Source organism: Rhododendron vialii, chromosome 9a, assembly GCF_030253575.1.
Source record: "Rhododendron vialii isolate Sample 1 chromosome 9a, ASM3025357v1".
Taxonomy (NCBI): domain Eukaryota; kingdom Viridiplantae; phylum Streptophyta; class Magnoliopsida; order Ericales; family Ericaceae; genus Rhododendron; species Rhododendron vialii.
In genome coordinates this window covers 3560232-3703668 of record NC_080565.1, presented here as the reverse complement: position 1 = coordinate 3703668, position 143437 = coordinate 3560232, and the positions used below count along the sequence as shown (strand labels likewise).

General features: G+C 37.9%; 7 protein-coding genes, 6 long non-coding RNA genes, 1 other non-coding gene and 1 pseudogene across 48 annotated transcripts; 9 read left to right on the top strand and 6 right to left on the bottom strand.

Moving 5' to 3' along the window:
• The window catches only part of LOC131302009 (1-(5-phosphoribosyl)-5-[(5-phosphoribosylamino)methylideneamino] imidazole-4-carboxamide isomerase, chloroplastic-like), an 11838-nt pseudogene extending 545 nt beyond the window's left edge, over window positions 1-11293 (top strand).
• A 2254-nt stretch (window positions 11294-13547) lies between these two features.
• LOC131302008 (uncharacterized) lies at window positions 13548-14985 on the bottom strand. The gene is made up of 4 exons (XM_058328558.1): window positions 14753-14985; window positions 14158-14244; window positions 14048-14076; window positions 13548-13965 (listed from the first exon to the last, which is right to left on the bottom strand). The coding sequence occupies exons 1-4, from the start codon at window positions 14957-14959 to the stop codon at window positions 13797-13799; spliced, it is 492 nt and encodes a 163-aa protein (XP_058184541.1). The 5' UTR covers window positions 14960-14985; the 3' UTR covers window positions 13548-13796.
• A 7363-nt stretch (window positions 14986-22348) lies between these two features.
• On the bottom strand, window positions 22349-33424 carry LOC131302007 (uncharacterized). 30 transcript variants are annotated; one of them, XR_009191516.1, is made up of 9 exons: window positions 32914-33424; window positions 30345-30414; window positions 30045-30250; window positions 29568-29817; window positions 27289-29368; window positions 23816-23888; window positions 23659-23739; window positions 23423-23545; window positions 22349-22771 (listed from the first exon to the last, which is right to left on the bottom strand). XR_009191516.1 is itself a non-coding variant. In XM_058328555.1 (9 exons), exons 4-8 carry the CDS (start codon window positions 29601-29603, stop codon window positions 23429-23431), a joined length of 354 nt encoding a protein of 117 aa, XP_058184538.1. In that variant the 5' UTR covers window positions 29604-29855; window positions 30045-30250; window positions 30345-30414; window positions 32914-33360; the 3' UTR covers window positions 22349-22771; window positions 23423-23428. The 30 variants fall into 30 exon arrangements, 3 of the variants coding, with proteins under 3 accessions (XP_058184538.1, XP_058184537.1, XP_058184536.1); XR_009191532.1 differs by having other exon boundaries at window positions 23659-23888; window positions 27289-27363; window positions 29332-29368; window positions 32914-33391; XR_009191529.1 differs by having other exon boundaries at window positions 23659-23888; window positions 29169-29241; window positions 29332-29368; window positions 32914-33390.
• A 2643-nt stretch (window positions 33425-36067) lies between these two features.
• On the top strand, window positions 36068-40890 carry LOC131301999 (uncharacterized). Its single transcript, XM_058328551.1, has 3 exons — window positions 36068-36475; window positions 36640-36720; window positions 40577-40890. Exons 1-3 carry the CDS (start codon window positions 36362-36364, stop codon window positions 40595-40597), a joined length of 216 nt encoding a protein of 71 aa, XP_058184534.1. The 5' UTR covers window positions 36068-36361; the 3' UTR covers window positions 40598-40890.
• On the top strand, window positions 36727-40561 carry LOC131302004 (uncharacterized). Its single transcript, XR_009191511.1, has 2 exons — window positions 36727-37465; window positions 37594-40561. It is a non-coding gene; the product is annotated as an uncharacterized LOC131302004 (long non-coding RNA).
• A 3632-nt stretch (window positions 40891-44522) lies between the features above and the next one.
• Window positions 44523-47081, top strand: LOC131301995 (protein FAR1-RELATED SEQUENCE 5-like). The gene is made up of 2 exons (XM_058328545.1): window positions 44523-46864; window positions 46945-47081. The coding sequence occupies exons 1-2, from the start codon at window positions 44531-44533 to the stop codon at window positions 47038-47040; spliced, it is 2430 nt and encodes an 809-aa protein (XP_058184528.1). The 5' UTR covers window positions 44523-44530; the 3' UTR covers window positions 47041-47081.
• Window positions 47082-48514: 1433 nt separating this feature from the next.
• LOC131301994 (uncharacterized) lies at window positions 48515-52117 on the bottom strand. Of its 5 annotated transcripts, none has more exons than XM_058328541.1 (12): window positions 52013-52116; window positions 51885-51930; window positions 51685-51795; window positions 50958-51563; window positions 50734-50874; window positions 49999-50613; window positions 49825-49905; window positions 49663-49730; window positions 49495-49579; window positions 49322-49417; window positions 48821-49237; window positions 48520-48730 (listed from the first exon to the last, which is right to left on the bottom strand). In XM_058328541.1, exons 1-12 carry the CDS (start codon window positions 52072-52074, stop codon window positions 48599-48601), a joined length of 2460 nt encoding a protein of 819 aa, XP_058184524.1. In that variant the 5' UTR covers window positions 52075-52116; the 3' UTR covers window positions 48520-48598. The 5 variants fall into 5 exon arrangements, with proteins under 5 accessions (XP_058184526.1, XP_058184524.1, XP_058184525.1 ...); XM_058328539.1 differs by having other exon boundaries at window positions 48523-48730; window positions 51661-51795; XM_058328543.1 differs by lacking the exon at window positions 48821-49237 and having other exon boundaries at window positions 48515-48730; window positions 51661-51795; window positions 52013-52117.
• A 7983-nt stretch (window positions 52118-60100) lies between these two features.
• Window positions 60101-84197, top strand: LOC131299513 (putative disease resistance protein RGA3). Its single transcript, XM_058325102.1, has 4 exons — window positions 60101-60937; window positions 80325-82344; window positions 83516-84115; window positions 84169-84197. The coding sequence occupies exons 1-4, from the start codon at window positions 60203-60205 to the stop codon at window positions 84195-84197; spliced, it is 3384 nt and encodes a 1127-aa protein (XP_058181085.1). The 5' UTR covers window positions 60101-60202.
• On the bottom strand, window positions 66133-66897 carry LOC131302005 (uncharacterized). Its single transcript, XR_009191512.1, has 2 exons — window positions 66488-66897; window positions 66133-66456 (listed from the first exon to the last, which is right to left on the bottom strand). It is a non-coding gene; the product is annotated as an uncharacterized LOC131302005 (long non-coding RNA).
• A 5819-nt stretch (window positions 84198-90016) lies between the features above and the next one.
• On the top strand, window positions 90017-90801 carry LOC131302002 (uncharacterized). The gene is made up of 3 exons (XR_009191508.1): window positions 90017-90198; window positions 90236-90389; window positions 90529-90801. It is a non-coding gene; the product is annotated as an uncharacterized LOC131302002 (long non-coding RNA).
• A 4255-nt stretch (window positions 90802-95056) lies between these two features.
• LOC131302001 (uncharacterized) lies at window positions 95057-95606 on the top strand. The gene is made up of 2 exons (XR_009191507.1): window positions 95057-95221; window positions 95359-95606. It is a non-coding gene; the product is annotated as an uncharacterized LOC131302001 (long non-coding RNA).
• A 3618-nt stretch (window positions 95607-99224) lies between these two features.
• On the top strand, window positions 99225-139530 carry LOC131301997 (putative disease resistance RPP13-like protein 1). Of its 2 annotated transcripts, none has more exons than XM_058328548.1 (5): window positions 99225-99516; window positions 135268-135448; window positions 137294-137870; window positions 138813-139245; window positions 139368-139530. In XM_058328548.1, exons 1-5 carry the CDS (start codon window positions 99395-99397, stop codon window positions 139483-139485), a joined length of 1431 nt encoding a protein of 476 aa, XP_058184531.1. In that variant the 5' UTR covers window positions 99225-99394; the 3' UTR covers window positions 139486-139530. The 2 variants fall into 2 exon arrangements, with proteins under 2 accessions (XP_058184531.1, XP_058184530.1); XM_058328547.1 differs by having other exon boundaries at window positions 138810-139245.
• LOC131302006 (uncharacterized) lies at window positions 103211-103904 on the bottom strand. Its single transcript, XR_009191513.1, has 2 exons — window positions 103827-103904; window positions 103211-103448 (listed from the first exon to the last, which is right to left on the bottom strand). It is a non-coding gene; the product is annotated as an uncharacterized LOC131302006 (long non-coding RNA).
• On the top strand, window positions 106344-112417 carry LOC131302000 (uncharacterized). Its single transcript, XR_009191506.1, has 7 exons — window positions 106344-106619; window positions 106801-106982; window positions 107121-107570; window positions 108031-108154; window positions 108785-109336; window positions 111397-111526; window positions 111865-112417. It is a non-coding gene; the product is annotated as an uncharacterized LOC131302000 (long non-coding RNA).
• On the bottom strand, window positions 113852-113959 carry LOC131302154 (small nucleolar RNA snoR100). Its single transcript, XR_009191628.1, has one exon. It is a non-coding gene; the product is annotated as a small nucleolar RNA snoR100 (small nucleolar RNA).
• Window positions 139531-143437: the final 3907 nt, after the last annotated feature.

The following is a 143437-nucleotide window of genomic DNA, read 5'->3' as shown; positions in this document are numbered from 1 at the left end:
CACATCCTTTTCTCACCATCCAATCTAACCAAAATGGTGAGAAAGGGCTATCCTTTCTTATCTCACATTATTTTCTCACCATCCAAACGGGCTGTAAGTTCTATGTTTGTTGGAACATTTTTTAAAGATTTGTTATCTATTGATTTGATAATTAGTTTAGTAAACGTGAGCTAGGTATATTATTTTCCCGAGACATAGGATGTTAAAGTAAGAAAGGTTGAAATTTCTCTTGATCATGACCTTTTGATTGCACCAGCTGAATGTTGGCCATGCACAATCACTCGCTGAACTTTGGGTTTTTTATAAGGTTGCAGGCGATCAAGGCTTTAGGTAATGGCTGCAACTAATTTTAGAAGCATGAAACTTGTGACAAATCCCATGGTTTTAAAATGGAGATTTATTAATGGTTACCGCTCGACTCCCATGTGGAGGTGGTGTGCCATTCGATGGACCACAATGTGTTTAAACCAAGCTTGACACTCTAAATAAACCATTTCTATGACGAGACATGCTCATCAACTCTTAGAGTCTAGATACTTCAGTTCAGTTTTGCTTAGATTATGAACCTTATGTACTGTTGATTCGCTTCATGAAGTGAACCTAAATTGTGATGTAAGTGGCTGCGACTATTTTTAAAAGTATGAAACGTGCACAAAATAGATTTTGAGGGTTACCATTTAACTCCCACTTAGAGGTGGCATGATATTTGACGATGCACACTGTATTTAATCTAAACTTGACACTCTGAAAACCAGTTATATGACTCTACATTCTGCTCAACTCTACATACATCAGTTCAACATAGAAAATTTAGTTTATGTATCACTACATGGAGTGAACCTTTGTGCTTGTTGATAAGCAAGGGGTTTCCAATCATAATGATTCCTCTATCTCTGCTTCCTAATATGGTTTTTTCTTGTATCACTTCTGAAACTTTTTAGCTGGTAGTGATTTAAACTTTAAAGAACAACTTTCTGCATGATTCAATAAACCTTTGCTGCTTGGGTGGGTTTCCCATGTTTTCTTTAATGTTTTGTTGGATGCATTGCATGAAGTGCAATGCTAAGGAGGAACAAAAAACTTTTCTATCTTTGTCACCTTTCAAACTGTGATTTGGACTGTCCAATGTTAGTTGATCAATGGTCGGCTTTATGTTACAAGCTATGCCAGGGACTTACAGTTTTGATTCATTTTTTCGTTACTTTTGAATCTCAAGGCACTTAGAAGAGGGCTGGTTTAATTTTTGCTGATTAACAGATAGTTTATTTTCAGGGGAAAGCTAAGCAAATTGTGGGGTCTACGATTCAGGATTTCAAGGAGGGTAGTTCCACTCGAGTAACCAATTTTGAATCAGATAAGTCTGCCGCAGAGTATGTAAACATATACAGACATATACAAAGCAGATGGGCTTATAGGTGGTCATGTCATCATGATTGGAGCGAGCAAATCTGCATCCATGGAAGCTCTGCATGCTTATCCTGGTAGACAACTATTAATTTCTCCGTATTTATTGGTCTTCGCATTGCGTGGCCTTGTTATATATTCTCTCTAGAACTAGTTTGTTATCTAAACGATGGAGAGTTACAACCCTATGCATCTGGGTTATTTTCATAGTTTCCATTGAAAGAACATCTATCACAAAAGTTGGTTATGAGTACAGAGTGGAACATTGGAATGTTCGTAGGACTCTGCTGGTCCTATAAGCAATACGTGTTAGCACATAAGTACATAGTAACTGAGATTCTTAATTTAATGGGGATTCTTATGTACTTGTATTTCGGTTTTGTATATATCTTCGCCCTTGAAGAGAATTCTTTTAGTTTTCTTTACTGTGATCTTCACCTCCCTGCTGCTCTTCTTAATCATCAGACTGCATATGTAGTTTGATAATGCACCTTATTTGCAATTTATGTCGTGACTTGAGATATATACCAATAACATCTGATATTAGTTAATCCATCAGTAAGCTACGTTTAACCTTCTTGTAGTCTAAGAGGCAGGTGTGATATCAGTCCCAGGTTGTCTTTCCAATCACCCAAAGTTCTATGTTTAAACTCATAGACTTCCTGTGCTGAACTTGCTGCGAGGATCGATTACATCCAGGCAGTTTTCAATTTGGAGGTGGGATAAACCAGAAAATGCTTTGAGCTACATTGAAGAAGGAGCCAGCCACGTCATTATCCTATCAGTATGTTTTCAGTTTTTGCTTTTGTCAACATTTGTTAAAAGTAGCTTGGCAATACTTGCATAGGCATGTGCTTCGGTCTGTGACTCTTTTATGTTTTGTATTATCAGAATAATTACAAAGTTAACAGTCAGCCTTGCTCTGCTAGCTACCCTCAATCCACACTCACCCCCATATTCTTGGGTTTTTGGGAAATTTCGTATAAATCCAGCAATCTGATCCGTTACAACTTAGACTACTTCTAGATTCTCGATTAAGATGCTGCTTGTTCCTGCACGGTGTGCTAACCCAAAAAGTCTTCTGAATGCCATATAATTTTTTCACTAGGGAGTTGGTGAGGACCTCCAGGAAGTCCTGCAATTATCAAACCAACTATTATTTATGTTATTTTGTGATAACCAGTTATACTGACATGTGATCATATGGTAATAGACCATCTAGCTTAAACATATGTGTTGTGAGCTTTTTCTTTCTGTTTTTTTTCCCCCCTGCGTCGCGGGTTTGAGATAATAAAACATCGTCGATCCTTAAAAAGAGTACTTAACAATCTAGCAGCTTACTAGCATATTAACATTCTGTTATTTCGAGAGGGAAAAAAAAATTCATTGAGGTGGGTTGAAGTTGGCCCAAATCATGAGGATTATACTCTCCACCAGATTTTTTTTTTTCCTGTCAATCGGCGACAATTTTATTGATCATTGCAAAGTAGAAACATCCAAAGAGAGGGCGTATTTTGCTAAAACATTAGCCCATCCTATACAGTCAAGCGGAACAAAATTAAACAAACATGAATTGAAAGAACTTGCTAAATGAAAAGAACCCTTGATGATGACCTCCAGATTAGCTTTGATACTTGTTTTCCTTTGTAGCATCCAAAGTCATAGATTGTGCGTCTCCCTCGACAATGAGATTTCTCGCCGTAGTCCTTGAGACTGACAACAAAGTATATCGAAGTCGAAACCCAAGTGCTTCCACCATCTCTGTCGAAACACTTAACGCAACCGGTATGGCCTCCGCTTCTGGAATATTCCCCATTTCATCCCTAATGACAAATTGACAATGTCCACTCCTCCCTTTCCAGATCTTGCATCAAAAGCACCATCCACATTTACCTTGAACACTCTATGGCTGGGTGGCTCCCAACTCCTCCTTTGCTCATCATGCCGCACACTTTTCCGTCCTCTCTGTTTATTCAATTCTGCAACAAAGCTATATTAAAATCTGCAACAGATAGTTGCGAACAGCCGTAAAGCATACCATTTCTCCTCCCCTTTAAGATGAGCGCCAACTTCCTTCCATACTTCCCCTAATTGAGATGTTCTCATAAATTCAGGTTGAAAACTAAACGGGGATAATAACCATACTCTACTTGCTGTCTTGCTCGATCACAACTGAACAACACGTGGGAAAGAGTTTCCTGGTCCGTACCACATATTGAGCATACCATTTCCACCTGGATTTGTCGATGGGCTAGTGTTACATTCACTGAAACAATATTATGGAGACTCTGCCAGATAAATTTTTTTTTGTTTTCATTGGTGCCTCTATAGGCCAGATTCTCTTCCACTTGTTTGAGCATTACCCACCAATTGACCTTGATTCCCTTTAACCACATCTTTTGCAATAACATATGCAGATTTCACAGAAAATTTACCACTTATTGTACCTCTCCAGATCCTTCTATCGAGCACTGGTATACTCAGAATTTGCTCCACATCCCGGCCAGAGAAATTATCCCTCACTGCTGCATCATCCCATTCCATTCGGTCGTTCCTGATGAGATCACACACATTTTCAAACCTGCCATCATTAGGATTTGGGGTTAAGATCTATTCTTGGGTATAGAGGGTCATTTAGCCACGGTTCACCCCAAATCTTAGCCCGTTGCCCATCTGCAATCCACATTGCCAACCTCTTAATTCCCACCACTTCTTTACTTGCCAAACAAATCTTTGCCATGCCCACAAAGAAGCCGGCTTAGCTTGGGCTTCCAGAAAGGATGTATTGCGGAAGTACTTTGCCTTCTACAATCTGTACTCTTTAGAATAAAGAATTACCACCATTTAGAAACTGCCACCCTTGTTTGGCAAGCAAAGCAAGGTTGAAGGCTTCTAAATCTCTAAACCCCAAGCCTCATTTTCCTTTAACTTCTATCATTGTGCCCCAGCTTAGCCAATGAATTTTCCTTCGATCCTCGACACCACACCAGAAATTTTTTGCAATCGTCGAGTTTAGTTTTTTGCACATACCTCGCGGGATTTTAACACACGCCATAGCATAAGTTGGCCCTCGCAAACGGTACAGACTTGATGAGCACCTCCCTTCCTGCCGGATTAATGAAGCTTCCTTCCCATTGCTTTATCTTGTTTGTCACACAGTACTCTTCAATAAACTTAAGGCTGCTTTCTTTGACCTCCCAATAATATACGGCATCACCAGATACTTTCCTCCTTCCAGCACATCTTTTATTTCTTCACATTCCTCCCTTGTAGCCTTGCAAACAACCAACAAATCATCTGCAAAAAGAAGGTGTGATGCAGGAGCTGCAGGACTATTACGGCAAATTTTATTTCCCTTGAGTTTCTCTTGTCTCGCTTTCTTATTCAATAGGCTCGTGAAACCTTCAGCGCATAGATGGAACAAGTACGGGGAAAGAGGGTCTCCCTGCCTTACTGTTGGCCATTGATTGTGACCGAATATGAAACCGTCAGACACACAATTCGTAATCCACTGTATCCATATCAAGTCAAAGCCCATTTGCATCATCACTTTTTCCAAATTATTCCGTTCGACTCGATCATAAGCTTTAGCAATGTCCAACTTCAATGCCACATAACCCTCTGTCCCACTCCTTTTATTCTTTAAGAAATGCACTATCTCATGAGCTATCGAAATGTTATTCGAAATCTGCCTATCCTATGCAAAGGCGCTCTGATTAAGACTCATGATATATATTTGGGAGGATCTTCCTTAAATCAATTTGCCATTGCCTTGGCTATGATTTTATAAAGCACAGAGCATAGAGATATGGGTCTAAATTTGGATACCTGCAATGGTGTAGCAATAAGGCAGGGAGAACTTTATGGATTTGGCCGGTTTCCTATACTATGATTCTTTGATCAGAAAAACTTATTTACGGACCTTTCTGTGTATTCGCGTTTACGGAGCCAAATCGCGTGCGTCCAAAGTGTATTGGACGGTCCGGATTGTAAAAAAAAATTATTTGCACGAAGAGAACTCTTTGCGTGAATAGTTATTTTAAAATCCGGACCGTCCAATACCTGAAACGGACGGCTGTGATTGTGTAGCTCCGTGAACAACCCTTTTTACGGAGCCTCTGTGAAAAAGTTCATCTCTATTTTGATATGAACTTTGTAGCTTTTACTTGCTTTTAGCTTTACCTTCTAATGATGTGGATCAAAAAAAAAAAGAACTCCGCTGTTCAAGCTGTGCGCGAGGTCTCAATGAACTCCGCTGGATGCGGATAAAAAAAAAAAAGAACTCCGCTGGACGTCGTTTGCTGAACCCAATTCCCCTACTCTCTCTCTCTCTCTCTCTCTCTCTAAAAAGCTTCATGCCACTGCTCCGGCGACGATAGGTGGCCGCCGATGAGAAAAAAGGTACGCCTCTTTCTCTCTCTCTGGTCGTCTATTAGTTGTTTTCCATAGGTAATTTAGATGCCTATTGTTTTCGGGGTCAAGTAATTTTAAGGTTGAATTGAAACGAATAGCAGCGAAGCCGTGTAGATATGTGGTTCGATTCCGCATACCTCATTCCTCTGGGGGATAAAAAGAAGTGGTGGAGGAGGTTTGGTAATGAAAATGAAGCTCTTTGCGTTAATATAATTTGCACAAGAAGTGTTAATTACCTCAGAATGGTTGAGCTTCAGTTGCGTAGGAAATGTATGCTCCATATAAGCAAACAAAATTCAGAATTGGCAAATGCCATGCCAAAGCCAAAATTCGGCATCAAGAATTAAAAACCCTCTTCACCTTTGTTGTGCAAATTTGGCAATTTCAAACTTGCTCCATCACCTTCAAAGTGTTAGAACAGAGGGGAAGAAAGGTGGTTACACCAAAATGGCATTACAGTGGTGGAGCAACCTTGACAATTTTTTTTGACACCATGACACTGTAGCTAGCCAGAAAAATGGTTTCCGCAATGCTATTTTTGCACCAACGGGTAGACTTTCTCTAAGTCAGGTATCCAAACTAAATTTAGGGAAGATAAATGGCTGGGTGAAAAGCCAATCAAGTTAGATTTCCCGGAACTTTAATGTTTATGTGGGAGAGTGGGTGAATTTTATGTCACAATAAGCAAATCAAGAACTGAAATTCAGAAGAGCTCTATTTGCATGGGAAGAAGAACAATTGGAAGTGCGAAGGGAGAAACTATGGGTCTCTCTACATTATGTCTCTATAAGTATTTTCCTCCTCCAATAAATGTGCTTCTCGAACACTAGGGTACATTTCGTCACCTTTTCTTATAATATGTCATGACTTGGGCCATGTGAAAGTTGTTGCAGCTTTAGTATTGTAGTAACTAGATTTTCTTACTTAGAACAAATTTGACAAATGACAATCAAGACAGTTATATTAAATTGCTGATTGCCGGTAATTTGACTTAAGGTGGGGAAGGTTAGGGGGCTCCAATGAGAGAGCGAGGAGTTCGATGATGGGAAAGTGAGAAGAACATGAATATTGGAGTACATGTGTAGGTTGTCCAAATTTACACTGATGAGTACTTGGTTTAATGATCTGGGTGTCCAACCTGTGAAATGTCTTTTCAGCTGTCAAGCTACTCTTTCTATGTTATCCATTTACATGGTAGTCTCCTATTAGACGTCATAAGCTGAAATAGACGACTCACTCTGAGGATAAAATCTAGGTCACAGAATCCTCCAGTATGACCTTCCGTGCCCACTCTCAATCCTTGCTCTATGCACTATGCTCCGCTCTTAGTCCTCGCTCTCACAAATCTTAGTAGATTGGGATGTTTTCAAATGGCTCTTTCATGCTCTAGCTCCCGCTTTCATCATTTTCACGCACGCTTAGAGCTCCCACTTTCATCATTTTCTCGCACGCATTTGGTAATTTAGGACAGAAGATGAAATCATTAGTGTAAGAGCCAGATAAAGAAATTTGAAGTGATTCGAAAATAGACCCGAAAACTGAAAAATATTGGCCCTGGTGTACATTCCGGGTCAAGAGTGGGTTGCCCAAGTCCGAGCCTTCATATAAAGCCCTAACTAATGCTTTGTACTTTGTAGTCTTGGTCTACCAAATTGCGATCACAACAAGCAGTTTGGGAATTGTTGACCTAGAATGAGAGTTCACAGCCTCAGAGCCACCACAACCTCATCAGGCCTCAGTTCGTTTTCTGCAATCTACAATGGCAATAACAACAACAATCATCAAAAGTATCTGGGGACTGTACCTTCATCTATCTCCAGTATGCCTGCTTCCATTTCGTTTGCTTCATTACTGCATTTAGATATGTATGTATATATTTTACCTAAACTAGACACTCTAAAAATCAGTTATAGGACGCTACATTTTGCTCAACTCTGGATACATCAGTTCAGCTTAGAAAATTAATTTATGTATCACTACATTGAGTGAACCTTTGTGTTTGTTAATAACCCAGGGGTTTCCAATCTCTCTCCCTCCTGATGCGGTTATTTGTTGTATCACTTCTGAAACTTTTTTTAGCTGGTATTGGTTTAAACTTTATTGAACAACTTTCTGCATGATTCAATAAACCTTTGTTGCTTGGGTGGAGTTCCCATGTTTTCTTCAATGTTTTGTTGGACGCATTGCATGGAGTGTAATGCTAAGGAGGAACAAAAACTTTTTCTATCTTTGTCACCTTTCAAACTGTGTTACAATCTATGCTAGGGACCTACAGTTTTGATTCATGGGTTTGATTTTTTCATTTTATTTTCGAATTGCAAGGCAACTTAGAAGATGGTTTGTTTGTATTTTTCGTGATTAGCAGAGAATTCTTTTTCAGGGGAAAGTTAAGCAAATTGTGGGGTCTACCATTCAGGACTTGAAGAAGGAGGGTAATTCCATTCCAGTAACCAATTTTGAATCAGATAAGTCAGCAGCAGAGTACGCAAACATATACAAAGAAGATGGGCTTACAGGTGGTCATGTCATCATGATTGGAGCTGATCTTTTGAGCAAATCTGCTGCCATGCATGGAAGCACTGCATGCTTATCCTGGTAGACCACTATTACTTTCTTTGTATGTATTGTTCTTCGCATTGCATGGTCTTGTTATATATTTTCTCTAAGTTATGCATGGCATTTGGAACAAAATAAAGCTACACACAAGAAGTTGTCTTACTCATTGAGTAAAACGAACTATTTTGTTGTGAGTTCATATTGAAATGGTGGAGAATTACAACCCTATGCATCTTGCTTATTTTCATAGTTTCCATTGAAAGAACATCTATCAAAAAGTTGTTATAAGAAGTACAGAGTGGAACATTGGAATGTTCCTAGAACACCTCTGCTTGTCCTGTAAGAAATACTTGTTTGCACATAGGTACATAGTAACCAAGATTCTTAACTTATTGGGGATTCCCAATTATGCACTTGTATTTGGTTTGGTATGTATCTTCACCCTTGAAGTGAATTTTTTTAGTTTTGTTTACCATGAGCTCTTCTTAATCGTCAGGCTGCATGTGTAGTTTCATAATGCACCTTATTTGCAATTATCCTCCTCCCCCTTCGTATGGAGGAGGATAATTTCACCGTTAGAGATGTGTGGGGAGTTGATGATTGGGACTTGTCTAAACTCTCAATTATCCTTCCCATTTCAATATCCTCCATTATCAGTTCTTTCAAGCTCCAATTGATGGATAGTCAACCTGATGCGATTGTGTGGAACTCTAACTACTCCAGCATCTTCTCTTCTAGTAGTGCTTGGGGTTTGGTTGAAAATTTTAACCCCACCCCACCCTTTGAGGATTGGACATGGGTTTGGAAAGCCAAGACAAATCCCAGAGTTCGCCTTTTTCTTTGGCTTGCTAGCCAGAATTGCATTAAAACCAAAGATTTTCTTTTTATGTGACATATTATCCAAAATGATCTTTGTGAGGTGTGCAACCTGACTAGTGAAACCATGGGACATGTTCTTAGGGATTGCTATGTGGCTCATCGTATTTGGGAGAGTGTCGGCATTCCTTCCTCAGTTGTGAACTCCTTCTCTAGTTCACCCCATATTTGGTTGAAATTCAATTGTGTGTCTAAGACCTCTCACCGCTCGGGTATTCCTTGGAACATCATTTTTCCTTTTGTTTGTTGGAACATTTGGAACCTTAGGAACAAAACTCTCTTCCAACCTACTGGAACCCCTATCCGTGATGCCATCCTTGCTACTGTCCAATCCAGTCTATCCCAAGCTACCGAATGGAATTTTATTGCTATCCCTGATTTGGTTCCACGTTCAAAGGATACGGTTTTAATCAAATGGTGTCCTCCTCCTACCAGTTGTTTTAAGTTAAATACTGATGGCTCATGCAAGAAAGATGGAAACGTAGCATCTGGTGGTGGGTTGATCAGGGACATGCATGGAAACTGGATCATAGGTTTTCGCAGAACAATGAGACCAATGCAGAGTTTGGAGGCTGAGTTATGGGCCCTCCGTGACGGATTACAACTAGCATTGGACAAGAAAATTACTCCAATTTATGTTGAAATGGATGCTCTTGCTGCTGTTCAATTGATCATGGGAGTTGATCAACCCCGACATTTTCTAAGTAATATTGTTCATGATTGCAGATTTTTGATGAGGAAGCTAGGAGTGGAGAAGATTGATCACATATATCGAGAAGGAAACAAATGTGCTGATACTTTAGCCAACATGGCTTGTAATCCTATTTTAGATTTTCGTATTTTAGATATTGCTCCAACTTGTATTAATTCGCAACTACGCGATGATGCTTGTGGGGTTTCATACCCAAGACTCTTGTATGTTTCTTAATTTTATCTAATGCACCTAGTTTACCAAAAAAAAAAAGAAGGCCTGTATAGATGTGTGCTTGTACATTTATGTTGAGACATATACCAATAACATCTAGTATTAGTTAATCCATTTGGTAAGCTACGGTTAACCTTCTTGTAGTCTACGAGGCAGGTGTTTTATCAGTCCCACGTGTTCTTTCCAGTCACCCAAAGTTCTATGTTAAAACTTATAGACTTCCTCTGCTGAACTTGCTGCGAGGACTGATAACATCCAGGCGGTTTACATGTTGGAGGTGGGATCAATCCAGACAATGCTTTGAGTTACATTGAAGAAGGAGCCAGCCATGACGCCATGTCATTATCACATCAGTATGTTTTCAGTTTTTGCCTTTTGTCAAGTTCGTCAAAAGTAGCTAAGCCATATTTACATAGGCATGTGCTTGGGTCTGTGACTCTGTTCTGTGACGGATAATCAGAATAATCACGAGTTGGTTGTCATCCTTGTTCCCCTATCTATCCTCGATCCAAGCTCACACTCTCCCCTCTATTTTTGGATATTTGTGAAATTTCGTATAAGTCCAACAATCTGATTCGTTATAACTCAGACTACTTCTATATTCTCAATTAAGATGCTGCTTGTTCCTGCACGCTAATCCAAAAAGTCTTTTGACATTGGATGCCATGTAATTTTTTCACTAGGGAGTTGGTGAGGACCTTTAGTAAGGCCTGCAATTATCAAACCAACTACTATTTCTGTTATTTTGTGATAACCAGTTATACTGACACTGAGTGTCTTCTAGATATGTGTGATCCTATAGTAATAAACCATCTAGCTCAACTATCTGTGTTGAGAGCATTTTTCTTTCTGATTGCAGTATGTATTCAATAATGGCCAAATGGAACTTCAGAGGCTTAAAGAACTTACCCGTGTGGTTGGAAAATGGAGGCTTGTGTTGGATCTAAGCTGCAGAAAGAAGGTAGGGAAGTTTTTGATGTTAGATACTATGTAATGTCAAGATTTAGGAAGAGGCGCCGACTCTATTTCATTCCTTTACAGTGGTTTCTATTATGTATGGGCATCTCCAAACCTTAGTGAAATTCAACGTTAACGAAAAATTGGTTAAAAGAGCTCCAATCCTTTCATCGAACTTGTATCAAATCAAGCGAGAACCAAACCCCTCAGCGAATCAAGGATGAACAGGATCCTTCTGTAAATGCTCTAATTTGAAATATATCTGATGAAAGTCCGTAGCATATCCTCCAAAACTTGAATAACCCTCTCGGATTGACCATCGGTTTGTGGATGAAATGTTGTGCTGAATTTCAATTCCGTGCCCATTGTCTTTTGCAAACTCCTCCAGAAATTGTAAGTAAATCTCGAATTTCGATCCGACACGATAGATACTGGCGTGCCATGGAGCCAAGAAATGCGTAGTTTTCGTCAAACGGTCCACGATGACCCATATCGCATCGTTACCTTTTTGTGTACGTGGCAACCCTACAACAAAGTCCATCGTGATATGCTCCATTTCCATTCCGGTATAGGCAACGATTGAAGTAACCCCGCTGGATTCTTATGCTTAGCTTTAACTCGTTGATACGTCAGACATTGCGAAACAAATTTAGCTACTTCCCTTTACATACTAGACCACCAATACACCTCCCGAAGATCTCGATACATTTTGCTGCTTCCAGGATGCATTGCAAATCTAGATTTGTGAACCTCCTCCAAGATCTGTTTCCGGATTTCTGGCACATTAGGACCACAAATCCTGTTTCTAAATCTCAATACTCCATCTCTAAAAGAGAAAACCTCCTTAGGTTTATTTTCTGCCTAGGGGCCAGTTCACAAATACTCCAAGGCTTTTGGTGGTGAAGTTTCTTAGTGAGTTCCATGTTATCAAACAATAGAGTACCTTTTAGGGCTATAGGCAGGGTAGCAATTTTACATACTGAGGATGTATGTTAAGGAGTAGACTCATGCAGGAAATTATTTGGAGCTGCTAGTTCCCATTGGAGTTTGTTTTGAAAATGTTTACTGATGATGAACAAACGATTGGTTGCTTAACTGGGTACATTGTAATCTTGGGTCTTTACTAGAGGTGGCAAACGGATGAATTTGGACGGGTTGAAACGGGTTATGGGTTGAATATGAGCAGGTCAAATACGGATCAATAGTAGGCATGTTGAAATGGGTCGGGTCAAACACGGGTCGAGCCATGCCCAAACCCGACCCGACCTTCTCATTTTTCACCCCACCACCATCATTTCCGCCACCATTAATTCACCACAGTATTGACGGCAAGGATTCAGAGAGATTTGTTTGTAATCTACAACTTGTATGTAAAAAGCCGTTGAGGTTTTTTCCCTTCAATTTCTTTGTTTTAAAAGCAGGCTATAGAGCAATTTTGCATCAGGATAAAAAAATTGACTAAAGACAAAAAAATTGCAAAAAATGCAGGTTTTTAAATTTTAAACGTCAGGTTTGTGAGCCGGAGTTTTATTTAGGGACAGAAGGACTACTACATGTAGGTTTGGGTAAGACGTTGAATTCAGGTCAGGCTAAGACGTTCCACAACGGGATTTTTGGGTTTTTTTGTTGTTGTCCTTATTGAAAAAAAATTGGACTGTATTTGTTTATTTTGCGACAAACTTTTTACCCCTATTGATTCGTCTCGACTCTCGACGAGAGAATCGAAAAAGAATTTTTTTTTTTTTTTTGCTTTTCCCCTAATATTTTGTCATATTGAAGATAAATTCCAAAAAATCGGCTTTTGGAGCTTTATCTTGGATATTTTGAAAAATATTTGGGTAAAAGTCATACGTAATTTTTTACTTTTCCAATTTGAGACGTACATAAACTCAAACTCTGCAATGCGGCTATAAGGTTATGTGATTAACAATACCATTCAAAGTTACACATACTTGAACAAAAACTCAAACACTGCAACGTGGCTATAAGGTTATGTGATTAACAATACCATTCAAAGTTATACATGCTTCATACACAGAAAAAAACCGCTTTTTACACCCTAAACCCCAAAACCCAAACCCTAATCCCCTAAATCCTAAGCTGTTCAGCTGGAAAAAGAACACAACTTGTTGGCGGTTTCTAGTCCAAACTGCACGCTTTCACCACTTCGTCCCCATGTGTTTTGAGTCAATTTTATCTACCAAAAATCTAACTTCTAATGCATCAATAATATAATGCACAACTCCTGCTTCCTTTCTAAACATAAACTTTTAATGCATCAAACATACTTGAACATAAACTCAAATTCTGCAAACTTAGGAACGTAATGTCCCTTCTCCTGTGCGTGCTCATATCTAACAGCTGTGGAGACAGTAAAATCAACACATTATACGAACTTGAATCAACATCATGCATACGCCACGAAGAATTGCCTGCATACTATTTCACGCTCTTCCCACGTTAGAAATAGCGCCAAAGCTCAAAACTCGATCAATCTTAGGATAGAGACAAGCATTGTAATCAAACAGCAGTGCCAACACAAGTGTGCGAGCCAAATAAAACCGAGGAGCATGCACGACATATTAGTACGTCAAGATCCAAAACATAATAATTACAATCTTAAGCCACCTCTTTTCTTCTGCGAAACCAAAGCAAAGCTAGCCTACTAGCGTTTATCCTTCAACTCATCCTCATCACGCCCCTTTGTTGCATAAGAGAATACGGCCATAGGCACCACTGATGGTGAGAAATCAAAAGGTGGATCGATGCATGACCGTAAATCTGTGCCTCCCATTCTGCTCATAAAAACTGCTGCGGGATCATGTTCTTTCTTCCTGCATTTATTTCCGTAATCTATAAATGCTACTCATCAAGCACGAGAAGTAGCTCATACAAGAAACTAAGCAACATACTTACATCCTCTGGCAACGGGCGAACTCTGACTCCTACAAGAGATAAATAAGAAATTGTTCACAACATAGATGTGGGAGCTATTTTACATGACTGAACATGCATAGAATACATACCATGAATAGGCGCGGCGGACGGAAATTGTCAACAACAGGTGATGGGGTGACAACGGGAGCAAGAAACATTATACTCTTGGAAAAAATCTAAGAATAATTATAGACAAGTTAAACAGATGACAATCACCATATTTAGCATGCACAAAAGAACAAGGGACAAAAAAAAAAAAAAAAAAAAAGCAGCAGCAAATAGGAAGAATAAAGAAGAAAACCACTGAAATCAGAGATAAACTCCAGTAGGGCAAATGTTAATTGAAGTTTGAATCAGATTAATAGCAGATCAGAGAAGCTGGTAAATTTCCCTTGATAGTTTCTTATTCACTATCAGTTTTGTGTTGTCTTGTTTATGAAGTTTTATATCCTATCAACAACCGAACCAACCAAACTTTGTAGCTATCAAAGAACAATATGCGCACCAACAACAATCAGAGATATGATGCTCAATAGACAATACATAAATGAAAAAAATTATAAAAAAGACTAAAAAAAAAAAGATCTCACACCAGCAATAATTCAGAGAAAAACAAGAGACTCAAAAAAAAAAAAAAAATACTAATATTCAAGATAAGAACTTAGAAAGGAAGAGAAGAGATGCCTCAGGAGCCTTCAGCATGACATCTTCTTTCTTTTCTTCAGCTTCATCGCGAGTCTCATCAGGGAATCCAGCGAGGCATTCCTTTTCGCTTTTTCCAGATTCGTCCAGCTTTACAAATTGATCGAGAGAGAGAGAGGCCATGCGTTTGGTTGTGTTTGCAACCCTAATATCTCCGGTGGTGGTGCGGCAATCGCTAACAGTATGCATTCTGGCCTGAGAGAGAGACAGAGAGAGAAGAGGCTTGAGATCTTATAGTGTCAATGTCGGTAAAAGATACGCGAGAGAGGCTTTAAACGTTGGTCTGGCGGGTCAAGTTGGCAGGACCAAGAAACTCTCAAGTCAACTTTGGGCTTTTGGGCTTTTTCAAAAATTTATTTTGGTAAATATTTAACTTTTTTAATTTTATTTTTTTCGTTGATACGAGCCAATAATCTAATTAATTTTATCACAAAATTAATAAATGTAATTTTTTTGAATAAAGACAAAGCAAAAGGGCAAGTTGGTTTTTTTTAAAGAGGAATTGAGCTCAGGTCTCCTTTGTATCTCTACGCCCACATTCTTCTCTTCCCCATTTTTCCTTATGTTTCCCCCATTTCATTGTAGGTAAAACACCCCCCCACCCAATCCCCAAAAGGGATTTAAGAAAACACTCAAAAGCTCCATTTTATTCAAGTGCAGCCAACATCTTAGAAGATGATTAGGATTGGCTCAGTGGTCAAAGCCTGCAATTTAGGAGTTTGCTTTCTCCTAATATCCTATGTTTGAAACCTCTCAGTGTTATCTATTTCTTTAGAGCCCGTCCATATAAAATTTTGCTCGGGTTTTAATTGAACTTTCCGCAAGTGGACGATGAAATTTGGTTATTAGGATTATTTGAGGTGCACGTAAACCAACCAGAACACCTGAGTTATTAAAAAAAAAAAATTCAATCTACGAGTAATGATTTATTCCCGTCATTTCAAAATCAATCACATTAATAAACACATGACTTAATTAAAAGAAAACTAATATTCACACTCCCATTTTTGTTATCCTTACTATCTTTTTTGTCTTTTATAAAATAAAAAAAAATGCATACAATTTTAACACTAAAAAACAAAAAAAGAGTGTAGATAACAAAAGAAGAGTGTGAATATCAATTCCCTAGTTAAAATTAGGATTTTCCACATAATTTAAATGACTAAAGAAAAGGGAAATAACTTTCGGGTCTCTAGAGAGACATCCTCGGTATCTCCTCTACACCCACATTCTTCGACCTTTCTTCCCCATTTTCCCTTCAATTTTCATTTCATTGTAGGTGGAGTGACATCTGGAAGTTCAATCTCTCTCTCTCTCTCTCTCTCTCTCTCTCTCTCTCTCTCTCTCTCTACAAGCTTCACACTCAAGCTCACAATCTTCATCAAAAGGTATAATTTTTCCTACTCAATCTCAAAACTCAAGCGCTAATGGACTCTATCTCAATTGGCATATCTTAGTCATTCTTATGTGGGAGGCTAGGATTCAAGCCTCATCGTAAACGTTTGGAATTTAGAGTTATTGATAATCTCTGAAATCTACTAACGTGCTAGTTCTCTGCCAATATTGTATATATTATTGGCAAAAACAAAATCTCAAAACTCAAGCTCCGATATATTCCAGTGCAAGCTCAATCTCTCGCCATCATGGAAAAAGATCAACTTACGAGTAGTAATTTATTCCCATCAGACCAAAATCAATCTCTTCATCATAATGAGTTTTCCGATCGATGATCAACTTTGTTGGTGCCATTGTGTACGGGTCTCACCACTCACTTATGTAAGTGTGGGTGCGTGTTTGGGTGTGGTACTAGAATTATTGTTCCGGTGATTTTTTTAAAAAATTGGATTTTTGTGCTTCTATCATTCGTAAGAACCATTCTCGAACAACTAAAAAAACAGGCAATCATTTTACAATCACAAATATTTACACAAACCCACTCACAGTGTAGATGTGAGTGTGTGTGTAAGTTTTTGTGATTGAATAATAATTGAAGAACAAATCATCGTGTGGAGTAAGGCCAAGCCAGACCAAGGGTTGCCCCAGTGGTTCTGACGGATTTTCAGGCTTTGGGAATACTCCTCAAGGTCTGGGGTTCGATTCCCCATAGGGTAAGTACCCGGAAGTAAGTGGGGGACCGGAACTAGTGTGGCTATGCTAGCTCTCCCAGAGGTTTGGATTGCACAGTCAGATCGATTTAGTGGCCTGGCTATATGGCTGTTTCTCCGTTTAAAAAAGAAGAAGAAGAAGATGTCAAAAGTGGAGATGCATCTCCCAGTACCTTCTGGGCAACCGATTAATACTCCCCGGAAATATTTTCCATCAAAATATGGAATCCGCCACACTGAAAATATCAACTTCCGAATCCGATATTACCAACTGTTCAACATACACATAATTGGTAAATACAAAAGCCCAATCTCCCCTCTTATCTAAACTCTTCCCATTAATTTGTACTGTTTCAGCAAAAGAAAGTTCCCAGAACGTAGGAAAAAACTCCTTAAACACCATAACGTAACGGCGAATGCATTTCCTCGTTACCATTTGCCCATTTTACCTATATACTTGATACTTGAACCCTGTGTACGATTTATGTACACAAATTGAAAACGTACACCAAGCTCCTTAAACTGTTCGACAGTGAGTCCGATATATTGACATGTCACATGTCTCGGTGTCATCTTCTTGATTGAGTGAATTAATTAAAACTTGTTAATATGCCTCAACATCTTCTTAAGTAATTGGTGGGTATAAAGTATAAACTATATATAGAGATCCACCACCGCGGCCAAGTGCAGCGGCAGTAGATTCCACGTGCGCAAGAAGGTACTCATAAATCTTCTTCCTTGTCCTATCAACCGTCTCCGGCTCAAAACTTGGACATTCTCCATCCGTCTGCTGCTAAGTCTGGGAATGGCGCCAGGCCAAGGCGCCGCTATGCCCCGCAGCTCTGCTGGCTTCTGATTAACCGTCGACCCTCCACTGGTCTTTGTGGAGTTCCCGGAGTCAGTGCCTTCAAGCTCACTTACGGGCGGGGTTTGATGGCTGGGGCTTTTCACTTTATGTGGAGTTGTCAATGACTAATATGGGTTCACTTAAGAAAGCGTTTTTCAGAATTTTAGCAAAGAGGGAATCTGGTGGGCAATTGGGTTGGATGGAGATTTGGGGTTGTTTGATTTGAAGGGGTGGTAAGGGATCAAATGTTAGACCGGAGGAGAGCATTCCTGGAGGATTTGGTTAATTTCTACTATAACTTTTTTCCCATGAGAGAGAGAAATTTCAACTTCCCTTGCATGCCTTTATGACATTGTGATGCAATCTACTTTGTCCCCATGTGCTTCGAGTCCATTTTTTTTTTGAAAGGCAATGCATCAATAATATCTGGGGCAAACACGATGTGTGTGCAAGTCAAATTTTGACAAAATTTATCCAATAGCTTCCCGTTTATTGTTAGACCGAATTTTGCCAATATATAGCTTCCTAGTTATTGTTGACTGAATTTTGACAAATTTTGCCAAAATCTGATTTGTACACGCATTGCATGTACCCCAGCCTTTATTGTCATAGATAAACAACAATTAGACTCTCGAAAATTCAATTGAATACCTAAGTGATCGTCTATCAGTTGGTGATGTAGAAAAATGAATTAACTTCTCCAATAACAAAATATGGGTGCGGAAGCCAAACAAAAATATGTACAATTAGTGAAGTAAAATAGAATCTTAACTTTGATCAATTGGTGAGGTAGAAAAAGAAGCAACCCACCTTCGCTTTTTTATGTTTAGGTTCTTGGTAAACAGAGTGTCTTGACTTTTATTTCTGCAAAAAAATGAATAAATACCTATTTTCCTGAAAAGTGTTGCTGGACAAAAATAGGTTAGGAAACCATTTGACCGTGTTGCTGGACAAAAAAAAGTTTCGGAAACCATTTCACCAAACATGCAAAATTTGTTTTCCACGTAAACGTTGATCTGGCGCCTGGCGGGTCAAGCTCTTCTAGGCCAGGGTTTGTACAAGTTGGCAGGACCAAGAAACTCTCAACTCAATTTTGGGCTTTTTCTTGTATAGTATTATAAAAAATATTTGGGTAAAAGTTAGTAGTATTTTTAACTTTTCTGATTTTTCTTGTCAAAATGAATCAATAATCTACGAAATTTTTTTTTATCAGAATAATCTACGAAAGTTTGACGTAGAAATTTTTTTGTAAATAAAAACAAAACATAAGGGCAAGTTGGCTTTTTAAGGGAGGCGGCTTCTCTGCAAACCTGCTGCAAAGAGTCTTTGCAGTTGCACCATAGCTGTTCGTCTTTGCCGGGGGGAGAAGAACTATTTTTTTTAATCGTGACTGTTAAAAAGATTATCCAACGGTTGCGACCCCTTCAACCACACCTATGCCAGACAAGCCAAATTCTTTTTAAGAGGAATGGGGCTTAGGTATACCTGGTATGTCTACAACCACATTCTTCAACCTTTCTTCCCTATTTTCCCTTCCATTTTTTCATTTCATTGTAGGTAGAGAGACTTCTGAAAGTTCAACTCCTCCTCCTCCTCCTCCTCCTCCTCTCTCTCTCTCTCTCTCTCTCTCCAAAAGGTAATATTTTTCCTACTCAAGCTCAATCTGATCAATTTCAAAACTCAAGCTCCATTCTGTTCAAGTGCAAGCTCAATCTCTCACCATCTTAGAAGATGATCATGAGGTTGGCCTAGTGATCAAGCTCAATCTCAACCTGCGTGGTGTACCTAAATAGGACGATTATTCAATTATCTATATAATCTTCAAAGTTTGCGTTGCTCTCATCCGTCCGTCTCCTACTTGGCGGGGCATCAAAAAAGGTTTCCCTTCATTCGAACAAGGAACCCCATTCATTTCTCTTTAGGAGATGGCTTCACCACTTCCTTTTGGTTGGGTAATTAGACTGGGGAAGGATCTCTCCAGAGCAGAATTTTAGGTCCTCTCCAATGCAATGAGGATGACTTTCCTCCTGATTTACTTAGTTACTAAGTCTTATTATATCAAGCGTACCAATGTCCAATGGTTTAATTATAGACCGGACCGGCACGGCACATCTGGAACCTCACGATCGAGCCGTTGCTTGCAAACACCTCTCCAAAGCCCAACCATACCCCTCCCTTCACGGCCTGGGGTGGGTTTGGCATCTCCCTTGTTCTCCGCGGATACAACATTTTTTTCTGGTTGGTTTCACAGTTAAGGGCATCTTCTCACAAAAGACAATCTTCATCACCCGCATATTGTTGGAGTTTTTCAAAATAAAATTGGATTTTAGTTTGGAATTTTCGGAAAAATACTAAGTGATGATTTTGTGAAAGGTTGCTACACTTGTTCACATGAGTTATGACTTTATGTAAGTGGTTATAACACCCATTAAATTGGGGTGTATTTGTTTGGAAAGATGTGATTGTTAAGAAGGGATGTGAATCATGGGGTGCCTCCAAAGAGACATGACCCTTCCTAATTAATTGTTTAAAGGGTGCCTACTAACAGGCATATTCTTTTCTATTAATTGTCTTTGAAAGACATGATCCTTCCAAACTGGTGTCTTCAAAGGACATAACCATTCCTTATGGTTGTTTACTAAGAGAAAAACCTTTCATATAAGGGTGCTTATAAGTCTATAAATAAGCTATTTGTAAAGTCATTCAATGGATCGAAAAATTCCATACTGAATTGCTATCTTTCTCTCTACACATTCTCTTCCTAGAAATGGCAAACTGATATTCTGAAGAACCTAGAGTTCGTCTTGAAGGCGGATTTGCCGTAACCCGGTGCACACCTTTTGGTGGGGCAAATACTGTCTTTAGAAAAGCGTTATCCTAACGTGACTCGAATCCTTCTACCGTTCCAAGTTTGAAGAGATGACGCCATCACTTTCATCATAATAAAGACCGGATTTCCAACGCATATAATCCCCACCGATCACTGTGATTGCCCCCGCAATGGATATTTGGAGGGCTGTGGGTATCCGTCACCCACACAATGCCTCTGAGATTCACTTGTGGATCGACACCCTCCGTCACCTTCCTGATAAACACCCCTCCGGTTTTCCTGGGTCCATCGTTAGCCTTTTTACTTGCTTGCACATTTGGAATAACAGAAATAAAGCCTTGTTTGTGCCTAATACCAACTCAAGCGCTAACCAACCTTGTCAAGTGACGAAAGTGATTTTGGGCAAATCTATCGAGTTGTTCTTCGTTGTCCATAATCAGCACCTTAAAAGGAAAGATAAGATGTTAGTGGGCTGGTCTCCCCACCTTGGAGCATTCATAAGCTCAACACGGATGGCTCCCTTAATGGCTTAACGGAGAGCATAGAGTATCTATGGGTGGTCTTATCCGAGATCACGAAGGGCAGCGGGTCACGGGATTCCACAGGGATATGAAAGCAACTTCAAGCGCAATGGTAGAACTCTGGGCCTTAAGGGATGGCTTGAATCTGACACTCACGAAAAATATCAAACAATTGGCTGTCGAATCGGATGCTTTGGTTGTGTCTGGCCCAAAAAACGAGGATCCTCACCTACTTAGTAACATCATCTTTGAGTGCAAGTCCCTATTGGAACAATTTGAAGTCTCAACTATATCAAGCATGTTCACTAGGAGGCGAACAAATGCGCTGATGCTCTCGCCAAGGGTGGCCCGATCTTGGTTGGAGATTTCTATGTTTATCCTTATGTTCCTAGTTGTATTATCAATTTACTGTATGAAGACTCTATATCTAGTGGTTACATCCCCAAGACTTACATCGGTTTAATTCCTCTTAATTACCTAAAGGAAAAAAAGAAAAAGAGGATACAATTGCCGTAATTAAAAAGTCATGTGTATTATACCTTCATGGCCTATAATATAGACATCTATTATCTTGTCGCGTCGCTAACTTCACCAATTCTACCTAGAACTCTACCAAAACTGAATCCCCAAAGGATCTATCTAGCTACGAGATAACTGGATTGAAGTCTGTGCAAAGATCCCCATCTTTTTAGCCTTGTGGACGAAACTGAAAAATGGAACGGCATGTATGTTACATCTAGATTAGAGACGAAACTGAGTAGGCCGGGAAGTTTTAGTAGTTTCAGGCCTTACTTGCAATGCGAGCTGCCAAGAAACAATTGGAGCTGCATCGTACAAGTCAATTACAAGATTAGTTGAGATAATTTGTATGAGTTCTGCTTGAAATAGGTAGACGCATGTCATAGGGTGTGCTGTTTAAAAGTTAAAACCTATCTCCCATTTGAACTCTGTTTCGATGATTAATAGAAAGACACGAACGGAGGCGTAGAGGCTGGGAGTTGGCATAGCATTGTTTGCGGACAGGTTTCCTAGGAGATCATAGTTCTAGGAATTATAGGAATTTATCGTAAACATGACATCAACTAAGGTTTAAAATTGTAAGCGAGAAAGACATAAGTTTAAGGTGTACTCTGCGAATTTAGAAGCTATCCCACTGGGGTTCACAACTGTAAAATACAGGTAGATAAAACATACAAGAAAAAGTTTTCCCTCTAAAATTATTGCACAAAAATATAAAGTAGAATGAATAATGTTAGCAGTGAGAATTTTCAAATGAAAGATCCAAAGCACCATCGACTATCATTCGAGTAAATCACAAACACCCAATGCGTCAGCTACAGACATAAGCCACCATACAGGCCTGCCCAGTTAGTCATGTTCTACATTGTCAGACAGAGAATCTGTGACGAATCCAATTAGCAATATGTTCACTTAAACCTTGTTTCATATGATCAATAATCACAGTGAACACCATCTTTCCTGTTACCAGCACAATAAGCGACATCGTTGGCATGCCGAGTTCATCCAAGAATTTACTTTAGTACAAACATGTTCACGTATTGTCTAACACAGATGCCCAAAAGACACAGGCAAATGAAAGAAGACCCCAAGATATAATGCCGTCTCTATAAGTCCTGAGACCAAGTATCAACAACCACCAACAATTCTCTCAGTTGCTATTTTCATCATGAAGAGAACCTGCGTATGAAAATGCATTTATCAGTTTATTCGATACAGCAAATGAAAGTCAAAAGTTCCCATTTGATGCTAATTCATAAGATAAGCCCCGATGTTGAGCAAGTTGGATCCACATGCATCAGGATCCACATTTTATCGTTAGGTGGCAACTATAACCAATGCTGCAACATTTCACTGAGTAGTGGTGGGCACTACTTTTTCACCATCCAACAGTTATTTAACACCTCAATGACTTTCCATGTGCAAAGCACTTTCCTCACCAAAATCAACAACAAAGTAAACAAAGCTCAACATTCAAGAGTGTTAGTTTCTCTATAGGTTTGATACATGTTTCCTTCCCTATGCATAGGGTGATGTATTGTTGTTAGTATGCAGTGTTGTGTTCAGAATGGGCTAGCAAAGAACACTGTGTTAGTCTCGGGGCGGTCAGTTGATATCAAAATGGCACTTGTCATACTCTTTGAACTGGTAATCTATTATGCATAGTCGTTTCATTTTGTTACGGGGTATAAGGAGCACTAGTTTCATCTATTATTGTACCTTTTCACGTGGAAGCTTGAGCTAAATCATATCTACTTCTCAGATCTCGCTCTTATATTTTATCTAGTATATTTCCCGTTTCAACAGGTGATTGGAATGGATACAACTAACCTTGCTTCAGGCTTCAATATAACTACAGTGTATCTTTTTGTACAGGGGGAAAGGAAGCATATTCCGCAATGCAGATTTTGCAACTTTGACGCTCATAGACCCTGCACAATTTTTCTCAATCACCTGCACAACAATTAAAGGGTGATCTAGCTAAAAAAAAACAAGTATACCCCTCAACTTTTATCCTCCTAGCTGAGTGTAAACGAAGCCTATTAAAAACATAGCACAGCCCTAACCTCATAGGCACCATCAAGATCTCCACAATAGTGCCTTGACATGTAAGAACGTAAAATTTCTTTGCAACAGCCTTCACTAGTCTACAAAAATAGATATATCAGCACGATAAAATAAAATATGGATTACTATAGTACCATACATGAACCTATGAAATACCTTATCCATTGCACTCGAAGCATTGACTACATATGAGACATCCCGCTTGGTGGGTCCATCATTCTGAAGCTGTCTAATCACGTCTAAGTAACATTGGGGTAAAGATTTTGCCAGTTTGTGCTATTTTGGGGTAAACATTAATGTGTTAGTATTAATTGAATTCATGTTGTGGTTGAAACGGTCTCGAATGTCATTGGTTTTCTTTTTGTTTGGTTGTGTGATCAGGCTTCGTTTGCAGTGTGCCTTTAGGCACACATCATCCGCTAGTTCTAAACATAAGAGATGTATTTTTTCAGGGAAATTTTGCGACAAGTTGACAGTCTAAAGGGTTGGGCCCAGAAAGTGTCTTATCAAATGGACTACGAGTGTGTTGCAAAACGGCGGATTGAGTGGTGATTGGGTATGTATTTCCAACTCTTCAATTGACATGTAAAAATAAGTGAACTCACTTATGATCATTTCACTACCAAAAAGTATACTTCTTTTACGGAAAATAGACTACCGTGGCATAAGGCCACTAAGAACTAATGTACATTACAAATTGTACAATTTAAAATTCTGAAAGCAGACAAACATATAAGCTTGATTTTTGGGCGGCAAGTTATAGAATGTTTGTTGGTTATCTAGAAATATTTCCTAGACAAATATGCAATTAGGTAACATAGCATTGGGAGTGATTAGAATATTCTTTACATGAGATATTGCTTGTACTCTTGATTTATAAAAGTCTACAAAATTGTAATGTAGAGTCTGTTAGATAAAAATACAGACCGGGGAATCATTTAAGTTAAAGAACCACCTAAAATGGTAGTTTCTTACCTCTTTATGATATTTCTAATATATTGTAATTAATGATTTTTTTTTGTGTGTGGGTACTTCCGTAATGATAGAATGGATCTTATTATGATTGTTATACCTCTATCAACATGTTAGCTTGAAACGTTTTTCTTATGGTGGCTTATCTGAAGTAGATGACAAAGACTATTTATCTTGCTCAATGGGAAGTAAATTGTCGATATGAGCGGCATTTGTGGCTTTCAAATTAATATACTTTACAAGGAATGCGTAAAGTTTTGGACAAACATTGGAGATTACATGAGATCTTTCGGAGCTGAATTTCCTGCTGCGTGTATTGGAGTTGCATTTCAGGTATTTGGACTATTTTCCTGTCCCCTGTTTCTTTTTATCAATTAACTAGCAATTATAGCACGACGGATTGTTAACTCTCTTTTTTTTTTTTAATTTATGTAAATATACCAATAAGATATCGGGAACACCCATGTGACATCATTTTGAAATAAAAAAATCCTAACCACAGCCAAATTTTACCTCCCGAGTACATCACTTTAAATTTCAGCCATTTGAACCTCATGATGCTCCTTAGGAAATCGAAGGCATCGCTTTAAGATATCCATGGGTAAGATGAAAAATTAGTTCACAGCGCTTAGGTATCCCACCCTGAATTGCATGAAAAAGAAAGACTATATCAATCCCCTACTTCATATCCAAGGAACCACAACAAAGCCTCTTATTTAAGACTAAACAAACTAGCCAAATGACGCATTAACTCTTTTACAGTATCATAATCAATGCAGCCAACTAAAATCAGAACAAAACTTGAAGGATCCTTAAAAGAATTTTTGTAATATTGACAAGCTTTTCTTGAATTTATATTTTAAAGGTCTTCAGCACTAAGATCCTATAGCATCTTAAAAGACATCCGGAATATAAATCAAAGAAAAGCTTGTCAATATTACAACAATTCTTTCAGGGATCCTTCAAGTTTTGTTCTGGTCTTAGTTGGCAACATTGATTATAATACTGCAAAAGAGTTCATGCATCATTTGGTTAGTTTGTCTTTTACTCTTAAATAAAAGGCTTTGTTGTAGTTCATTGGATATGAAATAAGGGATTGACATAATCTTTTTCTTTTTCACGCATTTCAGGGTGGGATACCTAAGCCCTCTAAACCAATTTTTCATTTTACCCATGAAAAATCTTAAAGCAATGCCTTTTGATTTTCCAAACAGACTCATACGGTTCTGAAATTTAAAATGATTTACTCAGGAAGGGAGATTTTGCTGTGGTTAGGATTTTCTAATTTCAAAATGATGTTACATTATATGGGTGTCCCAATATCTTATTGTTATGTTTACATAAATAAAAAAGGGTCAACAATTCGCCGTGCTATAACTGCTAGTTAATTGATTAAATAAACAGGGGATAGGAAAGAGGCCCAAACCTGAAATGCAAACCTCAATGCACAGAGCACAAAATTCAGCTCCGAAAGACCTCATATACTCTCCAATGTTTGTCCAAAACTTGACATGTTTATTGTAAAGTACATTAATTTGAGAAGCCACAAATGCCGCTCATATAGGCAATTTCACTTCTCACTGCGCAAGATAAGTAGTCGTTCCCATCTACGTTAGATAAGTCACCATAAGAAAAACCTCTCAACTAAACCAGTCAAGAGAAGTATAACAATCATAATAAGATCCATTCCATCATTACAGAATACTCACACAAAAATAATGATCAATTACAAGATATTAAAAACATCATAAAGAGGAAAGAAACCACCATTGTTGGTGGTTCTTTATCCTAAATGATTCTCTGGTCTACAATTTTATCTAACAGACCCTACGTTACAGTTTTGGAGACTTTTTATAGATCACAAGTAGAAGCAGTATCCCAAGTAAAAAACGTTCTAACCACTTCCAATGCTATGTTACCTAATTACAGGTTTGTCTACCAATATATTTCTATAATAAGTTAAAAACATTTTATAAACTTGCCACCCAAAATTGAGAAATCAAGCTTTACATGTCTGTTTACTTTTAGAATTTTAAATTGTACAATTTGTAAATGTACAATCGTTCTTGGTGGCCTTATGCCATAGTAGTCTGTTGTCCGTAAAAAAAGAAATATTTTTTACTAATGAAATGATCATGGGAGAATTATCTTATTTTTACATGCTAGTTGAAGAGTTACAAATACATACCCAATCACCACTTAATCCACTATTTTGCAACACACTCGTAGTCCATTTGATAAATGAAACTCTCTGGCCCAACCTTTAGACTGTCAACCTACCACAAAATTTCTCTGAAAAAACACATCTCATGTTTAGAATAGCGGATGAACTGTCAAACAAAGCGACCAACCCCATCATCTCCACCCCGTAGGAACTATGAGATCACCCTAAGGACGCCTTCGGCATCTAGGGGTCACGGACCGACCATAGAACCCTGCTCAATAAGGGTCTTATGAGATCCACAATGCCATGATTGTATGCCTGAAGGAATAGAGTACGATTCGACCTTCGTTCTAATTAATACTAACACATTAATGTTTACCAAGGCCCTATATCCCTTTTAAAGCTACTGTATTCATAAAATCTAGGGCTTGTATTCCATGAAGGCTTTTAAAGTTCTTATTGAAAATAGCACATAGACCAGCAAAATCTTTACCACAATGTACCACAAATGCATAAAAACAAAATCCCCATAATACAGTTATGCCAAACAAAAACATCTAAGTCACACCTACAAAAATGAAACCAAGACATCAGTCTTCTTTCCAAATGGGATGGGGTTGCATAAACATATGATGTTTTGAAATGAGTTTGTCAAATATGCCTCATCGAAGCCAATTCCGCTAGGATCTAAAATGGAGAAAGCATCCCAGACTCCCACATGCCTGAACTAACAAATGACAAACAAAAACTAATGCTTTAGCCACTTCCTTGGTACCAAAACCAGGCTACAGCAAGTCAGAAGACTTGGTGTCCACACTAATTCATTCCCCTAGATATTTGGGAGATGAAAATAAGCATCAAACCTTAAACTTATCTTGCATAATTAAATCTTGAAAATATCGAATGCATCAATTATGGCTAATGGCACAATAGTTAATTAATTTTGATCATGGCCTTTGAAAATTTATCAAAGAAATGATGAGAAATACAATGAAAAAACTTGTACATTAAATCAATGCTACTAACGTATCAAGCAATAGAAGTCTACGATTAGATTTTGAACATGGTTTTTTTGAAAGAATCAAAACCAAATTTTAAGATAAGAGTCATAAGACTGCTGATACGAGTTTTAATTTTCTGCAAAGCCTACCTATTTTAAAGCAAAAAGAACTTGCTAGTGCTAAATCACCTATTCAAAAGAATTTCAACTTGTCCAAATGCTTCCCCTGCATTCAAATGAATACAAACAACAATAACTAAACATTATTTCTTTACAGCCTCAAATTATCCTTGGTCACAATGCTTTGTTTAAACCGCATACACCACCCATATACCTATCAAGCCAAGATATTGCACAAAAGAGTAAAATACCCACTATAACAACTACTCTCTCCTGCAATTGCATCATGGTTGGGTTGAGACGCCTTGCGAAGAAGAGGTTTGAGAGGGAGAGAGATGTTTTAAATTTGAATCAAACACTATGTACACAACCTGTTCCTTATTCGAACTACCTTTTATCTATTAAAAATAAGCTTCATTGAAGGCAACCGTAATAAGGTTCAAATAAAGACAACAATTAGGAACCATAATAGGTCATACGCAGCAATTAAGCGTATGGAGATCCCATACATAAAGGCACGGCCCACGCAAGAAGGCCCTAAAACAAAAAATGTGGCTAAAGCAAAAGTACTGTAGAAGCTGGAATAATTCCAGGCCTTGCAAAAACGTGGACTCCAAGCTATGAAGAAAAGTCAAGTCAAGTTGGAATTAAAAAAGAAAAGGATGAGAATAAACACATTATTCCTTTATTGGTAAGTCACTAGCTAGTTGCTACCCAAATTGCAACACAAATTGATAAAGCTACTTATCTCTATTATGGAATTATGGAATTGGGGCTCTCCTAGATGATGTTAATCACGAAAGTCACAAAACTAACCCAAGATGCACTTTTATAAATAAAAAAATCCACACTAAAACTCATACCGGTAATAGCATGCTAGGCTATGCCTTGATGAAACTAGTTACACCAATTACATGAATGAATTGATGCATCTATTTAAAGTCTAATGTTTACCAAACTCAAAAAACAAAAACCACCACCAGCATATGGATTACTGCTACAAATTCTGCATTGATAACATGACTGATGTATCGTAGTAGATTTTTTTTTTTTTTTGTGTAAAACCGACTGATGAAGGATTGTTATCTGTAACAACGACCATTTAAATTTATCATAGTGACATAAAAACACCCTAAAGTGCTTAGTGTTGTACACTTTAAACAGACCTTATGTTGTGGAAACTTGATAGATATGTGAAGGAATCTTTATAGATGGAATCAAATAAATGATGAATGCTTTGGAGAGAAACTTACAATCAAATGAAGTGAACGACATAAATCAGATACCTGTAGATGCTGCAGAGCGTACCAGAAAGCCTAAATAGTACTACCATGTATATAGCCCCAAAGTGAATCAGATTTATGAGAACTCTCGAATTCAAGAAGCTGAATAAAAGGGGAAAATTAGAGATCTTACGTCCGCGAAACTTGATTGTGGAGTAGATTTCCCACATCTGAGGTAGAAAGAGGTAGAGATATAGTAAGAGAAAGAGTTTAAGGGAAAATTTGTTGATAACAAAGCAAGAGGTTGTGGAAATTTCCCAAGTTTCGGTAGACCCACTTTTTGATTTTTACTTTCAATAAATTGGTTTCTTAAACCCACTTTAGAGACAATTCGAAACCCATTTTGAACAGGAGGTCAAGAGAGATTACCAGTGAATCAGCAATCAAGGCATTGGCAATCTTCATTCGTCAAAGTTCAAACTAAGGAGGGGATGAGAGAGGGAGAGAGAGAAGTCTGATAATTTGAGAGGAAGAGGAAAGATAGAAAATGAGATGATGGGAGGGTCCGAGTTTCAAAGCCATTGTTTAAATTTTGATCTGAGAAAAAGTTTGACACATACCCATTTTTTGGGGAGTACGTTCAATGGTTGAGAAAGCTTGCTTGTCGTTGGATCTGCTCCTATTAGACCAGGATCGGATATTTACTGAATTGCCATCCTAAAGTTAGTTTGTGAGAGGGACATTTTTGAACCATTAGATTGTGTAGAATGAAGAGTTGGGATTGGAAGAAAAAGAATATTCTTTTAGATACCTCCTTTGTATTGTTATATATATATATATGGTTATGAATGAAATGCAAAGAAAAAGCCTAGAAAATTTGGATTCCCAAGTTTAAGGGAAGTATACCCTGGAGTTATTTGTGAGGGATGATATATTCTCTCCTCTTTCTTGAACTCACGACGTCCTGCTTTCTCACGAGCATTGATCTTTTGAACTATCTCTTCAAGATCTTTAACGGATGCATAAAGAATTGTGCTCAACCGTCATCATACAACAGTTCGAAGTTGTTTGGAGGTTTAAAGAAAAGCTCGAAACCTCTGCAGCTGATATTTCTTCGAAGATAAAGAATAAAAAGAATTAATGAAAAGTATACAAATTCATTAGAGTGCTTTAAAGTTGGACTAAAAGGTAGATGCCAAAGCTTACAGGGAATTAATGTATTTTGCAGTTGTGTTGCATAATCCAAATTAATGATCAGAGAGCCAACCAAAAAATGCTGCAACACAAACAAAAAGGCAGTTCAAAATCCATAATAATGACAACAATTGCTGAAAAGTGACAAAAATCATTAACTTTTTTTTATCGGCTAAGAAGAGATTGTATTAGATATTTAGATTAAGAGCCAATGGGACACAACCCGAGTACAACAATTGGGAAAAGGAAAAGGAAACTCAATACAAAAACGAACCAGCATCATGAACCTAAGACAAACCTCTTCGCATAAACTACAGCAGGAAGAAACTATTTTTTTTTTGCTCAACGAGGAAAGAATTCATTAAGATTAGAAAGAAGATACAAAGAATAACAAGAGAAATAAGACCCCCTAGTTGGCAAGGAACCAACCCGAAGATAAAGATAACAGAAAATCAAAGATTACGCCATAAGTCACGACAAAACCCAAACGGATAACCACTCAGCCCCAAGCAGCAACTTTAGCAGAAGAAGAGTACATCAAGATACAGCAGGCACCATCACCAAGCAAATGCAATAGCATGACCCCAAACCTATCCACAGCAAATGCAAAAACAGAAGAAATCATCTGCAACTGCAGATTGGATAATGACCAAGCCTCAGGGCCAGCCCAAGACCAACATCAACCTTAGCAGAACCAAAACCCCATACTTCAAACGATACCAGCAGAACCACTTACAAGTACTTGGACATCAAAAACTACAGTACACAGCCAACAGAGAAAACTTGAGCACCAAAGCAAACCAACTTCATGACATAACACTTCAAAGAAGCGGAACCAACCCTCATGAGAAGCCCAAAAACTACCCCAGAAAACTCTGCTAAAAACCAAAAAAAAAAAAACAACAGAACAAGAACAAGATACTCCCAAACAAGCACAGAAGCATCAACAACAGTCAAAGCCATCAAGGAAAGCATAACCTCTGCAGAATCACTGAATCCCAGAGCCAAAAATGACAAACCCAAACCAGCTATGATGAATGCAGTCAGCATTGAGCCTAAAAACCACACAAACACAATTACGCCACACAAAAACAGACAATGCACATATGCATCACACCCCCAAACAACACGCATATGCAACACACACACTCACACCCCATCTTAGACTTAGAACCAAGTACATCCTCGGACAACAAACTTCGACCAAACACTAGAAAGTACCCCAGATCAAACCAGAGCAAAAACTAGATAAGGTTTAATGACAACTTTTTGATCACCAACGTATTCCCACCTACCCTCTGGTGCCAAGGGAAAGTTTTCGCTCCACACATTACCAACAGCGACAAAACGTCCGGTTGTCGGCCAAAGTTAACCATACCGCGACAAGACTAGTTTAGTCACCAAATTACACCTTTAAGGTGAGTACATTTACTTTGATTGGGGAATTTGGTCACCGAATGTGTATTTTCTTGTAGTGGTGTGTGTGTGTGTGTTTGGGGGAATATACTGGAAGAATAAGCGTGAAGATGAAGGGAAAAAATCAATACAGGACGAGAAAAGCCAAGCATCTTTGACTATATAATAAGTACATAAAGTTACAAAGGAATGAATGCTAAGAAAATTTTGGGAATGACAATCAATACCAATGTTTAAGATTGAGGTAAAAAATCAGGAATTGTTGACAAGGAATAAATTCTGGTTATGGATGCTTGATGTAAAAGACAGCTATTTAGCAAATAATTGAAGAAGCTCATCAGAAAAAGGTGAACTAAGCATGTATACGATCAAGATGTTCACGTCAGGCAACATTTTTGTTTTAGCAATTTCTAAACAATATATTTATATGCTAGATGAGTGTAAATTAAAAATCTATTCTAAATCCACATTTCAGTATATTACTCTGATGTCTTTAAAGAGACCACAAGGTGAACGTGCATCTTCAATGAACTAATGGAGTTGCACTGCTTCACCGGATCTCCAAACAAAATTCACCCCTCTCATTCTCCCTGTCACCCACACCCCTTCCTTCGTCGACTCCCAGATCCAGTGGCAGAGCCAATAAATGAAATTGGAGGGGGCCGAACTATGAAAGAATTTTTTGTTCGGGCTCTATGGACTAGCATTTATTAATTCTTATAGCTATTGTATTACTACAAAAGAATGAAGTTTGGACTTAACTAAAGTTTATGCTTCCTGAAAGCAAAAGTAAAGTTGGTATTCAAAACTGTAGTTAGCTGACCAATAAAATGTTTGGTGTTCAAAGCTTACTCAATAATTAATTGATATGCACGAAATATAAAACTTACGTTAATAAGAAATATTAGCCCAGAAGTACAAGAAGGTAATTTAGGTAAATATGAATTTGGGGCCAGGCCGCAAGAGGGAAAGTTCTTGTGAATCCCCTAGTCCCAATGTGGATAACCTGCCCTCGAGCTTATTGGGAGAGGAGAATAATCGAGATGCACGTAAACGGGACCGGACTACCCTTACTATAACAAAAAAAAAGAAAGATATATACACGCTCCACGAAGCATCGAAGAAAATTATTTCCCAAAAAAGAGGGGGGCAGGGGGGGCCTTACTAGCTCCGCGGTTGCCCGGATCTTCAAAACCGACTCCGTTTCCCTCTCCGCCTCCACCCCTAATCGTCGGCCTCGATGTTTGAGTGACGACCTACACACCCCTCACCACAAAAGCCCCGCCGCCGCCGCCATACTTCGACTCATCTTCCAATTTCACCTATTCATAGAATTTACTTTGAGAACAACAAAATAATAAATGGAAACCCCGCATTCACTCACTTTCCCTTCCCCTCCCCTCCCCTCCCCCTGTTCTGTTACATACACTCTCTAAACCCCTCTCATTCTCCTCGTCACCCACACCTCTTCATTCATCTACTCCCCTACATTCCACAATCCCTCGTTATTTACCTCTCAAACCCCCGCCTACACCTCCATCGGCTTTGGGTATCGACACTCACACCCTTTCTCTTCTTTCTAGAGCTCTTTACCTTTCCTGTTTCTCTCCCTTTGCCCTAGAAACAAAAGAAAAGAAAATACTAGAAGTTGTGGAAAGTTCAAGAGCTTTTTAGCTTTTTACCCTCTTATTTTCGCGCTTTTTTCTTTCTCTTGCTTTCTTCCATTTTTTTCAAATTCCAAACAAAGTTTGTTTCTAGAAAGAGCATACCCACTTCAACATTTGTTTCAGTCCGTAATTACTTTCCGCTAAGGGATTTTGCCTTTTTAGGATTTTCTTGTTTTATTCTTTTTTTTTTTTCTGTGTTTGTTAGTTTCGAGGTTTTTAGACTTTATCTTGAATGTTGTTAAAAATATTTGAGCAAAATTTATAATTTATTTATTTTTTTGATTCGTCTTTGTTAAAATGAATCAATAATTCACTAAAATTAGGCACAAAATTAACAAACGTGATTTTTTTTAATAAAGACAAAATAAGAAGAAGCCGAAAAATTTTAGCAGAACTTAGCCTTAATTAAGTAAGCTATAATAATGCTCAAAAGAAAAAATTATTAATTAGCCCTACGGATCGATTCTTTTTTACATCAAAAGCAAAAGGAAGAGAAAACAAAAAGAGAACCATTTTTAGGGGTATTTGAGAGCTTATTTTTACTTTTACTTCTATGATTTATGGATGACGAATTTATCTTTTGGAATTACAATTTAAATTAATTTATGAGAGTTGCAGAATAATATGTACAGAATATCAATATAAAAAATAGATTAGTGCTTAGAATTATAGAATAGCAATATAAAAAATGATTGAGAGTGGCAACAGATTACTGCTTAGAATTATAGATAGAGTAGCAACATAAAAATAGAATTTCACTTTCCATTTTCGCCTAGAGTTAATTGTCTCTGCTTAATAGTTTTTGTGGAAATCTTGTCTGATCCTGTGGTCCACATGTTTTATTTCTTGAGTGGGAGGAAGCTGAACACCCTAATTTTTAATTTTTTTTGGAATAATTTTTTTTGAAATTTAGTAGTGGAAATTTTAGATTACGTTTTACCGATACACCTCCACTTCGATGTTCCATATAAATAATCCGAGTCGTTCATTAATTTTAAAATTATGAAAGGGAGTGATTTGTCTCAAAATATATTTTAAAAATCCTATAAGCCATTCAATTTTCTAGGCAACTATGCTCATGGGCGATTCGATCAAACTAATTTTTTTTATTTGAATTATTAATCGATATGTTTCAGAAAGTTAAACGTTCCGATCGAATCATTAATTTCCTTCAATTGTTTGGTTTCTAGGATAAAAGGAGAGTTTAAAATTTCTTCTTTATTTCCTCTTCATTGTTTCCCTTCTTTTCCATTTCCTTCCCCATGTTCTAAAATTGTCTCCTCCTTCCCACTTATTTGCTCAAGTTCCAAATAGAGCGTGTGTGAAAACTCCAAGTGTTAAAAAGCATGCTTAAAAATTATCACACGCACAAAAGCGTGATTACAAAAAAACACAACTTATTATGTCACCAAGTTTGTGAAATTTGTGTGCTAGTGTGCGTCACTAGCATCTTTATTGGGGACTTGGGGGGCTGCTGACAGCAGCGTGCTGTCCCGGCCAAGGGGGTCCCGCCCCATCTCGCTCTGACTATCGGAAACGTTCACTTCGTAGAGCTCATCGAATTGAACAAGTATGCAAAAAAATCAGCTCGATCGGATATCATTAAGTGCCTAATCGAAACACATATAACTTGTCAATAATGGGTTCTAGTAGATTTGATCCCGTATTTCGGATTCATTCTTTTCAAAACAAAAAAGTTTCAATTAGACACTTAATGATATCTGATTGAGCTGATTTTTTGCATACTTGTTCAACTCGACAAACTCTACGAAATGAACATTTTTTATCATTGAAACGAGACCAGAGCGGGACCCTCTTGGCCGGGACAGCACTCGAAGAGACAGCAGCCACCCCCCTCCCCCAACTTTATTGGTGGATCGATTATGGATACAGAAGGTCAACCTCGTGTCCAGTATTATTTACTGTCCAATTCCGGCCAGTCGACCAATGTCTGGCGAACATCAATTTCGTTCAGTGATTGGATGCGTTCGTATTTTAGATCTCGTCGAGATGCGTAACCATGCCAAAAATCACGTCTATCGGATATCGTTTAATGCACGATCGGAACACATTTATTTTGGACAAATGGATGAGACGGGTTCCAATCCAGTGGGTATGTATTTTTTTCAAAATAGTTGGATTCTGATCTTGAATTAAAAGATATCCAATGGACATGATTTTTGATAAGAATATGAGTCTCAATGACATCTACAATATAAACGGATCCAATCATTGAACGAAATCAATGTTCGCCGGAAAATGACTGACTGGTTGGAACTGGATGGTACTCTTGGTAAAGAATACTGAACAGGAAATTGACCCACAGAGGGTACCCACTACCCACAGAACTGACCCATGCGGTGGCCCCCGATCCGAGACGCTAATTTTATAAAAAACAAAATTTTAATCTGCTTGTTCGAAATCATTTTAGAGAATCGTTTAACTTTTGTACCTTTACAAATAACGAAATTATTACCTACAAAATGAAACATTTTCGATCCTTAAACCAAGTAGATGAGTTTGAATCTAATACTCATATGTATCGTGTTTTTCTCACCTAAATAATAAAATTTATACACATCGATAACGATAATATCCTAGATGCGAATTTATTACGAATAACCATCGTATCAATAGTTTTTTTTTTCAATGATGTCCTTTTCTGCACCTCACCCTCTTCCAAGTCCAAACTTTTAGGAGAGAAACGTATTTATGATTCACGGTTCCACGTAATCTTAATTGTTGGTTTCAACAATTAGTAATACAGATTTAAAAACGCTCTTACAAGAAATAATTTTTTTTAAATTCGAACGGCGCGATTCGACGCCGTAAAGTACATACACTGCTCTGAAAGAAAGTTTTTCTCAGCTTCCAATACAAGTCCCACAGGACAAGAGTTTTTCTTTCGGATTCAATCTCAAACTTTAGAGCAAAACAAGAGCAAAAATGATGAGAGCAAGATTCCTGTGGTTCACAATCGGATTCACGTCAGCCGCCGCGGCGATGACTCACTTCGTCTTCCAAGATCTCTGGGCCGATCGCCAATCTCTCTCTTCCCAAGTATACTTTCCCTCAATTCCCAATTCCCATCTCTCCCTCTCTCTCATCTTCAACGCTTATATAAATGTATATACCTTAGTATATGTACAGATATAGTCAGAGATTGGATATTATGTGTTTTTTGTAAGGATTTTGTGGATGATATCTTCTTGCTTTGTTTACAGTTGCAGGAAAACTTCGACGCTGTAGACGCGAGAGTGTCCAACCTCGAACAGGTCATGCCCTCCAATTCCACCCCACCTCAGGTGATTTTTCTGCAATGTTATGACCTGGGTCGTAATTTTCCAGTATTCAATTTTACATTGGTGTGGTTGCATTGCATTTTTTCTAGGGTTTGTTCAAAATTTTTTCCCAGTATTCAATTCCACCCCTTCATGTTTTGTTTTGTTTTGGCCCTTTTGAGTGAATTCAGGCTGGGCTTGCCAGTGGAATTGTCGATTTCAATTTTGCAAGCACTTATTAATCCACCAGTTTTTGTGAAGTAGTAGTTTACAATTCAATAAATTGTAGAAGGAACTGAGTATTGGATGTGGGTTTGTGTACTTGCAGTGTTTTTGCCTATCGATATGCTATATGGTACCCGAAATGGAGAGTTTGGGAATATGCTTGATGATTAGAGGAGCTGATTCCTAATATCCCATCATTGCCCAATTTCTAAATGAGAAATTTTTTTCGCACTTGGTTACTTAAGGACAGAGATCTTTTTTTTATTTTTTTATTTTGAACCGCAGAAAACTAATTCGGTAATTCCTATATCCCCGTATCGTAAATGGATGACGGTCATAAGAACTAGGAGATAAGTAAACGGTAAAACTGAAAGGGAACATATGCAGTCATGCACTGATAATAAAGGAAGGTATCTGAAACTAAGAAAGCTTGCTATTGAATTCTTTACGGAGTAAATTAAACAAACATTGAACCTAAATGTAAATTATAGTATATGGGATTATTTAAGAAAGCACTGTAAGGGAAAGTACAACACAGTTTGAGGTTGGTCTCGACATAATGATTTCTCTCATCAAGAAGAAAAAGACTTCCACCATTGAACCTAAATGTAAATTATAGTATATGGGATTATTTAAGAAAGCACTGTAAGGGAAAGTACAACACAGTTTAAGGTTGGTCTCGACATAATGATTTCTCTCATCAAGAAGAAAAAGACTTCCACCATTTAGTCTAAAGAAAATCCCCTTAGCAGCTATATAAAAGATGATGTTGACAGTTTCATTAATCAAAGCTACATTAGATGAATTTCGTTGAGCCAAATTCTACAGCTCTCCATGTGGTGTTCATGTCCGAATTCTACAGCTCTCCATGTGGTGTTCATGATTAATTATTCACCATTTTGATCAATGGTGATCCAAGTTTCCTTAGAACTTTTACCATATCCTTTAGACACAAGCCTTTGCCGCCTTTTAGCAAGCCAAGCTCCATAACTCCTTAATAGATTGCTTGAAATCTCAAAGAGAGTTGGGAAGAGACAAGTACACGTGAAATTCTGAAAGACTCGGATATAAGTTAGGTGACAATGTCGTTTTGTGCTAACTAGTGCATCATGCAGCTGATGAAACTATAAAAATATCTTACACGCAATTCAGTTATGCACTCTATCACTCTTTTGTCAATGTTTTCCTACGGGAAAGTCCTTGTTCGTGCTTGAATTTTGCATGTGCATATTCAACTTCCCTTCGATACAAGTGGCAAATCCTAAATAGGGACTACCCAGGAAGTTACCAAGTTCACCAAATAGATTATATATTGACCAAATGCATATGATACTTTCGTAAAGCTGAAATGGAGTTAACATTTCTGCTTGACTGATATCCTTCCTAAACTGACTTCTAAAGTAGTTTTGTTGCATTTATGATGAAGTATACGACTGGAGTGGAACAACTTGTTGCACATGATTAAGTTGTTACTTTGTTGTATATGCAATAGCATAAGCTTGGAAAAGTAGAACAATTGTAAAAGTTTCATGAAAGAAATGTTGTAGCTAGAAGTGATTGTACAATGACTCATCTTTGTCTCCTGTAATGTGTTTGCGTACTGTTGATATTTTGGCAGACTATGGGACATACTTGTTCTCTATCCCTTTTGTTTCTTTTATTTCTTTTTTGCGTTGTGGGGTGGGGGTTGGGGGCGGAGCATTATTATTATTTATTTCCTAGATAACTAACTAAAGCAACAAAGCAAGATTGGCTTGTCTTTAAACCCAATAGGTAGGCTTGGTCTCCTCTTGATTTGAGGAGTCATTCGTTTATTCGACGTGTTCCGTGCAGATTGTTCTGATTGAGGCACCTACCTGTGTATTTGCTTACCATTTAAGAACCTGCAATATGATGCAATTAGTTGTCCCGAGTTTCAATTATTGGATAGGTTAGGAAATTAAGTTATTGTTGGTGAATCTGACATACTCTCACTATATTCCTTGCATTTAATGCAAATAAGCAAACTAGTGGGATTGAAGGGAATCAAAGCCTCTCTAAACCATAGATCGCATTTTATTTGGTAATTACCCTGGAAATGGCTTCGTCAATTCAAGTTCCTTTTGCAAAGTGCCAAGTGCCAGTACAACCCTTTTGTTGCCACATGGCTTACCACTCCGCACAAGTCATCTCCATTATTGGGGCATTGCAATCACCATTCCTAGGATGGACCACTCACCCCTCTCAGTTCATGGATAACTGTGGGTGCCCAGGCGTGCCACTATCTAGTATGACAGGCCTTAGTTGGGAGCAGAACTTCGAGCCTCCACTCGGGAGTCAGGACAATAAGGAGGACAAGTGGTTTGGAAGTTCGCCAAGGTTGCTTGGGCAATCCCACTTAGAGGTTGGCTCCACCTTGAACAGCCTGAGGACACAAATGACCTTGACCAGAGCCCCTGACATCTCTTGGAGCTCGTATTACGCCGAGTTCTGAAACCTGGGGTAGTAGAGCTACCTTGGGAAAGTTGAACGAAGGAGGGAACTGCACTCTCCAATGAAACTTGTTCTCCCTCCAGGTTCAACCTTGTACTCACGAACTTGCAGACCCAGTATCTGTCCTCTATAGTCTTCTCTGTCTCTCCATACACTCTCTCTCTCTCTCTCTCTCTCTCTCTCTCTCTCTCTCTCTCTCTCTCTCTCTCTCTATGAGTGGACAACTGTCAAGTCTCAACTCCCCCAGGCCCCACCTTTGCTGGTCTCGGGCCATTCTATTGCCCGCGATCTTAGCCCAATTGTCTACTCTGATCGTCTCATCATAAGTGAAGAGCCATATTTGACTTGGTTGGGAAGACGGGTGCTCACTTCTTGCGGCCAATAAGAAAACCCCAGCAACCACTGCTTATAGGTAAACCGTAAATGTATTTCCATGTATTGTGGGCTCATCGTACTATAATGGTAATGCAAAGTGAGGTCCAATGAATTTCGAGGGCTGCAATCTTGATGCATCTTTCAAATGTTTTTCTCAGATGTAGGAGCTGTAGTTTTGATTGTACATTTATGCATGTTTCAGTAGAGTAAACTCCACCGTTTATGTTTATGTTAGATGCTCTTCCACTACCTAAGTACCTATCTCCTCGGTGATTCCTTTTGGTAAAACCTCTTACCCTTTTATTTTCTTGTTAGATATCAGTCCCTCCCATGCCCCATGTTGTAGATTGTACAATTGATTTTATCAACGACCTTAAAACAGTATCATAATATATGTACCAGTTAGAATTTGATTTCTTACATGGTCTAGTTGTCTCAGTGATGGCAAAATTTTAGTACAAAAGGGTGCCAACGCTTGCTTTGTTCAGCTGCCTGCCCTTTTAGGGTGCATGTTTAGGAGCAGATTTACGGATAACCGGAAAATTCCTATTTCCACGATGCATGTGCTTTTAAGATAGTTAAAGGTTCAGCTATGAGTGGATTGAGTTGTGTACTTGTGTCTGATATTTTGATGACACAAGTCTTTAACATCACAACTGAGTTTTCATATGTATTCCGGCTCTCAGATCATATTTATGATAGCTTCCACGGAGTTCCACACTTGCCTTTTCCCATTATGTTTTACTATTTGATACCTGATGATCTTGTTCTTATGCTGGCATTGTACTTCAAATTTTTTTTTTTCCAGGATGAAGAAAATTTGAATTGAAGACGTAGTTTTTTGCTTTGCCTTGAGGGTCTAGCCGTTCTTTTGCTTCTATCCTGGATTTCTGCAATCTATTATTCGGAGAATCACAGCCTGGCTGACAATTTAGACCTTTTCTTTTATTTTTGTCCCCGTAGGATGGTGGAGTGTTTCAGTAACTAGGAATGGGATAATGTAGCAGTTTCTTTCTGATGCACTCGCGAAAGTAACTAAAGCAGGGCTTCTATTGTCTTCTCGGTTATTGACTGTCGTGTTTTTTGTTGTTGTTATTATTGTCGATAACATTGTCGTCTTAACCTCTTTGTTGTCTGATTGACTGTCGTGTTTTTTGTTGTTGTTATTATTGTCGATAACATTGTCGTCTTAACCTCTTTGTTGTCTGATTGGACTCCATAACTTGATCTCCTTCGATAGGCGAACAAATGCCCACATGACCATACGCTCTCTCTTTCAGTTTCTTGAAATCTTCCTGGGATTTCATCACAAAATTGTACAAAAGGTTTCATTTGTTTATTCACCAGAGTTGAATGCTGGAATCCTCTGATGCAAAACTAGGTAAATCATATCCTGATTCCGCTTTTCATTTGTATATTCTCTCTGATGCAAAACTAGGTTTCATTTGGGCATTGGGTTGTTGCAAAAAAAAAAAATTTGTTGACCAATTTTGACTAAAACTTCTTGCGGTTTGGCCATGTATGGATCAATTCCCTTAGTTTTGAATATTGGCAGTTAGTTCCATCGGATTTTGACGAAATTGTGACCTATTGAGAAAACAAATACGAGAGGGGAAAAAAAGGAAAATTAGGCCAAAATCAGTCGATGTTTCTCATCCAGATTCTAGCCATGATTAGTAGTTTTGTGGACAACTATATCGAATTGTAATTTGGTTTTATAAATTGTAGTAGGCTAACCAAACTCATAAAAGTGAATTTTGAACCTTAAAAACTACTAAAAGAATAAGGGGTTTGAAAATATTTAGAGATATGAGAAAATGGCAGACAGCATGGTACACTAGGGCACAGAAATATCACATTTTTCTGGTGTTGATTACAAATATCATGGTGTCGATATCAACGAGTCCTTACCATAGAAAAGATGAGATACACCTTAAAGGGTACGTACTAAGGTTTACAATGCTGGAATCCTCAATGCGGTACTCTTTCCGTTGGTTTCAACTCTAACCGGTTAATCAAATTTCCATTGGTCTTGCTAACTTTCGCCAGCTAGGCAGAGGATAATGTATCAATAATTTCAAATAAGTTCGGATATCAATGCATATCTTACGTATATTAAAATACTTTCACAAATATCAATACACATTTCTCAGATATCAATTTACATTTTACCTATTATTCTATATCCTTTGGGTGGAGGTTAAAATAATCCAATTTCCATACCACCAACTGGTTAATTGGTTCAATAGAGAATTGTTTGGAGTTTCTCGCTTAACAGTTGAGTTCAATTGTTCAACGTTTGCGGGCTTAAGTATGCGCAGACCGAAATCCTATGTATAAGTGCAAGACAAACTCTGCGTGTACGAAACTCAGCCATGAGATATTCCAAAACTTCTGTGGTGCTCCCAAGTGGTTTGGGAGCACCATACTCCCAATGAATTATAGCCTTTGGATTGAAAATAGATAAATCACAGCCGTTGGATGAAAATCAAAAACTAAAAGTTGAGTGGTTTTGGTAAAAACGAGGTGGTTTTGACCAAAAAAACGGAAGATTACTTACCACAAAAACAGGAAATACTTACTATTGATAAGAGAACACTTACCATTGTGTAAGGCAAAACTTACCATATAAACAGGCATACTTACTACAACCTGTTGGTCAGGTAACAAGTAACCAACGAAGTTAAAAAAAAAAAAAGGAGTAACTTTTTTTTTTTGGCGGGAAAATTTGGAGATTTTAGAGATTTATATATTAGAAGAATTATCTAAACACAGGTGTTCATTTATAAATCTAGTGAGTAACTTTTTTTTTGGCGGGAAAATTTGGAGATTTTAGAGATTTATATATTAGAAGAATTATCTAAACACAGGTGTTCATTTATAAATCTAGTTTAAAATTTTAATTGGTTATAAAAATACAATTAGAAGAATTATATAAAAAAAATTTGAAAAATATTTTTCATAATTTCCGAAGGACATTATATCAATTAAAAAAATACAATTAGAAGAATTATATAAAAAAAATTTGAAAAATATTTTTCATAATTTCCGAAGGACATTATAAATGTATTTAATTAATTAATTTTCAAATAGTCATTTATTGTAGATATATTTAAGTAACTTAGTTTTAAATATTATGAAAAAAATAATATATTTATTTAATAATTTGATAGCTTACAAATTTAATGAATATATATTATAAAATAATGCTACAAGTTGATTGTTACAACGAAATTGAACAATAAATATATTTTGTTTAATAGCTATGGAATAATTTTGTAGGATTCTTAATTAAATTTATGGTAGTATTTAATGAAATTAGGCTATTCAATTTCATTAATATAGTTTATAGTGATCAATATGATATATTTTGCAAATCTAACAACTAATAATGTTGATACTAATATACTTGGCAACAATCAATCAACGAATATTGATTCATTTGTAATTGATTGATCTAGTTATATGTCCAGCCAATTGATCAAACGATTTGAATCGATTAAGATTATAATTGGCAGATATGGTAGTTAACAATGATGTTGATTGATAGTGATTAGTGAAAATTAATATAATTGGCTAAAGTAAGCTGACTAATTTGTTTAATTACTCAACGACAGACTTATCTATTTCAATCCTTCAAGTTACACTATTAGCAAATTTCAAAAATGGTTATTTGATAGTTAACATTGACCACTTAGTAAATGAATGAGTAACAGTCTTTGAGGTTAACATTGATCACTTAACTAATGTAGGAGTAACCACTAGTGAACCAGTAAATTGAAATATCTCATTTAATTGATATTTTTTTAAAAGTAATGTTATTAATATAAATGCTTTTATTTAATTTATCATAAAAGTAATAAAATAGATCCAAATAAAATTTAATGTGGTAGGTAATATGACATTAATGATGATGTACATAAATGTATACCTACACGTCATTAATGCCACGCTTACTATAGAATAAAAACTTACTTACCAAAGTAAAAGGCTAAAGATACCACAAAAACTGGATTTTTACGTGAACTAATATTCATTGATAATACTTACTACATGGTTGACAATACTTACCATGAAATAAGGGCAAAATGACTATATGCTTAAACCATTTTTACCACACAAACTGATCACGTTTTACCAATTGCCGTGTTTACCTACCACCAATTATGACATTAATGGTACTAGGTTTCTCCATACCTACCTTAAACCCTGTAAACTTATTCACTCTAACTCCTCTATCTCCCTGCAAACTTATCCACTTTAACTCACCTAGCTCCCATTCATCTCTCTTCTTGTCCAAAAAAAATGAAGATTTAAGAAGAACCTCCATAAGAAGTTTTGAAGCTCACCAAGTAAGTTTTTTTGAAGAACAAACTGAATGTAGTTGTGATGATTATCTCATACCAACTTACCAAAAGATCATAAGTTGAAGAATCTCGAATAAGTGTTTCACAATAATCTAAAACTTCCCAGGTTTTTACGTTTTTTATGGTTATACTTACCATCGCCTATGCCTTTTATACCTCTTTTTATGGTATTTTTATTACGGATGAAACAATATTTAAGAAGTATTAGGAAAATAAGTTCTCTGTATTCGTGGTAAGCATGTCCAAAATTTAGTAAAAAATTCCTTTTTTGTGGTAAGTATGATTATGGAAATGGTAGGTAATCTTCATAAGTTAAAAAGTATTTATGGTTAACATATCTGTGTTAGTTTTTACCATTAATTGTGGACCTATTTTTCTGAATCAGATTCTAAGAGATGGATGACAATGTTCAGGGGACTGGAAAGAATGTAGTGATTGACATTTGTGACGACTCTAGCAATGATGGCGAAAATGACGAAAAACGGTTGGATGAATTAACGGAAGAAGAAGTTTATCAAATGACATTTGACATGCATGAGGATGGAGAAACATTCTATAATGCATATGCCAAAGTGAACGGCTTTAGTATTCGGAACTATAATATGCATAAGGACAATGTTGGTATCGTGAAGTCAAGAAAGTGGGTATGCTCGAAAGAAGGATATAGAGACACTAAACACTTGGAGAGAGAAGATCGAATAAGAGGGCCGCAGGCACTTACTAGAGTTGGATGTCCTGCTGTATTTAGTGTCACATTGGAGAGAAGTTCTGGCAAGTACTTGGTTAATAACTTTGTGAGCTTCCACAACCATCCCTTGATAGGGCCTCGTGGTATCCCTTTTCTTCGCTCTCACCGGAAGGTTAGTAGTTCTGATAAAGCCTCGGCCAATACTATGCATAAAGTTGGTATTAAAACAAGTCACATAATGGATTTTGCGGCACAACAATCCGGTGGATATGAGTCTGTCGGATACACGCAAAAAGATCTTTACAATCATTTTACAGCTCAGCGCAATATAGAGGTTGCAGATGGTGATGCAGAAGGTGCCTTAGCCTACTTGTGTGCGAAAGCCGAAAATGACCCCTTATTCTATTATAAATATGACGTGGATGAGCAAAATCGGCTAAATAATCTGTTTTGGAGAGATGTAACATGTAGGATAGATTATATGTGTTTTGGAGATGTGCTAATATTTGATGCGACTTATCGGTCGAATGCGTATCGGAAGCCATTGGTGATACTAGCTGGAGTTAATAGTCACTTTCAAACAACAATTTTTGGTTGTGCATTGTTGACTACTGAGACTGTTGAGGCTTATACATGGGTGTTGGAAAGATTTCTTGATTCCATGGACCACAAGAAGCCTGTGTCCGTGATGACCGATGGGGATAAGGCTATGCGGAGAGCAATAAAAACTGTGTTACCTAATGTTAATCATCGTTTATGCAAATGGCATCTTAAAAAAAATGCTGTCAGTAATGTCCATGTTCCCGGATTCTTAGCTGACTTTGAGAAATGCATGTCATTGTCAACTGAAGAAGAGTTTGAAGTTGCATGGAAGAATCTTTTGGATGACTATAGCCTTCACCAAAGCCAGTGGGCGGTAGATGTTTATAAAAAGAAGACCTTATGGGCAGAGGCATACCTGCGAGGTATTTTTTTTGCGGGTGCAAAAAGCACACAACGTGTTGAGGGAATGAATGCATACATGAATCGATTCTTAAAACTACGTCTCAAGCTTTTTGAATTCGTACAAGCGTTTGATAGGGCTCTTGCAAAACTTCGTCATAACGAGGCTAAGGGACAAGTTGAAAGTGTGAATAGTACTCCGGTTCTTTCTACATGCATGAAACGAATTGAAAAACATGCGGCTGATACATATACTCGGGGCATATTTAACAAGTTTCTCAAAGAAATTAAGAAAGAGCAATCATTGTTTAAGGTGGATAAAGTTGAGTTTGAAGATTTTCGGATTTACTACTTATCTCGATACCAACAGCCGGACGCCACGTGGAGTGTCAACTATCAGCCGAATGATGGCATCATGAAATGCTCTTGCTTGAAATTTGAGTCAATTGGGTTTCCATGTCAGCATATGATCTCAGTAATGAAAATGGAGCATATGAGAGAAATTCCCTCTTGTTTGATCTTACAAAGGTGGACAAAAACGGCGAAATCCTTCCCTCTACATGGCAGCACACCAATGCCAGAATGGGTCACGCAAACGACAAGGTTTGGGGCATTGTCAAGCGCATGTGTCGAAATGTGTTATTATGCTTCTCACATAACGAAGGGATATAATGAGATCAAAGAAGAAATCACCAAGTTAACATCCAGAATGAGGGAGCTCTATGTGTTACATGTTGAGGAGGAGAAAAGAAATATGAGACAAAACGACAATGTTGAGGGGACATCTATGCATTTTGGTGTTGGCGACCCAGTCATTATCAAAGGTAAAGGGACCCATAATTTGGCCAAGGACTTCATCCCGAAAATAAGAAAATGTGGCAATTGTAGAGAACCTGGTCACATAAGAACCAAATGCCCCAAATTAGTGCATGGAGATAATGTGGGAAACATGAATGAGGATGAAGACACATATGAATCAGATGTGAGCGTTATTCACCAACAATCATTTACCGGGCGAGACTCATCGATATATCACCCATCGTTTATTCACACTGATTACACAACCAATGGTTGTGAATCCAGTGTCAACCCTAATTTGGTAAGCCTCTTATTATCTAGTTAGTTGATAGACTATTATTTATTTGTCCATTTACTAATTTTCAAACTTGAATTTTGTAGACTGCTAACTGGTCAAGAAATTCCGAGAGTGTTCAAGCTCAGTTCTATGGCAGCAACGTTGGAGGATGGGAAGATGATTTCGGACAAGATTTGTGAAGGATAAATGTAACCTTTATTTGTAGTAAGGCATTGAGTAGGGACAAGAAGTTTATTGTAATATTTTAATTTAGTAAAATTAAGGCAATGATCTGGACAAGAACTTATCTGTAGTTATGTAAGGCAGTGAGTATAATTATTTAAATAGTTACAATGCCCAGATTTTAGCAAGCATACCTTGCCTATATGGTAAGTATTGCTTTGACAATGAGTAAAATGGCCAGATTTCTGTAAGTTATTGAGTTGGTAAGAATCTCCAGATTTTAGTAAGCAAACCCTATTTAAAATGTAAGTAATGCTATGAAAATAAGAAGCACGTCCAGATTTTTGTAAGTAGGGTTATTGAAATTGAAATGGTAAGAATTTTCAGGTTTTAGTAAGCACACCCTGTATAAATGATAAGTAATGCTGTGAAAATGAGAAGCACGCCAAGATTTTTGTAAGTACGGTTATTGAAATTGAAATGGTAAAAATTTCTAAATTTTAGTAAGCACACCCTATATAAATGGTAAGTAATGCTGTGAAAATGAGAAGCACGCCAAGATTTTTGTAAGTACACGGTTATTGAAATTGAAATGTTAAGAATTTTCAGATTTTAGAAAGCACACCCTATTTATAATGTAAGTAATGCTATGAAAATAAGAAACATGTCCAGATTTTTGTAAGTTGGGTTTTTGAAATTGAAATGGTAAGAATTTTCAGATTTTAGTAAGCACACCCTGTATAAATGGTAAGTAATGCTGTAAAAATGAGAAGCACTCCCAGATTTTTGTAAGTACGGTTATTGAAATTGAAATGGTAAGATTTTCCAGATTTTAGTAAGCACATCCTGTATAAATGGTAAGTAATGCTGTGAAAATGAGAAGCACTCCCAGATTTTTGTAAGTACGGTTATTGAAATTGAAATGGTAAGATTTTCCAGATTTTAGTAAGCACACCCTGTATAAATGGTAAGTAATGCACTGAAAATGAGAACTACACCGACTTTTTTAAGTACGATTTTTGAGAACATAAGAATCTGTTCATGACACACCAAACAATCTGGTACAAAAGTGACATGGGTACCAGACATAATCGAATACATAGCTTAAACCAAAGCTTATACAAAGCAGCCAGCAGCAGTTCAATAGCAAACAGCAGTCATAACGGAACAGAAGGCAGCCTTAGGAGCATAGCAGCCAACAACACAACACCTGGACAGCAGCAGTAGTTCAATAGCAAAATAGTTATCCAACATATTACCCAAAGTATCAGCAGAAGAAATAGCAGCAGAAACAGAAAACTGTTCAGAACAGTCCCATAACAGAACAGATCACCATTACAGCTGGCCATTTGATCAGACAACAGCAGCAGTAAAATAAAAGAAGCCAAAGAAGGCAGTACTTGCCATATCAAGTTTACAACAAAAGCCACAAAGGCGCATCACATTCATCAAGTTTACAACATGATTGAATTTTGCCATATCATCGTGTTCACAAAAAGGCAGCATTTGCCATATCATTGTTAGTCTCCATAACTGAATTTTAGCTACATTATCGTAAAAAAACTACAATTGGTATCATATTATCCTTCTAGTGTTGCGGTATTTTTCTTGAGCCTTTCGGATGACTTCATTCCTGATTACGTTCTCGCCACAAAGGATCAAGTCCAAAATCAAGTTGTTCCTACCCTCTTCAGAATTGAATCTCAACTACATTTAACAAAATAACCAAAGATTAGAAATAATGAGTGATCCAAATGAATTGTAACTATATGATAAATAAAAAGACTAATTTTATACCTTAACGGCTTCTTCCTCATTAAATTGCTCCAAATCAAAGTACTTGGCAGTGTGCACACCACAATCATCGCTACCTGGTTCTTGAACTGGAAGCCATTTCAGTCTTTTAATTGGTAGCTTATGGGCTTTCATGACACATCCGTTATTCCCCAAGTGTTGAATTACATCATCCAAATATTCAAGCACACGCAGGACCTTCTCGTTTTGTACTTTGGGTTTGCTCAGAGAAGGTAATGAATCAAGTACATACACATTTGCATGTTTGAAGTTTACAACACACATAAACCAATGAATGTTGTTTTCATTGATTGGGATGTACACCCGTTCCATCGATTCGAGTATTCCTGTGTATCGACTAGATCCACCATAATACTTTACCCAAGTGCGGGAATTAATACCACCATTGAGAGCATAACTCTACAAACAAACATAAAGGAGCACTTACACATTGCTATAGCCACATACTATCGTTCAAACTTCTAATGCATTACGAATACATACCGCTAAATAAGTGGGCAAGTACCATGATGGCCATAATGCATCCGGGTCTCTCTTACTTTGTATTAAAGTTTTCCGCAAAGCAACTGCATTTATGATCTAAAAAATATAGCCCTTAGTTAGTTATCGCATTCATGTAGTCTATTATAATAGGCCCAAAAAACTATAATACTCACCTCACCCACAACCCATCCATTCTTCCGTAATGACATAAAATCTGAGCGAGTTGCATAGCTTATTCCAAAGTTACAAAGTTGGTCTCTACATTATGCCAAAGTTGCAAAGTTAAGTCGATCTACGAATAGAACATCATAATTTATGTATAGCTTGTAATGAATTTTTACCTTACAGATAACGTTGTGTCAAAGACAAATCTTAGGATCAACTCTTGTACCATCCCTATAGGAGGTTTCTACAAATAAACAAACACGTATGTTAATGAAGACACATATAAATTCGAAAGTTCTATAAGAATTAAGCTTATATACTTAAATAGTTTGTGTTACCTCATTGGCATTTTTCTTCTCGGGTTGAGATTCCTTCAACCCAGTCCTTGCCATTTCTTGTTGGCATTCCATAGCAGGCTTCTACAAATAAAAAAACACGTATGCTAATGAAGATACATAAATTATAAAGTTCTATAAGAATTAAGCTTATGGTACTTAAATACTTTGTGTTACCTTGTTGGCATTTTTCTTCACGGGTTGAGATCCCTTCAACGTAGTCCTAGGTATTTCTTGTTGGCATTTCTTTTGCCTCTTGTTCATGCCAATAGTTGGAGGAGCCGTTGAAGACATGATATCACCAATATTAGTGGCCATCTTTCTTAATCTCTTTGATGAAGGCTTAATTTTAGGTTCCTTCATGTCTTGTTCCTTGTTTGTCTTCAAAGGAGAAGTCAAATGACTCAATGATGGCTTTTTAGTATTTTCTTCTTGGTTTGCCTTCAAAGGAGATGTCAAATGACCCGAAGATTGTTCTTTCTTGTCTTTTTCCTTATTTGTCAAAGGAGATATCGAACTATCAAATGAAAGCTCTTTCTTGCCTTTTTTCTCATTGACAACGGGTGAAGGAGTGCCTTTCATGTCCATGCTTACTTTAGCCGCCAATGAATTCTCATTAGTTTTCTTCCCCCCTACATCCATTGTTTCCATTATACTCGCCAGTTTCTTTAAAATACTGTTTAGTTCTTCTATCCCTTGAAATCTCTCCATCGGTATATTTTGGCCAATCTCCTTTCCTTGATCTACGGCACTCCCTCTCTTGCCAACTCCATCCTCGACAATGATTTTGAGCTATTATGGAAAAACAAACGCTATGATTTTGAGCTATTACATATGTTTAGCATTTACTACGTAAATAGACGCTTCAAAATATGAAACAAAACTAATTGATCAAAAAATTAATAAGATTACCTTTCCAGAACTGCTTTGATCAAGCCAGCGTATCCTGTCCCTAATCTCTTTATCTCCCCATTGTACGAGACGAGGTGAAGGCCGACATGCACAAGGAGAAATGAAATCTATGGCCGGCGTGCAATGTTCAAAATAGAACAACTGTAGAGGGAAAAAACGATACATAATCAATTCCACAATGAAGCAACTACATTGATGTAAAAAATAAAGTTAAAGAGATGTACCATTAGAAATAGTATACAGCCACGGATCACTTTTCGTCCATCCTGGTATTTTTGTATGCCTTTGGCTAAAAAGTCAAGCACAAATTGGCTCCAATTTAATTCACTAATAGAAGACACGTCCTTTACTGCATGTAGAAAACGTCGATTGACTCCCAATTCCGACGTTGGACAGAGAACAGCCCCCATAATGAACAATACAAATGCAACCTTGAAATTATCATCGTTGTCTTTCGTGTTCCTTACATAGTTTTCCAAATGACGCAACGAAATTGAACTTTGAGCACCCACACAATGTGTCTCACACAAGGGAAGTATTTCAGAAAGGTTTCCTTTAAGGATCACCCTTTTACCTTCACATGGCAATCCCAGTATGTGGTGCACATCTAATGGTGTAATTATGGGACTCTTACCATGCACATATAAACAAAGTGATACGGGATCAAATTTACTAACCAACTGCTCACAAAGTTTTCTATCCAGCCTAGTACATTTCAAACGCAAAAGACCTCCAAATCCCATTGCCTTTACACTCTCCACTTGTTGCGATTCAAGATTGCGTATAATATCACATGCCGTCTTAAGTTGAGTTCTTGTAGTAAAGGTTTCCTAAACACAACATCAACAACTCTAATCAAATTCACAGTCAAGTAAAACTGGAAAGAATATGCATAAACATAAGTGCTAAAAAACAGAACATTTGCACCTTTGAATCTTCTTGAGGATCAACCTTAACCTTTTGCTCTTTGTACACTTCGGAACTTAGCTTAGCCTTTTCAATGTACTTTTGTTTAGCTTTGTCTCCTAAAGCTTTCCACTTTGCACGAATTTCACTCATTGACTAAAATTATTGAAAGAGTGCAAATCCTAATTAGATACATTAACAATCCACATGTGAGTAAACACAACTATAGAAAAAATTGTAATTACCATTCGTTTTGATGAGCTCTTCTTAGTCATCTTCGACTGTTCTTGGCTACAAAAAAAAATATTGTACATCAATTGAATATCGTAACTTGTGGCCATTAAAAGATACTCAAAATATCAAAAAGACATACAAGAAATATATCCATCCATTAGAAGGATGCTTTGGAACAGCATTACGGCCTTCTTTAACCATTTTCAACTCTTAAAACAAATGGACCTGTTAAAAAAAAATTTGATAGTTAGTTCGTGAGAAACAAGATTGAGTACATATGTACAATGCTTTCAATATTACCCCATGGTCCCCATCACAGTGGAGGGGCAATTAACGAAACTATAATGGCAAATTTACAGTCTTCTTTAACTTAGGGAAGCATTTTTTTTTGGCATGATAGATGATGTTTTATTTAGTGTATAGACACATGAATAATGAAACCTTTTTATGAAAAGTTTAGCCCAACGTGTCTTGTCCTTCACTTTTCGTGAAATTTACGAATCGAATTGTTGGTGTCATGTCACGTGTCCATCTTGGTGCTCATGTTGAATTGTAGTGAAAGCTTCATATATGTGTCTTTAGCTTTTGGTATTTCTACTACTAGGGCTAAGACTACAAAATTGGAGACTTGGACTTTTTTTTATTACTGTGAACATTTTAGAGCTAATTGAAAACAAAAGACAAATATGATGGCCTACAACAGGAAATCCGGATATTTTTTTTTTCCTAATAAGGAAATCCAGAAATTACTAGGTGCTAATAACTCCTAAGCTAAGCAAGCATGTGACAAATCTCAGGCTATGTGAAGCTTCTCTTCAATATATGTGTTTAGACCATTAACAATAAAGGTAACCAAAAGGGAACTTCCAATGGTCTTCAAAACGTCTAAGCCAAGAGATTTTGTAACTTACAAATGAGTGACGAACGAGAAAAATGATCTATTGATTAACAGAACAAATATATGCAAGTTGGATGGGAAGTATAATAAGCATCTCATCTGTTTTCCCCCTACCATTCAGATTTCACTTTTAGTTGGTGCCTGAGACATCATATTGCATTAACAAGGATGTGCTCGGCACTATCATCTTTTCAGTCACCCAACGATATTTGCATGATCAAAACACTCCTTTGCTATTAATTTACTTTCAAACAAGCAGAATCTTTTTGGAGTTAAATACTTTCAGCTGGTACCAGTTGGCTTTGCCAAAGAGATAGACCATTTGAACATTACTATTAAACCAACAGAAGGCTTGGCATCTGTTGTCATTAATGGTTACCACTTACTATATAGAGCAACAGCAAATCTAAGCCCCGTTTGTTGGCAGCCTTGTAGCTTTTCAAATCTCAAACACTCAATCAACTGGAATCCAACAAAAATCCTCCAGAACATTTTCAAAATTTTAATGACATGCTACAGGTTAACTTTGATCTACATTATCAAGATCCCGAACCTTCTGCACAACACCCAACATATGGGGCCATCGATTCTCAAACTTGTGCATTGACTAATTAACTATGATAAGATGCACAATCAAGATGACCCACAATCATATATTCTTATGATGATGATAGTGATTGGTGCACATTAGAATTTGGACATTGCAGAAAGAAAAACACTCCTGTCGGCCAAATTAAAATACCAAAACATGTGATCAAACTTGGGGGACCCGCATGTCTGCCATTATCCCCACATTGTTCTCTTTACATTATTCAATCACTATCTACAGAGCAAACCAATCACTATCTACATAGCAAACCAAAAAACACTCCTGAGGTACAATAATTAAAGAAAGCAAAATCCACAACCCCAGGTCAAACAAACTAAACAATTGGAATTTTCAATTACAGATTATAATGAAACGTGTCGAAACTTGAGCCAATCATGTACAGATCTAGTTTTTCAACTAAAATAATACAAATCAATTCATAGGAGACCCACAAACCCACGATAAAACAAAACAAGCCAACAAACCCACGTCAAAGCTTAGCAACAAAAAAAAAAAAATTTGTCAAAAGAAGGAGGAGGCAAAGGTGTGGGGTGTGGTTTTCTGTTCCATACTCCCAAATTCTTAGCTGTCTTTTGGTTTTCTGTTCCAGAGAACCCACAAAACCCTATGTGCAGGGGTGTTTGTGTATTGTAGTGGTGGCTGTGTGTTTAAGAGAGTGAGAGAGAGAAATACCTCGCACAATGGAGAGGCTTTTCGATGTGACCGACTGTTGAGGACGAGGGAGGGTTCGTCGTTGTTTGTTCAGGGGCTATGGAGGTATAGAGGTGGAAGAGCGGTGAGGGTTTTCGTTGACTGTGCAGAGGGGAGAGAGATAGAGGCGTCCGGCTATGGAGGCGTCGGAGAGGTAGACGATGATTGACGAGAGGAGAGAGCAGCGACAGTAAATTTTAGGGCTCAAAATTTTTACCTGTGATGCAATTTTTTTTTTCTTTTACACGGATGTGATGCAACCGGAACAGGAGGTAGTGAGAGAAAGAGAGGAGAGAGATGAATTGCATTCAGGAGATTTGATGAATGGCCAGGATTAAAAGAATCACATCCTACGGTTCAGATTTCATGGGAGTATCATGCTCCCAAAACCAGCTGTTTTTTTTGGGAGCACCATAGCCGGACTCGAGATATTCGGATGCATTGCCATGAAAGTTTCTTCAACGAGAATAAATTCTACACGGAGGGTCCGTGAAGAAACAGGTTTTAATTTGGGTAGGGGGAAACTTGCTTCAACACGGATCCTCCGTGTGGAATTTATTCTTTTCAACAACTGCAATACATGAAAATTAAAAGTGCATGGTTTTCAAACATGTAAAATATGAGAGAAGAAATGTTTCATTGAATTCGATATATGAAACCTTACAATGAGCCCTGTATTTATATGGGAGAGGGAGCCTTATTATAGAATGAAATCATACTAATTAACTATGGAAGAAAATCATGCTAATTACAATTAAATCACAATTTCAAGATCAAGATTTTATTTATTATATCTATTTATATCTAACATTCCCCCCTAAAATTCAAGTAGATCTACCAACTTGAGTTTGAAAAAGTAGAAATTAAGAGTACAGAAGCCAAAAAGAAACCAGGAACATCCTGCAAGCCAAGCCAAGAGAACCAGGAGAGCCAAAAGGACAGCTATAAGTGAGAACTAGGAGTAACCACACCAAGCCAAGCCAAACTCAAGTAGGTCTATCAACTTGAGTTTGAAAGAAAAGAAATGAAGAATCCATGAATCAGAAAGCCACGAGCGCGCGCTCATGATGAAGAGGTGCGCTTGTGGTGACGTAAACTATGAGTGCCCAGCAGACAACAACAAGGCTTAGACTGCCTGCCAGGAGCGAAAATTCCACAGGGCCCCCTAAATCTTATAGCTCTGATATCATGTTAGATTTTTTGGTGAGTTCCAACCTAAAACTAATTGGCAAGAGATGGAGTAGCCTCTAGATTTTATTAACCAAGCTTGGATGGCTTAGATGAGCAATGTAAGACAAGTCTAACACTCCTCCTCACGTGCAGCCCAGATGCACGTGAAGGTGACAGACCAGGAGTTGAGCGATTGACTCGGGCGACAGAGATGACAGAGACTTTTCCACGAGAGTTAAGGCCCCCCAAGACGTAATTCTGATACCATGCATGTTAAATTTCTTGGAGGGTTCCAACCTAAAACAATTGGCCATAAGTGGAGTAGTCTCTAGATTTTATTAACCAAGCTTGGGTGGCTTCGATAAGTGATGTGGGACAAATCTAACACTCTCCCTCACGTGCAGCCCGGATGCACATGGAGGTGATAGACCAAGAGCTGAGTGATTGACTTGGGCGACAGAGATGACAGAGACTTTTCCACGAGAGGTGAAGCCACCCAAGACCTAGCTCTGATACCATGTAAAATATAAGAGAAGAAATGTTTTATTGAATTCGATATATGAAACCTTACAATGAGCCCTATATTTATATAGGAGTGGGAGCCTAATTATAGAATGAAATCATACTAATTAACTATGGAAGAAAATCATGTTAAGTACAATTAAATCACAATGTCAAGATCACGATTTTATTTATTATATCAATTTATTCTAAAAAAACAAATTATTTCGGACATCATAGTGAAATCTTATTAGCTTAATATCAGAATCAACAACATCTATGGGGCTTGCCGCGCTCCAGAAGTTTTTGTCAAGATATTGATCGAAGGATGTGAAATTGATGTTCTATTCAAACAGTAACGCATTAGGAAAAGGACTCTCTCATCTTAGGATATAATCAGAGATTAAACATATGGATTTATGTGTTTTTAGGATTTTGTCGTATACGGCCTCCTCTTGCTTTGTTTACGGTTGTAGGAGAAATTCGACGCCATAGATGCCAGAGTCTCTAACCTCCAACCACGTCCCTTTACGTGTAAATATTTTATATTAAGTAGGCGGTAAGGTTCGAACACAAGATCTATTGCCTGCTCTGATACTGTATTAGATTGTTAACCATCAACTCATCTTAAAGCTTAAGCCGTTAGAGAGAGAGGCAACTTTATTACTTATGCCTTCGACAATTTGCAGGGGTCTTGGATTGGGAACCTTCCTCCACAAAACACCACATGATTTCACTTCATCCACTTATCATCTTGTCAACAGCTTCAAGGTCATGACCAAATTGTTGAATCATTCCTCGCCTTCCAGATAATATATTGAAGGCATATATACGTTGCACATGGCAAATTTGTCATGTCACTGTACAGGCGTACAGCGGATGCATGATTTGTTGGAAAATCGGTCTTTAATATGATGAAAGTGATGGCGTCGTCTCTTCAAACTTGGAACGGTAGAAGCATTCGAGTCACTTTAGGAGGACGCTCTCCTAAAGACAGTATTTGCCCCCACCAAAAGATGTGCACCGGGTTACAGCAAATCCGCCTTCAAGATAAATCAAATCCGAACTCTAGGTTCTTTCTGTTTGCGTTTGCACAAACGAAGACAGACAGAATATCCGCTAAGCAAATTCAAAAGAACCAAGAACTGATACTCTATTTTGAAATATAACAGAATATCAATTTGCCATTTCTAGGAAGAGAATGTATGGAGAGAAAGAGAACAATTCAGCATGAAATTTTTTCGATCCATCGAATGACTTCACAAATAGCCTATTTATAGACTTATAAGCACCCTTGTATGAAAGGTTGTGTTTCTAGTAAACAACCATAAGAAATGGTCATGTCTATTGAAGACAATTAATGGAAAGAACATGCCTATTAGTAGGCACCTTTTAAACAAATAATTAGGAAGGGTCATGCCTCTTGGAGGTACCCCATGATTCACATCCCTTTCTAACAATCACATCTTTCCCAAACAAACACACCCCAATTTAATGGGTATTACAACCATTTACATAAAGCCACAACTCATGTGAATAGGTGTAGCAATCTTTCACAAAAATTCCACTCAGTATCTTTCCAAAAATTCCAAACTAAAATTCAATTTTATTTTGAAAAACTCCAACATGATTTGTGTTTAGCAAGAATTTGGATCATGTGTATTTTCATATCAACGATAAACGATATATGATATATGTACCGTTTTACTTTACATGCGAGGTCCGAAGAAGAGACAATGGGTATGCCATTTGGTGTACACCAAATGTACACCAGATTGTGTGGGATTCATTCTGGGGTGTCACATTAATAATCGAAACCGTTTAATTTGTTTAAAATATTGTTTCAAGGTCCTATGAAAAAGCAGCTCATTTTAACATCGAGAAGGGCTAGCCTGATCATTTTTTATCCCTGAATGTGCATGAACAAAATTGAACGAATCAATCAAGTCACCGATATCCGAAAGAACTGATTTATTAGAAGGACTCAAAGGAAACCCCAAGTATCGTCAATCGAGAGTTGTGTCATGTAGGGCTGTTACGAACCCGACCGGACCGAAAAGACCGAAAAAACCGACCGATCGGTTCGGTCTTCGGTCGGTCCAAGGGAGTTTTTTTTCGGTTCGGGGTGGACCGAACCGAACCGAACCTAGGTCGGTTCGGTCTCGGTTTTCTGGAAATCTATACCGACCGAACCGAGCGCGAATATTATATATTTATATAATATATAAATATATTATATATATTTATATAAATTGTTTTAATCTTCTGGCTCTTATTGTTTTGAATGGTTAACTTTTGGCTCTTACTTTTTTTTTTTTGGAATTTCATTGCTTGATTTATTTACGTTTTTGCAAAATTTTCCAATCGATTACTCTCTCTGTTCTAAATTACTTTAACTCCTCCAAGTTATATACACTAGTGTAGAAAATATTTCCATTCGATTGAAAAAAGAAGAAGATGGTGGAAGAGTACTTGTAAAAGTTGTAATTGTTTGAGCATACTTGTTGTATGTTTTTTTTTTTTTTCAATTGGTGTTTGAAAAAAAAAAAGAAGGTACAAATTACGATGGCCCAAATGTGAAAAAATGACCCAAACATGGGTGATTGACTTAAGGTTGAAAATTGCCCAAATATGGGTGAGAGAAACATGTGAAAATGGCCCAAATATGGGTGAAAAAATGGTCCAAACATAGCCCGTAGTCTATTGTTAATTTTTAAGAACGGCCCAAATGGCCCAACTAAGGCCCATTTCGGGCAGACCAAACGCCCCGAAATCCCCGACCGAACCGAACTCACCCCGAACCGAACCGAACCGAAATTAATACCGGTCGGGATCGGTTTCCGAAATATATACCCCGAACCCGGTCGGGGTGCGGCAAATCCACCCCGAACCGAACCGAATAACACCCCTGGTGTCATGAAAGCGACCATCGTGAACATTGAGCCTTCGTTCAAATGAAAGGCGACCTTTCCCCACATGATCATGAGGATGGTTTAGGAAGCATTGAAAGCTTAATTTTAGGAAATGAGAATTGGCCTGCCATATTTGAAAATTGTGTAGTCATCATGTCAATAGAGATGTCTTTTTTTTTCTAAATTCCATCGTTGGAAACTAAGAAGGTCAATATCTTTAAATAAGAAAAAGAAGTACAATTTGAATCTTCATGAGAATCAAAGCTTTAATAGACACGGGGCGATTAAAAGAATTTAAGATATATTTGGTTCGATTGAATCAACGTTGAAATAAAATGATCATTCCATAGAATACTTATTTCCATGTTTGGTTCACCATTAAATAATTGAGTGATCATTCCAAATGGAATCACTATTCACCTTAGTAAAAAAAATTGTCATTCCACTAAAAAAACCCTATGGAATTGCCATTCTATTTCTTTGCTACACCAAAATTATTAATGTCACTTCAAGATTCACTATTGTCACACCAAAAATTACTATTGTCACTTCAAAAATTACTATTGCCACACCAAAAAATATTATTGTCACACCATTTTATTGCGGATGAGATTGGCTATTTCTAAGCACATTCAAACTTGGGAATGGAAAGGATATTCCAATCTCTATTACTTCAATTCCATTCCAACTTCAATTCCATTACATTGTCAATTCCATTTTATCAAACCAAACATACCCTTAGTGAATGGGAAGGGTTTGGGAAAAACAATGGAGGCACCAAATGGGGCCAAAAATACGTATCTTTTTGGGGCTTTTCGTTGGTTGGGTGTGCGTAAGTATTACTCCATCCGTCTCTAAATAAATGTTCGGCACACAAATCTAAGTCTTTAAAGCGATGATTTTTTTTGTAAAAAAATCAATTTTGTTTTCCACAAATCAATAGTTATCAATTAGTTCTTTTAAGTTGTGAAAAAAATTAGTTTGGATGAGTTTTAGAGAAATTTTTGACAAATTTTGTAGGGTTAAGAGTGGAAAGAGAAATGATTGAAAGCAGAGGTAATGATTGAAGAGAGATAGAGAGAAAAGTGTGAATAATGATTGGTGATAGGATGAGTAATGATTGGAATTAGGATAATGAGTATTTTTTGAGTTGAGAATTTTTTTTTCCAAAAAGAAATCCAAACAAAGCATAAATTTTTTAACAGAAAAAATGCATATTTGTAATAGCTTAAGTTTGTGCACCGAATATTTATTTAGGAATGCAGGAAGTATTTTATTTAGGAATGCAGGATTATTGTTGTGCTTTCTCAAAAAAAAAGAAAAGAAAAGTAAATAGCTGGGCTATGACCAAGACTTCTGTTTTTGTTTTTTATCTAAATGACCAGAGAAGACCTCGAACATGAAAAGTCCTCTACCATCTAGTAATTCTTATCCTCGATCAGTGGAAATCACAAAACCTCCTCTTTAACCTTGTATTATCATATTGCTCAATAAGCTTTTTTTTTTTCTTTTCTTCAAAGCCCAATTTTCTGTTTTCATAAGAAAAACATGGCTGAGGCTTTGCTCATCCCTGCAGCCAATGCAATCTTGAATGGGTTGCTTCCCCTAGCAACCAATCAGATTAACCTGGCATGGGGTTTCAAGGAAGGCCTCGAAAAACTCCGCGATAGGTTGGAAATCATTCAGGGTTTGTTACATGATGCTGAGAACCGTGAAATAACATCACATGCTATGATGCCATGGCTAAAGAGACTCAAGGATGCAATCTGCGATGCTGAGAATGTGCTGGATGAATTGGCCTATGAAGCTTTTCGAAGAAAGATTGAGGTACAAAACCGGATGAAGAACAAGGTGTGCAATATTTTCTCCCCCTCCATTAATCCATTGTCAATTCGTTTCAAGATGGCTAATAAGGTCAATAACATCAATAAAGTGCTAGACAGAATTCGTAAAGCAGCAAATGATGTTGGTCTTAAATCGGCTGAGCAACTCATAAGTCCTAGTACTGTTGAACTTATGGAATTCAGGAACACTGGACCTTCCATAGGTGATACAACAATTGTGGGGAGGGATGGTGATGTTTCAGTAGTGGTGGATATGTTACTAATTGGATCGAAAGTAGAAGGTGTTTTATGCGTCATTGCCATTGTTGGAATGCCTGGGCTAGGCAAGACAACTCTTGCGCGGGTAGTTTACAAGCAGCCTAAAGTTATGGAGAACTTTTGTGATATGAGTGATAAGAGTGACAAGAGAATGTGGATTTGTGTATCTAATAAGTTCCAGGTAGATAAGCTATTGAATGAGATGGTGGAATCTCTTAAAGGAAAGAAATCTAATATACAAAATAGGCAAGGAGTATTGAGAGAGCTTCGAAAAGAACTTAATGGAAAAAAATACTTGCTTGTATTAGATGACGTCTGGAATACGGATCCAGATTTATGGTCAGAACTGAGAAATTCTTTGATAGATATCGGTGGCTCTAAGGAAAGCAAAATTTTAGTTACATCCCGTAGTAGGGAAGTCATACAAGCACTGCAAGATTTACCGTCTTGCACCCATGAGTTGTTGGAATTATCGAAAGAGGATTGTTGGACAATGTTTAGGAATAAAGTATTTGCTAATGGAGGTCCAAGAGAAACTCAAACTTTATTAGATATTGGTAGAAGATTGGTAGCAAAGTGTAAGGGCGTGCCATTAGCGATAAATGTATTAGGTGGTTTACTTTACTCGAAGCTGAATGAACAAGACTGGGAGTCCATCGAGAAGAGTGAACTATGGAGTTCCCCAAAAAGTAAAAATAGAATTCTTACAATTTTGAGGCTTAGTTTCGACCATTTACTGTCACCATCTTTGAAACAATCGTTTGCATATTGTTCTATTTTCCCAAAAGACCACGTCATTTTAAAGGATGAGTTGATTCAACTTTGGATGGGTCTAGGATATCTTCAACCTTCATCAAAAAGCAAGTTGGAAATGGAAGAGTTAGGCAATGAGTATTTTAATATTTTATGGCTCAATTCATTATTTCAAGAAGTGGAATTTGACGAGTACAACAATATCACAAGTTGCAAGATGCATGATCTTGTACACGATCTTGCACTCCATGTATCACAAGGTACATGTTTGACTTTGGAAGCTAGTGAGGTAAAGAACAATCCTAATGTTCAACATCTGTGTTTGTTTTTAAGGGAAGAAAAACAGTTAGATATTCCAAAAGAAAATATTGAAAAACTGAGGACACTATTTTTAATGGAACATCTTCCCCAACGCACCAAAGATGTTAAGAGTATTCGTGCTCTGCGTTTGGCAAAATCTGGGGTGGAAGAAGAATGTTGTTCAATTTCTAACTCTATACATTTAAGATTCCTTGACCTCAGTAAGTCTTCTATTGTGAAAGTCCCAAATATTATCACCAAGCTCTACAATTTGCAGACACTGAAGCTGCCACGGTCTTTAAAAAAGCTTCCAAAAGATTTTCACAACTTGGTTAGCTTGAGACATTTCTATCTTGAAGGTAATGATCATGATAATAGGGAACTGATGCCAATGAAGATAGGACATTTGACATCATTTTAAACATTACCATACTTTGTTGTGGGTAAGGAGATTGGCCATAGAATTGAGGAGTTGGGTAGCTTAAGCAAACTAAGTGGTAGATTGCATGTGCATGATCTACAACACGTGAGAGACAAGGAAGAAGCAGAGAAGGCTAAAATATTAGAGAAATCAAACATTCAAGAGTTTCAATTGCACTGGTACAGAGACCTTGGAGACTCTGAAGTCCTTGAAGAGTCCAACAACAACCATGAGGATGTGTTGGAAGGACTCAAGCCTCACCGGAATGTTAAGGGACTAATTCTTACAAATTTTGGAGGAAGAAGATGGGCATCGTGGATGAGTACAAATGCTCGCTTGCTTCAAAATTTGGTGAAAATTGAGTTGAAAGACTGCAGATTATGTGAGCAAGTCCCCGCGCTCGGACACCTTCCGCATCTTGCATCTATCGTACTGGTGGGTTTGCATAACTTGAAGCGTATTGGTCCCATGTTTTATGGACCAGATGAAGGGATTGTTGGTAGTTCCGATGGTAGTGGGGTAGCAATTGCAAGAGTATTTCCAGCGTTAAGGAAATTCGAACTTTCTAATATGCCCCAGCTAGAAGAATGGTCAGACGTTTCATCATTGCCTGCTGTTGCCACGAGTATGATAGAGTGCTTCCCTCATCTCCATGAGTTAGATATCTCGAGTTGCCCCAAGTTGATAACTATTCCAGGTAATGTGTTATCCATTCAGCATTTACTTATTAAAGTGTGTTGTATCCAGCATAATTACTAAGAAATGAGGTATGGCCTGCCCCAGCTTATGATACAGGAAGAAGTGGATTTCAAAGATTGCTGCTTTAGGCTCGGTTTGCATTGATGCAAAATATTTTTGACCAAAAATTAGTTTTACGTAAAAGTTTTTACATGTGAATGAGTTTGTGAATTAATTTTATTTTCTGCGTTGTTTGGGTGCAATCCATAAACGTAAGTTCTAAATAGAAATTAGAACACCCACTCATTTTTACCACCATACTTCCCCTATTTTCTAATTACTAATACCCTTATCAATATTATGACCAAACTCAAAAGAATCATTTTCTTTTCTTTTTTTGAGAACAGGCAGGACGAAACTTTAGTTTCCTCCAATTGTATTTTTTTTTTTTCAATTCCTTCCACCAAATAAATTATTCTTACTATCATGTTGACTCACCAAGGAGAAATCCAAAAATGTGACAGTTTTTCATCCCCTAACTTATTTTAGTACTATTTTGTTTCGTTTTGAGTTTTGGCTATTCGACCACACATACCTATGCACATTGCACCAGTTTGTGTGCATCTCTTTCACATGCACATACCCTACAAAACCAACACATTTTTCCTCCACGCAGATAAAATAAACTCTTCCTTTACTTTCCACCCCTTTTAATTAATTTTACTTCAACATATACACCGAAAGTCATTCAATTTTCTCGAAATCACTACCATAATTGACCCCAACTAAACAATTAATTCTTTTACAGTTTATGGTGGAATGTTACTGATACTGTGTAAAGTTTATAGTATAAGATTGGTATTGTCTAAACCATAACTTGTTGCCAAGGTCTTGAGGTTCACTAAGGTTATGAGATGGGATCAGCAAGTTAGTTCGTCTTTAAGATGGAAGGACATAATTTAACTTTCTGATTTTTGGTTCGTAAGCCATTTCCCTCCCGTTGAGATAAAACATTTTAATCCCAAGTTTATGTGGACAAAGTCCCTAAATTGTGACAATAGTTTTGTGTAAGATATTTTGGTCTTATTACGGAATATTTTAAGCAATTTTCTTTGGTACGACACGTTGTGGTAAGAAAATGTCAATTTATAGTATTGTCCTAACAATTGTGGTTTCTTATATAATTTGTAGTATTTAAATATGTTTTCTTTTGATATGACACGTTGTGGTAAGAAAATGACAATTTTAGGTGTTGTCATAGCAATTGTGGTTATTTTATATAATTTGTGATATTTTACAAATATTTTTGGCTTGCGTATAATAATTGTTAATTCTGGTACAACATATTTTGATTTTGTTACGGAATATCATATGAGTCAAAGAATTTTTTGTATGACTCATTGTGGTAAGATAATGCCAATTTATGGTGTTGTTATAACATTTGTAGGTAGCATTATTTAATTTTTGATATTGTACGCATATATTTGGTTGGGGTACTAGTATTATGGATTCTGGTACGAATAATTATGGTTACATTAACATTTTTTTAACTATAGATAACCTGCTAATGACATATTTAACGGGTAAATTTTAAAGTACAAGTCGTAACTAGCATCATAAATATGCATTAGAAAATATAAAATTGGTATAATAAAAATCACAAATTATTATAATTTAGACATGCGGTATAACTTGTTTACCGTAACTAAAAAAAATTCCAGCAAATCCCTAATGCTTTGTTTGATACTTGTGAAAGAAAGAGAGAAGAGATCAGAAAATAACTAAGGAAAAAAATATGAGAAAAACAATACGAACCAGAAAACCTAGGGTTTCTAGAGGTGTTACAAATATACTCGTATCATTGCCATAACCTGTTGGGTCCAATTGACAAACAGAAGCAGCATTCAGCGGCTCGACATCCCTACAGCACCTTTGGATTCGCGATTGCCCGGAGTTGACGTTTTTGCCGGACGCGATTCTACAACCAACCCTTGTAGATATATTGCTACTTCGCTGTCCAAAGTTACAGACACCCATTAATCCAGAAGATGCATTACGCAGCCTCACATCCCTCAAGAAGATGGCTATTGTATCCAGTCCAAATTGGGGGAGTTGTTGGGAGGAGGGGCTGTTTTGCACCACCAGCCTTCAAGGATTGGTTATAGGTGGATTCGGAGCGGAGTACAGATATTTCCCCTGGCCCTCCACAAGTGCTGCATCACCACTATGGTGCCATCTAAGTTTATGGGGATGGCCAGAGGTCAAGTCTCTCCCCGATCAACTTGAGCTCCTCTCTGGCTTGATATATTTGGAAATTTGGAATTTCAGTGGGTTGGAATCTCTGCCGGAGTGCCTGGGCAACCTTTCATCTCTTAAATATTTGGAGATAAAGAACTGTCCCCTTCTTGAGAAAAGATGCGAAAAGGAAATCGGCGAAGATTGGCACAAGATTGCTCATATTCCATGCATTGAAATAGGTAACTTTATTCTTCGAATTGCATGTTTTATTGATTTCCTCTCTCTCTCTCTCTCTCTCTCTCTCTCTCTCTCTCTCTCTCTCTCTCTCTCTCTCTCTCTACACGGGTGTGTCTTGTCCATGTGCGTATGTGAAATAATCCTTGGAAATTTTTATCTGACCTAATTATTTAGTGTGATACTTGGGCTTTCAGACGCTAGGAAAATACAGTGGAGCTGAAGTGTACCCTCTCCATGCAGATAAAGCATGAAAGTCCCTTGCCAATCAGGTAATTTACCAATTTCTGCATCTTCTTTTTGTTTGCGTTTTTTAAGACTGATTAGTCTTTCAATGTCAATAAGTGGTTGTGTTCTCTCAATCTTACAACCGTTATGATTTGTGAGGCCTCTGCAACAATAAATCAGCGAACTCTGTTGAAGAAAGTAGTTCTTAATTATTTAGCTCCTTGTGTATTTAAATCCTGTAAGTGAAATGGTTTTAGTAACATGTTTTTCGATTAACTGACCACTCAGTGTACATACAAACTGAAAATTCCCAAGAACCAGTTAATGACGCATCTTAAGAATTGAATTGAAGTATGTGCTAGTGCATTTTTAATGGTTTTAGAACCCTGTTGAAGAAAGTAGTGGAGATACGATTTGTGAGGCCTCTGCAACAATAAACAGCGAACTCTGTTGAAGAAAGTAGTTCTTAACTATTTAGCTCCTGATGTATTTAAATCCCGTGATTTTTAATGGTTTTAGTACCCTGTTGTGTTCACTGAGCACTCAGTTAGAAACTAAAAACTCTCAAGGTGAACTTGATGACGCATCCTACGAATTGAATTAAAGTGCACTGGTATCTCTTTGCACAATGTTGTAAGACTAGGGAACAAATTAGCTATGAGGCTTCTTTTTCTTTTTTGCCCCTTTTGCACCATTTCTAAGTGTTTTTGATTCCTGAGTCTTTGAGACAATGTGTATGCAAAGTCTGTCTGACAAACTCATGGTATGACTTGGGTTCTCAAAGGTCTTACTTGCTCATATATATTTTTAACACTGTTCTGCACATTTAGTTGTTTTAGCCTTGAGTTCTTGGAGAATGATTGCCACCTGGTTGACTACAAATTGAAAAAAGAGAGCTTGCAATCTAAGCGCTTCTTGAAGAAATCAATGTTTGTTAAGGTAGGTTAAATTGAGGCTTTTGATCTAGGAGTTCAGTGTTTGATCGCACAAAAATGGTGCTAGAAATAATGTTAAATAGGTGAGCTAGTCTTAGAATCTTGAGATAGAAATTATAGTGTTAATGCGTTATCGATTATCCTTTTTCGTCAATCAAGTATTGTCGAGGAGCATTGCCGGGTCTATTTTTCATAGCTCCTTCTAAAGCAATATATCAAACATATAAATTGCTATCTTGTTATGCTCCTTGTTTTCCTTTTTATTTTCTTTCTTCTGCCTTGGATGAGTTTATTTTTTTGGTTGTCCGCACTTTAAAATTCACCACATTTAAAGGCCTAAATATTTTATCACCACTGCAGTATTGTATCCAGCAATCCTACAGACTGTGATACCTTAACCACTAACCAGTCGGCTGCACTTTGCATTTTCCTTGAAAGCATGTATATGCACTGTCTTATTCCTGTCCTTTTCCCTTCTTCTCCCTTGTGTATGGTTTATTGTGTTTGTGGTAGACCTGCCCATTGTAGCTTCCTATTCTTTTACTATGCTACTTCTTAAACAGATTGGTCAATACTTGCTAATGGATATGAGAATATTACACACATAGAGACTGAATTGGCTCCCATGTTTGTCGAGCTGGCACAAGTTCACCAGGTAAGAGGACATTAGTATACACTATGGGCCCGTTTATTTGACTGGAATGAGTATCCAAATATTCAGTGTTTGGTTAACATTTTTGCGATCCCGGATTAAGCATAGCTCAGATATATTACTTCACTAATCCGCGTGGGATACACAATACCAACCGAAATCTAACAGATGCATTGTCACTGCAGTTGCAACATAAAATCTCGTATCATTAAGTGGTCCCGAGCAAACTTGATCAGTTGGTGGCGAGCGGCTGCATGCCACAGAATTTCCAGCTTGCTATGGTCCTAAAGCTTTCACCTAAACAATGAGAAGCAATGCACAACCACCTTGCGTTCCTTTACTGCTTCACTCTAATAGGATTGATCAGGTCTTGAATTCCTCTCTCACATCGATCTTTCACATTTCTGGCAAAGCAATTTTTTCCCTCACATGTTCTTGTTTTCTTCGAATTCTTTTATGGAAACACTTCGTGTTCAAAGAATTTTATCAAATGATTTGATTTGCAGGCTGCATCCAAATGGTGGCTGCTTAAGGCGAGAGGTCTAACAGGGCAATCCAAGTGACTCGTGCCAAAGTAGCATTGCAGAATGGAGTTGCAGAGCAATCCAAGCCGTCTTTACACGAAGGTGTTTTCCTACTCTTTCCTTTCTGAATGTGCCCTTGCCAATCCCGATGAATCCCATGCCTCACACAGTGATCCCCCTCCAACCAACACATCCCTCAGAAACTAAAGCACTGTCCCCTTCCAACACACAAACGAAGACAACTTTTCCATCAAATCCCTCAGAAATTGCATTAGCGGCAGATGTACGATGGAGCCAGCTGTCTGGTTGCTTGCGATAGCATCAGAATTCTACCCTCCACCCAACTCTGCTTGTCGTACAAGATCAACTGAACGGATGAATTATGACATTTTACAAGACTTGTAGCCAGCCCCCACAATCCTGTTCTCAGAGCAGGTGACCCCTTGCCCTTACTCTACTTTGCTATGTACTCCTGTCCTGTGTACAACACTCTTCCCTGCCCACCTTCAAAGTCAGCCGCACTATCGTCCTCCATTCATTATGTTAACGGGAAATCTTTTGCCCGCAATCCGCTCGACAAAAATTGGTTTCCCAATGATGTCCATTGGCCGACAGGCCTAATTTCAGTAAATCTTCCCAACATTCCTAAAAACATGACATATAATGACCTTAATATCGTTCTTTTTAGTCGTTGGACTGGGGCTTCATGTCCAAATAGCCAGCCTCAAATCACATTATCTTTCTATTTATGGAGAGTTAACTTTGAGTTGTTTTTTCTTTCTAAGATGGTAACTCCCATAGTCTCTAGCTGTTGAATTTGTAAAAGGAAAGCCATATTGATATGAAAACTATCCAATTTCCAATATATCGGTCCAATTGTCATTTATGCTCTATAGTGAAATGTTTAATGCTATTTTGCAGGATTTAGGCTCTTAAGACTAATTCCTCATGTCTTGGCTTCTCATATGAGTTTGAGAAGCTGCTAGATTCTGATGATGTCAAATCATTCAAGCACCAAAGTTCATTGATCAGTGTAAGTTACCTTGCTACGGACCTCCCAAGTCCCAGGAATACATGTGGTTCCTTTCTTCTAATGAAATTCCCACTCTAGTAATTTCAAAAGAAGAGGTGGGAGTAAGCTGTACTTTTTTAGCATTTGGCTTTCAATCAGAAAGTTTTATTTCATGGCAGAGATCATACACAGCTGCTATGTATTCTTGTAGCTTTGTAATTGAGCTTCCTATTGAGCCAACAGAAAGTTGCATGATAGTATCGTAGGAAATGCCTTGTAGCACAGGTTTTTCCACATGTATTTTTGGTAGGATAGTAACAGATGCTCGGGGGTTTATGTTTTCTACAACTATTTGAAGTCACCTAATAATCAATGGTGTTAGAACTGTGCCTAATTATTGCTCTTTTGCAAATAGTTGTCGAAGGCTTTTTTTTTTTCTCTGTTAATTTGACATGTCTTATTAGAAAACCTTGGTCATTCTTTGATTTGTTTCCCTATTTTGACAAAGTTATTTGTCTGATTTGTTACTTCCAGCATGTAGCGATTTATTAACTGAATATTGTTGTTGGTCCCTATTTTTCTTTGTTTTATGATGGAATTCGGTTCAAGTACAAATTAGATGTTCTTCACTCTGTCATGTCAAAAATTTTGTATGTTGAAGTGCAGAGCATGGTTTATAAATGTAAATGAATAAGTTGGTCGAGCGTTTTGGTTCACAAAGATTATGTGTTGCCTATGGAGCACGGGTACCGGTACGTGGTACTGGTATGGGTACGGAAAACGGCAAAATCCCAAAAAAGTAGGGTACGGGTACGGCGGGGGTACGGCGAATGTATATATAATTATTTTCTATTTTTTATTGCATACAATGAAATAGAAACTTATTTTACCAACAAAAAGCAAAATCAGTACAAATATACATATCTACTGCATATCTATTAGTATTCAAAATTTCAGACACATATATACATATACATTACACATGCATATATTCGTACATATATACAAAGAGAGATTATTTCAATCGATAAAAAATATATATATAGAGAGAGAGAGGGACGAAGAGAAGAGAGACGAAGAGAGAGACAGACAAAGAGAGAAAGAGAGAGGAGAGACAGAGAGAGAGAGAGAACTTACATTTTTTAGTTACCAAAAAAAAAACTTACATTTTTTTTTTTCCGATTTAGCGCCCTAGATCGATCTCCAAGATCTCGGCCATTTAATATTGTGTTTATAAATGACAAATAAATTACAAAATAAGCCCACATTTTATAATTATTTACAAAAAATCCCAGAAATTTTGAAAAAAATTTCATTTTGGGCTAAAACGTACCCTTGCCGTACCCATGCCGTACCCTTGCCGTACCCGTGCCGTATCCAAAATTACCAAAAGTACTTGATACAATTTTGCCGTACCCGATACGTTTTTGCCGTACAGCCCGTACCCACGCCGTACCCGTACCCGGTACGCGTACGGTGACATTTCCGGAGTACCCGTGCTTCATAGTGTGTTGCTCAGGACTGGCAAAATGCAAGTGCTTAAGCTACTTTCACATTGGTATACTCGAAGGTATTAAGTTCTTTTCATGTTTCTCGTGGTATTAGACTGTTTCAGAATCTACTCTTTGAATAACTGAAATGTTCCTTGTTTTTTCCATTTCAACCGCAAGCCAATGTATGATAGTTGTGTACTTAATGCCTTGAGTTTTGAAATCTGCTGAGCTTTCTATTGGGTTCTGAGTTTAAAGTACTTGGCCCAGACTAATCACAAGAAGCATCAAAGTCTCTAGGCATGGAGTGCTTGGTCAAACAATTAGTGTCTTTAGACTTCAGGTAGCCATAGCTCTTTTGACATCATTTGGAAAGCTCTTTTGAAATCATTTGGAAGTGTTCACTGGTCAAATGTGGTTCTTCACACACCTAGTACTACTAAGTGCTTTTGCCCTTAATTAGGGTCATTTTGTGTTACTATAACTTTGAGTATTTAGGTTGTTACTATCAAATTTTCAATCATTGTTGGTTAGGAGAGAGTTACTCCGAATTTGCCATTTGTCGGTATTTAAACATCAGTGCTAGGCAACTTAATGGTTAGGAAATTGAAATGTTTGTTAACTAGGTGCAGAAATAATATTTACGATTTCGATTCTCTATTTACCAAACATTTGTAATCAGTTTCACTTACTATGTGGAAACTCATTCTTCTTAATCTTGAAATCTGGAGCAAAAGGGTAAGTAGAAACTGCTCTGCACAAGCACATAAGTAAAATTATTTTTTGACGCTCTGATAAATTCTTATTCCAGGCTCTAGTGTCCTACCAATTTCCATGCCTTGATTCAAGCTTCTGTTACCCCATCCTATCTCCACTAAAGAGTGTCGCAAGTGGTAAAACTATTAAAGATCTTCAAAGAATCAGGTTTCTCTCATTAATAGGTTCTATATATTCAAATACTTAAAAAGTCTGTGTTTCATCTAGAGGCCATTTGATTGTGAAGTTGATAGTACTCATTTAATTTAAGCCCTCCAATACTTTCTTTTGGTTCTTTTATTCAATTACTTGGTGAATGTAATGGGTTTCACGGGTTTTCAGGTTATGTGGACTGATGGATGCGAAATAGAGTTTACGGAAGGCTCTTGGAGTGTTGCGGAGGAGCTTGCAGATCCCCGCCATGTGCGGCTATACACCCCTTTGGACAAGTGTAATATTTTTGGGGAATTTGAGAAACTTGCCCCAGGTATATTAAACTCCAATGTTCTTGCCCAAAGGTTTGGCAAAATTGAACCAATGCCCATCAATAGTACTGTTTTGCTCCTTTGACTTTTTAGTTACTCTTTTAACTTGTGCATTGACTTGGCATACACTAATCTTATGGTTTATTTTTAACTTATGGAAAAGAAATGAAAGTTTAAACCTTATTTGATTTCAGAGAGAAAAGAATAGAAACTGAAAAAATATAGTTAAGTGCACAATGAAATTATAAGCACAATCATATGTACGTTATGTATAGATGGGTACTTAAATATTTTTCGTTGGCATTTTCAGTGTAGTTCGGTCAAATGTAAATTAAGGTATATGTTATATGTACAACTCCTTTTTGTTTAACATTTCAGTGTACTTTTTTTTATTACAAAGTAGAAAAAAGATTTTGTATGTTGTAACTAATTGACCCACTGACAAGAAATCCCCGCCCCGCCCCGCCCATTCCTACTTCTTACTCTTAAAAAAAAAAGCTAGTGTACTAGACAGGCCTAGCAGAAAACAAGGCTAAACTGGGCCAAACACAATCTGGGGGATTCCCCATTTCAAACCTAGCCTGATATTTGCAGGGGTCTTGGGAACCTTCCTCCACGAAACAGCACGTGATTTCACTTCATCCACTATCATCTTGTCAACAGCTTCAAGGTCATGACAAATTTGTCATTCATCCACTATCATCTAATCTATTGAAGGCATATGCGTTGCACATGGCAAATTTGTCATGCCGCTATACAGTGGCGGATGCAAGATTTGTGTTTAGCAAGGTCTGGATCACTTGTATTTTTATATCATCAATAATAAAAATTGTATCATATATGTACATATTGCTACTCGCGAGGTCCGAAGAAGAGACATCATTATGTGTATATGCGAAGCCACTGTTTAACTTTATACATGCAACCTGAAAAATGATTGATAACTTGAAATTTTGGGAAATCGATGATCAAGGTGCATGAGCACTGAGATGCTATGGTGGAATTCGAATATGAATAGAAGAAGATCCTCAACACGAGCCAACACATTCTTACTTAACGAAATAAGAAGAAAAACAAGATTCTTTCCTTTGATTTTTTCACGTTTTGTTTATTTTTCATCGATCGCTTGATGTTTTGCTAAACGAATCTGGTGAGAAACTATGGGTTCACCATTTGGTGTACACTATATTGTATGGGGCCCATTTCGGAGTGCCAAATTAATAATCAGAGCCTTTTAATTTGTTTAAATTATCGTTTCAAGGTCCTATGAAAAAGCAGCTCATTCTAATACCAGGAAGGGCTTGATTGTTTTTTGTCCCGGAATGCGCAGGGACAAAATTGAACCAATCGATCAAGTTACCGATATTCGAATAAACTGGTTTGTTAGAAGGACTCTAAAAATCATGTTTAAGTTAGAAGTCAAGTTTCATAACCACGAAAAGAAACCCCATGAATTGCCCAATCGAGAGTTGTGTCATGAAAGCTTGCTACCATGGTGAACATTGAGCCTTCGTTCATATGAATTAAAGGCCAACTTTCAATCAAACTCTTATGAAAGGCCAACTTCCCCACATGATCGGGATGGTTTTTTAGAAGCTTCGTACCCTCCTGCACAAAAGCATTGAAAGCTTAATTTTAGGAAAGGAAATGAGAATTGGCCGGCCTGCCATTTTTGAAAATTGTATAGCTAAGCCTCCATTCATATCAATAGAGTTTTCTTTGTTCAAAGTCAACCGTTGGAAATATGGTGATTGGTGGAGGAGGACTTGGAAGTGTAGCTTACTTTTCAATTTTCATGTTCTACGTCGGTCATTGCCAGCCTTTAAGCTTTACTTTTCAATTTTCAATAGAGATTTCTTTCAAATTCTACAGTTTGAAACTAAGAATGTGCAAGTTAATTGACTCTTCGATCATAAGAATCAATCAAGGCTTTAGACTAGACACAAGGGCTGGGTATCTTCTGTTGACTTGGGAGGCCATGGTGGCTCCCATCTTCTTAACTCCTCTCTCATCCTCAGCCATTTGGGTTGCCATCAGCAGAAAATTGTGTTGGAAATTTTACAGAATTTCGGATGAATGAAACCGGGATTTCTGGAGGGTCTTCCGAGTCAACCGGTCCCGGGTTCGTTGTATCCGAATGCATCACAATCAATAGACGTATTGATGTGTGCGGCTGTAACTCCCATAACCTCTCCACCTTGATGGCAGTATTATTCTTCCCCTTGATGGCTGGTTTCAATTTGGGGGTTTCGCATTCCATTTAATTCCAGCATTTGTGGGGATATCTCCTTCGGCTATATATTGGTGCATTCCGTTTCAAAACGAGACCAAGAAAAATGCACAGCAATCCTAACAAACTCTGAAATTCATTCTTTGAGAGAGAGAGACAGATGTTTGTTCAGTTCGCCAAGGCGGTCAACGGCGGTGTTCCGACGGCTTGCGGTTTAGCCAGCCAACCCTGGGAGGAAGACGCTGGTGCAACCTACAACACCCACGGTAGGCAGCGAATCTTTAATAAGGTGACTCGGTTCCAATTCAGAAAAGTTCTATTTGTATCTCGTGTGGTTAAATCTGCTCGGTATTTGTAATTTGTTTCGATCATGTAATTGTTATCAATGAAATTGTTCTCTGGATTTTTTGCCTTTTGCCGAATTTTTCCCAACAAACTTAAGAAAGATTCTTGATCTCTGATCGGCAAAAGAATTCCAGAAACTAGTTTCTGTTATGGACTAACTTTTGGGTTGCAAGAACATATTCATGACAGATTAGTTTCCATGGTGGAGTACCACTGGTGTATGGCGATTAATCAATCTGCTCGGTAGATTGATTGTTGATTGATACATAACAGTCCTCTTTGAATAAACTATTGTCTTGTTTTATCATTACAGAGAATATAGTATTCTAGTTTGATGATTCACCGAGCATTTACTAGCTAAGCTGCTGTCTTTTTGAGACTTGATTGCATACATGGACATGTGAATAGAAACGCATAAGTGGAGTTTATTCACATTAGAAAGGTTACCGACGAAGAGCATTCGGTTGGTAAAGGGACAATCAGTAGCGTGAGTGGTTATTTTCTAAATTCTTTTCGACTCTTGATTTTCGGACTAACATTTCACTCTGGATACAGTGTGGGATCTATATTCGAGTTTTGAGACCAAGTCTCATACATGACTACAAGATTATTTCCCCATAGTAGTTAATTGTGTTCTGATTAGTGAGAATGTTGGCTAATAGTTCGTTGGATTTTATATTAAGCCAGATTCTGATCGCTAGTCTTCGGCCGGAGGGGTTTATTGCACAAAAACGCCAGGCACTAATTGCACTAATAGAACTCTGGTTCCAGGGGTTCGGATCGGACCGGCCTACTTTGAGTGGATTAGAGCCTAAAACGGTGTTTTCTTTTGTGGGTTGATATTGGTTCAGGAGAAATCAGATCTGACCTTTGGTTGGTGGAAGCTTTGGATGTTTGTTTTCCACAGGTGATATATGGAATGAATCCAGAATTCACGATGCTCGGCGTCAACTTTACAATAAATGTTTGGGTTTGGCCACGGTCAGTCGTGCGCGACTCGACCTCGAATCGGCTTTGTGGTGAAACTGTATTGCTTCGGCTTAGATCAGTCGTGCGTGACTCGATCACGGATGTTGGTGATTGATAGGCTACGGCCTCGGTCAGTCGTGTGCGACTTGGCCTCGGATCAATAATTTATACGGCTTTGGAGTGGCGCACTCAGCCTCGATCCTGCTTATGTTCTGCTCGGCTTGGACCGTGCGCGGCCAATTGTGTTGGAAAACATGTTCTTGGTTTCGGACAAGAGCAGATGGGGAACATAAAATTGATTTCTGATTTGAGAAATTTTTAAAATCATATTGTATATGATTTGTTTCGTGTTGAAACAGGGAAAAGGGAAAAAAAAAAAAAACTGTTCTTGTTTTTACTTGCATAACAGTTAATGTTTTGGCATAATTGTGAAATTATTGCATTATGTATGTAAATCCCTGTGGAGGTTTTTCATATCATAAACTACCGTTTTGGATAATAAAGGCAGTAGGTCACTGATTGCTATTGTCTTGTTTGGTTTTGGGAAATCAAAACTGAGGTATTATTTTTCAAACATTAATTACTTTGTTAAAAACAGTGGATCCTGAACATCAGGTTTGTGGAAAAACCGTGTTATTTGGTTTTAATGGAAAAAATTGGAAATCGGAAATGGTGGGAATACTTGTGATGGTATTGTCCCAAGTGATTTATCCACAACTGTCTGGTGCGCCAGTGGTGGTTCCTATGGGAACATATTCCTCTCGTTTAAGAAATGAGGAGGATGGGCAAGTGGTTGCCGTTGTAAAGGTTTAAGTGATAAAGACTTCTTTTCAATTAGTTGAAAGAAGCACTAAACCATTTAACTTAATTCGCACTGAGGTGTGGGGTTTCAAAGTTATGTCCAAATACGATGTGGCAATAAATACTTTGTTACTTTTTGTTGATATTAACATGAAATATTGCTACGTGTACTTGCTCGAGAGCAAGAACATAATATTGGATAAAGCTCGTTCTTGTTAAGAATGAAGTTGGACATCAACTTAGCTAAGATTAAGGTGGTCAGAAGCGATCATGGTGGTGAATTTCAGTCACCATTTGGAGAATTCTGTGCCCAGCACGGAATTATCTATGAAACCACGGCACCTTATTCGCCTCAGACTAACGGTATTGCTGAGCGCAAGAATCGTACATTGAAGGATATGATGAACGCAATGTTGATCAGTTCTGGGTTGCCTCAGAACATGTGGGGAGATGCTGTTCTCACTGCTAATTATATCCTCAATAAAATACCTCGCAAAGATGTTGGTAAAACCCCGTATGAATTGTTTAAAGGTAGGAAGCCTACCTATACATTCTTACGAACATGGGGTTGTCTCGCGAAGGTAGCTGTACCTCCTCCTAAGAAGGAGAAGATAGGCCCTAAAACCGTTGATTGTGTGTTCATCGGTTATGCAGACGATAGTAGTGCCTATCGATTTCTTGTGTATAAGTCAGATATACAAGATATTCACAAGAATACTCTCATGGAGTCTAGGAATCCATTGGAGAGTCAAGTTCTGCTAAACGGACCTTGCATCCGGCTAATGAAAGCAGACGAGGCCAAGAAGAGGAAGTTGATGTTGAACCACGACGTAGCAAGTGAGCTAGAACATCAACATCTTTGGTCCAGATTTTCTGACTTATCTGGTAGAGAATGAGCCTCGGACGTACCAGGAAGCTGTAAGCTGCCCTGAGGGTCCTTTGTGGAAAGAGGCCATTAAGAGTGAGATTGACTCCATACTGCAAAACCATACGTGGGAACTGATGGATTTGCCACTAGGCAGTAAGCCTCTCGGCTACAAGTGGATCTTCAAAAGGAAGATGAAAGTAGATGGGTCAATTGATAAGTACAAAGCTAGGCTTGTTATCAAAGGATACAGACAAAAAGAAGGCCTAGATTACTTTGATACTTACTCACCAGTCTTGAGGATTACTTCCATCCGGATGATCATCGCGATCGCAGCATTGCGTAACCTTGAGATACATCAAATGGATGTAAAAACAGCTTTCTTGAACGGCGATTTAGATGAAGAGATCTACATAGAACAACCCGAGGGTTATTTCGCGCCAGGCCAACAAGGGAAAGTATGTAGGCTTGTTAGATCATTGTATGGTCTAAAGCAAGCACCAAAACAATGGCATGAGAAATTTGACAATGCTGTGTTGTCAAGTGGTTTCAAGATCAACGAATGTGACAAGTGCGTTTATGTCAAAGACACAGACGAAGGGTACGTCATTTTGTGTCTCTACGTTGATGACATGCTCATTGTTGGTAGCAATGAAAGGGTCATTCAATCTACCAAAGACATGTTAAACTCAAAGTTTGACATGAAGAATATGGGCCTTGCAGATGTCATTCTAGGTGTCAAGATCACCAGAACATCTGTCGGACTTGCGTTGTCTCAGACACATTACATTGACAAGATTCTTGAAAAAGTTCAACTCGTCTGATTCAAGTGTCACAAGAACCCCTGTGGATTTAAGTCTACATTTATCCAAGAATGGGGGGGAAGGCGTATCTCAATTAGAGTATTCTCGGATAATTGGGAGCCGGATGTACCTGATGAGTTGTACAAGGCCCGATATAGCTTATTCGGTTAGCAGACTAAGCAGATACACGAGTAATCCAGGTCGTGATCACTGGAAGGCAATAGTCAGGGTTCTGCACTATTTAAGGTATACTCGTGATTTGGGGTTGCTCTACACCAGATATCCAGCAGTACTGGAAGAGTATTGTGATGCAAACTGGATATCCGATATGAAGGACTCAAAATCCACAAATGGATATGTCTTTATACTTGGTGATGCAGCTGTTTCTTCGAAATCTTCCAAACAGACGTGTATAGCAAGTTCAATGATGGAATCAGAGTTTATTGCTCTAGATAAAGCATCTGAGGAGGCCGAGTGGCTCCGTCAGTTTTTGAAGGATATTTCAAGATGGCCGAAACCTGTGCCAGCAATCAGTATCCATTGCGACAGTCAATCTGCAATTGGTAGGGCACAGAGTAATATGTATAATGGTAAGTCTAGACATATTTGACGTAGACATAATACCATTAGACAACTACTCTCAAGTGGGGTTGTCGGTATTGACTATGTGAGGTCAAAGGACAATATTGCGGATCCGCTAACCAAAGGGTTAAATCGAGAGTTAGTTGAGCAAGCATCGAAAGGGATGGGGCTAAAGCCACTACGCTCATAGTTACCGCGGGGGTAGCCAACCTAGCTGACTGGAGATCCCAAGATCTAGGTTCAATGAGACTATCTTTTGCGAATAGCTGAGAACGATCACTGAGGAGACTCGGTCTCCTGCCCATTCCTATGGTGTAGAACAGTGATACCTGTAATTGGAAAGAGGTTAAGCATTGCTTTTAATGACTCCTATGCGTTGGATTGCCAGACGGGGTATAGCAGGATACCCTTTATAGGAAGGTCACCTATGTTAGTATGAAGTGGGGCCGCTTCTTTGAGAATTGTGGCGAAATTCTCGAGAAAATACTCGCAGAACCAGGAAGGGGGTGTCATGGCCAAAATGAACCCAACAGTGAGAACTGAACTACGTCAGGAGAAGTCCTGTGTGACGTCTATTGTCTTGGTTTACATCGGCGGCGGAACAGTTCAAAGCGGGACCGCACACTGGTCTGCCAGTAAACCCGATAGGCTATCACAAGGGAAGGTTCCAGGCCAAAAGCCACCTATCCTATGCAGGAATTATCCGTTGTCGCTCTCTCGGATCAACTTTGTACTCTGCGCCAGTATGCCTGCCAATTCCATTCATGGGGGGGATTGTTGTAAATTTTACAGAATTTCGGATGAATGAAACCAGGATTTCTGGAGGGTCTTCCGAGGCAACCGGTCTCGGGTTCGTTGTATCCGAATGCATCACAATCAATAGACGTATTGATGTGTGCGGCTGTAACTCCCATAACCTCTCCACCTTGATGGCAGTATTATTCTTCCCCTTGATGGCTGGTTTCAATTTGGGGGTTTCGCATTCCATTTAATTCCAGCATTTGTGAGGATATCTCCTTCGGCTATATATTGGTGCATTCCGTTTCAAAATGAGACCAAGAAAAATGCACAGCAATCCTAACAAACTCTGAAATTCATTCTTTGAGAGAGAGAGACAGATGTATGTTCAGTTTGCCAAGGCGGTCGACGGCGGTGTTCCGATGGCTTGCGGTTTAGCAAGCCAACCCTGGGAGGAAGACGCTGGTTCAACCTACAACACCCACGGTAGGCAGCGAATCTTTCTTAAGGTGACTGTGGTATCACACAGGACTCGGTTCCAATTCAGAAAAGTTCTGTTTGTATCTCGTGTGGTTAAATCTGCTCGGTATTTGTAATTTGTTTCGATCATGTAATTGTTATCAATGAAATTGTTCTCTGGATTTTTTGCCTTTTGCCGAATTTTTCCCAACAAATTGAAAAGTAAGCAAGCAACACTCCAGCTCCTCCTCCACCACATAATTCTTATCCTCCATAGTATTCAAAACACCCCTTCTCTTTTCCCTTGTATTATTTTCTCCAAGGTCCCAATTTCTGTCTGTTTTCATCACAAAAACATGGCCGAGGCTATGCTCGTCCCTGCAGCAAATGGAATCATGACTTTGCTTTCCCTAGTAACCAAGCAGATTGACAATCCGATTAAACCAGCATGGGGTTTCAAGGAAGACCTCAAAAAGCTCCGTGAAAGGTTAGAAATCATTCAGGCCTTGTTATATGACGCTGAGAAGAAGAAAATAACATCACAAACTATGATGGCGTGGCTAAAGAAACTCAAGGCTGCAATTTGCGATGCTGAAAATGTGCTGGATGAATTGGCCTACGAAGATCTTCGAGGAAAGATTGAGGTACAAAACCGGATGAGGAAGAAGGTGCGCAATTTATTCTCCGACTCTAATCCATTGGCATTTCGTTTCAAGATGGCTAATAAGGTCAGTAACATCAATAAACTGTTAGACAGAATTTGTAAAGCAGCAAATGATGTTGGTCTTAAACCAGCTGAGCAACTCAATGATGCTATTTTTGAACCTAGGGTACTCAGGACGAGTCTACCTTTTATAGGTGATACAGAAGTTGTGGGGAGGGATGGTGATGTTTCGGTAGTGGTAGAGATGTTACTACGCTCTGACATAGAAGGTGAGTTACCTGTCACTACCATTGTAGGAATGGCTGGGCTAGGAAAGACAACTCTAGCTCAGGTAATTTACAAAAAAGTGGAAGTTTTGAATAGTTTCGGAGAGAGAATGTGGATTTGTGTCTCTGATGATTTCAAGGTAGTAAGGCTTTTGAATGAGATGGTGCAATCTCTTACTGGAGATAAATCTGAGACACCAAACATTGAGGGAGTAGTGAGAAAGCTTACAGAAAAACTTAATGGGAAAAAATACTTGCTTGTATTAGATGACGTTTGGAATACAAATCCAAATTTATGGGTAAACTTGAGAAATTCTTTGATAGGAATCGGTGGCTCTAAGGAAAGCAGGATTTTAGTTACTACCCGTAGTATGGACGTCGTATCAGCAATGCGAACATCCCCATCTTGCACCCATCAGTTGACGACACTATCGGAAGTTGATTGTTTGGCAATGCTTAGGAAAAGAGCATTTGCCAGTGGCGGACCAAAAGAAAGTCAAACTTTATTGGATATTGGTAGAAGAATTGTAGAAAAGTGTAAGGGTGTGCCATTAGCCATAAACTCATTAGGAGGTCTACTGTACTCGAAGCAGAACGAACAAGAATGGGAGTCCATCGAGGAGAGTGACACATGGTGTTTACTGGAAAATGAAGAGGGAATTTTTTCAGTATTGAGGCTTAGTTTTGATCATTTAACGCCACCATCTTTGAAACAATCGTTTGCATATTGTTCTATTTTCCCAAAGGACCATGTCATTATCAAGGACGAGTTGATTCAACTTTGGATGAGTCTAGGATATCTTAAACCTTCTTCAAAAAGAAAGGTGGAAATGGAAGAGTTAGGCAATGAGTATTTTCATACCTTGTTGCGCAATTCATTACTCCAAGAAGTGAAATTTGATGAGTACGACAATATCACAAGTTGCAAGATGCATGATCTTGTTCATGATCTTGCACTCCATGTCTCACAAGGTACATGTTTAACTCTGGAAACTAGTGAGGTGAAGAATTATCCCGATGTTCAACATCTGTCATTGGATTTTACAAAAGAAACACGGTTAGATGTATCAAAAGAAAATGTTGAAAAACTAAGGACACTATTTTTAAAAGGACATCTCCCCCAGGACACCAAAGATCTAAAGTGTATTCGTGCCTTGCGTTTAGAAGGATCTTATGTGAAAGACGAATATTCTTTTATGCATTCTTTTATGGGAAAAGAATCTTTTTTGGAAGAGTTGCCTAGTTCAATATGCAAGTCCATACATTTAAGGTTTCTTAACCTCACCGAGACTTCGATTATGAAAGTCACAAATTTTATTACCAAGCTCTACAATTTAGAAACACTGAAACTACCAAAGAATGTGGAAGAGCTTCCAAAAGATTTCCACAATATGGTTAGCTTGAGACACTTCTATCTTGAAGACAATGATCGAAATAGGAAATTGATGCCCATGAAGATAGGGCAGTTGACATCTTTGCAAACATTACCATTCTTTGTTGTGGGCGAGAAGAGTGGCCATAGAATTGAAGAGTTGGGTAGCTTAAGCAAGCTAAGAGGTAGATTACATATTTACGATCTACAGCACGTGAAAGACAAGAAAGAAGCAGAGAAGGCTCAAATATTTGGGAAACCACACATTCAAGAGTTGCAATTTCACTGGGACGAAAACCTCGAAGAGTCCGACAATAACCATGGGGATGTGTTGGAAGGACTCAAACCTCACCAAAATGTTAACGGACTAATTATTCAAAATTTTGGAGGAAGACGATGGGTGTCGTGGATGAGTAGAGATGCCCGCTCGCTTAAAAAACTGGTGAAGATTGAGCTAAGAGGTTGTATGTTGTGTGAGCAAGTCCCAGCGCTCGGACACCTTCCGCATCTTGCGATTTTAAAAATGAATGGCTTGAATAACTTGAAGCGTATTGGTCCCGAATTTTATGGACAGGACAAATGGATTATCGACAATCGCGGTAGTAGTGGGGCAGCAGCTGCAGGAGTATTTCCAGCATTGAGGGAATTAGAACTTGTTGATATGCCTCAATTAGAAGAATGGTCAGACGTATTGACATTGCACGCTTTTGCCACGAGTATGATAGACTCCTTCCCTCGTCTCAAGAAATTAGAAATCAGGAATTGCCCCAAGTTGATAACCATTCCAGGTCAGTTGTTACCATTCAGTAGTTACTTATTATTATTATTTTTTTCATTTTCATCATAATTACCATTAAATGTGGTATAGACAATCCCTGCTCCTACAGGAGGATGTGGATCACGAGAACATTGCCACTTTAGGCTCTATTTGTGTCGACCAAAAAAATACTTTTACGTAAAAAAATATTCATGTGAACTAATTGTGTGAATTTTACTTTGCGTTGTTTAGGTGCATGCCAAAAAATTAAGTCGCAACAGAAATCGTCTAAAATTTATGGAACTAGATTGGTGTTATCGAAAGAAAAAGTTGCTGTCAAGGTCTTGAGGTCCAAGTAGGTCTGGGATTAACAAACTAGTTCGTCCTTAAGATGGAAGGGCGTAATTTAACTACAATATTTGCTTCATAAGTCATTTTCCTTTTGTGGAGGTAAAATATTAATTTACCTTTAAAAATAGTGTACAAGAAGTTTATGCACCAAACACCCGAAATTGATAAAAATATTTTTAGTCCAAACAAACAAAAGCCGTAATTGAAGATTGAAAAAGAAGCCGAGAATCCCTAATGGCCTATTTGGAACTTTTGGAGAACGAGGGAAGAGATAGAGAAAATAATTAAAACAAAAAATGAAAGGAAAATTTTATTGTACTTGACTGAGTATAATTTTGTTTACCCTCCTTTAAAGAGGGAGAGTATTACATTTCCTGTGATTGGTGGAAATTGTGTAGAATTAGTTTGTAGTGTGACCCACACAATTTTGTTCACCCTTTTTAAAGGAGGGTAATGTTCACCTTATTACTCCACTAGGGTTTGCTCGTGCCTGAAGGCACGGCACAACGTGAGAACTAATTAGTGGTAATTGTGCAATTAATATTGTTTGAGAGAGAGGGAGAGCCGTAAGATTTATGAAGAAAATCAATGGTTGGGATTTATAGAGAGATAAGATTCAAAAACCATTTTCCCTTATTATGTAGATGGTTAGGATTTATAGAGAGATAAGATTCAAAAACCATTTTCCCTTATTATGTAGATGTTTCTAACAAAGAAAGATATGGCAATAGTAGAAATAGATGGGCTGAGTTATTTGCCAAATCAGCTGGAAAACCTAGGGTTTCTTTAGAAGTTAGAAATTTGTGTATATCATTACTATAACCTGATGGCTCTAATTGACAAAACAAAAGCAGCGTTCAAGGGCTCGACGTCCCTTCAACAACTTTCAATTGTAAGGTGTGATGAGTTGATGTGTTTGCAAGGAGTGGTGCTCCAACCAACCGTTGTAGAGATAGAAATATGGCGGTGTCGAAAGTTAAAAACGCTCAATGCAACTGACGAAACAGAAGCACCATTCAACGACTCGACGTACCTTCAACGACTTTCGATTGATGATTGCCCGGAGTTGATGTGTTTACCGAAAGAGCTACTACAACCAACCCTTGTAAAATTACTCCTATGTGATTGTCCAAAGTTAAAGACATCCAATCCAGATGCATTACGCTGCCTCACATCCCTCAAGAAGTTGCTTATTAAATCCTGTCCAAATTGGGGGAGTTATTGGGAGGAGGGGCTGTTTTGCACCACTAGCCTTCAATCATTGACTATAGGTTTATTCGGAGAGGAGTACAGATATTTCCCGTGGCCCTCCACAAGTGCTGCATCACCACCATCATGCCATTTCACCTCCCTGGAGTCTCTATATTTATTTGGATGGCCAGAGGTCAAGACCCTGCCTGATCAACTTAAGCACCTCCCTGCCTTGAGAAATTTGTATATTGTGCAGTTCAGTGGGTTGGAATCTCTACCAGAGTGCCTGGGTAATCTTTCATCTCTTAAAAAGTTGCATATACGTGGGTGCCCCCCTCTTGAGAAAAGATGCAAAATGGGAATCAGCGAAGATTGGAGCAAGATTGCTCATATTCGAGAGATTCGAATAGGTAACTTATTCTTTGAATTGCATGTTTCATTGATATTCTCTCTCTCTATCTCTCTCTCTCTCTCTCTCTCTCTCTCTCTCTTGTGGATTACTCACATGGGTCGTGTGTCTCTGTGTGGCTTGCCCAGCGTGTGCGTGAAATAATCCATGGAAAATTTTATCTACATTTTTGTTTTATCTAACCTAATTCTTTTGTGTGATTATTGGGCTTTCACATTCACAGGATTCGGAGTCGGATTCGATTAGTCACCTGCCAATCATGTAATTTCAGACTGCTTACTCTCTCAATGTCAATAAGTGCGTCATTTCTCTCGGTCGTACTCCTCTTAACTAATTAGCTGCTTTATGTATTTAAATCCTGTGAGTGAAACGGTTTTAGTAACCTGTTCTTGTGTTCACTGAGCACTCGGTGCAAATACAAACTGAAAATGCTCAAGGTCCAGTTAATGATGCATCCTAAGAATCAAATTAAAATGCACCAGTACCTCTTTGTATAATTTCGTAAGACCGGCGAACAAATTAGCTATGATACTTATTTTTCCTTTTTTTACCCCCTTTTTCAGCAGTTCTAGGTGTTTCAATTCCCGAGTCTTCAAGACAGTGCGATATGCTAAGTCTGTCTGGCAAATTCATGGTAAGACTTCGGTTTTCAAAGGTCTTATTGGCTCATAAATATGTTGTTAACACTTTTCTGCACATTTATTTGCTTTAGCCGTGAGTTCTTTGTCTCTGTTCATATTTTTCGAGAATGTTTGCTTGCTGATTGAATGCAAATTTTCCAGAAATTGGTAAGCTTGTGATCTAAGCTTACCCTTTAGAGGCGGATTTATGGCTAGATGGAAAAGTCCAATCTCAAAACTGGGTTGCTGGGACTTATTTCAACCGTCACGGCTTAAATCTCCATTTACATCCCTAAATGCCTGCGCTTTTAAGATAGTTGAAGGTTCAGCCATAACTGCATTGAGTTGTGTCAGTAATTTTGCTGACACAAGTCTTTAACATCGCAAAATGATTTTTCATATGCAAATTTACTATTTAATACCTCATGATCTTGAATTGAAGACGTACTTTGTTTTTCTCCAGGATGAAGGAAATTTGAATTGAAGACGTAGTTTTTTGCTTCGCCTTCGGGGTCTTTTGCTTCGATCCTGGATCTTTGCAATCTATCATTCGGAGAATCATAGACTGTCAGACAATTCAGACCTTTTCTTTTCCGTTTTTCCCAAAGGATAGTGCGTTTCTGTAACTAGGAATTGATAATGTAGCCGCTTCTTTTGCGATGCACTCTCAAAAGTAACAATTTTTAGCAACACCATTGGGGATGCTCTTATACAGTGGGCTGAAGTGTACCCTCTCCATGCCAATCCAGGTAATTTACCAATTTGTGCATCTTCTTTTTGTTTTCGTTTTTTCAGACTGATTAGTCTTTCACTGTCAATAAGCGGTTGTGTTCTCTCAATCTTACAGCCGTTGCGATTTCTGAGGCCTCTGCAACAATAAATCAGCGAACTCTGTTGAAGAAAGTAGTTCTTAATTATTTTGCTCCTTGTGCATTTAAAACCTGTAAGTGAAATGGTTTTAGTAACATGTTCTTCGATTAACTGACCACTCAGTGTACACACAAACTGAAAATTCCCAAGAACCAGTTAATGATGCATCATTTTTGGATAATTTTGTAAGACTGCGTGAGTTGCTAAATCTGTCTAACAAACTCATGGTAAGACTTGAGTTCTCAAAGGTCTTACTCACTCATAAATATTTTGTTAACACTTTTCTGCACATTTATTTGCTTTAGCCTTGATTTATTTATTTCTGTTCAAATTTGTTAAGTTCGGTTATATTGAGGCTGTTGTTCCAGGAGTTCAGTGTCTGATCTCACAAAAATGATGCTAGAATTTATGCTAAATAGCCGAGACAGTCTTAGAATCTTGAGATAGATGTTTTAAGGTTAATACGTCATTGATTTTCCCTTTCATAAAACCAATCAATGATTTCTCATGTATCCTTTCTGTAGTCTTCGTAGTTCGGTAGCAGATAGCACAGATTGCTCTAGCTGTATCTCACCTTCTCTTCCACAGCTGCAAGAACTGCTTGAGTTTGAGACTCCTTTGAATTCCTCCCAAAAAGCCTAGCATTCCGTTCAAGCCCATACGATACAACACAGCGGCTAGAAACAACTTGAATAACATGACTCTGAGGGATTTACCCTTACAATGAACAATTGCCCATTTCAACTCCACATCCCATGGTCCCACGACTCTTTGAATAAAAAACTTCGGTGGCTAGGTGAAAAAAAATTTAAAACTTGTAAGTGAACAAAGTCTCTTTGGAATATACATCACAAGTACCAGGAGAAATGGAAAAACGAGAGTGCACTGTGTGTGAGTGTTTCTGTTAAAGCATCCACCTCAAAAACCAATTGGTAATGAGTGTAGAGGCTGCTCAGGTTCAGCTACTAATTTTGGAGGAGATAATTAACCGATGTGGGACAATTTCCAACACTCCCCCTCACATGCGACCCCTGACTTGCACGTGGAGAGGTCAACAAAGGATCCGGAACACACGTTTCACAACGAAATAAAGTGCAACTATGACACAAACAAAGGGGAAAAGCCTCGGAAAATTTAGCTCTGATAACATATTAAAGCATCCACCTCAAAACCAATTGGCAATGAGTGGAGAGACTGCCCAGACTTATATACTAGTTTTAGAGGAGATAATTAACTGATGTGAGACAATTTCCAATAGCTTCGGTGGGTGAGTGTTACCAAATTTTCTGATTTCTATCCAATCGACGGGAAACTGTTTCGTGATTTTGCTGGAATGTGGGGTGTAAAAGTGGAGTTTGGTTCCTTGCCGTTTTCGGGACCTCTTTAGAAACAAACAATGAAGTGGATGAAATATAGAAGAAGAATAATAAATGGACTTTATTAATCTCCAAAATAGAAGTACAGCCGACTGAGATAGTCGAGTGGACGATTACAAGTTATAACTACTCTTAGAAAAGAAAAGATAAAAGGCTTGTTGGCATTGTTTGTGTGTCCCTAAAACTACTAAAAACTCAAACATAAATAGGCCCTCCTAACTTTGAATTTGAATCCTTCCCTCCAAGGTGTCAGTTTTCACTTTTTCTTCCATTCATGTCTTTGTAAAAATAACTTCCACGAAGGATTGATACAAATAACTGCCATGAAGAAAAAGTGTGAACACGTTGCATAACCGCTCCTTTGATTAGGGGGCAGTTGGAAACATCTTCTTTTGCCACCTATGATCCAATCGTCAGAGGCAAAGAAACAATACTAATCAACCGACGGAAGAATCCAAATCTCATTATTTAATCTATAAGGCCTCATTATGGCTTTATAATAATCACATTAATTGATCAAATCATAAGTCTCATTGATCTTCCAATAATACCCTTCCATTTACGCCATGCGTCATCCAATCGACGAGAAATATAAAAATCACAGATATGGTGCAAACAGTAAGAGGACAAATTAGGGCAGTCATTCTCTCCCTCTCTCTCTGAGCTATTTGAAGCTGTTTATTTCTGATCATTGGGGCTGTTTTGATCTCTGTTTTGGGCTCTCCGTTTCGGCTATTTTGGAGGCTTTGGTTGATCTACATTTGGAGAGGTCTTAGCCCATTGAAAAGGATTATTCTAAGTCTTAGCTAGGGATAACCAAATGAAAATTAGCAATAGGAAAACTTTTTTTTTAGGACGTAGTCTTGCCTTCAATAAACAAAAAGAGTTAAAATTCTTTCCACCACTGGTGGAAACCTTTAGTTTTCCACCACAGTCCGTTATGGGTCCCACAAAGTATTTTTTGTTATAATCTGAACCGTTCATTTTGTAGAGCCCACATATAGTATATGCACGCAAAAAATGAGCTTGGTCGGACATCAATAGGTATATTAAAAATTAAATTTCGGTTTAGGAAATGGACTGCCATAAACAATTTAACTTCAAAATCTATGACCCTCTATTTTGTAAGCCAAAATTCAAGTTTTGATATACCTATCGATATCCAATCAAGCTGATTTTTTTTCATGGGTATACTACTCTACGTGTTTTACAAGATGAATGGTTCAGATTGTAACAAAAAAAGTCTTGTAGGGCCCACATGCGGTGGTGGAAACCCCATGGTTTCCACCTATGGCGGATAGAATTTACACTCAAACAGAAAATCCACATTTACAAGAAAGAGCTGAAACTACACTTGAAATAGGATGATGAAAACGTCACTCCACTATGCGCTTTCTAATACCATCATCCATTAACAGCCGGTTTAACACCAAAATATACACAGTTTCTCGATCGTTAAATCTGAATCTATAAGCAGTATAATTAACAATGTCAATTTCAGAATGAGACACAGAGCAATACATGTTGTTGCGCATTATGTACGTAGAAATCGGGCACATACTATGTGTGTGCATGGGTGTTGCTATCAAATCTCTTATCTCCACCCTTGTTGGAAACGTCACAACGCAAGAAACCAACCTTCACAATCTGTGACTCAAATAGAAGAATTTATTAGTGAATGGGAAGGTCAGGGGAGAACAATGGAGGTACCAAATGGGGTCAAATCAACCTTTCTGTTTGGGGCTTTTCTTTGGTAGGGTCGGATCCTGTCAAGTTTCTCCCAACCAGTTTCGTCAAGTTTTTGAATTGGGGCCTTTCAAAAGTGTTTTGGACAACCTAGATTTGTTCGGGTACAATTTTTATTACAAAATTTCCAAAACACCCCTGAACAAATCTGAACCATCCAAAGTATTTTGGATGGCCCAGATGTAAAAAACTGGACGAAACTGGTCGGGGGAAGTTTGACCTGATCCGACCCCTTCGTTGCTTGGGTGTAAGTATTATTTTATGTGGAAGAATAGGTCAATTTTGGAAACTATAAAAAGTAGGAAACACTTCTAGCATTTTTTCAAACTAGAAAGTAGATTATGGTTTATTGTGTTTGTCAATCACTTTAGTAATAATCACATAATTGGGCCAGAATATCTCATCTCATAACTTCAATTTCTAATCAGTGGTTCTCCTATCAGATCCTTGGAGGGCTGAAACACGTTAATTCGGCAAATTTTCTGCACTGGGACTTAAAGCCTTGTGTTTTTTCTTTGAAATGGCAACTACGATTTGAAGGTATGTAGTTTTTGGCAGCAATTGAACTCTTCACATGTGGATACTAGAGTTAACATGTTATAGAAATACTGGCCTACAAGGCTACAACTTACTATATAGGTAAAGTTATGTGATTTCTTCTCGGGACCATTTTTTGCGGTAGACCTGCCCATTGTAGCTTCCTATTCTTTTACTATGCTACTTCTAAAACAGAAGTAAGTCCAAGGAGAAAGATATTTCTCCTCACACAGATTGGTCGATATTTGCTAATGGATATGAGAATATTACACGTGATTACATAGAGACTGAATTGTCTCCCTTGTTTGTCGAGCTGGCACAAGTTCACCAGGTAAGAGGACATTAGTATACACTATGGGCCAGTTTATTTGATTGGAATACAACAACAACAGCATAACCCATGTAGTCCTCAATCATTAGGGTTATGGGCGGGGGAGGATTGAAGACAGACCTAACTTTTGGTAATATGCACAAAGTGATTGCTCTCAGAATACAACTGAAACAGTGGCCCTTTATATCTGTTTTGCTGAGAAACCATGCCTCCAAATCAGATCCTAATGGTATCAGAGAGGGCAAGCCGAGAGACCCAATTCAATTTATGTGCACGTTTATTTGACTGGAATGAGTATCCAAATATTCAGTGTTTGGTTAACATTTTTGTGATCCCGGATTAAGCATAGCCCAGATATATTACTTCACTAATCCGTTTGGGATACACAATACCAACCGAAATCTAACAGATGTATTGTCACTGCAGTTGCAACATAACATCTCATATCATTAAGGTGTCCCAAGCGTTGATCAAAAAAAAAAAAAAAAAAGGTGTCCCAAGCAAACTTGATCAGTTGGTGGCGAACGACTGCATGCCATAGAATTTCCAGCATGGTATGGTCCTGAAGCTTTCACCTGAACAATGAGAAGCAACGCACAACCACCTTGCGTTCTTTTACTGCTTCACTCTAATAGGATGGATCAGGTCTTCAATTCCTCTCTCACATCGATCTTTCACATTTCTTGCAAAGCAATTTTTTCCCTCGTGTGTTCATGTTTTCTTCGAATTCTTTTATGGATACACTTCATGTTCAAAGAATTTTATCAAATGATTTGAATTGCAGGATACATCCAAATGGTGGCTGCTTAAGGTGAGAGGTCTAACAGGGCAATCCAAGTGACTAGTGCCAAAATAGCATCGCATAATGCAGTTGCAGAGTAATCCAAGAGGTGTTTTCTACTCTTTCCTTTCCGGATGTGCCCCTGCCAATCCAGATGAATCCCGTGCCTCACACAGTGATCCCCCTCCAACCAACACATCCCTCAGAAACTAAAGCACTGTCCCCTTCCAACCCACAAACAAAGACAACTTTTCCATCAAAATCCCTCAGAAATTGCTTGCGATAAAACACTAACCTGTTGACACTGCTGGGAAAGGGTTGGGGACCACCCACCCAAATGATGTGCTAATTGCTGGGAAAGAACAAAATCACTAAATTTAGGAGCAGAAACATTCCAGTAAGCTTACAACTGTTAGCTATATGAGAGTGGGCGGAAACTAAAACTTCTTTGGTCAGATAGACATTTTCTCCTCGATCATAAATGTTTTAACGATTTTTGGTGCAGGTATTCAAGCCATAGAATTTTTTATTTTTTATTTTTTATTTTTTTTAGGGGGGGGGGGTGTGTAAATGTCAAGCCATAGAATTTTATCTCTGCAAAAAACATTTTTGATAACTCGGGGTGTCCGGGCCACCTTATACGCACCTTGACTAGTATTATGTGCTTGGGTTTAAGTTAGCTTCTCCATAGAAAATAAAAAAAGCCTGGGAGGACTTGCTTTACTTGAATCTGCACTGTGGGAATCTGTATTCAATCTGTTTCAGTTGCTTGAACTGCATTGAACCTGTTTTTGAACTGCATTGACTCTATTTCAGTTGCTTGAATCTGCACTGAATCTGTTTCACTTGCTTTGGACAGCTTTGGAAAAGCTTTGGCACTAACAGTTCTTTACTTTGACTGTGTTCTGAACCTGAATCTGCTGTAAGTTGTGTTTCATTCACTTTAGTTTGAATGTGTTTTGAGAGTGTTCTTTTTGTTTAGCATTCACTTTCACACTTTGGCATTCACATTCACTTTTTACTCTGAATCCCATTAACTTTTTGGGATGCCATGTTTCAGCCACATTAGTCTAAATCACATTCACATTTTCTGGTAAAGAATTCAAGCCTGCAACCCATTTTTAAACCTCATTAATTGACTAGAGGAAATCCAGTACATTGAATTCGTTTTGTTGTGTTCGGGAATTTGGGCTTTGCTTTGTTTGGTCTTTTTTGTGATATTATGGTTGCACGTTCGATTAGAGTAATGAATAACTCAAAAAAGGTCCCAAATTTATTTATTCCAAGTAATCTTTTGTCTTTGGTCCCCCTTTTCCTTCTTCTTTATGAAATCCTCAAGCCAAGAATGTTGTTCAATATGATGTATGTATTCTTATACATCATTATTGTTGGTTAAACCCCCTAAAACTTACTAGCCAATCCCAAAGATGTAGCATCAATTGGTTTTTGTAGCAACTTAGATAATCCATTTAGCACCTTCATACTGAAAACCACTTCAGTCTTGATTGTATTTTCAACAAGAGTCATGTTTTTTTTCCTGCTGCGAAACCATACTGTTCGCTGCTGTGAAGAATCTGTAAGCTGCATTGTTTTGTATATATGCTGCTGTGTTTCTGCTGTTGTTGTGTCTGCTACTGCTGCTATGTTTTTGCTTCTGTGTCTGCCGTATCATAGAGCGTCCAGATTTGGATGTGAAGGCATCATAGAGCATCATAAAAGTGTAATTGTTGCTGCTATTTTGTTGTTGTTGTTGCTGCTGTTTTTCTACGGCTGCTGCTGTCCCTATTTTGCTGCTAATTTTCTGTTATGGCAACTGTTTTTCATGTCAAGATGGTGTATCTTGCTATTTTTTCCTATGGTTGTCTTTATTTTATTAAATGGAATGTGAACTAGGGAGAGAAATCAAAGAAAAATTGATGAAGTCTTACTGATATACCTAAAGTTTGGTTATTGAAATGAAGTGTTACTAATAATTGTTGCTACTATATATGTCACTTGTTAACTGGTGCTAAACTTGGGCTTACGGCAATGGCAATATTTTTTTTTGGAGTGACACAATATTAGGAATATATCCAGCACCACCAAAGAAAACCTCCTTTGTGTCCAGCATTCACATAAGCAAGTGCAAACTGAGCATTGGATGTTACACCAACCACAGCCCCAACCTACGTCCACAGCCCCAACTTACGTCCTCCGATTCAACACTCTGAAAATGATCAACATAGCCTAATAATATACTTGCCGAATTTTTAGAATTTGATTCCAAACGTTTCCTCAACAACATCATCAACCTAGGTTCAACCTGGTGGAAGGGCAATCTTATCTATAGACCAATTAAATAGCAGATCTTTTCATCAATGTGTCTGTCTCTTGCACTACTTGTCCTTCCATCACTCCTTGAGACACTACTTTCAGGGTTTTCTCGAGCATTAGTTTCATATGCCATGTCATTGATCACTTGATTTTTCTGATGGTTAGTTGTTTGGCGAGTATGAGAGGAACCATATGATGTGGCACATATATTGTAACATGCATAACCTTGAGTATTTTCAACTCCTATCTTAGAGATGTCTGGAGTACTAATCCAGAAGAAAATGCTGAAAAGGTCCTATTTCTTTGCCAATTGAAATGACAGCAATTGCTCAAGATGGATTAGTTTTGTTTTGTTTGTAATAGTGCTCCTATTTGCCTTACTATTCTGGTGATGTTTTGGGAGGGATCTTGGCCAATTGAAATGACAGCATGCACTTCCCTTTTTTTTCCTCTCATAATCTTGGTTTTGTCTTTGTTAAAATGTGTAGCTTAATGGGTGCCTCTTTCTTTGCCTTCATGTATTGGACCATTAGCTCTTTTGCTCTTTCACTACTCTTTTACATATCTCTAAAGCTAGTTGTTCTTAGTCTTTATGTATAGTCTTAGCAACTTCAAGATCATGAATCTAGGCTCAGAATCCGGCAACAGAAGGAACACCAACTACACCCATTGTTTCTCCCTTGGTAAAAGTTATTTACTTTAGCATTTTAAAAAAGTTATTCATTCCTGCTTGACATATTTCTGAAAATTATTTGGAATGTTGTGCGCATAAGATGGATAAGTAATGTGACACTTCTCCACAGAATCAAGTACATAATACATCTTTCTATTAGTGTATCTACAGTTATAAGCATTTTATGTTGGTTTTGGTGTCAACTGTTATCCATTTCCGGAATGCTCACTTTACTTTTGTTTGATTTGGCCAAATGTGTCTTTTATCTCTCTTCTGGATGCACTAGGCACACCATTGAGTTGAACAATCTTTTTCTCCCAGGTGGCAGACCTGCCGTTTGCATTCTTGCTCGGTATGATTTTCCACTTTAGCTATCTTGGTTTGTGCCTGAGGTCTTTGTAATATGAAAATCTTTTGGAGCTTCACTAAAGTTGCATGCTAGGGTCGTATGCATATGAGCTAATGTGTGAGGATTGTGTGACAGGACCATATATTGGTGCTTCAATTAGAGACTATATAAAGTATTAACTACTAGAGAACCCATTTCAGACCCGAAACAAATTCATCTGGTTTAAATTCGAAACTTCTCAATTTCAACTGGTTAGGTGCTTTAAATGTAGGCTAGTGGTTTGTTGATTAATTTTCATTTGAGGTGAATCTTATGTGGAATTAAATTCAGTTGTCCCTCTTGGAATTAAAATCATATCAATTTCCATTTCACCTCATTCCACCATGTCCTTTGCGCTATATATGATCATAGCTGAGCTGGCATAACACACATCAACCTGTGAAACTTCCTCTGATCCCCCTGCTCCAAACTTCACCTGAGCAGCTGCTTCTCTTAAAGAAGCTTGCTGCCATGCACCATCAGTCACAAAAAAAAACTGCACTGAAGTCATGTTCACATCTATTCCTTGCTTTGCAACACAAAACAGTCCCTGCCATGTGAACAGCTCCTAGCTTCCACAGTGCTACACGTTACACTACTAAAATTAAAAACAAAATTCCTTTTCCATGTCTACAACTGCTTCGTAGCCCTGTTCTCCTGAATTATTTTTCTCTAACCATAGTATGTTCTAAGCATCTTGTTCATTCCATTCATGTACAGCTTTGCATGAGAAGACAAAAGGTTATCCTATCCAATAGGTGAAGAAGCAACGGATGGATTTGTTGGCTTTCTTTCTTTTGTATTTTGCTTTGCTTGTTTGTTTCAAGTTCAAGCAAAATAAGCGGAAAATATAAGTCCATTGCCAGAGTAACTCATTCTAACTTCTTGCTGCTTTTCTTAGAAATTAACTAGGGGCACGGACATAATCCACCTGATGCTCAAGCCAGTGAATAATATAATGGTGTATTGCAATCTTAAAACCAGCAGTTTAAGGATGTATATACACGTTAGTTGCAGCCATGAGAATTAGGAAGAGAGGCAAGTTAGTTTCATGTAATTTTGTATCCTATGTTTGGCAAGTGGAGTTGTTAATTATTCAGATTATTAGTGCTTTTAATTTTAGTTTTTCACTACACTTACATTGTTGATCATGTTCATCATGTTCCCATTGGACCTAATGCAATGAGAGTTTGGGTGGTTGTTCCAAAGAAGCCTGAAATGTTTTTGTGGAGGCAAACAAGTTTTATGACTACTATTGATGAAGCTGTTGGATCTACCGTTGCATGGCCTGCTGACAAGGTTCTTATGGAATCTAACCCAGGGTAATGTACTTTTTTTTTTTTTCACTTATATACGTCAAAAAAGAATATAATTTGTTATACTCCATTGTTTATAAATTTGGTTTAGTAGAAATTGTTATAACTCCATCAATTGAAATGTTTGCTTCTACCATATGTAGGTTTATGGGTTGATAAAGAAGAGAGAAGGTTTTTTTGTGACTTTTTGTTGAAGATCGATATAGGTAAGATCTGCTAGTGCGCTGGTTCTCATGATCACTTGGAAGGACTGTTTTGGTTCGAAGCCTTTTTGTTAATATTTTGGTGCCAAGGTTTAAACTCCACTTTTGGAATACATAGATGTTTCGGAAGGCCTTTTTGTTAATATTTTGGTGCCAAGGCTTAAACTCTACTTTTGGGATACATAGATGTTTCGGAAGGCCTTTTTGTTGATATTTTGGTGCAAAGCTTGTACTTCACTTTTGGGATAGATAGAAATGTGGAAAAGACATGTAGCATACTGATGTTTGGAGACATATTTTGTTGCTTTTTATGCAAATTGCAAATATATTGCCAAATGCCAAGGAAGTTATTGGAGCCATCTTGTCTTTTTGTTAGTATTGTTGCATGATCTTGCTAATCAGATTATTGGGTTGTAGTGTTGTATAAAATAAGTAAAACTGCTACAAAAAGTGTGGCATACGTAGCAAGTTCTGTGTTATGGAAGGTTAAACAAACATAGCAGTTGAAAAATGCTATAGAAACTGTACAATGATAGAATTTAAAAAACGCTATAGAAGATATACATATATATATGTAGCAGTTTTAAAATGCTATAAAAACTACAAAACACACAACGTTCAAAAAACACTATAAAAAAACTGCAAAATAAAAACTATGCATTAGACAGCAGCCCAAAAACGCTATCAAAACAACGAAAATAGACAACAGCCAAAAAACGCTATATTAGGTCTTATACATACAACGTTCATAAAACGCTATAAAAACTACGAACTAGACAACGGCCCAAAAACGCTATATTAGGTCTCAGACTTTTTATAACGTCGGCTAATACAGCGTTTCAAACAACGCTATCTATACCTTTCAATAGCGTTTTTCGACCGCTATTAAAGGCGATTTTTCTTGTAGTGCGATGAAATAAAACACTAAATTAGGATGAGACACCCTAAGGAGGTCAACAAACGGAATTCCCGGGATGCCGCCAGAGTTGGAACAACTTTCTTTTATTCTTGTAAGATATTTTTACGTATTGGTTATTTTTTATCTATCGCTTGATTTTTGGCTAAACGAATCTGGTGAGAGGGATATGCAATTGGGCTCCAACCTTTCATTGAGGTTCAAAAAAAAAAAACAAAACGGGTACGTCATTTGGTGTTCACCAAATGTACACCAGATTGTGTGGGATCCATTCCGGAGTGTCACACTAATAATCGGAGCTGTTTAATTTGTTTAAAATATTGTTTCAAGGTCCTATGAAAAAGTAGCTCATTTTAATATCGGGAAGGGCTAGATTTATCATTTTTTGTCCTTGGATGTGCAGGGACAAAATTGAACGAATCAATTAAGTTACTGATATTCGAAAGAACTGGTTTGTTAGAAGGACTCAAAAAACAATGTTGAGTCATATTAAGAAGTTGAGTTTCATGTCGACGAAAAGAAACCCCATGCATCACCAATCGAGATTTGTGTCATGAAAACGCTACCATGGTGAACATTGAGCCTTCGTTCATATGAAAGGCCAACTTTCAATCAAATTTTTATGAAAGCCAACTTTCCCCACATGATGGGGATGGTTTTTTAGAAGCTACGTACCCTCCTGCACAAAAAGCATTGAAAGCTTAATTTTTGGAATGAGAATTGGCCAGTCTGTTATTTTTGAAAATTTTATAGCCTTCATGTCAATTGAGATTTCTTTGTTCAAATTCAACAGTTTGGGAACTAAGAATTAATCAAGGCTTTAGACTAGACACAAGGGCCGGGTAACTTCTGTTGACTTGGGAGGCACCAAACTCTTAAATCCTATTTCATCCTCAGCCGTTTGGGACCTAAGAATCAATCAAGGCTTTAGACTAGACACAAGGGCCGGGTAACTTCTGTTGACTTGGGAGGCCATGGTGGCTCCCAAACTCTTAAATCCTATTTCATCCTCAGCCGATTGGGACCTAAGAATCAATCAAGGCTTTAGACTAGACACAAGGGCCAGGTAACTTCTGTTTACTTGGGAGGCACCAAACTCTTAAATCCTATTTCATCCTCAGCCGTTTGGGACCTAAGAATCAATCAAGGCTTTAGACTAGACGCAAGGGCCGGGTAACTTCTGTTGACTTGGGAGGCCATGGTGGCTCCCAAACTCTTAAATCCTATTTCATCCTCAGCCGTTTGGGAACTAAGAATCAATCAAGGCTTTAGACTAGACACAAGGGCCGGGTAACTTCTGTTGACTTGGGAGGCCATGGTGGCTCCCAAACTCTTAAATCCTATTTCAACCACAGCCGTTTGGGTTACCATCAATAGACAACCAACACTAGTTGTGCTCAATCACAATTTGAGTAAAGGCCATGTCTGGTGTAGCTTAATTTGCAACAGGAGTATTTGACCAGCCTATAATTAAGGAGACCTTTGCTCTAGTTATTGGTAAGGCCAACAATGAAAATCACAAAGAGCGTGCAGTGAATTGAGAGAACTCATTGTAAAGCATTTTATAGTGTTATTGCTCCAATTCCTCCACGGAGTACCCAATTTTGGGGAATCACGAAAATATCTGTATTTTGTGTGTGGGTTTTTTTGTCTAGTTTGATCGTCTAGGCTCCAACATCTTCCTCGCTGGTCCCCTTCGATACACACATTGTTCCAACTCAGGTTCCTAGTGATACTGATAAAAGTTTAGAGGAGAAATTTAGAAAAATCATTGTTACGAACTGCTAAAAATGAAAATAATACGAAAAAAAAACTTGCAGAGAAAATTAGATTGACTGAATATTGGTAAAAATACTGAAATTTTTATTTTTGTCTAGGGAAAAATGGATCAATATAAACTGCACAGTTAATCATTGGATTTGAGTCAGACAGTACTTATCTTTGTGCAATTTATTGTCGATTTTGCATGGATGATTTACATGGCTGAAGTCACAAAATGAACATCTCAAATTATGAAAATAGTTTGTGTAACCCCACCCCATTGGGTTATGTGTTTAAAAGAAGTGTTTGAAATCGTTTGTAGGCTCGTATCAGATTGGTTTTCTCCATTGAAAATTTGAAATGATATGTATATAATAATAAACCCTAGAGATAAACAGACACACAACACTGACCCTTTTTCCATGAGATAGGGAGGGATCGATAGATAGCAGATTAAGGCCTAGTTTTGCTCAATGTACACCAGATCGTGGGGAATCCATTCTAGGGTGTCACCCTAATAATTAGAGCCGTTTAATTTGTTTAAAATATTATTTTAAGGTCCCATGAAAAAGCAGCTCATTTTAATATCGAGAAGGCCGGGCTAGCTTGATCGTTTTTTGTCCTTGAATGTGCAGAGACAAAATTGAACGAACCAATCAAGTTACCGATATCCGAAAGAACTGGTTTGTTAGAAGGACTCTAAAAACAATGTTTTTTTTTTTTTTGAAATTCTGAAAACAATATTGAGTCATATTAAGAAGTCGAGTTTCATGTCCACGAAAAGAAACCCCATGTATCACCAATCGAGAGTTGTGTCATGAAAGCTACCATGGTGAACGTTGAGCCTCTGAGAAATCAAGTTTAGTTTAGTTGGTTTGCTCATGTGTCTCCCCAGTAATGACTAGTGTTCGAGCCCCATGAGGAGCAGGTTTAGAGTTCAGAGGCTATGGATAACCTCTAAACCCCCGTTGACTAACGTACTAACCCCCGCTAAACCCCTCTGATGTATAAACTATGGCAAAAAAAAATTGAGCCTTCGTTCATATGAAAGGCCAACTTTCCCCACATGATCGGGATGGTTTCTTAAAAGCTACGTACCTGCACAAAAGCATTGAAAGCTTAATTTTTGGAAATGACCAGAGAAGACTTCGAACATGAAAAGTCCTCCTCCACCATATAATTCTAAACCTCGATCTGTGGAAATCACAACACTTCCTCTTTAACATTGTATTATCATATTGCTCACTAAGCTTTTTTTTTCTTTCTTCAAAGCCCAATTTCTGTTTTCATAAGAAAAACATGGCTGAGGCTTTGCTCATCCCTGCAGCCGATGCTGTCCTGGGTAGCTTGCTTCCCCTCGCAACCAATCAGATTAACCTGGCATGGGGTTTCAAGGAAGACCTCGAAAAACTCCGCAAAAGGTTGGAAATCATTTAGGATTTGTTACATGATGCTGAGAACCGGAAAATAACATCACATGCTATGATGACATGGCTAAAGAGACTCAAGGATGCAATCTGCGATGCCGAGAATGAGCTGGATGAATTGGCCTATGAAGCTCTTCGAAGAAAGATTGAGGTACAAAACCGGATGAAGAATAAGGTGTGCAATTTTTTCTCCCCCTCCAATTCGTTGTCGTTTCGTTTCAAGATGGCTAATAAGGTCAATAACATCAACAAAGTGCTAGATAGAATTTGTAAAGCAACAAATGATGTTGGTCTTAAATCGGTTGAGCAACTCATAGGTCCTAGTACTGTTGAACCTATGGAATTCAGGAACACTGGACCTTCCATAGGTGATACAACAATTGTGGGGAGGGATGGTGATGTTTCGGTAGTGATGGATATGTTATTGGATCGAAAGTAGAAGGTGTTTTACGCGTCATTGCCATTGTAGGAATGCCTGGGCTAGGCAAGACAACTCTTGCGCGGGTAGTTTACAAACAGCCTAAAGTTATGGAGAACTTTTGTGATATGAGTGATAAGAGTGACAAGAGAATGTGGATTTGTGTATCTGATAATTTCCAGGTAGATAAGCTATTGAATGAGATGGTGGAATCTCTTACTGGAAAGAAATCTAATATACAAAATAGGCAAGGAGTATTGAGAGAGCTTCGAAAAGAACTTAATGGAAAAAAATACTTGCTTGTATTAGATGACGTCTGGAATACGGATCCAGATTTATGGTCAGAACTGAGAAATTCTTTGATAGATATCGGTGGCTCTGAGGAAAGCAGAATTTTAGTTACATCCCGTAGTAGGGAAGTCATACAAGCACTGCAAGATTTACCGTCTTGCACCCATGAGTTGTTGGAATTATCGAAAGAGGATTGTTGGACAATGTTTAGGAATAAAGTATTTGCTAATGGAGGTCCAAGAGAAACTCAAACTTTATTAGATATTGGTAGAAGATTGGTAGCAAAGTGTAAGGGTGTGCCATTAGCGATAAACGTATTAGGTGGTTTCTTTACTCAAAGCTGAATGAACAAGACTGGGAGTCCATCGAGAAGAGTGAACTATATATGGAGTTCCCCAAAAAGTAAAGATAGAATTCTTACAATATTGAGGCTTAGCTTCGACCATTTACCGTCACCATCCTTGAAACAATCGTTTGCATATTGTTCTATTTTTCCAAAAGACCATGTCATTTCAAAGGATGAGTTGATTCAACTTTGGATGGGTCTAGGATATCTTCAACCTTCTTCAAAAAGCAAGTTGGAAATGGAAGAGTTAGGCAATGAGTATTTTAATACTTTATGGCTTAATTCGTTATTCCAAGAAGTGGAATTTGACGAGTACAACAATATCACAAGTTGCAAGATGCATGATCTTGTACATGATCTTGCACTCCATGTCTCACAAGGTACTTGTTTGACTTTGGAAGCTAGTGAGGTAAAGAACAATCCTGATATTCAACATCTGTGTTTGTTTTTAAGGGAAGAAAAACAGTTAGGTATTCCAAAAGAAAATGTTGAAAAACTGAAGACACTATTTTTAATGGAACATCTTCCCCAACACACCAAAGATTTTAAGAGTATTCGTGCCCTGCGTTTAGCAAAATCTAGGGTGGAAGAAGAATCTCTTGTGGAAGAAGAATCTTGTTCAATATCCAAGTCCATACATTTAAGATTCCTTGACCTCAGTAAGTCTTCTATTGTGAAAGTACCAAATATTATCACCAAGCTCTACAATTTGCAGACACTGAAGCTGCCATGGTCTTTAAAAAAGCTTCCAAAAGGTTTTCACAACTTGGTTAGCTTGAGACATTTCTATCTTGAAGATAATTATAATGATAAGAGGAAATTGATGCCAAAGAAGATAGGATAGTTGACATCTTTGCAAACATTACCATTTTTTGCTGTGGGTAAAAAGATTGGCCATAGAATTGAGGAGTTGGGTAGCTTAAGCAAACTAAGTGGTAGATTGCATGTGTATGATCTACAGCATGTGAAAGACAAGGAAGAAGCAGAGAAGGCTAAAATATTAGAAAAATCAGACATTCAAGAGTTGCAATTGCACTGGTACGGAGACCTTGAAGACTCTGAAGTCCTTGAAGAGTCCAACAATAACCATGAGGATGTGTTAGAAGGACTCAAGCCTCATCGGAATATTAAGGGACTAATTCTTACAAATTTTGGCGGAAGAAGATGGGCGTCGTGGATGAGTACAAATGCCCGCTTGCTTCAAAATTTGGTGAAGATCGAGTTGAAAGACTGCAGATTATGTGAGCAAGTCCCCGCTCTCGGACACCTTCCGCATCTTGCGATTATTGTACTGGAGGGTTTGCATAACTTGAAGCGTATTGGTCCCATATTTTATGGATCAGATGAAAGGATTGTTGGTAGTTGCAGTAGCAGTGGGGTAGCAACTGCAAGAGTATTTCCAGCATTAAAGGAATTCGAACTTTCTTATATGCCTCAGCTAGAAGAATGGTTAGACATTTCATCGTTTCCTGTTATTGCCACGAGTATGACAGAGTGCTTCCCTCATCTCCACAAGTTATTTATCCATGACTGCCCCAAGTTGATAACTATTCCAGGTAATGTGTTATCCATTCAGCATTTACTTATTACAGTGTGTTGTATTCATCATAACTACTAAAAAAATGAGGTATGATCAGTCCCAGCTTGTACAGGAAGATGTGGATTTAAAAATACTGCTACTTTAGGCTCGTTTGTGTTGATGCAAAATATTTTTACATAAAAGTTTATACATGCGAACAAGTGTGTGAATTAATTTTATTCTGCGTGGTTTGGGTGCACTCAGTAAACTTAAATTCCAATCGAAATTGGAACACCTGCTCACTTTTACCACCTTACATATATACTACCTCCGTCCCAAAATATTTGTCCGGTCCGCAAAACGAGTATGTAAAAATAATTCAAGTTTTGCAAGAAAAATTTAAAATTTTTTCAACAATTTTCTAAATCTTGACGAGTTCTTTTAATTTATACAAAAAGTTTGAATTTTTTCTTAAAAGAAATGCATTTTCTTTAATCCTCGTTTTGCTGTCCGGACAAATATTTTGGAAAGGAGTATATTTTCCCTGTTTTCTATTTCCTAACCCTTATCAATATTATGACCATACACTCAAAAGAATCCACCACAAATCGGTCTTAAAAGGACGAAACTTCAGTTTCCTCCATTCGTTTTTTTTTATTCGTTCCACCAAATAAATTAGTCTCACTACCAAAGTGCCATGTTGACTCATCCCCTAACTTATTTAGTACTATTTTTTTTTTTAGTACCACACACAAACTTACACACACCGCACCGGTGTGCATCTCTTTCACATGCACATATCCTGCAGAAAAAATATACTCTTCCTTTACTTTCCACCCCTTTTAATTTATTTTACTTCGACATATACACCAAAAGTCATTCAATTTTCTCCAATCACTACCTTAATTGACTCCAACTGAACAATAAATTCTTTTATTAGTTTATGGTGGAATGTTACTGAAACTGTGTACGGTTTAGGTACAAGATTGGTGTTGTCTAAACCATAACTTGTTGCCAAGATCTTGACGTTCACTAAGATTATGAGATGGCCGGGGTTGGCAAGCTAGTTCGTCTTTAAGATGGAAGTACGTAATTTAACTTTCTGATTTTTATCGTAAGCCATTTTCCTTCTGTTGGGATAAAACATTTTACTCCCAAGTTTATGTGGACAAAGTTCCTAAATTGGGACAATAGTTTTGCAGAAGATATTTCGGTCCAAACAGACGGAGCTTTAAAAGAAGATTTGCTAAATAAATAAATAAATAACCCAGTGAATCTCCAATGCTTCGTTTGGAACTTGTGAAAAAAAGAGAGGAGATCAGAAAATAACTAAGGAAAAAAATACAGTAATGCTACACACAGCAAATGTGCATAGATTTTGTGCACAGATTTTTTGTGGGGCCCACTACGGGTCCCACACAAATAATCCAAGCCGTTCATTAAATGTAAAACATTTTTTTAAGGGCCTCCACAAAAATCATCTCAATCCGATATCTATAAGTGTTTGATTCAATCATTTAACTTTTCATTATCCTGAGATTCGAATGAAAAGTTAAATGATTGAATCAAGCATCTATGAGTATCGGATTGAGTTGATTTTTTGTGGAGGCCTTTGAAAAAATGTTTTACATTTAATGAACGGCTCGAATTATTTGTGTGGAACCCGTAGTGGGCCCCACAAAAAATCTGTGCACAAAATCTGTTCACATTTGCTGTGCGTGTAGCATTACTGAAAAAATTATGAGCCAGAAAACCTAGGGTTTCTAGAGAAGTAACAAATATACTCGTATCATTGCCATAACCTGTTGGGTCCAATTGACAAACAGAAGCAACATTCAGCGGCTCGACATCCCTACAGGAACTTTGGATTCAATATTGCCCGAAGTTGACGTTTTTACCGGACGCGCTTCTACAACCCTTGTAGATACATTTTGCTACTTTGCTGTACAAAGTTACAGACACCCATTAATCCAGGATGCATTACGCAGCCTCACATCCCTCAATCACCTGTGGATTGTATCCAGTCCGAATTGGGGGAGTTGTTGGGAGGAGGGGCTGTTTTGCACCACCAGCCTTCAAGGATTGAGTATAGGTGAATTCGGAGAAGAGTACAGATATTTCCCCTGGCCCTCCACAAGTGCTGCATCACCACCACGGAGCCATCTCACCTCCCTGGAGGATCTAGAATTATGGGGATGGCCAGAGGTGAAGTCTCTCCCCGATCAACTTGAGCTTTTCCCTGTCTAGAGAGATATGGAAATTTGGGATTTCAGTGGGTTGGAATCTATGCCGGGGTGGCTGGGCAACCTTTCATCTCTGAAATCTTTGCGCATACGGAACTGTCCCCTTCTTGAGAAAAGATGCGAAAAGGGAATCGGCGAAGATTGGCAAGAGATTGCTTATATCCCATGCATTGAAATAGGTAACTTTATTCTTCGAATTGCATGTTTTATTGATTTCTTCTCTCTCTCTCTCTCTCTCTCTCTCTCTCTCTCTCTCTCTCTACAGGATTACGACATACGGCCACACAGATGTGTCTTGTCCATGTGCGTATGTGAAATAATCCATGAAATTTTTTATCTGACCTAATTATTTGGTGTGATTCTTGGGCTTTCAGACGAAAGGAAAATACAGTGGAGCTGAAGTGTACCCTCTCCATGCAGATAAAGCATGAAAGTTCCCTGCCAATCAGGTAATTTACCAATTTCTGCATCTTCTTTTTGTTTGCGTTTTTTCAGACTGATTAGTCTTTCAATGTCAATAAGTGGTTGTGTTCTCTCAATCTTACAGCCGTTACGATTTGTGAGGCCTCAATCAGCGAACTCTGTTGAAGAAAATAGTTCTTAAAAATTTAGCTCCTTATGTATTTAAATCCTGTAAGTGAAATGGTTTTAGTAACATGTTCTTCGAGTAACTGACCACTCATTGTACATACAAACTGAAAATTTCCGAGAATCAGTTAATGACGCATCTTAAGAATTGAATTGAAGTGTGTGCTAGTGCATTTTTAATTGTTTTAGAACCCTGTTGAAGAAAGTGGTGGAGATTACGATTTGTGAGGCCTCTGCAGTAAATCAGTGAACTCTGTTGAAGAAAGTAGTTCTTAACTATTTAGCTCTTGATGTATTTACATCCCGTGAATTTTAATGGTTTTAGTACCCTGTTGTCGTGTTCACTGAGCACTCAGTATAGAAACTAAAAACTCTCAAGGTGAACTTGATGACGCATCCTACGAATTGAATTAAAGTGCACTGGCACCTCTTTGCACAATGTTGTAAGACTAGAGAACAAATTAGCTATGAGGCTTCTTTTTCTTTTTGCCCCTTTTGCACCATTTTCTAAGTGTTTTTGATTCCTGAGTCTTTGACACAATGCGTATGCAAAGTCTGTCTGACAAACTCATGGTATGACTTGGGTTCTCAAAGGTCTTACTTGCTCATATATATTTTTGACACTGTTCTGCACATTTAGTTGTTTTAGCCTTGAGTTCTTGGAGAATGATTGCCACCTGGCTGACTGCAAATTGAAAAAAAAAAGCTTTCGATCTAAGCGCTTCTTGAAGAAATCAATGTTTGTTAAGGTAGGTTAAATTGAGGCTTTTGATCTAGGAGTTCAGTGTTTGATTGCACAAAAATGATGCTAGAAATAATGTTAAATAGGTGAGCTAGTCTTAGAATCCTGAGATAGAAATTATAGTGTTAATGCGTTATCGATTATCCTTTTTCATCAATCAAATATTGTCGAGGAGCATTGCCGGGTCTATTTTTCATAGCTCCTTCTAAAGTAATATATCAAACATATAAATTGCTATCTTGTTATGCTCCTTGTTTTCCTTTTTATTTTCTTTCTTCTGCCTTGGATGAGTTTATTTTTTTGGTTGTCCGCACTTTAAAATTCACCACATTTAAAGGCCTAAATATCTTATCACCACTGCAGTATTGTATCCAGCAATCCTACAGACTGATACCTTAACCACTACCCAGTCGGCTGCACTTTGCATTTTCCTTGAAAGCATGTATATGCACTGTCTTATTCCTCTCCTTTTCCCTTCTCCCTTCTTCTCCCTTGTGTATGGTTTATTGTGTTTGTCAATTTAGGAATAATCACAACTTCAATTTCTATTCAGTAGTTCTCCTATCAGATCATTAGAGGGCTGAAATACGTCAATTCAGCAAATGTTCTGCGCAGGGACTTAAAGCCTTGTGTTTTTCTTTGGAATGGCAATTACGATTTGAAGGTATGTAGTTTTTGGCAGCAATTGAACTCTTCACATATGGATACTAGAGTTCACATTTTATAGAAATACTGGCCTACAAGGCTACAACTTACTAGGTTAAGTTATGTGAATTTTACTCGGAGTCGGGACCATTTTTTGTGGTAGACCTGCCCATTGTAGCTTCCTATTCTTTTACTATGCTACTTCTTAAACAGATTGGTTGATATTCGCTAATGGATATGAGAATATTACACACATAGAGACTGAATTGGCTCCCATGTTTGTCGAGCTGGCACAAGTTCACCAGGTAAGAGGACATTGGTATACACTATGGGCCCTTTTATTTGACTGGAATGAGTATCCAAATATTCAGTGTTTGGTTAACATTTTTGCGATCCCGATTAAGCATAGCTCAGATATATTACTTCACTAATCTGCGTGGGATACACAATACCAACCGAAATCTAACAGATGTATTGTCACTGCAGTTGCAACATAAAATCTCGTATCATTAAGGGGTCCCAAGTAAACTTGATCAGTTGGTGGCGAACGGCTGCATGCCACAGAATTTCCAGCTTGCTATGGTCCTAAGGCTTTCACCTAAACAATGAGAAACAATGCACAACCACCTTGCATTCCTTTACTGCTTCACTCTAATAGGATGGATCAGGTCTTTAATTCCTCTCTCACATCGATCTTTCACGTTTCTTGTAAAGCAATTTTTCCCTCACATGTTCTTGTTTTCTTTGAATTCTTTTATGGAAACACTTTGTGTTCAAAGAATTTTATCAAATGATTTGAATTGAAGGTTGCATCCAAATAGTTGCTGCTGAAGGCGAGAGGTCTAACTGGGAAATCCAAGTGACTAGTGCCAAAGTAGCATTGCAGAATGCAGTTGCAGAGCAATCCAAGCTGTCTTTACACGAAGGTGTTTTCTACTCTTTCCTTTCCGAATGTGCCCTTGCCAATCCCAATGAATCCCGTGCTTCACACTGTGATCACCTCCAACCAACACATCCCTCAGAAACTAAAGCACTGTTCCCTTCCAACACAAAGAAAGACAACTTTTCCATCAAAATCCCTCAGAAATTGCATTAGCAGCAGACATACAATGGAGGCAACTGTCTGGTTGCTTGCGATAGCATCAGAATTCTACCCTCCACCCAACTCTGCTTGTGGTACAAGATCAACTGAACAGAGGAATCAAGACAAATTACAAGACTTAAGGCCGGCCCCCACAATCCTGTTCTCAGAGCAGGTGACCCCTTGCCCCTACTCTACTTTGCTATGTACTCCTTTCCTGTGTACAACACTCTTCCCTGCCCACCTTCAAAGTCAGCCGCATCATCGTACTCCATTCATTATCTTAATGGAAATATTTTGCCCGCAATCTGCTTGACAAAATTTGGTTTCCCAATGATGTCCATTGGCCGACAAGTCTAATTTCATAAAATCTTCCCAAGATGCCACAAAAATATGATATCTAATGACCTAAATATCAATGTTTATAGCCGTCAGACTAGGGCTTCATGTCCAAATAGCCAGCCTCAATCGTATTATGTTTCTATTTATGGAGAGTTAACTTGAATTTATTATTATAAGATAGCAACTCCCATAGTCTCTAGCTGTTGAATTTATGAGGAAAGCCAAATTTATCTGAAAACTATCCAATTTCCAATATATCAGGCCCAAGCTAAATGTTTAATCCTTTTCTGCAGGATTTTAGGTTTTGAAGATCAATTCCTCATGTCTGTTGTAAAGTTCGCATTTCATATGAGTTTGAGAATCTACTAGTTTCTGATGATGCCAAATCATTGAAGGAACATGAGTTCATCGATCAATGTAAGTTACCTTGCCATGGTACTCCCGGGAATACATGTGGTGCCACTCTTCAAATGAAATTCCCACCCTCTTAACTTCAAAAAAAGAGTTGGGTGTAAGCTGTACATTTTTAACATTTGGCTTTCAATCAAAAAGTTTTATTTCCCGGAAGAGATCATATACACCAGCTACGTATTCTTGTAGCTTTGTAATTGAGCTTCCTATTAAGCCAACGGAAAGTTGCATGATAGTATCGCAGGAAATGCCTTGTAGCACAGGTTTTTCCACAGGTATTTTTGGTAGGATAGTAATAGATGGGATTTATATTTTCTACAACAATTTGAAGTCACCTGACAATCAATGGTGTTAGAACTATGCCTAATTATTGCTCTTTTGTGAATAGTTGTAGAAGGCTTTCTTGTGTTAATTTGACATGTCGAATCATAACACCTTGGTCATGGTTTGATTTGTCTCCTTGTTTGACAAATTACTTGTGTGTCGGATTTGTTACTTCCAGCATGTAGCGATGTATTTATTGAGTATTGTTGCCCTTCCCTATTTTTCTTCGTTTTATGATGGAATTTGGTTCAAGTACAAATTAGATATGTTCATCACTCTGTCATGTAAAAAATTTTGCATGTTCAAGTGCAGAGCATGGTATATGCATGGAAAGGATTATGTTGATCAATTGTTTTTGTTCACAAAGATCATGTGTTGCTCAGGATTGGCAAACTACAATTCTGCAAGTGCTTAAGCTACTATCACATTGGTATACTCTCTCTCCCTCTCTCTCTCTCTCTCTCTCTCTCTCTCTCTCTCTCTCTCACAGTCACAGACACAAGAAAAAAAAAAGAAAAGAATTTGAGTCATGTTTTTGAACAAAGTATATTTTGTTAAACTAATATTCATATGTGGCATCTCATCCGAATGACGAGGATTACCTGAAGGTATGAAGTTGTCTTCTCGTACTATAGACTGTTTCCAAATCTACTCTATTTCAGTGACAAAAATGTTTTTGTTTTTTCCATTTCTTCCGGAAGCTAATGTACGATAGTTGCATACTTAATGCCTTTGAGTTTTGAAATCTGCTGAGCTTTCTATTGGGTTCTGAGTTTGAAGTACTTGGCCCAGACTAAGCACGAGAAGCATCAAAGTCTGTTGGAATGAAGTGCTTGTCAATCAATCAGTGTCTTTATACTTCAGGTAGCCATAGCTCTTTTGAAATCATTTGGAAGTATTCACCAATTAAATTTGGTTCTTCCCACACCTAGTACTACACACCTCTGCGCGCATGTGCCCATAGAGAGTTGGCTTCATATACTAAGTGCTATTACCCTTTGTTAGGATCATTTTGTCTTATAACTTTGAGTATTTGCCTTGGGGGAAATTTTAAAATGGCACCTGAACTTTGACCTAAATGTCCCATAAATTAGTTTATTTTAATTAAACACCAGTACTTACAAAACCCCCTAATTTTAATGGGTCCCACAAAAATCTAGAAAATATCCATAAATTTTTAAATATTATTTTATGGGGCCCTATAAAAAATCAGCTCCAGCAGACCTCGGTAATGACGGTAAATATTACTTTTGGATTCATAGGGGCGAATTGAGCAGTTTCGCCCTATGAATCCAAAAGTAATTCTTACCGATATCCGTTAAAGCTGATTTTTTACCAGTCCCCACAAAATAATATTCAAAAATTTATGGAAATTTTTCTAGATTTTTGTGAGACCCAGAATGGGCCCAAACGTGTTTTTCCTTGCGTGATTCCCTGCAAATCTTTCTTGTGATTAAAATTTCCGTAATTTAAACACCTACAGTCATATTTTGTCCAATTTGTGGTGACTTGGCATTTTTGTCACAATAGTAACCCCCAAAAGTTGCAGACAATCAAAACCCTCTCCTCCCCAAATCAAAACCCTATTCTCCCTCACACACACCAATCGGTGACCACCAACCTCCCTCCCTCTCTCTCTCTCTCTCTCTCTCTCTCTCTCTCTCTCTCTCTCTCAACACTCTACTTTTGGACCCTCCCAAATCACTATCCCACTACCTTCATATACACAAAGAAATGGCCGTCAGCCTTATATCCATCCGACCGATCGGACTCCGCCCTTACTCCACACGGTGGCCACCGTAAGCCCCACCAGAAAAAGCCTTCACCAACGCGAAGGCGAGAAGAAGGCTCTGGCTGATGACGACCAACTCGGCGGTGTTTCACTGCGCCAGTTCCCATCAGATTTTCCCTCAAAAACAGAAGAAAAAATCCACCTTCTCCACAACCCAAATCCCTAAAAAACAGAGGTGGATAGCCATTGGAGAAGGGAGTTGAGAAGTGGGTGTGATGAGTTGTTTAGGACTGGTTTTGAGGCATTTAGCTGTGGCCGGAATTTCATGCCAGATGGCGGCGATTTGGTCAAAGTGAAATCACTGAATAGAAGATTCCAACCAGTGAAATCATGCCTCCTCTATGTCACCACCAATAAGAGTATCTGGAGCTCGATCAGTGAAGTTATCCAATGTGGTTATGGCAGCAACTATGCTGCCAAAGAGGGGGACCCATCAAGCTTTAAGGGTTTTGAATTTGTGGACCGATGGGGGTGGGTGGTGGCGGAGAAGGGTGTGTGGGAGGTGTTTGTGAATGGGAGGGGAGAGAGAGATATTTGATTCTCTACAGCTTTAGGGGCTACCTTTGTATGCCAAAGGGGCACTTAACGGCAGAACAACACCACGTCAGAAATTTTCATCACATTATAGACGGAATATGAGGTTAGGAGCCTCAATTTGGGGGTTTTGTGAAGCACATATACCTGATTGAAATAAAGTGAAGTTTAGGTGTTCATGGGACATTGAGTCCAAAATTCAGGTGCCATTTTGAAATTTTCCCTTTGGCTTATTACCTTCAAGTTTTCAATCATTGTTGCTTAGGAGGGAGTAAGTCCGAATGTGCCATTTGTTATATAAAATGTCTGTGCAATAAACATGTCAGATTGTTTCTTCTTCTTCTTCTCCTTCTCCTCCTATAAGACAACTTGATTGTTAGGTAATTGGAAATGTTTGTTAGGTAGGTGCAGTGATAGTCTTTATGCTTTGAATTAATTCTCCACTTATATACCAAACATTTGTTATCAGTTTCACTTACTATGTGGAAACTCATTCCTCTTAATCTTAAAATATGCAGGGTAAGTAGAAACTGTTCTGTGTAGGCATGGAAGTATTAATTTTTTTTTTTTATGACGCTTTGATGAATTCCTATTCCAGGCTCTAGTGTTCTACCAATTTCCATGCCTTGATGCAAGCTTCTATTATTCCAACCTATCTCCCTAAAGAGTGTTGTCAGTGGGAAAACTATTATATATCTTACAGAGAATCAGGTTTCTCTCATTAACAGGTATAAATGCAAATACTTCAAAAGTCTGTGTTTCATCAAGAGGCCATTTAAAGGCTCCGTTCCAGAACTACTTATTTTGTAATTTTCAAGCTTAAAAATAATGAGCTTATTGAAATATAAAAATATGCAATATGAATCTTGTTACTATGGTGCAAAAAAAATTGAAAAATTATTTTCATAAGTACATTTTTTTTAGCTTGAAAAATTTAAAATAAGTGCTTATTTTTAAAGAAGGTTTCTGGAACGAAGCCTTATTTAATTTAAGCCCTCCAATTTACTTTTGTTTGGTTCTTTTATATAATTACTTGGCGAGTTTAATGTGTTTCACGGGTTTGCAGGTTGCAGATTGATGGATGCAAAATGGAGTTTCCGAAAGGCTCTTGGAGTGTTGCGGTGGAGATTGGAGGCTTGAATTGTGATCCAAAGAAGGAAAAAATGTTGGAATTTGCTTGCTCTGTCCGGACAGGAATCACGGCCTTCCAGAGGGACCTTAACGAAGCAAAGTCAATGCTGAGCCCGCCGAAAAATCCATCCGGATGTTGGTCAGTCCTGTCTTGACGGGCGACTTGTGTTTTGTTTTATTTTACGTTTTCTGATGTATTTTGAGGCCCAATAACTATAAAAGAGCAATCCTAGCTCTATTTTCGGGTTTTGAACTTTTCTGAGAAGGCTAGAGAGAGGCAAGAGCAAGAAGAAGAAGAGATCTCCATGGTTTCCATCAGCGAGAGCTTGCAGCCACATGTAAGGCTATATATGCACTCCTTCAAAGGTGAAGATTGAAGCTTACTGTCAAATAACTCTGCTAAAGTAGTTTCTAGTATTCTTATTCAGCTTGGATTATGGGACAAGAACCCTTTGCAGTCTATGAAATTGATTTCAACTTTTTCAATCTATTTCGTGTTGTATTCTAAAGCTTGAATACGGGTCATACATGGGTTCTCGTGTTTGCTAGTTGGGTGATTGAGATATAGGTTAGGATGATGCTATGGTGTCCTCGATCATTTTGGGAACACTATAATTTTTGGCATAACTTTACTATTATGAGCATAACTAAAACCCATTACAAGCATAGCATAACCCAAACAAGGCATAACCAAGGAATATTCAAAAAATCAATCAAGGCATAACCAAACCCAACTAAGGCATAACAAACAAGTTATGCCTTGTTATGGTTCTGTTATGCTTATAATAGGTTTTGGTTATACTCATAATGATTTTGTTATGCCAAAAGTTACGGTGTCCCCAAAATGACTGGGGACACCGAATTCATTCCCTATAGGTTATGCCTGGAAGACGTATTGCTCAATTAGATGAATAGCGCATTGACAGGGATCGTACTAGTTAGATAGTTTGAGCTATGTGATAGTCTATTGATTATATAGTTTATTGGCAATTATTGATAGGAATTGCAAACCCTTGCAATAACCATTTTGATCTGAATAGTGAACTGAAACTATACAAACTTGGTTATGCGAGAACTGGATTCAAAATCCAAGATTCTCTCTCTTGTGTTTTCGCAGTATTATTTTAGTAGGCTTTTAGGATGATCCTATGGTGTCCCCGGTCATTTTGGGGACACCGTAATTTTTGGCATAATTTAACCATTATAAGCATAACTAAAACCTATTATAAGCATAACAAAACCCAAATAAGGCATAACCAAGGAATATCCAAAACACCAACCAAGACATAACTAATAAGTTATGCCTTGCTATGGTTCTGTTATGCTCATAATGGTTTTGGTTATATTCATAATGGGTTTTGGTTATACTCATAATGGTTTTGTTATGCCAAAAGTTACGGTGTCCCCAAAATGACCGGGGACACCAAAGTCATTCCCTTTTAGGAAGAGTAGATATTAATTCTCTTAAACCAAATTTATGTTCCTTGGAATTACGTTATGAATGGATTGCATGGTGGCATAACCTAGTCTTATAGTCTTTGTGGATAGAGATAGACAACCGTACTTGTACACTATTCTCCCTGTAGAGGTTAAAGCACATCTGATGTCGCCTGGGAGAGGGCAGTGGAAATGGGAGAAAGAATCGATCTACTATTTTTGGGTCACACAAATGTTTTGCCAAATTTTGGAGCGGTTGCCGGGGTTGGAAATGTGAATGAATTGGGGGTTATTTGGCAATGCATAAGCCAATACAACATAATAACATAACATAACCCATTTAGTTCCCAATCATTGAGGGTATGGGTGGGGGATGATTGGATACAGACCTAACCTTTGGGAATATATGTACAAAGTGACTGCTCTCAGAATACCACTAAAATAGTAGCCCCCCTAAACCTCCAAGAATTGAGGAGCTACAAGGCCGTTTTGTTGTAAAATCATGCCCCTAAATCAAAGTCATATGGCATGAGAGAGAATAGACTTAGAGACCCAAATCAATTTATGTGTACATTATCATGCTTCTTTCATTGATAGTCCAGAGTATCGGTATCCCATATTCATGATGGGAGTTTTTCCCCTCTTCATTGTGGGGGTTACTCTCCTATTCATTGTGGAGCTTTCTTCCCATTCAATCTGCCATTCACTCCACATATTGAAGGCTAAGCCGCATTACAAGGGTCAAGTTCTACCTATACAAGGAGCATCTCATTATAGAGTTCCCCACCAATTCACGCAAAAGTTCAATACTCTTTCCGTCCATTTTTAAGTGTTTCGCTTCGTAATTTCAACTAATTAATGAAACATCATTATTACACCTTTCACATTAACTTTTATCTTCACTTTTCATATTTACCATCTATGGAGATATCATTGATCATTATACTTTTTACTCACTAACTTTTGAAAATAGAATATACTTTTAGGGGCAAAATAGAAAATGTATCAACTTTTACCCATTAACTTTACAAAATAGACATTTATTAATGGACAACCCAAAATGGAATACTGGACTCTAAAAAGGGCGGAGGGAGTAGCATTCTGATATAGTGTGAGAGAGAGACAAATGCTGAGTTAGTTTGCCAAGATGTTATTCGGTGGCGTTCCAACGTTCATGATCCGTGTAGAAACTTTATATCCATCTCAAAACCAATTGGCAATGAGTGGAGAGGTCTCAGATGTTATTAAGTCATTCCACTCCCAAGCAATGTGGGATTCATTTCCTAAACAGTCTGAGCTGGATCAATCCTGGGAGACAGATGCCGGGTAACCTCAACACCCTCCGGTAGACAGTGAATTTGTTTTAAGGACATCGTGTGAAACACGGGTTTCGATTTACTACTGTATTACATATTCAGTTTGCAATTTCTGTATCCATTTTTCCATTCCGTTGTAATTATATTTTTGTAATTGTAATAGAATTCGTATTCTGAATTCCCTGTTTGTAAACATTTTGTACAACAGCCGGGGACTATTAGTATGGTTGCTTTCTTTCATTTGATTTTTACTGTATTTCTGAATTTAGGTTTTAATTTCGGTCTACTGTGTTCTTTGTTGGCAGCTGCAGACTGCAAGGCGAATTGAGTAATCTCAAACCATGTTCGACGCCTATGTCTTATCCGTTGTTTCATAAAGTTATGAAGTCGGCTAGTTCATTAGGAGTGCATGGGTTAAATGTGTGGTTGTGGGTCTTTTGCATTCCTTACTTAAAAGCTATCCAGAAAATCCCCAAAACCATAGCCATTATGAAACATTTTAATTAAAATTTTGCCATATTCTTCCCACTATATATGGAGTTTGTTACGTTGGTTGTATTCTACCAGAGTGTGATTTCTTTCTTTCTTTCTTTCTCTTTGCTTTTACCGAGTGTGATTGACGTTTGGATTGTTTAACTTCGGTGAATACATGTACCCAAGTTGCAAGAGTCTTTCCTTTCAACTAGTGTAAGTACATCTATACGCGGAAACATTTTGATTTTATATGGTGAAGTAATTACTTGCCTTTCATTCTTATAGCTAATATGAAATTAACCAATAGAATATAACTATTGATGCCAACCACCTTGATTTTTAATGCAATCACCAATTGACCTTGAGATTTTTGTTTGGCTCCTTCCTTTTACTAAGTGTGATTGACGTTTTGATTGTTGAACTTCAGTTTTTATACACACACACGAGTCTTAATTTCCTTTTCAACTAGCAAAGGTACATCTATATGCACAAACGTTTTGTTTTTATATGGTGAAGTTACTTGATTTTCATTCTTATCTCTAACATGAAACAACCAATAGAATATACCTTCTGATGCTGACCACCTTGATTTTTAATGCAATCACCAATTGAGCTAGAGGAATTTTTTTTTTTGGCTCTTTGCTTTAACCGAGTGTGATTAACATTTTGATTGTTGAACTTCAAAGGATATATGCCTGTACACAAGAGTCTTCCCTTTTCAACTAGTGCAAGTACATCTGTACGTGCAAACTTTTTGTTTTTATGTGGTGAAGTTACTTGGCTTTCATTCTTTTCTCTATTATGAAATCAATAGAATATAACTACTGATGCCGACCACCTTGATTTTTAATGCAATCAACAATTGACCCGGAGGAAATATTTTTTTTTTTTGGTCTTTGCTTTTACCAAGTGTGATCGAAGTTATATATGTGTGTGTGTGTGTGTGATTGTGTGTATACACAAGAGTCTCCCCTTTTCAACTAGTGTAGGTATATCAATACGCGTAAACTTTTTGTTTTTATATGATGAAGTTACTTGACTTTCAAAAACTAATAGAATATATCTACTGATGTAGACCACCTTGATTTTTAATGCAATCACCAATTGACCCCGGAGACCTTCATTTTGATATTTGTCTTATCTTCTGTTGTGCACGTGGATACGTATGGTAAACAATTGTGGTGCCCGTGCTACGTCCGGAAACCAAAAAAAAATCTTCTCCGTTTTGATGTCTCATCGATTGATAAGGATTTTATCCCTGTACACCACATTACTTTTTGTTAAGGACAAGAGCAGCAGCCGCAAGTCCGAACAATTTGAGGGGCAAACTAGCTAGTCTCATATTCTATTGGAGATGTTCATTATTCGGCCCTTTACTTACATCATCATTGGTAAGTTTAATGAATTCTTGAGGCCAGGAGATATAAAACTATTCTTGTAAAAGAAAACAAGATATAATCTTCGTATATAAATTAATGATCCAAGTAAGATGTTGCCATATTCTTCCATTACAGAATTTCGTCATATAAAGTTGACAATATATGGTACACAATACATATCGATTTCGCAGTTTCTAGTTATCTAGCTTGTAAAGTTGAAATTCATTATAGGCGGCTTATTTTATTTTTGTATACGACAGTTCTCCATGTGCTTCATGTCCATAATTATTGTCCATTATTTGTTATGTTGCTGCAAATCAATGGATGTTATATGATTATTCTGTGGGCATGTGGGAGTCAAGAATCTGGGTTGTTTTTTGTTTTAATAAGACAAAATTGAATAGTTTTGTTAACGGATGACTAACGGAATATGGAAAGTGAAACAGGAATGTGAAGCAAAAGGGAGATTAATTTGATTTCGAATACTTGAGGGGAGATGTTTGTAATAGCCAGAAACCCCGGGAGACGTTTGTGTAGTTTACCCATAGAATTGTTTGTACTTGTGAATGATTTGCAAGGTGGCCGGCATAGATTCATATTTATCATCCAAATTAAAAATGTTTTGAGTACGTGTTTAAGTTTATAAAGTACTTGTTACCAAAATTCTTGTTTTCTTTCCAATCGACGGAGAATCGACGGGAAACCGTATCGTAAAGCTTGCTGGAATGTGGGTGTGAAAAGTGGAGTTTGGTTCCTTGCCGTATTTCAGGACTTCTTTGGAAACAAACAATGAAGTGGATGAAGTATGGGAGAAGATTAACAAAATGGACTTTATTAACCCTCAAAGTAGAAGAACATCCAATCGAGATGATTGAGTGAACAATTACAAGTTAATTCTACTCCTAGAAAAGAAAAGATAAAGGCCTGATTGGCGTTGTTTGTGTGTCCTTGAAACTGCTACTAACTTGTACTTAAATAGGCCTCCTCACATTACATTTGAATTCAAAACTTTCCCCCCAGAGTGGCAGTTGAAAACTTCTTGAATTCTGATTATGAACTTCCTTCAACTGCCGATCATGCCCACGTTGAGAAAATTATCTCGTTGATTGCGGTTTCCATCCTCTTCAATCGTGGAATCATGGGATCCACGCTCATGTGACACCTGTCACTCGATCGACGGTCCAAAGTGCCATCAGGATACGCCACGTGTAGGTCAATCGATGGACCAGACTGTTTATAATTTCACCATCGATTCACCTCTATTCCGAATCATTAAGTCAAGTCCATTCTATCCTCACATTTGTTCGTATTTACCCTTGCCACGTGTCACCTAATCGACGGGTAAAAATAGAAATCTTAATTGTGGTACAAACAATGCCCCCCTTATTTGTTTGAGTTAAAAAGACATCGTTTAACTCGAATAAATAATTCCTTCGCCTCTTCCAAAAGGCGTGGTTAACACACGAGGCTCTTCCAACGTATATATATTCTCTCGTTTATAAAAATTAGGGCATCGTTTGAAACCATCAACTCCCGAATCGATGGCGCGTAAGAAAGCTCCTCAAGGCAAAGCCATGGCTTCCAAAGCTTTCTCCAAATCGTCGTCTCCTCAGACGACTCAGAAGAAAACACCGAGTTCTCAGAAAACGGAAACCCCAACAGAGTCATATCCCCCAAGGTATCCTCAATGTTTACGGGAGGCACCACAGTTTCCTCTTTATTTTATTTCTGTAGTTGGTTGCCCCTCTAAATTCATTCTGGGCCCTATTTATTCTCCAACCCCTCCTGATTCACTACCAACTTACTATCCGGTGAATTTTGATGAGCCCTTGCTCCTCTCACTCCCAGGTCTCCATCGCACTGGCTGGAATACCAGAGGGACAATCCGATCATGGCCCTCTGTATTTCCATCTTGGACCAATGGGTAGACCGTATGAGGGGATACTTACACCTCTCGTGGCGTGCCATGGGAATTTACGAAACCATAGACTTATCCACACAGGCCTTTGAATTTAACCCTAATTTGATTGCTGCTGCCGCCTGTTTTTGGTCTGTTTCATCCAACACCTTTGTTTTTCCGTACGGCCCCATGAGTCCCACAGTCCTAGACATTGCTCATTTGACTGGCCTACCGTGTATAAGTGCAGAAGTTAACGCTGCTTTGGATCATCGTCCTTGTGATCCACCGTTTGAGGCCTCTACTGATAATTCGTGGAGTTATTCACACTTTATATCCCTTTTTTGCACTTCTGATCTCAGAGAACCATCATTTACTGAGAAAGTGGCCTTCTATTTGTATTGGCTCAACAAATACGTGCTGTGTGTGTCTGGCTTAAAGATCACCAAAGAATATGTCCGTTTGGCCATTTGCTTAGCTCAAGATGCACAGCTTGCTTTAGCTCCCTTTGTACTAGGGACATTATATAAAGGGTTATGGACATTCACAAATAATAAGATCACCAGTAACTGTGGTGGCCCTTTTTGGATTCTCCAGGCATGGTTGTATGCCTATTTTTCATTTCTTAAACCTCTAAGTTATTTTCCAAGAAGGAAAGATGGGGGTAAGTGTTTGAGCTATGCAGAATATTTTTTAGCTCATGAGCCCAAGCATGAAGATTCATCTTTCAAAAGGTACTTCACAGCTTTCCATAGTCCTCCTCTCGAGGACTCTCCTACCTGGCTGCCTTTTAAGGACTGTCGGTACTCGTCATCACAAAGGATTGAACCTATCCTCAAATTTTTGGTGCCAGCCCAAACAGTTAATGAATTTTGGGCTAGCGTTTTGATATCAAGATTCCTGTCGATAGGATTCTCCCCCTCGACCACACGCTTTTCCAATTGCAGTTTTGAAGTCTACATGCCAAATCAGTGTGCTCGGCAATTTGGTCTGTCACAAGGGATCCCTGTCCCTCATACACATCCATGGATTAAGGACTTGGCCAAAACGAGGCCAATTGTGACCCAGACCTCTCTAATTACAGAACTGATTGGACAATTTCAAGGCATCAAGGCCAGCTTCCAACTAGCAAGTTTTGTAGCCGAACCCTCTCTTACTTCAGAATTTGAATTGTTTTGGGACTGCATCAAACCCACTATCTTCAATAAAGATTTGAGCAACTGCCTTTTGAGACTTGATCCTGAAGAATCCTCATCAGGTATCTTTCATAAAATCATCCCTCTTTATTTTGTAGACATAGAGTCCTAAACCTTATTAACTATTTCTCATTGTTTTAGTTCCTGAAGAAATTTATGTCCCAAGAGGCCCAAAAGGCCAAGACAAAGGGAAGCAACCCGAGGTTTCACTTCCTTCCAGGAAAAGAAGCAAGACCTCACAAGCTCGAAGTGCCTTGCAAGATCCCCCACTGATGGCGGATGCAATGAAAGGTCTTGATTTGCCAGCTCGACATGCCAGTTCCCCAGAACTTGCTGAAGATTCTGAGATACTGGTGACATTTAAAAGGGTAAAACTTTCATCTTTCTGTCAATTTGGACTATAGATATCATCTGTTACTCCTCCATTGATTTATTTCTTTCTCATTTTAGAAAACAAGGAGGAGACTGCAATTGGCACCTCAATCAGAGGATGAATGCAGTAAAGATGAAGGTTTGACTACAAACCAATTAATACCTGTCAATTTCTTCTTCTATTATTCAATTTGATTTTTCATTTAATATCCCTTTACCTTTAACATGTTCAGCACCAATTTCGGATAAACATGTCAAAATTTCTGAAATGGATCACGAATCAACCTTTCCAGAGGTTCAAACATTTGATCCAATTACTGAGCTTATCTTGAGCTCTATACCTAATTCCCCTGTGACTCTGGGAGTTGATTCCCCTGTGGAACAAAGAACCACTAGTGCTGAGCAACCAGGAATTCATTCTCCAAGTCAGGGAGATAGAGTACGGGAATCTCTTTTTGATCAATCCAGAATTCGTTCTCGTATCCAAGGAGAATTTATGTCAGAGTCCATAGAACCATTGGTTGAGGCAACTGAACCCTCAGGGCAACAGCAAGTTGATAGAGAAACCCTCACTCCAGAGTTGGTCCTCATCCCTACAACTCCAATAACTTTTTCCTCACCTGCCCATGGGGCTGATACTGAGTTACCAACTAATTCACCAAACTCTGACTTGGACCTCATGCTGACTAAAACCAAGCAATACTCTGAGTTCTATTCCAAGTCCATTTCTGAGTTTTCTGAATCTCTGACTTCTCCAACACCATCTGAGCTTAGTGAGGAAACAAAAGATGAGATAAAAACCTTTTTCGGGTTACTTGAACTTCCACTGTTGGAACTTGCCACTAAACATTCTGTAGCTTTTTCTGGCTGTATCACTTGTTTGATATCCAAGAAAGTTTTCCCACTGTCTGAGCAAATCAAACTTGAAGAATTTGGCTCAATTGTAAAGGAGAGTTTGACAGTAGCAGCCTATTGTCAGAAAGAAATGAAGAGCAAACAAGATACCCTTAATCAATTTGCAGCCATCTCAGCTAATTTGGACACAATGGGGAGCAATATACATCAATTGAAAGATGAGTTGCAACAGATCGAGGATGAAAAGGCAGCCCTTCTTGTTCGTTTGAGTCAGCTTGACAATCAACAAAAGATCTTATTATCACGCAAAGAGTTGATCAGTCAAGAATTGTCCAAGATCTCCTGTGATGAGCAAAGCACTAAGGCCATCATTGCTATGGCCAACACTGATCTTCTGAAATATCAGGAAAAATACAATGCTACCAACAGCAAGTGGAGCTATTTCTCCCAATTGCTCTTAAAAACCAAACTCAGGAATCCATGATTAATTTGTATATTATAACTTATCATTTTGGCCTCTAATGTTTCAGGCATCTCATTAGTTGGACTCTGCATTTTCTTGCAATGTTTAGCCTTGTTTGCAGGCTTTTTACACTTCTTTTCTTGAAATATTGATATTAATTTCGAAGTTGGTTTGTCTTATTCCTGTATTTATCCAAAGTACCAGAATCTTTTAGCAACCCATGTCCCTACTCGATAGAGGAAATCAACTATTCTTACTCATTTCTTTTGGAATTTGAAATAAACCCATCGAAAGGGTCAATTCATAGGAAATCACGAAACCAACCAACCAGAGTTAATCCTTTCCTTGGTAATTGATGTAAATTGTGGCTAACCATTTCCTTCTTAACCAATGGAATAAACCAATGACAAATCATGGAAAATACCAACCGTCACTTCCTCCATTTCCTGTTAGTGGAGTTGATCATGGGTAATAACTACTTTTAATTAACTGCTTGGAAACTGAACCATTGTTCACATTTTCCTTATAAATTGGATCTTTGTGGAATGATTACACATCGATCCCTTTCTTTTCAATTGACTTCTCATCTTCATAGTCAAATTAGCACCATGGACATCGATCTAAACACTCCCTCGCCTTCTTTTGATACCATCGATCGGCCACTTTCTCCTACTACAGCCATTTCAGGCTGGGATGATCCTTTGCCTTCTAACCCCCCATCCATTTGGGGTAACAATCTACCCACTGAAAGGGTTGTCGTCAGAATGGAGGATCCTCCTCTATATCCTAATTCGAGTGTTCGACGTTCACACGTCAAAGTCAGTTATCAATTTCCCTGGGTCAGAGACGAACCTCAGGCAATGTTACTGGATTCACTACTTTCTATGCCATATAGGCCAATGCCATTTCAGCTGGCAGAGGCAGGTGGCAAACCTAGCTTGGAAAATCATGAATCCCTTTTCAAGAGGGCCAAAAATCAACAAGCTTATTGGAAGGGAATGGTTAGAAAGCCACTTTTCCCTGTTGGCTTTTCTGATGACCAACCTGACATCTCCCCCTTACCTGAGAACCCTGATTGGTTTCAAGAGTTGGAGAATCTGAGGTATAATCCTCCACTATCTCAAGCCCACGTTGGGTATTCGATTTATAGAGATTCTGATGAAACTACAGCCAAAGAGCTATTGGCTGCTTTTGCTTTTTTGGATATTCACATTCTGGAGGAACATGTCCCCTATTTGAACTTCTTATGGGCATGTGAAACTCTTCAATTTTATGAGAGTAGCCTCATTACTACCCATCTTCATGGGTTCAAATCTGCACTGCCTCTTATAAGGCTTTGGATGAAGACCAGCACTGCCGCTTTCTATGATCCCTTTTGGGTTGATTATGAAGTTCAACATGACAAAGTAGTTAAGCTTCATAACAAAGTGTTAGATTTAAATCACTCCAACTGGGAACTGCCACCAAACTCCTCAAAAGCTCTGTTCAAAAAGCATCAAAACTGGCTTCGGAAGAAAAACCACAAGAGAGCTCACCTCTTGGCTCAAGCTGAAAAGAGTGTAATGGCCATGAGGCCATTAGTAGATAAGAAGATAAAGATGGATGCAGAGGCAATGGCTAGGGACAAAGAGCATTCGTTCCTGACTTATGCTTGGGAAAAATTCCATGTTTTTGTTACTTGGAGTTTCCCACATTATTTTGAGATTATTCGGATTGATGCTGATGGAAATCCTATCAATGCCTGAATTTCCTTTCTAAAATAGGAAATTTATGTTTATTTCCTTTTATGAGCAGGAAATGTGACTTGTTTTATTCTAATGAAAAGTTTAGCCTAAATTTATAGGCTTTCAGTGATGGTCTGTTCAAGTCTGAATAATTTGTCCATCCGTCGATTTCATGTTTTCATTCGTCAATTAACTCCCAAGGGGATGGAAAATATGCCTTTAAATACTTTCCATTGATTGTTCTTTCATGGACACTTCCAAGAATAGATTCTAACTGATAAGCACCACCTCTTAGAACTTTTAACACACGAAATGGTCCCTCCCAATTTGGAGACCATTTACCAAAGTACCCTTTCTTTTTCTTATCTAAAGGCAAAATTGCTTTCCAAACCAAATCACCTTCTGCAAATGATTTCTCGTGGACTCTTTTATTGTAGACTCTTTCTAAATTCCTTTTCTGTGCTTGCATGTTGTTTAAAGCATCAATTCTGGATTCCTCCAGTCCATCTAATTCTTGATACATTGCTTCCTCAAAATCCATATTGTTTGGGCTATAATGCTTAGCCACTCTATGAGATATAATATTAACTTCAACGGGTAAAACTGCAACTTGGCCATATACTAACTCATATGGTGTGGCCCTGGTGCTTTCCCTTTTTGAAGTCCTATAAGCCCACAACACTCTTGGCAATAGATTATGCCAATCCCTTGGATTGTCAATTATCATTTTAGATAAAGTATTCTTAATAATTTTATTTGTAGATTCTACTTGCCCATTTGCTTGGGCATAATAAGGAGAAGAATTCAAGATTTTAACTCCATATGAGTTAACATAAGTCATTACTTCATGACCATTGAACACAGACGCTTGGTCAACTGTAATTGTCTCAGGAATACCAAATCGACAGAAAATATGCTCCTCAATGAAATCAATTACTTGTTTCTGTGCTACACTCTTCAATGGGATAGCTTCTGTCCATTTTGTAAAATAATCCGTCGCCACCATTACATACTCATGCTGTTGAGAAGAATGAGGAACTATTTCTCCAATCATATCAATTGCCCATCCCCTGAAAGGCCATGGTTTAACAATTGATTGTAAAGGAAAAGCTGGAACCCTTTGAATAGGTCCATATTGCTGACATTTCTGACATCCCTTAGCATATGAGATACAATCTTTTCTTATTGTTGGCCAATAATAGCCATATCTTTTGAGTAACCATTTCATTTTCTCTCCAGACTGGTGAGAACCACAAGTTCCCTCATGAACTTCACCCATGACTGTCTTTGCTTGGGACTTACCAATGCACAGCAATAATACTTCATCTGAAGATTTTCTGAATAAATCATTGCCTACTATAACATAGTTTATGGCTCTTTGCTTTATATTTCTGTCTGTTTTCTCCTTTGGGTTCTCTAGAAATTTCCTTATTGGAACCCTCCAATCATCAACCAGATTTATTTCCATAATATCAAAATCATTACTATCTCTTTCAATAGAGAAAGGCAAGAATCTCTTTTGGACCTTTATTAATTTTTCACTTTGCCCTTCTGGAATCCTAATTCCAGAAGCAATTTGTGCCATCTGATTAGCATCACTATTCTCCAATCTATAAACATGTTGTAAATGCACTTCATCAAAATATGTTATTAGAATTTTAACTTTCTATAGTTGTAATTCTAATAGAGGATGATTGCACTTATATTCACCTATTATCTGTCGAATTACCAATTGTGAATCTCCTGCAACATTTAAATACCTAATATTCAATTCTTTTGCAATCTCTAATCCAATAATCAAAGCTTCATACTCAGCTTGATTATTGGTCAGAATCCTATTTTCATCTAACTGAAAAGAAAACTGTAAGAATTCTCCTTTTGGGGATGTAAAAACTACACCTGCTCCAACTCCTCTGTCAGTCTTGGAGCCATCAAATGACAACTTCCATGGTTTTATTTCAACCAAATGTATCTCAAATTCATCCTTTTCTATTAATATGTTAGGATGATTAGTTATGAAGTCAGCTAAGGCTTGCCCTTTTACTGCCTTTTGAGGCATGTACTGTAAATCATATTCTATTAAGGATAATAACCATTTTCCTTGTTTACCTCTTAATATGGGCCTTGTTAACATATATTTGATGATGTCCGTATGTGCAATCACATATACCGTCGATGGTAACATGTAACATCTTAGCTTGGTGGCAGAAAAATATAATGTCAAGCATAGCTTCTCAATAGGCTTGTATTTTATTTCACATTCATTTAATCTCCTACTAAGATAATATATGGCTTGTTCATGGCCATTTTCATTATCTTGAGCCAAAAGACAACCAATCGACTGGTGTCCTGCTGAGATGTATAATTTTAAAGGCTTTCCATTTATTGGTGGCATCAAAACAGGAGGCCTTACCAATGATTGCTTTAAAAACTCAAATGCCTTCTGATGTTCTCCCTCCCATTTAAAATCTTTCTGAGATTTTAACTTTAAGAGTGGGGAAAAAGCAAGAGTTTTTCCAGACAGATTAGAGATAAATCGCCTAAGAAAATTTACCTGTCCTAGAAACTGTTGGAGTTCCTGTTTATTTGTTGGAGGCTGTGCTTCTATTATAGCTTTTGCTTTATCTTTATCAACCTCAATCCCTTTTTTATGAACCAGAAATCCCAAAAAATTTCCAGCAGTAACCCCAAAAGCACATTTCATTGCATTCATTTTCAGCTTATATAGTCTCATTCTTACCAAGACTTGTCTTAAATAGTCTATATGCTCATCAAATGTATTTGATTTTACCACTATATCATCAATATAAACTTCCATAAACCTTCCAATTAGGTCATAAAAAATCACATTCATTGTTCTTTGATAAGTTGCTCCTGCATTCTTTAATCCAAACGCCATAACAATCCATTCGAATAGTCCAATATATCCTGGACATCTAAATGCAGTTTTGTGTGTATCTTCCTCTGCAATGAATATTTGGTTATATCCATAATAACCATCCATAAAGGAAAGAAATCGATGGCCTGCGGTTGCATCCACTAGATGGTCTACAACAGGCATATGATACTCATCTTTTGGTGATGCCGTATTCAAATTCCTAAAATCAATGCATATTCTAACCTTGACATTTTTCTTGATTACAGGAACAATATTTGAAATCCATTCAACATACTTAACAGGCCTAATAAATTTGGCCTTAAATAATCGTTCCATTTCTTTCTTTACTTCTTTTTGAACTTCAGGTGTCATCTGTCTTGGAATCTGTTGATATGGGACAAAATCCTCTTTAATAGGAATTTTATGTTCAACTAGTGATCTATTCAAACCAGGCATATCAGGATAATCCCAAGCAAAGCAATCCTTGAATTCTAATAACAAGTACTTCAAACGATCCTTCATTTCATCAGGTAAAGCAGCACATACATGAAGAATTCTAGGATCTTCCTCTGTTCCTACATTAAAATCCTCTAATGGATCTTTTACTTCTGCTTTATAATCATCAAGCTTAGCAGGAGCAGCTTTAAGATCTTCCATAGCTAATTCCTTAACAGACAAAGGACTATCATCAACTACGCAGTCTGCCCAATTACAAGAAATAGGCTCATCAGCCTCTAATTTCCTAGATACAATGAAAGAAAATAATCTCTTAAAAGTAGCTTTTAAAGTAGCTAACTCTTCATTCACATGACTTAGATTGTCACTGATCATGGGAAACCTTTGATGTAGAACCACTAGACCTTAGTATCATGTTAGGTCTAACAAAATCTCCACTTATTTCTTTAAAACCATCAGTAATGTATTTAAGGAATTGGCTTTCAGTAACACTTATTCCCATCGATTTCACTTCTGAACCTTCCACCTTGATTGGCCATAAGTCTTTATCATAAAGACCTGCTTCCACATTGTTAGTATCTGCTTTAAATGGATGTTTGTCTGCCCAGAAAATTTCCATACCGTCGATATCTTTATCCTCTCCTTGTTTCAGAAATATTAATGCCTGATGTAAAGAAGAGGGAACACACCCATTTATATGAATCCAATCTCTGCCTAACAAGGCATTATAATTGGAAGAAGAATCAATAACAAAGAAAGTAGTATTCATCTTTCTATTTCCAATCTGTAATTGTAAAGAAATCACACCTTTAGCAGGTGAACATCCTCCTGCAAAGTTTCCAACTGTCACTTCTGTTGGAATCAAGTCTGACTCATTTTTATTCAAAATCTTCATCATTTTCGAAGGCAAAATGTTTACTATAGCTCCATTGTCAATCAAAACCTTATTAATAGGTTGCCCATTAATGTGAACCATAATATATAATGGCCTTAAATGCCTGACCAAGGCATTTTCGGGAGCCCTCAAGACAACCACGTCTTTTCCTTTTGTGTCTTTCTCAATTTGAATAGACTTCCTTTTTAAGTCTTCCTCTTGGTCACTTATTTTTACTATGGCATCTGCTTTGTCTTCAACATCCCCTTCTAAGCTTGTGGGTTGATTAGGTTTTGCCTGAAAAGTTTTAGGCAGAACTAAAATCATGTTGCAATAAATTCTGGTAGGGGAAACTGACCCGAATTGGATTGTATCCAATGCTTGACCAAAAGAGGTAGATTTTTGAGAATCTGCTTCATTCTTATCATCTTTGAAATCTTCTTTCATCATGTCTGAATTGTTAACTGACAGAAGATCATCATCTTCATCATCTTCTAACAATACTTGTTGAAATTCTGCCATTTTCTTTTTTAAACTCTTCTTGAATTCTGCCTTTTGCTCCTTAATTGATAGAACAGGAGAAGCACTTGAGCTTTGCCCCCCAAGCCTTTGGGTGACAGCTGGTTTGATTATTTGCCCCCCAGGTTTTTCAGTTTCCTTTACCTGTTGTTTAGGCACTGTTCCAGTTGGTGCATTAGACTCTCTAGTCCATACCATGGGAGCTGCCCGATTTAGAACTGTTCTAGCCTTCATTTCAGGCCACTGTGTTGAATCTATCATCACCTGTTGATCTCTCCTTTCTCTTTCTGAAATCTTCCTTTGTAACCTTCTTTTCTGAGTATTAGTAATGGGCTCAAATTCCCTTACACTTGGGAATTTAGGATGTCTTACTGTATCCCATCCATGATGCTCCATATTTGGTGGAATTACCATTCTCCCTTGATATCCACCTCTGACAAAAGGCATTCTTCCCCTTGATTTCATACCTCTTGGGTAGAAGCCTCTTCCCCTTCCATTCATAAATGAAGGTGGATATATTAGGTCTGTATCTGGTTTCCCTGGTAATGCTGGAATCACAGGATATCCTTTAAATAGGAATGGTCCATCATCTTCCCCATACCATTTGATTGATCCAGAGGGTATAAAAATTCCAGGGTCTTCACCTTCAAAAATTAACTTTGGTCCCACATAGATCTGCAAATCACTACTTCCCATGGTATTGAATCTAATGGAACCTTTAGCATAGGTACCATTGTACTCTTTTTCTGCAATAACCTCTTCCCCTTTCTTGATTTCCTCATCACATCTTAGGCAAAAATAATTCTCAAACTTCTGCCTCATCTGACCTTCCTCTTCTCCTTCCATAATTTCTTTTTCTTCTTGAATCCTTCTTTCAATATGAGATGCCATTTTTCCTTTCTTCATCCTGGCAGTCACCATGTTGACCTCTACCAAGGGAAAAGGGTCAATATCGATCCCCATTACTTCTTTATTTCCCTTAGCGTATTGTAACAGACCTTTCTGGATCAGATCCTGCACACAATTCCGAAATGTAACACAGTTGTTAGTATTGTGTCTGAAAGAGTTATGCCACTTACAATAATCCTTTCCTTTTCTATCCTTTTCAGGAGGGATCATATGCCCTGGTGACAAAGTTAAGAACTTTTGATTAATTAGTTCATCAAATAATTGATCAGCTTTGGACAAATAAAATGAGTATTGTCTAAAATTAGCTTGATTTCTCCTGTTAGGATGAGATGAGGGCATATTTACAGGCTTCTCAGCCTTTGTCAAAGTATCACAAACAATTGGCGTTTTGCCAATTACTTGGGCGACATCAATTTCCACATCACCCTCTATATCTTGATAATAAGTTCCAAGTGATTTGCTTTTCCTGTACTCTCCTTCCATCAGAATAGCCTCATATCCAATGGCTTTGGAAGTAAAATCAAATAAATCTCTAAATTCAGTTCCAGTAAAATGTTTCTTAAAATCATAATCTAACCCTTCCTGGGCTATCTTTACTATTTCAGATTCAGGGATATAAAACTGACACTGATTCCTAATCTTTTTGAATCTGTTCATATAATGTTCAACAGACTCTGAAGGCTTTTGTTTGATTTTAGCCAAGTCTGCTACTGAGATTTCTGGTGCATGCCTAAAGAATTGAGTATGGAACTGTTCTTCCATTTCCCTCCATGAATGAACAGAATTTGGAGGCAAGTTAATAAACCAAGAAAAAGCAGTTCTAGTAAGAGAATGAGGAAACAATTTTAATTTCAGAGCCTCATCTAAATCCGCTTCGCCTATTTGCAGGCAAAATCTTCCAACATGCTCAATTGTTGATTGATTTTCTTCTCCATTAAAAAGAACTAAATCTGGGATTCTATAATGCCTAGGAAAAGGCACATTATCAACCCAATTTGGATATGGTTTTCTAAACATAGGTTTTTCGATTCTCCGTAATCCAGGGCCATACATGTCTTGCATAATATTCGTGAGCTGAGCCCTTAAATAAGGCTCTTGAATTCTTCCAATTTGATTTGGAGGAACAAGAGTTTCAGGCCTAATATCATATCCATATGGATAATCTTGTCTTCTTACGTTTGGTGGATCATACCCATAAAGATTTGGATCACCATTAGCCATACCTGGAATATTCCTATTATCATTCCTAAAAGCATGCGCACTTTGCCCTCCATGGGCATTATTTCCAATGTTCCCAGTCTCTATTCCCATAGGGACAGTAGTTGGTAAATTTTGATAAAAACTCTGGTTTTGACCATTGCTAACATTATTTGGAACTCTATTCATGCCGGAAAAAACAGTTTCAAAAGTTGGATTTTCAAATACCTGTGTAGTAGGTATTTCAGCACTACGGTTAGCATATCCACTGGTCTGTCCAGGGTTAACATTTACGTTAACTGGGACTTCCACCGTTGGTTGATTTTGAACCACTGCTGCCTTAAACATAGCCATCAGAGTTTTGGCTACTTCACTTTCTGGATCATTTAAAATCCTCGCAAATTTTTGAACCAAATCACGTGACTCACTTTCTAGGCCAATTGGTTGGCCTACTTCTGGACTTCTCTGGTCTGGATTTCCAGTATTAACTCCATTTGCCTCACTTCCACCATTAGTGTTGGCAGAATTATTGTCATTGTTGCCATCTGTTGGCAATTGATTCCTAGTCTTTGGTGCCATTACTCACTTCCAAATTAGTAAGTGCCCTCCTTCTAGCGCCAAAATTGTTACCAAAATTCTTGTTTTCTTTCCAATCGACGGAGAATCGACGGGAAACCGTATCGTAAAGCTTGCTGGAATGTGGGTGTGAAAAGTGGAGTTTGGTTCCTTGCCGTATTTCAGGACTTCTTTGGAAACAAACAATGAAGTGGATGAAGTATGGGAGAAGATTAACAAAATGGACTTTATTAACCCTCAAAGTAGAAGAACATCCAATCGAGATGATTGAGTGAACAATTACAAGTTAATTCTACTCCTAGAAAAGAAAAGATAAAGGCCTGATTGGCGTTGTTTGTGTGTCCTTGAAACTGCTACTAACTTGTACTTAAATAGGCCTCCTCACATTACATTTGAATTCAAAACTTTCCCCCCAGAGTGGCAGTTGAAAACTTCTTGAATTCTGATTATGAACTTCCTTCAACTGCCGATCATGCCCACGTTGAGAAAATTATCTCGTTGATTGCGGTTTCCATCCTCTTCAATCGTGGAATCATGGGATCCACGCTCATGTGACACCTGTCACTCGATCGACGGTCCAAAGTGCCATCAGGATACGCCACGTGTAGGTCAATCGATGGACCAGACTGTTTATAATTTCACCATCGATTCACCTCTATTCCGAATCATTAAGTCAAGTCCATTCTATCCTCACATTTGTTCGTATTTACCCTTGCCACGTGTCACCTAATCGACGGGTAAAAATAGAAATCTTAATTGTGGTACAAACAGTACTATGTGATATACATGGAGTATTTGTATGCAGAACAATAAGAAAGAGATATTCCTAATCCAATCCAAGCACCGGGTAAAATTACATATCTATTCACTATTAATTTCGTTGGAACTCTATTGCCAAGAACATCGTACCGAAACGTATTTTGCAAAATACTGTCATTTTTCATTTACACGATAAGATTTTTATAGATTAGATTACTACAAAAGTGTAACTGTTACAGCCTTGAATTTTAATTTATTTTATTAATTAATTTGGCCATTATTTAATTGGGTGTTTTGGTTGGGTCCCAATTAATTATTTTTGATTGCGCTATGGGTATTGTTGACACGATTGTAATCTCTGGAGTATGAGATCGATTGTGGGTAAAATAGTGGTACTAGATGGTAATTCTAAATTTTTGTATTAGGATGGATTGGATTATAAATAAATTTGTTTTGCTATTTAACCATCTAAATTCTATTTAACTACTTAGCTATAATTTAGGGTTCAACGTGTGTTAGGTGGGTAGTTTTGAAAAGTCATTTTTAAGGAGATATATACACGGAGTAGGGTTATATTTGAAGAGAACGTTTGAGATAGGAAGTCTGAGTAGAGAACTTTGCGTGAGAAAGAGAAGACGCAGTCAAGGGTTCGGTTCGTTGGTGATCGATTGGGTAAGCAATTCTTGTTCTTTTTCCATTCTTTGTCGTTCATAGATTTGTCTTTTGGAAGGTATATATACAACAATGGAGTTACTGAGAGAAGTTAATTGAGTTCTGTTATTTTGGCACCAACTGTCTTCTTTATACGCTATTGAAAAATGGGGTAGTGAAGGTGTTTTTGTGTGATGTGGGCATTGTGCATGGCGGTGTGGCGTGGAATATTGGCTAAGTGTGGGACTGTGGATTTGATAATAACGGTGGTAGAAGGAATCAAATGGCCTTTGTGCTTTGATTTTGTGTTTGTGAGTACATGTGGCATATACATAAATTAGGAGCAGACAATTGATTTTTGGAAGGGAAACAGGTGGTATCAAGGATTTGCTCCTGGAGTTCGTAGGAGGATTTTTGGTGGTGGAAATTAGGATTAAGTTAGGTTTATTTAAACAGTAGGTGGTATCTGTATATATTTTCGTAGTGTATATTTGGATGGATAGTCATTTCGTGCTTGTTATTTTGTACAGGTTAGCCTCTTTTTGCGTCGTTTGATCGCATTAATACTTTTTGGACCCAGGTGAGTGGTTAAGCGTGTTACGTATTTTCGAACTTTCCCGTGTCCCTTAAATTGTTGTTTTGGAAAATTTATTATTGAAATTGAAAACACATATAGTTTATATTCGATTATATTAAATTGGCATGCAGTATCGGCGAAACCATTTGTTGATCGAATAATCTTTTGGTGAGAACTTTGTGGATATTGATGGGAACATATTTTGGAAGTCCAGGGAAATTAATCCTCTGTGTGCGGGTGACTCTGGCCATTAGGGAAGAGACTGGATTAGGCCGGTGACCCTAATGCTCAACGGTTGTTATTGACCGGATCATTCTTAGGGAAAAGTTCTACGGAGCTGTTTACTCGTGGTGACTCTAAGTTACGATATTGGATCCAATTATGAGACATTTATTCACTGACACTTGGTACTATTGATTTTGGTTGTGGTTCCCCATTGTTGTCGGAGATTGGATTGAGAACACCATTAAGATTTGTCCGATGAATCATTTATTGGATTAATTGATTATTTTATTGTTTACCTTTATGCCAAATTTATATTGACATGGTAAATTATTTTAATCCATGTGTCAGAACTTTATTCTAATATACATGCTTTGCTACTCACTGAGTTCATCAGCTGATGGATTTATTCCAATCTCTTTTTCAGGCAAGTTGGGAAGTTAGGTAAGGACTCTGCCGGCATCTCGGGAATTTCGTTTGTTGACCTCTTTAGGGTGTCTCATTTATTTTATTTTATTTTATTTTAATAATCGCTTCCGCATTCGAAACATTTGCCAAAAAAATGGATTCTTTTTATTATGGTTGGATCAGTGGATGTTGGTTGTTTCATGGGATGTTTGTGCCCCATGCTTTTTGTTGAACTTAAATGGTTGGAGTTGTTTTTAATATAAAAAAAAAAGTGGTTGGCTGTTTAGTAGTTCTTTGCTTTGGAATTTAATTAAATTTTTTTTTAGGCTGCATGTTCTATGAGCTTTGGTCTTGTGATTTATGGCCGGTCACTTCTCATTTTGAGGTGTGACAGTAACACTGTTTCATCAGCCCAAACCCACAACTTTACCATCAAAAATCAATCAGAATAGACAGCCTTAACCTCAGGGTCTTCCAAATCTATACAGTTGCTTACTCAAGTTTTCTTATTTGATTTGGGTGTTGCTAAATACAATTGCGAATTTACTACATGTAGCTAATTCATAAAAAAAAAATTTTGAATTCCCTTTTGTGAATTGATTACATGTAGTAAATTCGCAGTTGTATTTAATCGGGCCCTTTGGTTTTTCACCAACAACAAATGACAGTTCTCTCAACGATCAACATGAGCAATTACACGTTGGCCGGCCTGCCATTTTTGAAAGTCAACCGTTGAGTTTTCTTTGCTCAAAGTCAACCGTTGAGTTTTCTTATTTGAGTTTTCTTTGTTCAAAGTCAACCGTTGGAATATGGTGATTGGTGGAGGAGGACTTGGAAGTGTAGCTTACTTTTCAATTTTCATGTTCCACGTCGGTCATTGCCATCCTTTTAGAGCATCTCCAATCTAATACTCTATTTGAGAATATTAAAATATTCTATTTTATTCATAAAGTGATTTTAGAGGAAATTACTATTCCTATATTTACTCCAACCACAAACCTTCTATTTTTTCCTCTAAATTTTTTCTCCAAAATTAACCTCTACCAATTCCCTCCAAAATCACCCTCCAAAAATTCCCTCCAAAATTAACCTTTGCCACAGCAAAATTAACCTTTGCCACAGCAAAACAAGTTCCCCTCCTATTTTTTACTCCAGTTTTGTAGACCCCATGGCTTCCACTACATTTCCCCCTCCCTCCCATTTGTTGAAGTTAATGTTGCTGTAGAAGTTAATGTTGTAGAACCTGTGAAATGTACTCGAAGTTAAGCACAAGTCCTGTGGAATTAAGTTGATGTTGTAGAAGTGTAGATAGTGTTAAAAGGTTGACATAAACGTGCAAGGATGAAAAGATATAGTTGACATAAACAAAAGCTCATAAGAATACAAATGCCATTTTAAAAGGTGAATAGTGTTATAGAGGGGATCCTCCATATTTTCTCCCATCCTCTAAATATGGAGGATCAAAATCCTATCCTCTCAAATAAAAAAGGCTTGAGAGGATGGATTGGAGGAGTTCCATACTCTCAAATGGAGGAATAGAGCATGGGTTGGAGATGCTCTTAGTATTGTGGATCTGAATAGTTCATTTCGCATTGTGGATCTGAACCGTCCATTTCTTTTTCATATTTCATCTCATGGAACACTTTCATGTACCGTATCAATCCCATTTTTTTGAGAAAATATTAGAATACATGTGTTCTATGATAACCAACATGAAATTCAGATTCACAGTGCTGTTAATACGTACATAGCTGGCAATGACCAAGACATCTCTCAAATATAAAAACAAGCTCAACTTCATATCCTACCCTTTATAAAATACCCCTTCTCTTCTATTCACATCGTCCCTTCTTTTGTATTCTCCTTCTAATTGTTCACCAAGAATTTCTCTCTTCAAATCTCAATTTCTTCCTTCTGATTGTAATCACAAAACCCCTCTTCTTGTATTTCCTAGCAAAAAATATAAGAAAAAAAAAATCACAACACCCCTCCTCTTGTATTCCCTTTGCTAATTATTCACCAAGCATTTCTTTCTTCAATTCCCAATTTCTGTTTTCATAACAAAAACATGGTCGAGGCTATGCTCATCCCTGCAGCAAATGGAATCCTGACTTTGCTTTCCCTAGTAACCAAGCAGATTGACAACCCGATTAAACCAGCATGGGGTTTCAAGGAAGACCTCGAAAAGCTCCGCGAAAGGTTAGAAATCATTCAGGCCTTGTTATATGATGCTGAGAAGAAGAAAATAACCTCACAAACTATGATGGCGTGGCTAAAGAAACTCAAGACTGCAATCTGCGATGCTGAGAATGTGCTAGATGAATTGGCCTATGAAGATCTTCGAGAAAAGATTGAGGTACAAAACCAGATGAGGAACAAGGTGAGCAATTTATTCTCCCTCTCTAATCCATTGGCGTTTCGTTTCAAGATGGCTAATAAGGTCAGTAACATCAATAAACTGTTAGACAGAATTAGTAAAACAGCAAATGATGTTGGTCTTAAACCAGCTGAGCAACTCAATGATGCTATTTTTGAACCTAGGGTACTCAGGACGAGTCTACCTTTTATAGGTGATACAGAAGTTGTGGGGAGGGATGGTGATGTTTCGGCAGTGGTAGAGATGTTACTACGCTCTGACATAGAAGGTGAGTTACCTGTCACTACCATTGTAGGAATGGCTGGGCTAGGAAAGACAACTCTAGCTCAGGTAATTTACAAAAAAGTGGAAGTTTTGAATAGTTTCGGAGAGAGAATGTGGATTTGTGTCTCTGATGATTTCAAGGTAGTAAGACTTTTGAATGAGATGGTGCAATCTCTTACTGGAGATAAATCTGAGACACCAAACATTGAAGGAGTAGTGAGAAAGCTTACAAAAATACTTAATGGGAAAAAGTACTTGCTTGTATTAGATGATGTTTGGAATACAAATCCAGATTTATGGGTAAACTTGAGAAATTCTTTGATAGGAATAGGTGGCTCTAAGGAAAGCAGGATTTTGGTTACTACCCGTAGTATGGATGTCGTATCAGCAATGCGAACATCCCCATCTTGCACCCATCAGTTGACGACACTATCGGAAGCTAATTGTTTGGCAATGTTTAGGAAAAGAACATTTGCCAGTGGTGGACCAAAAGAAAGTCAAACTTTATTGGATATTGGTAGAAGAATGGTAGAAAAGTGTAAGGGTGTTCCATTAGCCATAAATTCATTAGGAGGTCTACTGTACTCGAAGCAAAATGAACAAGAATGGGAGTCCATCGAGGAGAGTGACACATGGAGTTTACTGGAAGATGAAGAGGGAATTTTTTCAGTATTGAGGCTTAGTTTTGACCATTTAACGTCACCATCTTTGAAACAATCGTTTGCATATTGTTCTATTTTCCCAAAGGACCATGTCATTATCAAGGATGAGTTAATTCAACTTTGGATGGGTCTAGGATATCTTAAACCTTCTTCAAAAAGAAAGGTGGAAATGGAAGAGTTAGGCAATGAGTATTTTCATACCTTGTTGCGCAATTCATTACTCCAGGAAGTGAAATTTGATGAGTACGACAATATCACAAGTTGCAAGATGCATGATCTTGTTCATGATCTTGCACTCCATGTCTCACAAGGTACATGTTTAACTTTGGAAATTAGTGAGGTGAAGAATTATCCCGATGTTCAACATCTGTCATTGGCTTTTACAAAAAAAACACGGTTAGATATATCAGAAGAAAATGTTAAAAAACTACGGACGCTATTTTTAAAAGGACATCTTCCCCAGGACACCAAAGATTTAAAGTGCATTCGTGCCTTGCGTTTAGGAGGATCTTATGTGAAAGACGAATATTCTTTTACGGATTATTTTATGTTAGAAAACTCTTGTGTGGAAGAGTTGCCTAGTTCAATATGCAAGTCCATACATTTAAGGTTTCTTAACCTCACTGAGACTTCTATTATGAAAGTCACAAATTTTATCACCAAACTCTACAATTTAGAAACATTGAAACTACCAAAGAATGTGAAAGAGCTTCCAAAAGATTTCCACAATATGGTTAGCTTGAGACATTTCTATCTTGAAGACAACGATCGAAATAGGAAATTGATGCCAATGAAGATAGGGCAGTTGACATCTTTGCAAACATTACCATTCTTTGTTGTGGGTGAGAAGAGTGGCCATAGAATTGAAGAGTTGGGTAGCTTAAGCAAGCTAAGAGGTAAATTACATGTTTACGATCTACAGCACGTGAAAGACAAGGAAGAAGCAGAGAAGGCTCAAATATTTGGAAAATCACACATTCAAGAGTTGCAATATCACTGGGACGAAAACCTCGAAGAGTCCGACAATAACCATGGGGATGTGTTGGAAGGACTTAAACCTCACCAAAATGTTAAGGGACTAATTATTCAAAATTTTGGAGGAAGACGATGGGTGTCGTGGATGAGTAGCGATGCCTACTCGCTTAAAAAACTGGTGAAGATTGAGCTAAGAGATTGTATGTTGTGTGAGCAAGTTCCAGCGCTCGGACACCTTCTGCATCTTGCGATTTTAAAAATGAGTGGCTTGAATAACTTGAAGCGTATTGGTCCCGAATTTTATGGACAGGACAAATGGATTATCGACAATTGCTGTAGTAGTGGGGAAGCAGCTGCAGGAGTATTTCTAACATTGAGGGAATTACAACTTGTTGATATGCCTCAGCTAGAAGAATGGTCAGACGTATCGTCATTGCTCGCTTTTGCCACGAGTATGATAGACTCCTTCCCTCGTCTCAAGAAATTAGAAATCAGCAATTGTCCCAAGTTGATAACCATTCCAGGTCAGTTGTTACCATTCGGTAGTTACTTATTACATTTTTTTTTTCATTTTCACCATAATTACCATTAAATGAGGTATAGACAATCCCTGCTCCAACAGGAAGATGTGGATCACGAGAACATTGCCACTTTAGGCTCTATTTGTGTCGACCAAAAAAATATTTTTACGTAAAAAAATATTCATGTGAACTAATTGTGTGAATTTTACTTTGCGTTGTTTAGGTGCATGCCATAAAATTAAGTGGCAACAGAAATCATCTAAAATTTATGGAAAAAGATTGGTGTTAATCTAAAGAAAAGATTGAGGTCCAAGTAGGTCTAGGATTAACAAACTAGTTCGTCCTTAAGATGGAAGGACGTAATTTAACTACAATATCTGCTTCATAATCATTTTCCTTTAGTGGAGGTAAAATATTTTACCTTTAAAAATAGTCTACAAGAAGTTTATGCACCAAACACCTGAAATTGATAAAAATATTTTGCAAAAAATATTTTTAGTCCAAACAAACAAAAGCCGTAATTGAAGATTGAAAAAGAAGCTGAGAATCCCCAACGGCCTATTTGGAACTTTGGAAAATGAGGGAAGAGATATAGAAAATAATTAAAACAAAAAAAGAAAGGAAAATTTCATTATACTAGACTGAGCATAATTTTGTTCACCCTCCTTTAAAGAGGGTGAATATTACCTTTCCTGTAATTGGTGAAAATTGTGTAGAGTTAGTTTGTAGTGAGACCCACACAATTTTGTTCACCATTTTTAAAGGTGGATAATGTTCACCCTTGTTACTCCATGTTCCTAACAAAGAAAGATATGGCAATAGTAGAAATAGATGGGCTGAGTTATTTACCAAACCAGCTGGAAAACCTAGGATTTCTTTAGAAGTTTGAAATTTGTGTATATCATTACTATAACCTGATGGCTCCAATTGACAAAACAAAAGCAGCGTTCAAGGGCTCGACGTCCCTTCAACAACTTTCAATTGTAAAGTGCGATGAGTTGATGTGTTTGCAAGGAGGGCTGCTCCAACCAACCCTTGAAGAGATAGAAATATGGCGGTGTCGAAAGTTAAAAACGCTCAATGCAATTGACGAAACAGAAGCAACATTCAACGGCTCGACGTACCTTCAACGACTTTCGATTGACGATTGCCCGGAGTTGATGTGTTTACCGAAAGAGCTACTACAACCAACCCTTGTAAAATTACTCCTATGTGATTGTCCAAAGTTAAAGACATCCAATCCAGATGCATTACGCTGCCTCACATCCCTCAAGAAGTTGCTTATTAAATCCTGTCCAAATTGGGGGAGTTATTGGGAGGAGGGGCTGTTTTGCACCACCAGCCTTCAATCATTGACTATAGGTATATTCGGAGAGGAGTACAGATATTTCCCGTGGCCCACCAGCCGTCAATCATTGACTATACGTATATTCGGAGAGGAGTACAGATATTTCCCGTGGCCCTCCAGCCTTCAATCATTGACTACACGTATATTCGGAGAGGAGTACAGATATTTCCCGTGGCCCTCCACAAGTGCTGCATCACCACCATCGAGCCATCTCACCTCCCTGGAGTCTCTATATTTATTTGGATGGCCAGAGATCAAGTCCCTGCCTGATCAACTTAAGCACCTCCCTGCCTTGAGAAATTTGTATATAGTGAACTTCAGTGGGTTGGAATCTCTGCCAGAGTGCCTGGGTAATCTTTTGTCTCTTGAAAAATTGTATATACGTGGGTGCCCCCCTCTTGAGAAAAGATGCAAAATGGGAATCGACGAAGAATGGTGCAAGATTGCTCATATTCCAGAGATTCGAATAGGTAACTTATTCTTCGAATTGCATGTTTCATTGACTCTCTCTCTCTCTCTCTCTCTCTCTCTCTCTCTCTAATTACTCACATGGGTCGTGTGTCTCTGTGTGGCTTGCCCAGCATGTACATGAAATAATCCATGGAAAATTTTATCTAACCTAATTCTTTTGTGTGATTATTGGGCCTTCACATTCACAGGATTCGGAGTCGGATTCGATTAGTCACCCGCCAATCATGTAATTTCAGACTGCTTACTCTCTTACGGCCTGTTTGGATGCAGGGAAAGAATTGGAGGTATTAGTTAATAAGGGGATAAGATAGTAGGGGGTATTAGTTAATAAGGGATAACCCACATTAATGTGATGTTTACAGCGGAAGGATTAAATAGTAGGTTATTTGGATCAGGTATTAGAGAAGAGGGATTAAATAATACTTAGTTTGGATGGAGAATTAATAGGAGTATGAGGAAGGGTAGATGATATAAAAAGCTATCAAATGACCCTTTTGCCCTTGTATGGTATTAAGTTAGATTAGTCATTAAATTAAATATAAAATTGCAAAATTTAATAAATTTAATTACTTTTTCATTATTAAACAATAATAATTTAGTTTACTAATTAACTAATTAATTTAATAAGTATAAAAAATTAAAAATCATTTTTAAATCATTTTTTTAATTTCATTTTTTAGTGGGAAAATTTTAATTCCCTTCTTTAATTTAGATTTTATAAATTTAATAAAAAATATGTATTTTAGTACTCCTTTCGTCCCAAATTAATTGTCTCTCATTCTATTCTAACCGGCTAAAAAATGAGTTATATCTTTAAATTAGGACGAAGGGAGTAATTGATTATGACTAGGGGATATGAGAGCACATGGTCATACATGTACATAATAATTTTTCTTGGCTGCTAATTTTGCCACTCCATTTTTTGTTAACGCCACTCCCCTGCAAGTATATTTTTGCACCAAATTACACTTGCAGGGCAGTTGCGTTAACAAAAAATGGAGTGGCAAAATCATTTCCCTTTTTCTTTTCTTTTTCCCCTCTCTTATCACTTCCAGGCAGCGTTGCACATGATAATTTTTCCTTTCTTTTTCACTCGTTCTTGTCACTTCCAGGCAGCGTTTGAGAGAGAGAGAGAGAGAGAGAGAGAGAGAGAGAGAGAGAAGAAGAAGAAGAAGAAGAAGAAGAAGAAGAAGAGGAAAGAGGAAGAGGCAGAGAAGAAGAATAAGAAGAACGACGACAATCCCTTTCTTTGATCCCGGCTGAACGTCACAGGTTTGATCTCCAATCTGCTGGTGTTCCTCTTCTTCTTCTTTCTGTTTCACTGTCTGTTGTAACAGACGAAAACCCAGGCGGGTTGGGGGTTGTGGGAGGGGATTAAGAGGGGTAAAATCGTCCAAGAAGGAGGGGGATTGGGGGGATAATTTATGGATACCTCAAACCCTGTCCGAAAATAATACCCCCCATTGCCCTATTCTCCGGTCTTACACAACAAAGGGGATAAACGAAGACCCCTGGTTTTGGCTTCCCAAACCAGGGCTTAGAGATGGGCCCAAGTCTAAGAGAGGGGTGATAACTAATCCCCCTTCCTTCTCCTACATCCAAGGGACCCCTTACGGCCCGTTTGGATGCGGGAAAAGAATTGGGGTATTAGTTAATAAGGGGGATAAGATAGTAGGAGGTATTAGTTAATAAGGGATGATCCACATTGATGTGATGTTTATGAAGGGGGATTAAATAGTAGGTTGTTTGGATGAAGTATTAGAGAATGGGGAATAAATAGTACGTCATTTGGATGAAGGATTAATAGGGGGTATAAGGAAGGGTGGATGATGTAAAAAGCTGTCAAATGACTGTTTTACCCTAGTGCAGTCCCAAACTTTATTATGTATTACGTTATATATATAATTGCAAATATAATTAATCTTTCACAATTTAAGCCGTAATATTTATTTTTACCAACAAATTAACTAATTTAATAATATGAAAAAATAAAAAATTCTGTTTTTATTTTAAAATATTCGGTTATTTAAAAAAAATTGGTTATTTTTTTTTTAAAACTACATTGAGCAAACTCCTTTGTTTAAGCAATCTATTTTCTATGATGTATTTTTTTCATGTAAATTCTATGTGTTTTGGTAAATGTAGTGCGTCTGATATCCTTTTTAAAACCTTTAATCATCAACTTCTTCTCCCTGATACCAACGGACTACTAGGATTTTTAAAAATCCTCCACGCCATTTTAGCAAGCAAAGCCTGATTTAGACAAGCTAGATCACACAACCCTAACCCACCAACATCAAATTTTCCAACTCTGCCAAACCATCCAAAAACAACTGGATACCACCTTCTTAACTTTATTTAAAAAGTAAACCGGAGCACGGAACACCGATAATAAGTAATTTGGCATGATGAACAAAACATGCTTTGCTTTCATAAGCTTTTGGTATATTTTGGTCTACATAATACAATCTTAATTTCCAAATTCTCGAAATTATACTTACAATTTCATTCCGAATCGAATAAATGTGCCAGCAAAATACAACATACGAAACCTACAAAAAAATTACAATGCTCTTCATCTTCTTGGTCTTCCTTTGCTTCTTTTTCTTGTGGGACTCGGTGGCGTGCTTGGATACGTGTCAAACACTTGTTAATATTTGGCTCAGATAATTTGTAAGTTTATAGACCACTTTTTTAAGAACAAGTAGGTTGCAACATTAGTTACCAATTTGACCTTCTAATGTTACCTTGCCTAAGTCCTCAAAGCGTCTTGTAAAAATTTATCATCATAGCCACAAAAATCTGGAAAAGGGCCCGATTGGATGTTGCAACCACAATCTTGGACACAGTAGAAATACAGTTTCAACACATCTTGGACATAGCAGAGGATGGACAGAGGTCGGACACAGCAGTAACACAAAAAAACTGAACTAAAACAACATCCAATCTTCATTAAAACTGCATTTTGGACACACACAAACACACACACAGGAACAGCCACCAAACTCTGGACAAACTGCACAAAAACAGCATGCTACCAAACTCTGGACACACACACACACACACTTGGCTCAGCTTATAAGACATCATAGCCACCAAATTCTTTCTGCATTTCCATAAAAGCATGGTAACTTAGGAAAATAGCATTCTGTTTTTGTGCAGTTTGTCCCCAGAATACGACAAACTACACAATGGGATAAGTTTTGACCCCAGAATACGACCCTAGGCCCCTCCCTTTAGAAACACCAGCAACCAACATGGCAAACACAAATGTTACAGGTAGCCAAAATCAGAAAGCCAAAGCAAATAGTGGCTGCCATGAATTTTTTCTGCACTTTGCACCTGCGCGCGCGCGCACGCACACACACAGCACCACACACTGTCCAGTGGCCAACAATTTGCACAAACCAAGCACAACACACAAACTGCCACCAAGCTAAGTGCAGAAAATTGCCAGCTACGCGCGCGCGCGCACACACACACACGGTCTTTCAATGGCTTAATCTTGCAAAAAATTAGCATATGGGCTCAGACAATGGAAGTTAATCATAAGGGCACTCATTGGCTGCAACTAATGTTACCCCGCCAATGTATCTACCTCAATTAACAAATTAATTGACTCATCATTGCCCTTGTTAGCCACACATTACTTGCCAAAACCTGTTAGGGAAAGATGCATTCATCACATGAACAAACCAAATTTGGTTGATTAATGACTAAAATGTGGGCCACTCTATTTGGCCCATAGATT

Bases quoted from the DNA above. Each gene is read 5' to 3' on its own strand.
- LOC131301997 (XM_058328547.1), top strand. From the start codon at position 99,395: ATGGCTGAGGCTTTGCTCATCCCTGCAGCCGATGCTGTCCTGGGTAGC. The intron at 99,517-135,267 runs GTTGGAAATCAT...GCTCCGCGAAAG, and splicing joins CTCGAAAAACTCCGCAAAAG to GTTAGAAATCATTCAGGCCT. The intron at 139,246-139,367 runs GTACAGATATTT...GTATATTCGGAG, and splicing joins ATAGGTATATTCGGAGAGGA to AGGAGTACAGATATTTCCCG.
- LOC131299513 (XM_058325102.1), top strand. From the start codon at position 60,203: ATGGCTGAGGCTTTGCTCATCCCTGCAGCCAATGCAATCTTGAATGGG. The intron at 60,938-80,324 runs GTAGATAAGCTA...GATGATTTCAAG, and splicing joins GTGTATCTAATAAGTTCCAG to GTAGTAAGGCTTTTGAATGA. The intron at 84,116-84,168 runs GTGGGTTGGAAT...TCTCTTAAAAAG, and splicing joins TTTGTATATTGTGCAGTTCA to TTGCATATACGTGGGTGCCC.
- LOC131302008 (XM_058328558.1), bottom strand. From the start codon at position 14,959: ATGCATACTGTTAGCGATTGCCGCACCACCACCGGAGATATTAGGGTT. The intron at 14,077-14,157 runs GTATGTATTCTA...TATCTCTTGTAG, and splicing joins GTCCGCCGCGCCTATTCATG to GAGTCAGAGTTCGCCCGTTG. The intron at 13,966-14,047 runs GTAAGTATGTTG...AAATAAATGCAG, and splicing joins TTCGCCCGTTGCCAGAGGAT to GAAGAAAGAACATGATCCCG.
- LOC131301995 (XM_058328545.1), top strand. From the start codon at position 44,531: ATGGATGACAATGTTCAGGGGACTGGAAAGAATGTAGTGATTGACATT. The intron at 46,865-46,944 runs GTAAGCCTCTTA...TGAATTTTGTAG, and splicing joins CCAGTGTCAACCCTAATTTG to ACTGCTAACTGGTCAAGAAA.
- LOC131302007 (XM_058328555.1), bottom strand. From the start codon at position 29,603: ATGAAGATTGCCAATGCCTTGATTGCTGATTCACTG. The intron at 23,899-29,331 runs GTAAGATCTCTA...AATGTTACTTAG, and splicing joins CACAATCAAGTTTCGCGGAC to ACGTGATTAGACAGCTTCAG. The intron at 23,740-23,815 runs GTATTTCATAGG...CTATTTTTGTAG, and splicing joins CTTCGAGTGCAATGGATAAG to ACTAGTGAAGGCTGTTGCAA.
- LOC131301994 (XM_058328539.1), bottom strand. From the start codon at position 52,074: ATGGTTAAAGAAGGCCGTAATGCTGTTCCAAAGCATCCTTCTAATGGA. The intron at 51,796-51,884 runs GTAATTACAATT...CAATAATTTTAG, and splicing joins AGAGCTCATCAAAACGAATG to TCAATGAGTGAAATTCGTGC. The intron at 49,731-49,824 runs GTAACACAAACT...GTTTATTTGTAG, and splicing joins AGAAGAAAAATGCCAATGAG to AAACCTCCTATAGGGATGGT.
- LOC131301999 (XM_058328551.1), top strand. From the start codon at position 36,362: ATGATGAGAGCAAGATTCCTGTGGTTCACAATCGGATTCACGTCAGCC. The intron at 36,476-36,639 runs GTATACTTTCCC...CTTTGTTTACAG, and splicing joins GCCAATCTCTCTCTTCCCAA to TTGCAGGAAAACTTCGACGC. The intron at 36,721-40,576 runs GTGATTTTTCTG...TTTTTTTTCCAG, and splicing joins CCAATTCCACCCCACCTCAG to GATGAAGAAAATTTGAATTG.